We start from the raw sequence: 144,179 nt of genomic DNA, 5'->3' as shown, positions 1-144,179 counted from the left end.
TCCAGTAATGGCACCACGTCTGAAAATGTTGTCATATAAAGCCTAAATGAACAAACATAATACAAAGTAAAATAGTTTATGAGAGCAACTGCAAAACTGTTACGGTCCTTAACAAAATAGTGAAGTCACTTTCAAAAAGTGGAACTTGAACAGAAAACATTTCATCTGAAGACAGTGTGATGAGGAATTGGGGATGTGTCTGCTTAAATACTGGAACATCAGATCATCATCAGGATTCATATCCTTACAGCTGAAGATGGCAACACTTCCGACCCCAGCTAAGCCATTTACAAATAAATGACACCGGCATGGCCTGCCATGTGTTCTCAAATAATTAGTAGGGCTCTGCCTGCGTCCTGTTAGGTTTCTGATTTATTCAGACAGCCTGGCACATGGGCCACTCCTCTGGATACCAAGAAAACATTTACCTCCTTAACTGGGAAGGAGTCACAGTCAACTCAGGCTAAAGTTTCTAGACTCAATAGTATTGATGACACTTTTCAGCACATGCCACTTATCCCCCCCCTCTTGCAAATAAACAGGATAAAAGCATGCCCTCATGATGGCAAACAGCACCCTGAGCTCACCCTGAAGCTGCTGGAACATGCAGGACACACCATAAGACTGATATTTCTTAAGGAAAATATGTAAAACCTGTTGACCGACTTATAAATTCTTGCTCAACAGGGAAAAGGTATCCAGTCATTTGACCAGGTTTAGCAAAGTGTTACAAGTGTTCACAACTCTCTGTGTGTCCCCAAGGCGAGTGACATCCGTCTGCATGTTGATCTCAAATGAGTCAGAACTTTAATTATGGCCAGTTGACAGTTTGATGAGAGTACGTGGAAGGAGGAGGGGTCTTACAACATGCATGGGGAGGAGTTGCTCATGTGGACGCACTGTAGGTGCAGGGGTCTGATCACTGGCACGCACGGATCCCTGGATCCTAAGAGGTTAATCAAAATGCCAAATGTTACTGTGCACCGTGGAAGAGAGTTATACTGAGCTTGTCCTATACAAGACACCTTCTCACAAGAGAAACTGAATCATTCACGCAACCAAATAGCCACACTGTTACATATATAGGCACAGGAGAAATGAAGGCTGAGGCTCAAGCTACTTGTTGCTTCTAAATGCTAAAACGTACCCACAAAACTAAGCAAACCCTCCGTGCCTCTCCTTCTCGGTCTGCCTAAATCATTACGGCAATGCTCCAATTCTGGAAGTGAGATCTGTTTGCATGTGTGTGGGCGCACATGTTTTGCAGGCTGTGTGTGTGTGTGTGTGTGTGTGTGTGTGTGTGTGAGAGAGAGAGAGACAAATGGTGACAGATATAAAAAGAGAGCAAGAGAAAGAAAACCACAGACAGAGAGACAGACAGAAAGAGAAGACAGGGGTCCACCTGTCTGACACAGAGAGCCTGAGAAAGTGCAGAGGAATGAGCAGAATGCCAGTGTGTGCGTGGCTGTGTGTGTCTGTACATTAGGTTGACGTCCACACGGTGCAAATGTGTGTGTGTCGTCCAAGTGATGATACTATGGGAGCACTGGGGAATGGCATTCAGAGAACGGTATGTAGCAAAGCAGCTGATGGGAGAATCATACACACCAATACACACACGTGCACATATAGACACACACTCACGCAAACAAACAAACACAAACAAACAAACTATTAAAATCATTTGCCCAATAAAAGGTTCGGAGAAAGATCAGCATGCACATACATTAGAGTGGCACCTGCAGTATGCACATAGCAACACCAGCTACACACTGTGCTGTCCAAACAAACAAACAGTTTGTCCATAAGCTGCCTCGGCGTGCCAGTGTGTTTTTGTGTGTGCGTGTGGGGGTGTGAGTCTGTGAGGGGACAGCTCAGGACAAGTGGCTGCAGTGTGAAGGAAAAGTGGGAGAAACTGGAGCAAGTGTGAACCAGAGAGTGATGCAAATAAGCAAACAAAAATAAACAAATGTGTGCCATGCCAGGTTGAAGTCAAAAAAGGACAGCCTGGGTTTCAGAGTGCAGTCCAGGGACAAACACGCTGCCAGTGATATTTTCATTATCAGCTGAAATGCACAGAATGTCAAGAATGTCCTGTACCTTAGTTACAAAAATGCGTTTTCCTACTTCCTGGATAGTAACAGAACAAGCTTTTACCCACACACAAAGGGGAGGTTTAAGAACTTGAAGCAAATCGATACCGAACTAAGAAGAGTGATGATACTGACGGACTGACAGAAGAGCAACACAAGACAAAGAGAGTTTCAAGACAACTTGCAATATACACACAACTGTGCCGATGGAATTTGAAGAGTTGAAGGTACACAAACTGGTCTGCACAGACAGCATCAAAAGTTACTGTAAACCACAATTTTATGCCATATTTAACAACGCATTACTCTTGCCTGAATGTCTTGAACCAATCAAAAACATCAGGAGCGCTGTGTAACTGGGCAACAGGCTAACAATAGAGTTCGGAGGCACCACATGAGCAGCAAAAAACTCAATTCATTCATGATTAAAACAACACACAATAGAAATGAAGCGATGTTACATTCACCACTAACAAAATGAACAGAGTCAAAATGAGTTTATATATTTGTCGATGAGCACAATCCTCAGAGAAAAGTCAAAAGGTGCTATTGCTGCTTTATGCTGAAACATAAATTTAATTAAAATACAAATGAATTCAGTTAATAAGTGCTTTAATGGCTACTCAGCATGGGCCGATCCACATGATGAACTTGAAATTAGGCTTGAAAAAAATGTTTTTCTGAGCTCCAAAAATTATTGTGCAGCACGGCAGTTTGTTGATAGCATCCCATCTGTGTTTGCATGCGTCCGTACATACAGCAGCGTGTACACATCAGTGGAGAAAGTGTCGTTGAGAGCACAGCCTCGATGCAGAGCAGCACATGTGATTTATGGGTGAAATAAACGGGATCACTGTAGGCACGGTAACAGGATCCCTGAGGGAGGGGGGAGGAATCTTTTGTGGTGGTAATGGGCACCATGGTATCGGGTGGGGGGGGGGCAGCATGTGGGTAAGCTGATGTTGAGAGAGCGAAGGTGGCAGCACTGCCACTGTAAGAGAGACACTACACTACAACACACAAACAGGTCAACAATCTGACCCTGCTGTGTGTGCGTGTGTGTGTGGGAATGGAAACATCCACTTACTAACTCTGAGTATTACTCTGATAGTTAAGCTGTAGTTAGACTGAAAACAGCGCTGCATCACAACAAACATAATAGTGTGTGTTGGTGATGGTGTGTTGCTTCAGGAACCTGTGAGAGGACGAACTACATAATACAGGTCCACGTCCTGTCTGAGTGACACATCCATGAGTTTTAAGAGACATCAAACCACAGATGGGATTTTATAACTCTGCAATGCAACAATCATTTCTTCCTCCAATTTTACAGTCGCAGTGTTAACAGTTAAACAATGTCATTTCTGTTACTGAGTAATGTGGCAGCAAAGTGCACTTGAACATATTTTAATAATCAAAATCAATAGCACTACCATCATGAAGCACTTATGCAGCCGCGAGAACAAAGATGAATGTTACATTTATTTTCAAAAAGTGTCACTTAGAATAATCTCGGGGCTGCCTCCTGGTTCAACTCGGACCAAATGAACAGTATTTCCTGCAGGTGAATATGTTCTTCAAAAGGATGGATGATATTATAACTGACATTTCATTTTCACTTACAATGTTGTTTCTTATTATTCATATTACTATGATTTGAATGCTGCAAAACATCACCTCAAAGGAACATACTCTACAATGTTTCTAATTAAGAGTTTTAATTCCAATAATATGTAAAGTTTATTCCATAATTAAGTGTCTTGAAAATAGGTGAGTTCTGCCTTCAGCTGCTACCGATTTAGGAAATTGTCAGAGGCATTTTTGCTATTTTCTTTCACTGACTGAAAGATTGAGAAAGCAATCAGCAGACTAACCAATAATGACAATAATCAGGATTTACAGCTGAGTTCTAACTTATTTCAATATCAGATTTGTGTGTACGTGCCACATGAGCTCCTTAAATTCTGTTTTTCAGAATTTACAAATTCAGATGAACTCTCATGACATTAAGTTCACACCTAGAATAAGATTATGCAGAAAACGCCTGCAGTCTGCAAAGTGATGTGCAGTCCCAGGCTTAAAAAAGTCACAAGACATATTAGCAGAGCAGCGAAGACAGCTACAGAGAGGAAAAAGACTGAGCGAGACTGGATGAGAGATGGTGAGGGAGGAAAGAAACCGGAGTGAGATAGAGACCTAAAACGCTCCGGAAGCCTGTCACATGGGGCCTGAAGCCGCACGCCTCAGCACTCTTCCTCTCTGTGTTCTGTCCGTTCCTGACATTTATCTGCTTTATTAGATTATCTGGGCTGCAGGGCTGTCTGCGGGCACATGCGAGCATGCATACACATATAGATATATACATTCAACCACACACACACACACTCACACACCCCTCTATTCATTGCAGCCCTTAACTGCTTACTTAGGTTTATGCCCTCTTTAAATTAAACCACAGATAACAGAGCACCCCAGAAAACACCCGCCTTTCAAACGGAGAGGAGAGGCTACGGCCAGCCATTGAGGAGGAAATTAAGACACATTGTTTGTGGGTGTATCATCATGCATGTGTGAGTGGTCATAAGGTTGGTTTTTAACGGGCTCATCTATAGGGACTCTGCTTCCCATCATTAGTAATTCAATTTGCTCTTTATTAGCAGCTCTTATCGGAGGCACAGACGGCTACGAGCAGCTTTCCTCACTCCATCTTCCTCTACGTTCACCCCTGCTCCACCTTTCCTGCGTCTCTGATTCTGAATCCCCATCTTTAATTAGAGATGCATGCGTTCCTGCTGTAGGGCCATTCAGGTTCTTCACATGACTTGAAATACATGGAGAAATGATGGAGAGGAAAGGAAGCGGGGAAGGATGTAGGAGGTGTGATAAAGTACACATGAAGTTAAAGAGTCAGAAAAAGAGAAGCAGACTGATAGACGCAGAGCCATAGGGACGAATAAAGCCTAATGTTAATAGTGATGGCTTTTCTAATGTCTTCTGACTCCATTGAGTATGGGAGATTACACCAAGATGGGCATGAGGCGTGTAGGGTACACGTAGAATGACCGGAGGGTTGGAGGGGCAAGAGGAAGGAGGGAGGGGGTGAGAGAGGGAGGGAGGGGGCTGTAAAAACAATGATTGCTTTCCATCAGGTTAGGCCTATATTCTACAGTTCGTTAAAACAATCCAATTTGCAAAAGGATAATTATGCATTAGCTCCTTTTTATCTACTGGAGGGAGAGTGGTGCCAGGGCTTGATAGCAGTAGCGCTGCCTGCCTCCACCTCCGCAAATTACCCGCTATCGGCACTTGTTCGCCATCACGGCTGAATTGGGCAATCAATTAACCTCCCCCCTCCTCCTCTTATCGTCTGCCTGTAAGCCTCTCCAGTGACAGCCACAAACACAAAGCCTATACAAGGACTACATGGGTGTCAGATGCTGCCCTCTACTGGACATGGCGGTAACAACTGCTGTCAACTGAAGCACCGATTACTTGTAAGCTTTGTCCCAATTCCATAGGATGTAGCACTTGAAGACAGGTTTTGAGAAGTATGCGCAAATAAGTAGGTTTGAGCGTGCTGTTCATACACTGTTATCCAACAAATGGAAATGGAGTAACTAAAATAAATCGCACATAGAGGTAAAAACAGCTCCAGGAAGATCTCGGAAAACACAAAATAAGCCTTCAATCTTAAACAAAGAAAAAAGGTAGCGTTCTCTCTTTCCGTTAAATTAGTTAAATTATTTCAAAATTGCTGCTCGAACTGTCAGCACATGAACTACATCATTTCCTATGAGCACAAAATAGTTAAAATACAGTGACTTCCTGTGAACTTACTGCAAAAATAATGTACTGCAGCGAGGGCACAGGTGGTGCAGACCTGACACAAGTACTGAAGAGACACATGACACCAAAGCAGAAAGAAATTTAAGTCAACCAAATGCAATCAGCTAAGAAACAAAGAACCAAGTGAGAATCCTCAGAAACTAAAAGTATGTTTAAGTCACTGGATATAAAATCGCAATCAAGATCAAAGTATTGCCCAGAAGACTCTTTGAATGACCTCTGATGGCACATCAACCACTAACCGCATGTTTGAAATCTTCAGAGCTGACTTTGATGGATAAAAGAGGTGATATCATATGGTGTCATGTATGTGATCCTGTCATCTGGAGTCAGCCAGACTGTGGTCTCTGAGAGCAGCTTCTGTGTGTGATGATGCCCAGTGTGATCAGTGCGACTGTGTTTACTTTGGTTTTCAGAGCTAAAGACACAAAAACGTGAACAGAGCAGAGCAAAAAGCATGACCTCTTTGGCAGGAAACATACAGTAACAGAAGACAGCATCACTTGGATTAGATTTACGTCATATTTGTTGTTGCCACTCAATTCGACAAAGTGGATATGTGAATCATTAGAGGGGTATAAATAGCAGCAAATAAACATAATTCAAATCAATGTTTTTGTGTAACTGCGGAAAGTACAAAACTGCCAGGTTTGCAGGATAAAAATGATCACTGAAATTCAAAAGAATATGACTAATTGCTAACACAGGCTATTAGTGTACCAATATACTAAATGTAACCAATTTGATCCCAGTTTGGTGGAAAAGTCAGGAGATGCTACAGGATCTGTGAACTGTTTCAGGATGTAAGCTTTTAAACGCTTTGATGGACAACTGGTGAGCTATTGGCTAAAACATACTGTCATAGCGCCACCAAATGGCCATAGGGTGCAATTCTTAATAATTGAGTATTGGGCCAGAAGTCAAACCTACTACATCTGGAAAGTTTAGCTGCTGCTTACGAATGGGGGAGGACAAGCAGGAGTAAAACTAGACTAGAATTAACAGCTAGTGGCTGTATGCTTCCAATAAGCAGACAAAATGCAGTTTACATTCATGTCTGAAAACTTTGAAGGAATTAAATAAAAAGTATTCAGAACATTTTGTGGCAATATGGAAGTTCTCACTATATTGACATGTATGATTCCAGTGAATGATTTCCAGTGAGTAACGTGCAGTCTTTACTCAGAGACTATTCTTCCAGAGGAGGACAGAGGACTGACAGAGAGCTTCACCACATGGAGTTCAACAATCACCTGAAGCTCAATATCAGCAGAACCAATGAGCTTGTGGTGGCTGCAGTGCTTCAAATATGGAAGCAGCACACTGTAAAGCACGGACACATATCTTCAACAGCATAATGTTTAGGGGTGCACTGATCCGCTTTTTTCACCTTCGATACCGATACCGATACCAATATCGATATCTGAGGTTTAGTAATCGCCGATACCGATCCCATACCGATACAGAAAGACGGCGCTGAATTACCTAACAAATGGTATTTCTCATTGTGTAGAAAAGACTGTGATCATTCTTTTGTGCATCAGACTTGACTTAAACAATTCTTTACTATTTTTTAAACGGGGGCAGGGGTCTGATCTCATAAATGACACATAAATTCGTACAAATAAAAATATTTATTTAATTCAGCATTTCTTAGTGCAGGTGTGTGTGTGTGTGTGTGTGTGTGTGTGTGTGTGTGTGTGTGTGTGTGTGTGTGTGTGTGTGTGTGTGTGTCTGTGCGCGCGCAATTAGTCAAGGCAAACTCTTAACAGAAAAACTCTCCTTACTTGTCCTTGAGAAGGTGGGGGGGAGCCTCCTCAGCTTGTGTCTACCAAAAGACACAAGCTCCCTGGAGGGAGTCCTCCTAACTCCTACGGGACTCTTGGTCGAGCTGTATATGCGGCCCCGTGGGGAGATCACCTTCTCTGACCCAGCTCCACTGTGGTGACAGGACAAAGGGCAAAAGAGAGCAGTGTAATCAGTAATACACCAGAGGCTGCTTCAAAGCAACTGATACTGAGAAATGTCTATTTACTTTGTGTATACACAACAGTCTGCCATATTTTGCTGCCACCTTCTGGTAAAAGGCAGTTAAATGAAACAAATCGCAAAGAGCAGAATTACAGAAGATCTCAGGGCAGAAATAACCTTTGAACAAAGTGAATACACAGATCATGAGCAAGTTTCCATTACTTACCCACTAGCAGACTTCCGAATGATTTTCATGGTGCTGCGGAGCTTGAACCCACCAGGAGAGGAGGAAGGCGTATGTGGGGTTACAGAGGGGGAACCAACAAGCCCTCCTTTCACTCCTTTGTTGCTTTTTTCTGATGTCCAGTGGAAGGCAGATCTACGACGGGCCACTGCTGCCCCTCCTGTCACTGCTGCAGAGGTGCTCTGACCTCCAGCCTTCCAGCGGTAGCGGCTACTCAGTGAGGAGTTGGTAGAGGAACCTGCAATTCCCTTTTTTATCTTTGCAGAGGGAGCAGAGACTGCTCTGAGTTTCTTGGTGGCCTCTCCCTTCTCCAAGGATCTTTGGGAGAGAGTCAGGGCTTTGGGTGACAGTGATTTCCGAGATGTTTTAGCTTGGGCTCCAGCAGAGGAGGAGACCCATTTGTACTTGGAGGTCTTGGGGGCTACAGAGACTGGGCTTAGTTTCCGAGGTAACTTCTTGGCAGGGGTTCTCTTACTGACTGTGAATAAGGGGGAGCTTCCACTGGCAACTCCAACCCTTGAGACTGGCGTTGGGGCAATAGTGGCTTTACCTGTGAGTGAGACACTAGCTTGTTTGGGCTCCACATTCTGGCTCTTTACCCAAGTGAACTTGGATTTTTTCAAAAAAGGTGGAGTGACTTGGCCCTGGCTGGTGTGAGAGGTGCTCCCAGTTGGAACTATAGCTGCAGTTGTCGTATTAATGGTCCGTTTACTCTCAGTGCTGGTTTTGCTTGTCAGGGAAGGTTTGGTCTGTATTTGGGGGCGGCCCTGTAAACTGGTCGAGGTACTGGCTTTGACAGAAGAGGGCACTTCTGAAGAACCACTGGCTTTCTTTTCTGGCAGGTCTTCATGCCTCCTTTCAGCCCTCTGCGGAAACTCTTGAGTCTGTATACTAGTGTCCATTGAGCTTGAACCTCCTTCTCCATCTCTATGCGGAGACACAGCTGTAGCTGTTTTTCTAAGAGTGTCTGCGTTTTTTTTCTGTATTGCGACGCCCCTAACCCCTGTGATGCTGTTTATCTGTCCTTCTCTCCTCTGTTGAGAGATCCCTGGTGACAAAGTGGCAGTTTTGACTCTAACACTCTCATCTCCTCTGCTGTGGCCGGGCAGTGAGGTGCTGTAAGATAAACTGTGGGAACTAGACTGATGAAGGGAGGAGGAGGTGGAAGGTGAGGGATGTCCAGCAGAGGGCTGGGGGTTCTTGTTTCTCAGCGAGTATGTTTTCCTCCAACTTCCATGGCTGTGAGGAGCATATGGTCTCCCTCTGGAGCTGTGAGGGTGGGTGACAGATGTGCTGTGACCTCTGGCTGATGTTGGGGCTTCTGGCTGCCTCTGCTCAACTCTTGCAAACGGGGTGTCACCATGGATGCTCTTATGCTTATTGATGAGATCTGGAAATTTGGAAATAGGAGTTATTTAGTTGTACACGCACTTCCAGACTGATTGGCAATTATATGAAACCAGGCAAAAGAGTTATTTCACCCCAAAAAACATATTTCTCTCTTTTTAGTGGTATTTGGGCATGCAGATAGTTTTGTTCCATAAAAGCCTCCACAGCAACATCTTTTTAGAATCACTGTTGCTCCGGATAATCCAACCAGCATGTTGTCAACTGCTTGTACTTGGACTGAAGACACTACACAACGAGTTCCATTTGCTTACATCAGGTTGGAGGTTGTTATCTCCTCAGAGGAGGCACTAACCGATACGTTCAAGAGACATTTTATTCAGCTGTTGACATTTTTTAACACTGTGAATCCTGTGAATGGACGTTTTTGTATTCATTGGTTTGGTTCAGCTTGCACCTCTTTGTATTCATCGTTCCCTGACAGCTCTCTCGTTAGTTAAGCTTGCTCTCTCTCCAGCTGTGTTGTTACGGAAAGGGAAAGGAAAACGGGGCTGGACTATGAGCCTTTTGACAGCTTTAACAGACAACTACTTATCGACTTCCTATGAAAATTGAATATAGAGTTAGTTATACATTAACTAATGCTATCTCAACATGCGACACACGAAGGGTAAATAAAGGTAAAAGCGTCTCTTCTTCGACGTGTGGCTAGTTTGGGCTGGAGGCAAAGCTAACGGTTAACGTTTGGTTTTTTTAAATACTTCAACACGCGGTGCCCTCCACACGACATCTCCGAATTTAAAGAACGCGACGATTAAAGGCTGCTTTCTAATCCGCCTGCTGTCAAACAAACTGTTGGCGATAAACAAACGAGATTTACTTTGCAGATGTTCAATTTGCCTCTTCAGCGATTCTCTCTCCTCCATGTTTACAACTGAATGCTTTCGTCATCAAATACCGACGAGGCTCTTGAGGATGATGTATTTCAGATTGTCCAATCACAGAACGCGGTATGGGCAACAATTGTAGGCTATGGCCTCAGTGTTGTCTTACAGGCCTTAAGTTCCGAAACAATTGTTACGTGGTATACGGAGCAAAATTTTATTTCAATTTTATTTGCCAGGATCTCATGGATCTTTTTCCAGTTACCATTTTTAATCCAATAACAGAATTTAGGTTACCAAACTAAAAAAAAAAAAAGGTAAGAATAAGTGTGTCACAGAATACACCATGATGAAAAATATTGTCCATCAAAACAGTAGCTGTCTAAATTTACACAGCGAAAACACTCTGCTGTGGGTTTTTGGTATTTTCTTTAGTCATCAACTCAAGTCTTCCATTTCACATTGTTTTGCTCCTAATCAGCTGATGAATGTGAAGTGGCAGGAGTCAGTCGTCAAGTGTCTGTCTGTAAACAGCTTACATATCTTTGTTGGAATTTGGGAATTTGTAAACTGACCCCTTAAATTTCCAGGAGTTCTGAAAATGGAATTATCAGTTGACAAGACTAAAAAGTGTAAACAACAAAATACATGATGGAGCTGGTAGACAATAATATACCTAGCCACCTTAAGGCTATAGTCAGCCACAAAATGAAGCTGCAAAAGTAACGAACATGGAGATAACCACTTCAAACTAAGGGGTCTAGACAGTAAAACCAGATTTAAAGAGCGTACGTTACCACGTGACTAAATCCGCTTGTTAGTTGCCTGTGAGACTGTACTGAGGGGTCTTCGTGTCTGCAAATAGAATGACTTGCTGCTGGCTGTCAAGTAATTTGAAAACAGCGTAACAAAAACAATCCTGTTTGAGCTTCATAACATTAATGAACTTTTTGTAAAAGGTACATTATTGCCGATAGGTTGCTGACGTGTCGATGAGAGGAGAGTTAAGTGCCGATGACGCCGCTCTGAAATGAAATGAAAGGGGAAGTGAAACTTAAGGCAGCTGCTGTTGACATAAAGCGAAAGGATTTAAGATAACAACGCAAAGCAAATTTTTAAGTTGCTCAACAACTTAAGGTAACGCTAACTAGTGCTAACTCTGTCACACATGCTTGAGGAAGTAAGGAAAACAGTGTGAACTAAAGTTGTTGTGTTACATGTAACGTTTGCTGTGGTTTCAGTGTAACGACAGTTGGTGTGTTCAGTGTTGTAGCTAGTTTTAGCTTAGCTGCTAACAGGCTTATTGTTATGGTAGTAACTCATATGTGTGTGTGTGTTTTCCTGTATTTGTGTGTGTTTCTGTACAGTTTCCTGTCGCAACATGACGTCAGCAGACAACCTGTACTTCATCATCACAAGACAAGCTGACTTCCCACAGATCGCCAGTGCTGGCCGCATATGTTACATCAGTAAAAACACACACAGAAGAGAAATCAAAAGATGTCATTTGCCCACAAAGCTGCCCGTCATCTTCGTGGACTCATATTCCCCCTTAGATTATGAGATAGAGGTGAGCAGCATGGAGGAGCTGAGTGCAAAGGAAGCTGAACTGCTGCAAGCCATGCCTGACGAGGCAGAGAGGCTGAGGGTCTTCAGAGACAAAGATGCTCTACAGGCAGCTCTGGGACTCACCAAGGGCACTGCAGTGACTGTGGATGAAGGAGGACAGAAACTTGGGGGCATCATTCGCTACATTGGAAGACTGACAGAGCCACCAATTTACTGTCCTATATCAGGAACGTTCTTTGGCATTGAACTGCAGGTAGGACTTTAAAGTGTCGGTGCTATCAAATTAGAAAACAATCATTTTCTCTCCCTGCTGCTACCTGTCGCTCACATCACTGACAAATTGCAGCCACATTTCTTTCTAGAAGCTGATCCCGTTGTTCAGGGTAATGTTGCTTTACGCACGGACTGTTTCTTCAGTAGGAACTAGTTCAGTGGAACGGTGCACCAAGGAAAACTGCATTTTCAAAAAACAATTTAGGGTGCAAAACACCACATATAATCATATTTTTTCTGAGCTACGAGCACCTCACTAACATATTGACCCAGAATATCTTATCACAGATACATCTGATATATAAGTAACAATAAACCACAATACAGACATACCATGTGTGTGAGGTAATTTTGAAATGCTTAGGTCAATGCAGCTTTTCTTTCAACTTTAACACGTGTCACTCAGCACACACTATGCAGGGTGTTTATATTTGAAAAATAGATCATTGTTTTCCCTAACAGCGAAATGTACAGTTTAATTTATAGAGACATGGAATTGAGAGCGTGCATGACATTAATTCAGGGGTGCTGCTGTGTTTCTGTCCCCCAGGGAGCAGACAGGGGGAAGGGGAATACCAATGGGTCCTACCGATCTAAAGCCCTCTTCTCCTGTGCGAAAGATTGTGGCATTTTTGCCCCATTCTCCAAACTCAGGCCTGCAGTTTCCAGCCCATTGTCGCCTTCCATCCCTGAGCCGTCCCCACAGCTAGAAACAGAGGAGCTAATCCCAGGCGACAGAGTCACCTTCTTCATCAGTAACAAATGTCGCCATGGAATGGTGGTGGATGTGCAAGAAAAGGGGGGACAACATATTGTTCAGATCTCCACGGTAAGTAATATTTCATTTGTTTAGCTTAAATGGTCCAAAGAAAACAAAAAGAAAGAACAAATAATGCTACAAATGGACTCAAAAGAGTTAAATGTGATGCTTTGCTCCTTTAAATTCTGTTTTAAAATGCAGGATTTTTTATTTATTCAATAATAACAAATGGACATTTCCTGTATTTGCCGTGATTAATTGTAAAAAGGTCTTAAATGTTCAAATGTAAGATATTTAAACTTAGAACCACTCTGGTATTGTTAAACCAACCTCCTCTGTGACTCAGCAGATAACTGTTGATTCAACCTGCTACACTTACTGTTCTGGCATCCTTTATATGGACTGTGTTTAAGGCATTGCTTAAAAGTATTCTAAATCATTTTTACTCATGGCCATCAAACACCATGCTGCCATAGTTTGTATGCTACATTCATCAGTTTTATTGTTGCTGTTTTCAGGACACAGATGAGAATGGAAAGAGAGGGGGTGAAGTTGAAGTTCCAATACATATGGTTGCGAAAGGGGAGGTGCCCGCAGGTTTGAGCAGCTCTTTACATGATGATGCTTGAAGCTATGTCCCGCTTTGTATTAAATCTCATCCAAATATGTTCTTCACTGTAGAGCCAGAGAGCATGGACATTGACACACCCCCGGAGGAGCAAAACACTGACTATCTGTACATGGATCTGAGTGTGAACTCTCTGGTAGAGGTGACTTTGGGTGCAGGCAATTCATATGGAATCATCCGCTGGATCGGCAATCTGCCTGATCGACAGGAAATCATGGCTGGACTAGAGCTGGTAATGTTTCTACTGACATGTTTCTGTGCAGATGAAAGCCTTAGGGGAAATATGTAATGTACACAGTTATGGAAACACATCATCATATATGCAAAAAAATCACTTTTCACTTCCTGTTACAGGTCATTGTTCAGAGTAGTTCTAAGCCATTGTTAAGTGTTCTTCTATTCCTTTCATTACATCTTGATGTAATGATCTTATTCTTCTGTGTATATTGATCTCCAGGAGGAAGACAAAGGAGTGAGCGATGGTACCTTCAAGAGCGAGCGCTTCTTCGTTTGTCCCCCCAAGAGAGCTCTGTTTGTGAAGCTAGCCTCCTGCCGCCCCGACTCTCGATTTCAGAGCACCTCGGCCAATCACAGCGAGAGGATGCCAAAACAGGAAGACCCAGGTCAGAACAAGATTGATCAACTAATTTCTTTTTCGTCTTGAATAACTGACGTTCACAGTTTTTGTAATATTATGTGCTGAAACCCCATTTAAGGATGTTTTTAATAGAGTGGGCAGTCAGCACAGTGGTTGCTGTCGGCAGCAGAGTGATTGGTAAACTCCTGCGTTTTGCCTTTTCAGGGACATTTTTTTCTTTTTCAGTTATACAGGCCTTGTGCTGCATTGTAGGTGATTGTCTTCCAATGCATCAAATATCGCAGAATACCTGTATCATGATGCCGTTGTCGGCAACGTATCGTGGTGACATCGTGAGTTACTCTGTGATCCCCCTCCGACTGTATGGCTACAAAGGCGCTATTACCTGCACATTTGCACAGAGATAGTTGAACGTGTCGTTCCAAAACCAGTGGGGTTGAAGTCAGCTCTCTGTGCAGGTCAGTCAAGTTCCTCCTCCTTAGTGAACCACGTTTTAAAGCTGGAAACACAGAGGGGGCAAGCATGAAAAACAGCCTCAGATCAAAAATACACTTAGTGTAAGTGAGAAGACAAGAGTGTCGTATTTTTAGCAACACAGAATATACAGCACAGAATGAACATGTTGTATGTTTCATGTTTCTGTAATGATCATCACAGTCAAAGCAGCATGCTGCATTTGCCAACTGGTCTAGTTGTGTGACCAGCAGGGGGCAACCCTGCATCAGCTCTCATCACCGGCTCCACGTGCGGATTGTGTAATGTCTTCTGGTTTTATGTATACATAATGACGCATGTGTGTGTGTTTGTGTGTTACCTTAGAGAGAGAGACAGAGCACAGCACAGGGAAGCTGGAGACTGTTCCTCCTATCAGCGCAGAGCAGGTTAACCAGATTTTGATTGGACGAATGAGGGGGATCCAAGGCCACTGCAACTCCTGCTACATGGATGCTGCCCTCTTCAGGTCAGGAGGATGAATATATGAGAAGGAATGATGCATTTTCATAGACAATTGTCCAAATCACGTCAATGTTTTTTTGGAATACTGACATTCCCAACTGCTGTGTGCTGTGCAGTTCAAATTGCTGTTGTACTACAGCCAGTGGTAGTGTAGTTGTTAAGCAACTCCCATTTTCAAACTGCTCCCTGGTGTTGCATTCAAGGATTTATCAGTGTCAAAGGAGTTTTTACCACAAGAAACAAGCAAATTTGCATCTTCTATTTCACTGAATTTGTGTTTGATCTGAATTTGATTTTTTCACAACATGAAGGCTGTGGACTTCTTTTAACTGTTAACTGTGCATTTTAATGAATGCACTGAGAGCTTTGTTCACTGTACTTGATTAGCATTCTCAAGCTAGTTTCACATCTCTGTAAGTATATATTTTATAGCACACTGAAAGGACTTAAAACTGTCTCCTTGCAATGTAGGAAACCAAGTGAAATACTTGCACGTTGTCTCTGTCTGTTTTTAGCTTGTTTTCCTGCTCCTCTGTGTTGGACTCCATGCTGTTTAAAACAACAGATCCTCAAGATGCCCCAATTCAGAACACATTGCTCCATGAAATAGTTAACCCCCTCCGCAGGTGTGTGCTTTTATGTATTTTTGAAGACCCTGAATTATTTTGTGGTTATTTAATGATGTGTAAATGTTCCATGCGTGCATCCTGACCTCTGCACTGTATGTTCTTTGCAGTAAGGGCTTTGTGGAAGGGAGACACATCATGAAGCTCCGGCAGCAGCTGCAGAAACATGGCTACAGTCACTCCTTCACCACAGATGAGAAGGGTCAGTTTGATCTGGAAGCTTTGAAACAGCTGATTTAAAGCTCTGGTTTAAAGTGACTGTTGTCTTTGTCTTTCAGATCCAGAGGAGTTCCTCACTGTCATCATGCACCACATCCTTGCACTGGACCCTCTCCTCAAACTGTACATTTAGAACACTACAGCTAAATGCTATTTCTCACTCCGTCCTTACCTTGAATACAATTAACTATTGAATTAAGTCACATTCATTTCTGTCCCCCTCCCATTTAGCTCTGCAGGTGGTAAAGTGCAGGAGAGCTACTGCTATCAGATCTTCTTGGACCAGAATCACAGCCTGGTGCTGCCTACAGTCCAGCAGCTGCTGGAACATTCTTTCCACAGTGCAGGACTCAAGCTGGCAGAGGTGAAATCACACTGATTTTACGTACACTCTTCATATACTGTAATGCTAATTAATTAACCACATTTGTGCTATTTGTTCTAGTGATTAGCATTAGCACGATGTTCTACAAAAAGTTCATTTTCACAGTTTTTCTTTTGAACAGGTTATACTGAGAGTTAATTAAACTTGTAGTTGTCATTGTAACTATGTTCCAATTGATTAGTTATTGTTGTCAATAAATTAGATCATAGTCTGCTCTCAGATCACTCTTTTACCCAACAATAGTAGTAGCTCAGGTGGGTTGCCTTACTGGATGGCCTATGGAGGTGGTGATTCAGTTTCCAGCTCTCCTAAGAGCATGGCTAATCAAACTATGATTCTTGATGCTTCTTGCTATGGATCACCTAACCAATTAATCAACAATTTGTTTCAGTATCGGCATATTCCTAGATCTAATGTAAGTGTTTATTCTGCTATATCAGCTTGACATGGATCTGTGTAACCCATATAAAACTTGTTTGCTTCATCTTTTTGCCCAGTTTATTGGATGAGTTCCACCTGTTGAGGCTGATTCTCCAGTGGATGGCTCCGTTGGACAGTTTTCCCAGCAGATCTCACCTCCTGGAATGACTTCCTCTTTTGTGTATCCTCTCTGATCCTCTTATTTCATTGTCTTATCATCACAGTCGCCGTCCTGCCTCATCCTCCAGATGCCTCGTTTTGGGAAGAAATTCAAGATGTTTGACAAGATCATTCCCTCTCTGGAGCTGGACATTACTGACCTCCTCTCTGAAGGTACTGTTACACACAAACACAGGCAGCACACGTGGACTGACATGATTTAACACAAATGGACACAGTGGATACAACATGCGGTGTGTGTTTCAGGCCCCCAGCAGTGTATGCTGTGTGGAAAATTGGCTCAGGAAGAGTGCACCGACTGTTTTAAAGATCCTCTTTTCAGCCATTCGGGATTCAAAATCTTCTGCAAGACGTGTTCAACTCAGGTGCCGTTAATGTTATTGTCTGCACACCTGAGTCATTTTGTCTGCCTTTAGCATTAATGAAAGGCTGGTTGAGTACAAAGGGCATGGATTGATGTCACCTTTTCACATGAAACAGCCCACCTCATCACTGTTCTGCCAGCTGCTATGAAGGGGTAGAGCTTATATTTGAAATAGTAAAAGCTATCTGAATCAACACTCCATTGTACAAAATAAACAATCATTAGTCAAACATCTGAGGCTACGTCCTGATCAGAATTGCAGGTGTTCAAACAATAATCCTGTCCTTACAGATGTAAAGATAGTTTGATTATATTACATGTTTCACTGAAAAAATACAAGAGAGTATTCACTTCACTTAGCTTCTGTTCCTGTTAGCCCTCAGCAGTCTATAAAAAGCTGGGGCTGAATTCTTTGTTCTAAATAGAAAGAAACTCTTTTTTACATTTTTTTTTTACACACAAATCTCAAGGGTAGATGCTGACTGAGATAAATATTTGCTTATGGTGACATCACGTCCATGCCCTCTGTTGATAGATTGCTGGGTATAGTATGCAGTGCTGCCTTTCAACAGAAACTTAATGGACAACCATTTTGATAATCAATTTAATGTTTGAGTAATTTATTGATTAGAAAATGCCAAAAAACATTCTCTTAATAATGTTTTTAGTCAGTCATTAGTTGCAGCTCATACAATGTGTTTTTTCTAGGTGCACACTCATCCTCAACGCCGGTCCCATCACCGAGCTCCTCTGGAGGTCCCCAAGGGTTACATGGGCCATGGGATACCTCACACTCTGACCAGAGAAAAGCTGGAGCTGTTCGCTGTGCTCTGCATTGAGACCAGCCACTATGTGTCCTTCATCAAATATGGACCAAACAGCCAAGACTGGATCTTCTTTGACAGCATGGCAGACAGACAAGGTGGATGTTCTGTTTTCTGCATCATCTCATCACATGCACAATTTGTACACGTACTCTTGCTCAGCTGTGTGTTGTTTTCAGGAGAGAGTGACGGCTTCAACATCCCAGAGGTTCACGCTTGCCCTGAGGTCAGCATGTACCTGAAAATGTCTCCAGCGGAGCTTGCCAATCAGGTGCCTCGAGACATGGAAGGTGTGGCCAAGCGTCTCTTTTGTGACGCCTACATGTACCTGTATCAGAGCCCCAGAATGTGTCTCTATCGCTGAGGTGATCCCACAGATTGCTGACTGTACAGCTTGGTGCTTTTGCTTTTGCAGTTTTTGTTCACTTATTAAGTGAAATCTGACATCGCTTGTTTGCTAATTTTGCACTACAAAGAAAAAAACATGTTAGCATGTGTTGGCAAAAAAAAAAAACAAGTTGCACTGTAATATTAACATTGTTTTGTTTCCTCGGGGTGTAGTAATTATCTTTAAGAGGTATATTTACAGTTTTTAGGTTGAGAGTAAATGAGTTTGAGACAACATACTGTAATGATGATTTCAGAGTGGCCTGTAATTTAAATACCCCGACACAGTACTTTTGTAAATACAGTGTTAATTTGCTCAGTAAGCTCACTGCTTTCGGACTCCTGAGAGTTTAGGATTGTGGCTGGACCAATAACTTTATATATTTCTGTAAAAATTTGTTCAGATTATTTTGAATGTTGAATATTTGAGATTCTAATTTCACTTTAGGAGACACTTATGTTGCTTTTTGATATGGAATTCTGTTTGAATCAATCAGCGTCCCATCTGCTGTGATGGTTGGGATAGCAGTACAGTAAATTGCAATGTTGGGAAAACTGCATAAAGACTGTATGCTGCGTGTTTATTGCTACTGGTTCTGATATACAGAACAAAGAATATAATGAATAAAAAAGTTCAACAGAAATCACAAGTTTTTACTGAAAGAGCCACAGATACATTTCTTTATCTTGTTTTTGATGACCATTTCTTGTAGAAAAAGCACAAAAAAAGGCTAAAACAAGCTTTGTGATTCTCTCAGCATGCGACTGTGCTCACTTATAACCAGGGTCATAATTTGGACTCACATCAAGCAAACTATCTGTGCTAGATATGGCATCATGAGACAGCTTATTTATCTTTTTGACAGCAAATATCTTCCTGATGTAGCCAAAATTCTGTCACAACTCTCCAGAAGTATGACTACTCTGAAAAGATGCATGTTATCATCTTGTAGTACTACAGAAACATCTTCATGTCTATAAAGGATAATTATTTAGCTTAATAAGTTAGCTTTAACTCAGAAATTAAACAGGCACAACGGTCATTTTTCAGAGAGATTATTAATAATAGGAACAATGCTGGTTTCCACATGTTGGAAAAATGGAAGAAGTTGTCACTTGTTCTCTTCATCCATGTATTTATTTATTTTTACTAATTCTGCTTAGTAATATTTGAACTTAAGTGGGCACAGCATAGGCTTTTAACACTTTGTTCTCCCATTTACAGCAGGTATACGCACTATTTATTAAGCCATTTGAGAAAAAAATCATCCTGCAGAGCCTACATCCTATTCTGGATTTAACTGTTTCATTCTGAAGCCATTACACAACAAATGCTGAGGACAGAATATAAGTAGAGTTGGACATAAGGAGACTTAGAAGAACAAGTATTCCTGTTTTCATCTCCCGTGTCAGAAATTCATCTTTAAACTCTGATTACTACACACACATATACAGCGAAACCTATCCATACAACTGATGTGCAGAGATGTCAGAGTTCGATCACCACAGCCCAGCACCCTGAGCGGTTAGTTGCTCGGCTCATGAACTGGCACCTCTCCAGCTACCAGACATCCTCTGTATAATTACTATAATAATAATAATAATTAGTTATCATCTGCTGCTCACTCTATTCTTCTTTGCTTGTCTCACTCAGTTCCACTCTGAAGAACTGAAGATGCAAAAAAGATTAAATGCATATCTTATTCTCTTACATTTCCTGGCACCTCTGCTCTCCTCCTTTCTTTTTCACTCCTTTCTTCTCAATACATTTGCATCTCTTGTCCCTTCCTTGTCCCTCTTCACCTGCCTCCTCCACTAGTTTTCACGACTCATTTCAGATTCTCTCCTTCACTCTCTTCCTCGCTCTCTCTTTCATTGCTGTGTCACTGGCTGATGCTGCTGAACCCGAGGGCAAAGTCTTCAGTCAGACACTGGGGAGGAACCCTCCAAAAAGAAAACAAAGACAGACAGAGAGAAAACACCTCAAAGACAGGGACCCTGGCATGCTCATAACAAAGCCCTCACCTACAAAGAGTCAAGCCTCCTCAGCCAGCTGGTTCCGAAAGCCCCCAGGCAGAAACCCCATTACATGAAACCAAATTATAACAATATAAAAGAAAAGCTATTTGACACCCTGAAAAAAATCAACCAAACCCCAGAGCAAACCACTGCTATTTGCCCCTAAGAAAGAACACTCAGTGGCAGATTATCTGACCACTGTGGCCAAACCAAATAAAGAAATCCTTAACTAGGTACAGAGTCAGTGAGTACAGCTTCGCTGTGAAGAGAATAAAGACTGTGCACCCACTGCACACAGCAGGAGGTGGAAACCGAGCTGCACTTCTTAACTGCCTGCCAACTATACCAAGTCATCAGAGACAGATACTACCCACGGATTCCAACCACCCAAAAAGACTTTGAAAAAATGGTTAATAACCAAAAATTTCCATATCTGCTGGGCAAAATACGGTAACTTGCAGCAAGATTTGTGACCGGAAAAAGATGTCCAGTGGAACACAAACACCATGAAGAATGTCAACTGTGTCTTCCTGCACTGACCATTTCCACTGTGCTCATCTCTGTACAGAGACATACTTACTGTACAAATATACAGAACAAACATCTTAGATTCTTTCATAAAAAGAAATGCTGCAGTGTTTATATTGTTGTAGCTTGTATTTAACTGCAAGTGTAAATTTTTCTCGTGTGTGTGTGTGTGTGTGTGTGTGTGTGTGTGTGTGTGTGTGTGTGTGTGTGTGTGTGTGTGTGTGTGTGTGTGTGTGTGAGAGAGAGAGAGAGAGAGAGAGAGATGATATGGCAATATAAACAGCTGTTTCACATGCCAATAAAGCCCTTTTGAATTGAACTGTGTTGGATTGAATTAAAAAACAAACAAACAAAAAACAGCCATTAATGCAATAAACACTGATAAAACAATGGTCATTGTTTGCTTCACAAGAAGACAGAGACAACTCAGGACAACAGGTAGCAATATGGAGTTTAGCTGCAAGCCAAGGTCTTATCTCTGATTAACACACCTCAAACAAATTCTGAAATAATGAAGTTGAATGCTACAAGTAACATGCTTCAAACAATACTGTTGTGGAAGTGTTGTTTGAGTAATAGGCCGACATATTGTGCAATGACTCCACACTTAATTAAAGTACCTATATATCTTGCAATGACCAAAAGCTGGTATATCACCAACAAAGATCTGAATGAATGTAATGACCAAAATAAAGAGACTTCATAATGTCCTTTAGTATTGTTTAGTTGGAGGATGAGTGTGTGTAAGCTAGCAAGGATGCTCTGCTGTCTCTATGTACCTTAATTCCGGTCATATTAAAATCTAGTTCCCTTGACTTTGTCAAACATAGTCTGAACTGTACTCTGAGTGTGACAGTACTGTATCTACAGTATATGAGGCAAAGCATGCTTAATTTGGGATAGGGCCTGAAAGAGCATTGGCAGTGAACCCTGTATTTCCAACTGTAATGACAGAAATGGTTTGGGAACCTCCAGTGAGCATGACCAGTATTTCAGTGTCTAGAGAAACAGTTCAGTCGCAAAATAGCTGCTGGGGAATGATTTAGGATACCAACATACATTGTTCCTTCTGCATTAGAATTCAGATTAGATTCCATTTAATCTGCACAACATGACCACAGTATCCTTGGTGGTTATCCTTTTTGTTGCACTCAGGGGATGGTAGGACGAGACTCATTTAAAATCTTTACCATGGATGATGTTTGACATGAGACAAGCAGATTTTTTGCCCCATGAGGATGCTTGCCCACATGTGAGGGCTGAGGCAGCAGAGACCAGAGAGTGATGAGCGGCTTAGATGCGAAGTGCTGTTCAATGCAGAGGCAGCTGCACGCAAGGCCTGGCAGTGAACAACGCTGACGATGAGGCACAGGTTGAAGTATTTTCTGGGGATTGAAGGTGTGTGTGATGATGAAAAGGTAATGTGAATGTGTGACATTCATGGCGATTCACACTGAAATGACAGCGACAGAGAGGGGAACAGATATGAGCAGCAATGATATGATTGGCTGATTGAGACTGTGGCCAAATGTGGTTAGTTTAACTGAAAGAGCTAAAGGCCACAATCAGCTGATTGTAAAGAAAGTGGAGAAGAGGGGGAGAGAAATGTGGATGAATGAGTAGCATAAAGACAGTCTTCCTGATTGAACCTGCTTCCTGTGGTGTTCCCCAGGGATCAATTTTTGGTCCCCTTTCGTTCAGGTTTTGCATGCTTGCCCTAGGTCACAAAACCCACAGACACACTAAATATGCCATTAAATATGCTAATGATACACAGCTGTATACATTCCAGTTCCAAATAAGAGGTCTATTAAAGGTCCAGTGTAGGATTTAGGAGGATCTACTGGCAGAAGCTGAATATAATATTCTCAGTGTTTGTTATCATTTGTGTAAGATGACCTGAAAATAAGAACCACAGCTTTTTATGACCTAAAAATGAGCTCTCTATATCCAGAGAGGGAGCAGGTCCTCTTCCACAGAGTCCGCCATGTTGCACTGCCATGTTTCAACAGTAGCCCAGAGCCAAACACTAGAGCATCTTTGGCATTTTTGCATGTTTGATGCAGTGAGGCAAGGGGTATTCAGTCAGTTGCAGTGACAGTGCAACCTCACCACTAGATGCCACTAAATCCTACAGACTGGACCTTTCAGTTAAATGTTACATATATTGAAATGGATGTCTCAAAGTTTCCTGCAACTCAAAAATGACAAAACAGACATCTACTGGTGCCTCAGCAGCAGGATATATGTTCTCACTTACTGTAGCATCTCTGTCTCTGCAAAGTAGCACACAGTCTAAAGATGATATTTATAGGAAAGAAGGTCAAATAAATGCACAGAAAAAAATAATATCTGAACTGATGGGAAAATGAAACATCAAGACTTTTAACACAATCATTTTAAAAAGGTTGAAATAAATGGCTCTCATGAATAAAAGATCAGTGTGAGTGTAGGGTTTGCATGACAGGAAAATGTCATGTTGGTTTAATGGTGAAAGGACTCTCTGGCAGCAGGTGACATGTGTGTACATCTGTGCCTGTGTGTGTGTGTGTGTGTGTGTGTGTGTGTGTGTGTGTGTGTGTGTGTGTGTGTGTGTGTGAAGAGTAGCCTATGAGAATGAGGTGTATTCCCTTGGACAATTGACTATTGAGAACATGAAGATGTTGGCTTCAACTTGTGATGCTGCTTAAACCTTAATGAAACCATAACTGTGAATATTGTGATAAGAAGAGCCGTTGCTCTGGCTGTTACTGGAAACAAATAAATGCTTTGGAGAGGCACTTATACACTTGTTTGTTAATCCTGTACATGTGCTTTAGAGACAAACTCTGTACCTGTAACGGTTTTAGCTCTCCATGAGTTAGGTAACTACTGTACATATAGAGAGTTTGGTTGCATGGTTGAGTCAGATGTTTAGGCCAGGTTCCTGATGAATTATGTCCACTTTGGACAATTCTGCAGGACAAGATTTATATATATTGTCAATGCATAAGCCATCATAGGCCAGAGTACTATTTATTTATTTATTTATTCCAATCAATCAACATAGATTGGAAAGGAGCAGGGAGAAGAAAACTTATTATACCTGCCCCTTTCTCAAACAAATATAATCAGATGAATTGTCAGATTACAAAATACATATCCAGCCCTTTTTTCCTTTTTTCAACATCTGACCTTAACAATAAAGCAAAATAGAAAATAAATACTACACACACACACACACACACACACACACACACACACACACACACACACACACACACACACACACACATACACACACACACACACATATATAGAGAGTAAGGATTCCCTTTTCCTCCATACATTTTTTTGGGGTTTTTTGTTTTTTACAAGCTTCTTCACTATTCTACATTCCCACATAATGCACTCAGTCTCTCTTTGCACATTTTCTTAAGCTGAGAAATATTTGTACAACTTTTCTCTGTTTTTCTCAGTGAGTTCCACCTCTTAACACTAACAACAGCAGTACACATTTGCTTTAAGATGGTTCTTAAAAAAATCTATGCTTAAAATTATACCATCTTCTATTGTTTATATCCAATGAAACCAGTGAAAACATTTTTTGTAATTTTGCTGGTACGAATTTGTTCTTTGCTTTAAACATAAATAATAACGTATTTAATTCTGCTAATTCTTTGAGCTTCAATAATCCTGATATTTAAATAACCCATTGGTGTGTTCCCTGTAATCTATGTTATGAAATATTCTTATTGCTCTTTTCTGTAATAAAAACAATGGTTTTATGGTATTCTTATATGTGTTACCCCAAATTTCAATGCAATAACTAAGATATGGTAAAATAATAGAATACAAAATACTCATTGTGTTGTAAGACACCTTTTTTTGTATATAAGCAATATGTGGTTTCCATGATAACTTATTGTGCAAGACTACACCCAAAAAACACATTTCTGTCACTGTTTCTATTGAAACTCCATCAATAGACAATACGTCTTCATCCATTTTTCTATTTGTAAACACCATAAACTTAGTTTTACTCCAGTTAACTGTTAATATGTTTGTATCAAACCATTTTTTTAAGTTTTATCATTTCATTTTATATTTTTGCTACTAATGTTTTTAAATTATCATCTGAACAAAGAAAGGTTGTGTCATCCGCAAAAAGAACAATCTGCAACAATTTTGACATGTCACATACATCATTAATATACAAAATAAATAACTTTGGTCCTAACACTGAACCTTGAGGCACTCCATATTCAATGTTTAAGCATTTAGATGTTTCCCCAGCAAGTTACACATATTGTTGTTGGTTTCCTATGTAGCTTTTAACCCAATTTAAAGCTACTCCTCTTATCCCATATGAAGACAGTTTTGAAATTAAAATGTTGTGATCTAATGTATCAAATGCTTTCTTTAAGTCAACAAATACTCTATTGTGTATTTTTTTTTATTGTCTATCGCAGTTGTAATCTCTCTCTACTATATCCAATAATACTAACAATGTGGAATGTTTACTTCTAAAGCCATATTGGCACTCATTTAACAAATTATTCTTGTCAATAAAAGAATCTAATTTTTCTACAAATAATTTCTCCAGTACCTACGAGAATTGTGACAGCAGGGAAACGGTCTATAATTAGTAAGGTTATGCTTATCTCCCGCCTTAAACAATGGAATAACTTTTGCCATCTTCATTCTATCTGGGAAAGCTCCTTTTCGGAAAGATAAAGTAAAAATATAACTTAAAGGCTTTGTTATACAATCAATAGTTTTCTCTACTATGATCATATCAATTCCATCGCTGTCAATAGATTTCTTGTGTTTACGTTTTGCAACTACCAACTTAATATCCTCTTCACTCACCTCATCAAGAAACATAGATTGTAAAACCTTACTTTCACCGTTCCAACCTTTTCCTGATAGTCCATCTTGTTTTGTTTTGTTTTTTTATGTCAATTGCTAGGTTTGGCCCAATATTCACAAACAAAGAGTTAAATTCATTGGCAACTTCATTTAGTGCGCGTGCCTCACAGCAAGAAGGTCACAGGTTCGATTCCCAGGTCGGGCCTTTCTGTGTGAAGTTTGCATGTTCTTCCCGTGCATGCGTGGGTTTTCTCCGGGTACTCCAGCTTCCTCCCACAGACCAAAAACATGCTCATTAGGTTGATTGGTGACTCTAAATTGCCCCTAGGTGTGAGTGTGAGTGTGGTTGTGTGTATGTGCCCTGCGATCGGCTGGCGACCGGTCCAGGGTGTACCCCGCCTCCCGCCTGTTGACAGCCGAGATAAGCTCCGGCCCAACACGACCCCGAAAGGGATAAGCGGCATAGAAAATGGATGGATGGATGGATGGATAAAGTCCTGTCCTTTCTTCTTTTCCCGTTTCCTCTTGTGAAGGAACAAAGTTCTTGTCCATTCCTAGGGGTCAGTAATCCTGAATAATTACCTCCTAGTCACATATTTTGCAGTATATTGTTATATAGTTTGGAAGGCACTGAGGGATCACACTGCTGCATTAACATCACTGCGATGACTATATAAATCTCAGTTTGATAGTATGAACCTCCTCATACACTAATGCCCTCTTAAAATAGCTCTTTACTGGGTGGTGAGGAGCATTGCATGGACAGGCCTTTCAGATGAAGCTCAAGCTCCAGAAAGTAGTGTCTTTTGCAACCAAAAGTAAAATTCAAAGCATGTTTGTCCAACCATGAGTGTCAAGTTCTCTAATCTGAATGACAAAATGGTTTGTGAGTGCCTAAAAAATCCTGGTATCTGCTCATTAAAATACAGCCTTGGGTGCATTGTCGCCATTCAATTCGTGCTTTTTCCAGGCAAATTTACATGAAAAATCCATGCATCTTTTGCAGTCACATTGCCTCTTAAACTGTGCTGTGGCCAGCCTGAACAGTGTGTGGACTCCATCAGGTCCCAGTAATAATTTTATAATATAACAACATACTGATTTGTGTTCTCTCCTACTTGATTCCTCTCACATACTGTAATAATAAACAGTAAACTTTTCATCACTTGTCGTAATGTCCTCATAAACCATGTCCTCAAACAACACTGACGTTGGAGCAGTCTGAGGTTTTGTCTCTGTTGTTTGCGACTTTTCAGCTGCTGCAGATACACATTCCCTTGCTGACTTTAGCACTGTTAATATGAAACATAAAACAAGCTGGAAATAAACTGTTTAGCACACTTCAAAGGCATACAGTCAGATTCACAACTTTGCCGAGATCTGAAACGTCTGTTGCAATTATGGTACAACAAGGGCCGTTTTGTCAGCTTTGAAGTGTGCTTCAGTGTCACGCCAACCTCATCTTGATCAGCCCAGCATCACATGCACCACAACTTCACGTGATCTGAATTCACACAAAGGATTTTTGCATTATAGTATAAGTCTCCTCAGCTCTAACTCTTCCTGTCTCATCTTTTTTTTAAATGATGCCTTAGTGGATATTTGTCTTTGTTCCAGATGCTTTTGATCCTGCTGTCCACCGTGTTCCCCCTTCATCTCACTGTGATCAGCTCTGTGGACGACCTCTACACTAGTTAGGAGTGCTGTGCTGTGCTCTGCACTGTGATGAGTTGGGTTATTTTATATACCCGAGGGCAGAGCCGGTTACAGTGAGCAGAGCAGCCTTGTCTTAATATATGGCCCTGCAACTCAATAAAGCTGCGTCCTTTTAACCCAACATGCTCAGCATTTTCAAGCATATTCATCATTATGCAAAAAACAGCACCAATCGTAAATGTGTGTTTTCATAAAGGGGACAGTTGTGCTGTCTGAGCAGTATAGTTGAACTACTCCAGGGTTTGTTGGAAGAAGATAATGTCTGCATAATAAAATGCAGAGCCAAATTCAGCAGACCTTTTCCATATCACAAGTCAACATGACATTTCAAGCCTCGCTTCTCTGGAGGAAAAGATCATTTTCAGTGACTGTGCACAGTTTGCCGTCATGCTGTCCCTGATACAGTGATATGCTTTAACAGTAATCTGAAGTCTAAAATCTTAAAATTGCTTACTGATTTATCCTGATTAGGGGACCATCACAATAATGCATGAATGAGATGAAATCACTGGATTCGCATTTCAGCATGATGCCTTCATCAGAGGATACTGAGGATAACAGGACTACTTCTTTTAAAAGACACAATGAGCAGAAAAACCTGAACCTGTATGCCTGAGTCTGAGAGGATCCACAAAATAAAAAGCAAAAATAAAGGTACAACAATAAAAAAAACATTAAAAAAATCATTGAAAAATGAGGAATCGAAATGTAAACATTTAAAGCATAACACATTGAAATACGACACACAAATAATGCCAACACACGCTCCTCTGCTGATCCCTAGAAGTCCATAATACTGTGCTTTGTAAAACATTGTGTGTCCTTGTCATCCACTTCACATTCATCCTCATTGTTTACAGTCAGGAAATGTCCAATGGGAGGAGGAAGAGATGCCATCAGTCTTGATGAGCTGGTTGTCATAGTAATGTCTTCTTGCTGAGCTGGTCATCAGCACAGATTCTGATAAATCAGTTCAAATCTGAGTTTGATTTTGAAAAATGTTGTGTTGTTCAGTTAAACATCTGTATCTGTGAACAGGAAAACTTTTACTGATTGATCCTCTTTTTATCAAGTCAAGGCGTTTCTGTTTTTTCCACTTGTTTTATTGTGAATGTGTGATTTCTGACCTGAATTTGGACTTTGTGTGTGTGTGTGTGTGTGTGTGTGCGTGTGTGCGTGCGTGCGTGTGCATGTGCGTGCGTGTGTGCATGTGTGCATGTGTGCGTGTGTGTGTGTGTGTGTGTGTGTGTGTGTGTGTGTGTGTGTGTGTGTGTGTGTGTGTCTGTGTGTGTGTGTGTGTCTGTGTGTGTGTCTGTATCTGTAGGTGTGCCCATGTATTACTCATGCTGTGGGGACAAAAACCTGTTTACACAGTCACATTGTGGGCACTCACCTTGCTTGTGGTGACACAAATACAGGTCCCCACAATGTAAATCATTACATTTTAGGGTGAAGACTGAGGATGGCTTACAGGTTAGGTAAGGTTAGGTGAGGTATAGGGTTAGGAACAGGCAAATAGTGGATAGGGTTAGGGTAAGTCTCCAGGAACTGAATGTAAGTCTATGTAATGTCCCCACAAGTGATGAAAACCTTGCTTGTGTGTGTGTGTGTGTGTGTGTGTGTGTGTGTGTGTGTGTGTGTGTGTGTGTGTGTGTGTGTGCGTGCGCGTGCGCGCGTTGGTCAAAATGCAGACGTGAGCTTGATGAGATGCTGACTAATACTTTAAATGTGTTTTTCCCACAGAGGCACATGTGGTACCATATAGAGCACATTTGGAAAATGTGTTTCCACATGTTGTTAATATGTGGTAATGTAGCATGTGTGCATGTAGCAACCATTTTACCATGTTGCAACATATGGAGCACATGTGGAAATCATGTTACCTTACCATACCATACCATACCATACCATACCATACCATACCATACCATACCATCGCCACACCCCCAACTAGGACCGACAATTTCCTCTAAAACAACCCAAATTCAAATACAAAGTTTATGGTTTTAAGGCCCCCAATACTGTTACTTGAAACATGGAGTGGCTTCTTCATGATTTCAACAAAAAAATTAAAATCCCTAATTGTTTAAAAAAAAAAACCAAAAAAAAAACCAACCATTTTTCTTTTATATCCTGCACAGTCTGACACTTTCTCTATTTTCATTTCTGAAAGGTCACACATATTAAATCTTCTATGGACATATCCATTCTGCTCTGAGTCCATTTTTAATAAATTGAGATTCATAAAAACTTCAATTTCTCTGAGAAGAAAAGCTCAAAATTCTACATGACATTCAGTTTGTTAAAGTCCTCACACTTTCTTGCAACTGTCAAAACATTAATATTAATGACAAATAACAACAAATGCTTAGCACCACCTCCGTAAAGGTGATGTCTTCCTGCTAGGTGACCCGCCCACTGAATATCTACTATATCTACTTCAGATAGCTGAACTTCAGCCCCAGTAACAGGAACATGTTGAAGTATGAGCCAAACGCCAATTTCTCTGTTGTTGGCTGCAACAACCAGCACTAAAGTCTTCTTCTACTCCTACTATGTGAGGATGTCAAGACCCAGTAGATTAACTGTGTATGAATATCTCACTCAAGGACTGCTTTGGAAAGGAGGGCCAGTGACGGCACATAAATGTGTCATGAATGTGTTATTAAAGCATACATGCTGGCAGAATGCTGCTGTTTTTACAGGGGCTTGAGTGGCTGATGTCTCTAGAGCCTGAAACTAATTCACAGCAGTGTGGATGTGGTGATCTTTAGATATTATCTATGTCATAAGCACCTGTTGCACCCTGATGTACATCCATTATGATGAGTGTATTACTCCCTGACTGTCATGGGAAGTATTCACAAAGGGGGCAGCTGGCCAGTGTTTCACCTGCATAATTTAGCACTGGAAAGGTTAATGTAGTCTCATTTGCAACTTTAGAATCATTTCTCCCTGAGTGATTTATATTTCAATGTTTTCCTTTATGTGTCAGCCAAGACAGCTGACACATAAAGTGAAGTTAACATGGGAATGTGAATGTAGAAGTGCGTGACTGAAAATTTAAAAAGAGCTATAAGAAGTTGGCTGCAGGAAGCCTGATGTAAGAAAGAAAGGATGTCGTGCGTCTGTCTGTTCTCGCTCTCAGAGAGCTTCCTGCGGGACTGCAGCTGATTTATCCATCACAATAAAAAGAGATTGGACCATGGGATGTGGCATTTAGTGAGAAACCACTGATCGATCCCCCACAGGCTCCAGGTCCTCCATGTAAGTGGTGGCCTTCTCTTAATCTCCTATTCAATCTTTCATGTGGATGCTGCAGTCACTGATTTGCAACCTTAGTGTATACTTTACTAAAAACACTGTATAGACTCACATGAAAGTAGTCTTTTTTGATACACCACAGGTATATTTATCTGCACAGACGCTGTCCTCTGCATGTATTCATTTTTTTCTTAGTTTGCTGTATTCTGGACCTTTCTGGCCTGCAAACGTTGGGCAGTAGGTGTGCAGCCCCCAGTCTTTCACCCGCTGGTGAGCAGAAAGGAGAGGATGGGGATGACGAGTGATGCAGTTGGCCTGTAAATGTCAGCTTTTCTTTAACAACAGACGTAATGTGTTATTATCATCGCTAAAATGACAAGACAAATCCTGATGCCCTGACTTTTCACATAGTGCCATCAGCAGCTCTAAATTTCCAATTGTTCCCATACTTTGCTTTGTAACCAAATATCCTGCAGAACTGATCACATCCTCACCAGCCTCTGCTGCACTAACTGCACTGTGTTTAGTGCTAATTAGCAAATATTAGCATGAAAACAAGATAAACTAAGATGTTGAACCTGGTAAATATTACCCGCTAAACATCATCATCGTAACATTGTTACTGTGATCATGTCTGCACCTCACAGTACCTCATAGTAGAGGTTTTCATGGTAGAACTAAACCCGAGGACCTGAGACCTGATGCGGGGACAAATACAGGTTCAGAGCCATGTTTTATATGGTCACATGGTTCACCGCCTCTGGTCCCAGGTCTGTTAAACATGTGGAATGCTTTTTCACAAATTTCTTGGCAAGCAGGATGGATTATGCATCGTGCTCAGGGGCAGGGCAGAAGACAAGCGTTCAACGAAAAACAAAGTTTCATTTTGACAACTAGTAAATTAATGTTAACTTGTTAATAGCATTCAGTGGTAACATCAGTACAATAATGGGTCTGTGTCTGCCAGCCGGGTGCTGGCCTACATTTTTTGGTCCAGCATGGGTCTGAGTCCCTACTTTCAAACAATTCACGGGTCCAGTTCAGTTCCAACTAGTACATTGGGTACCTTTGAGCTTGGATTTTATTCTTCATCTTATTTTACATTAATTTTGCATCCCTGTTTATATTTTCATTCATTCATTTTTTGTGAAGTATTTGATGCATGTGATTTTTTTTATATTGTAAAGCACTTTGCAGCTCTTCTGCGAAAGGTGCTACACAACCTGTTTTCTCATTTCATGGCTTATCTTTCCACTAAATTTCCTCAAAATGTATTCAGTAGGTGAGATATCCAGATAAATATTTGCCTGGAATATCCCCTTGCGGGACTAATAGAGGAATATTGAATTGATTCCACACCAGTGATACAGTAAATGAATGAATGAAGTGAAACAAAATGGCAGCCAGAAACACAAATGGGACTAAAAAAAAAAACTGTACAAAGCTGCCTTGACTTCACTGTCTTGTCACCCTTTTTAGCCAAGGCAATAGTTTTGGGTCCTGTAGAGGTCAACTCTAAACTCTACCTCTAAAACATAACTTTTCCTGCGGCGTCGAGGTGAGAATGACACTGCCTGGAAACATGAAGCATAAGTCTGTCATCATCAGCAATGCTGTGAGCTTTTATTCACATTAACATATTATGACATGCTCTTGAGTCTGCTGCTGCACCTTAAACACAAAATCATTTTAGTAAATGGGCGCCACCCTAATAGAAAGAATGTCAACAGTGCTCAGAGATAATGTTGATTAATGCGAGGCTTCGAGTGTTCAATTACAGAACATCACCAGAAAGGGAGGAAATGCTCATGCTTCAGCTCCATCATCTGATTAAACTGAGACCATACAGAAGGCTTCATTCTTTAGAGAAACATGTAAACAGAAGAGATCAATGAGCCTCGTTAAAAGGCACAAGAGTCAAGCTTTAAATGAGGCTGTAATTAGGAGCCTGTCTCCACCCTGACATCCTCATTAAAGGCTGCTTACCAGTCAGAACAAAGAGAAGCTGCAGACCTACCGTGCTGTAACACAGCAGTGACAAAGATACAGGATTCACAGAATCTTGTTTTAAAATTTTTTTTTTATTGAGTGGTAGAGAGCCATTTAGTTTTCACACTTATTTTGCTCACATATAGTAGAGCCATATGGGCTGTATTATATATTTACTTTAAGAACAATTTATTTGGAATATGAAAGAAATGTGTTGAAATTGAACATTTTAAAAACGTAATTGAAAATTAAAAAGTTAAGAAAAGCTACTGAATGATCTTAAATATTTTGTACTTTCATAAAATATTATTTCAAGACTTCCACACTGGAAATATGATATTTTATGAAGAAAGCTCACTGTGATTGGAGCACCATCATCTGTTCGGAAATAAATAATAAATCATTTTAAAATAGCTCAGTGTAGGTGGGCAACTATGTAAGTGAGCTAAATACACTTTCAATAAAGGTTGAATAGAGCAGTTGGCATTGGATTTTTTTACTGGAAACAATTGTGAAGCTGACTACACTCGCATGATTACATGAACGAGCAGGATTAACAAAAAACATCCCTCTAACGCTCACCTGCCGAACTCACTGACAGGCTTCACATCCTCTGTGCTTACGACATGTTGACTGACACCCTGGAAATCTCAGTGACTACAATAAATAGTGCATTTTATCTTGGCTGAGGTGCTGGCTTTGAACACATGACACTGTGATGTCTCGAGTCCACAATAGTAAAAGTACAATAAGTAAATACGCAGCAGTTAGCCCAACACTTACCAACAGGCTGGATGTTGGATTAATGATATATTAACCTCAAACAGGTAGTTTTAGGTGGCACGGTGGAACAGTGCTAACACTGTCGCCTTACAGCTAGAAGGTCCCGGCCTTTCTGTGTGGAGCTTGCATGTTCTCCCCGTGTTCACCTGGGGTATCCTTCATTAAAAACCCCCACTAAAAACACACAAGAAGATCACCACCTGACCAATGGTGACAAGAAGAAACTGGGTCCTCAGGCGCCGCTGTCGGCTGGCAGCCCACCGCTCCTTGTCTGCTGCGGAGGAAGGACTTACCAGGATGGGTTAAACGTGGACGAAACAATTTCACGGAAGCATGGCATGTGCATGTTGTGTCATTGTGATCAATAAAGTTTGTCTTTGACTTTTTGTCTCTTGTCTTTTAATGGTTAGCTTGGTTGGTGGAAATTCACTGTTTAAAATGGAGAGATTTTCTGGGCTCATCATAGAGGACCTTATTTACTGTGAACTACTGTGATATACATTTACTATGAACTGTGTCTGTATAGATTAATGTAAAATAAATCTTCACTACCAGGCATGGTGGTCAACAAAATCTGTAATAATTTTTAGTTTCTTTTTTTTCTTTTTGTTGAGAAAAATGGTAAAAACCTGAAGTCTTATGCATGGGTTAATGGGGACAGCAAACATCTTGTATTTGACTGTGGATACCTGCTTGTCGGGTTTCTGTGTTCATCCTGAATCCTGACCTTGGTCAAGACTAAAGAGAGAGGAGAAAACAGAATTTTCATTCTGAAGGGTTGCTCTCAGTCAGCGGGGACAGGCCTGCTGTTGGTCCTTGTAAAGATAATGCTGATCGTGTTTCTTTTTTAATGATGCTGTTGTTGTGAAAACAGCTCTGCAGTGGTTAGGGTTAGCACTTTGAGGACAAATATGGGTGATACTGTAATGTGCTGAGGTTGGACTCAATAATACACAAAATAAAAGTACAAAACTTTTCACTGTAGTTGATCAAAGTGATTCTGATAGTATTCAAGCTGTGTATTCCTTCTAAAACAGGAGGGATTTAGTTTGACCTTTACTTTTAAAGATAGACTTCTGCTCTTCAATACAAAGGCAGGAAATGTGACATCCATTCAAAGCACGTTAATTTCTTTTGAGGCAGGGAATCTGTAGTGCCTTGGAAAGTTTTCCAATTAATTTAATATTTTTTTTTCATCAAAAAGTGCTGCGATGTTTCTTGCTACAGTCCTGCACCAACCTTTGGACTATTCTATTTCTCCGATGATGGTATGAAAGTATATTAAACCTAATGCATTTCATTTCCCATTGCATCTAACTGACAGAGACAATCATCAATGCCGAGATAACATCTGGTTTCCAGATGTAGTGGTAAAATACATGTACTGCCTGTGAATCAATCTTGTGACCTTATCATCAATGCTGTACTAAACCTTTGATTACCTGAAAGTGGGACCGAAGAACTGGGAATCTCAGGCTCTGCACTCCCGTCAGTCACATCCTACCTGACCATATTCTCAGGGTAAGTTGGGGAGGATCTGTGTCTGAACCTTGTAGCTTCACTGCTAGGATCCCTCAGGGTTCTGTTCTAGGTCCCATCATCTTTTATCAGTACACCAAGTCACTGGGCTCACTCACATGGCTTTTACTTCCTCAGCAATATAGAAGACACACACAACTAATTCTGTCTTTTCCTGGCCTGAAACCCAGGTGCAGAACCTCTTTGTCTGGCCGACATGCCTCCTTTCGATGACCTCTCCATCAACAATGAGAACTCTGTGGTGCCTGTGACTTGGACCACAGGGAACCTGGGTATGTCACTGGGTAATCAGCTGTCCTTCACTGCCAACACTGCTACTGCAGAGGCATTGTCCACATCAGGAGGATACATCTTTCCTCACCCACAAGGCGGCAAACATCAGGGCTCTTGTCACCTCATGTCTAGACTGCTGCAAATGGCTCCTGGCTTGTGTACTTGCATGTGCCATTCAACCTCTGCAGCTCATCTAGACTGCAGAAGACCAGCTGTTCTTCTACCTACCCATGTTCTCCCACTCTACACTGCTTGTCTGCACACTGGACTGGCTGCCGCTGACTCCTCAATCCAGCTTCCAACTGGCATCAGGACAGCAGAAACCCTGCACATCTTCCATTGCAAACTGAAAACTCACTAGTTCATAATGCTTAGAAAAAAATAAATAAATATTAAAAAAAACCCTTCCCCTTCAATTTTATGTACTTGAATGATGTGGGATTATGTGAAAATACAAAAGCTCTTACCAGCTTCACACTTCTCACTGCAATACAAATAAATCTGACCTTCAAATGGCTCTGTGGGATCATTTGTAAAATGATCCTCACATATCAACAAACATCAAAAGGCCACAGCAGAATAATACAAATACATATTCAAACTAGATTATGCCTTCCCTGAGGAAAACGCTTTGTGATTGCTGAAAGCTCTTGTGGCATTCTTGAAGCTGTGGAGCATTTCACCACGGGCCAACTTTTGGCCAAGTTTCTCATCTGTATCCTTTACAGTTTGTTAAATATTACTGATTTCATGTTGTCTTTATTCAAACATTCAATTCAATTCAATTCAATTCAATTCAATTCAATTCAATTCAATTCAATTCAATTCAATTCAATTCAATTCAATTCAATATTCCTTTATTCGTCCCTCGAGGGGAAATTCCAAATTTCACAGCTGCATCAATATGAATTTTATGAAGCATAAAAGGGTGAATCATGTAATTTTGTCCAAATCTGTAATTCAGTATTGACTCTCCACGAGCTCATCGTCCGGCCACAGCTGGTTACACACTGACATTAGTGACCTGTTGTCTCTGCTGAGCAACCATCTACCATACCATAAGTCCCTTGGCTATAAGGCTCCCTCCACCTTACTTGTAAGCTACTGTAGTGTGTACTACCTTACTTTGATGTTGCATTCGTTGATAAAATGTCGGGGCACCACCTTCCTCAGCTAAGAAGGACTGCAGAAATTAACTGCTATAACGCTGATAAATACTAACGAATGAACTAACGGTAAACCAGTCTGATAACCTGAAGTGTAAATTCTGGATACAGGGATCGTAAATATTCAGTTCAAAAGGACACCGTCTAACCAGGACTTAAATCAAAATATCATTTATTAAGCAGAATTGTGGATAATGGGTAATGTACCATGAACAATAAGACAGAAGATGGGAGGTGATATGACAGAACACACAAGAGACTTATGGCAACACAAGGGTAAATAAATTGGCGATAGTGAGAGGCAGTCTAAAAGGAGTAATGGGGACGCGAACGCAGAGTTAAGGGAAAGAACGATTAATGGAGAGAATTTGGACGAATTGACCTAATCTTGACCTCACGGACCAACTCTTATTCAAACCCACTTAGCGTGCCTACTTGGTTGCTGGCGTCCCGTTGTGCTCTGCTCCGAACTGGCTCGAAGACGTTCCAGATGTTCGTCCGCGGCTCGATCTACTTGGTGGTCTAGTGGAAGGCCCAGACCTCCAAGATGACAAACTGGTGCGGAACGGGGCGTCTCTGGAACTGGTTCGGCGGTCGGTTACAGATGATGGACTGCTCCGGATGGTTGTGAACCGGACCAAGGATCAACAGCTGGCCGCAGGGTTTGGTTCAGTTGAGTCCGTGACGGATTATTTTAGACTGATAGTACAAATTAAGAGTCTCTTCGATGGCCGGTCGAAGAAGGCTACAAAATTAGTATTACTTGCCTAATTTCACTAATGAAAACAAAACAAAACGTTTGGCTAAAGAGGAAGTTAACTTTGAAGTTTACGGCAAATTATAAGAATACGTCTTCTGAAGATTATTTACGCTACTCGGAATGGCTTGGAGTAGCTCGAAGACGAAAAACTTAAAGAGCAAAACGACTGTGCAAAACTTAAGACAAAAGCAAAGAAAATAACTCAGCTGAGAGTAACTAGACGTGAAAGAAAACAAAGGAACAGAACAAAAGAACAAAACAAAACTAAAAATCTACTACAAATCTACTCTACTATAAAATCTACTAAATCTACTACTGAAACGCGCACTACACGCAGTTTTTAAAGGTCGCTCCGGGGCGTGTCGAAAGGCAGGCCATCGAATCACGGGAGACTCTTTGTGACGCGCGGTGTAATCTCGCCTCATGGAGCTGAACTAATCAAAGAATCATACGAGGGCTCATCTGCTTCTCACTATGGTCAATCACATATAATTTCAATGACCAATTTTCAATGGCATTTCAACATTGCTCACAGCATGCATTAGACACTTTCTATGGTTGGGTGAAAACATTAAATGATAATCATGGTACAGTTTTATCCTACCAGGTATAATAACTCAATGAATAACTAATACAAAAATAAAGGTAGGAATAAAGAGAGGCAGATTATATTTGTCAAAAATGATTATCACGATTATGGTTACTTATCGATAAATGTGCCAGGTCAAGCATATTCAATCTGACGGTTAGGAAACTCTGGATGGCAGTATGGTTTTGTGGTGACAATTCATACAAACTTTTATAAAACCGTTAAAATCAAAACTTGGTCATACTTCAGGTCAGAGATACGGGAAAAACATCAATATTATGCGTACCCCAAGTCCTGCAAGTTGAAAACATGAAAAGTTAAGTTTAACATAAAAGTCTGGTTATCTTGGAGTGTTGAGGAAAATCACACAAGCATACACAAGTTGCCTCAATGGATGTCCGGTTTACGACCCATCAGCATTTGCTGATGTTTGTGGATGTTCCTCTGGAGCCTGGCGTTTGTCTCTCCAGACGGTTTTATTGTCTTGATCACTCTTGGGGCTATCAGGAGAGAATTAGCATTGCCATGAGAAACATAGTGAGGAGAAGGTGAGGAGAAGGCCACCTTTGATGTTGAGGTGTCTGTGTCCCTGGCTTACCTGAAAAGAAAACATGGAGGAGATGTCTCTTGTCCAGACATCTTTTCTCTCTTCGAAATCAGTTTGCATTATAGGTAAACCAGATGGTCTACAATTCAATCAGTTGGCGGGTTTACACCTCCATTTCCCTTGAGTATCACCAGAAAAGGAGGGAAAGAAGGGGTCAGTTAAAGGCCGGTTCTGCTACACTACTATGTGCAGAATCGTTTGAATTACTCTGATGGCATAAGTTTTCGTGAGACCATCCTAAGGGCCAGAAGTCCAGGAACACAACAGACAATCTGGACAAGCATTCCTGAGTCCATGTATTAGTATCCACACAATCGTGTGTTCACAAAGAGGTGAACCTCTCTCCATCCTCGCTTGTGAACAACTGAGTCTTTCCAGGATGCCCCTTTCATACCCAATCATGATACTCTCACCTGTTACCAATGAACCTGTTTACCTGTGGAATGTTCCACATCTTTCCCAGTCTTTAGCTGCTCCTGTCCCAACTTGTTTGAAACATGTTGCTGAATGAAACTTAGAATAGTAAGAAAAACAAAGCAAAGTTTAAAGCACCTTTCACAGTCACAACGTGCTTCACAGTCAAAGAAATAAAATTGAGCAACATCAAATACAAACAAACTCAAAGAAAGACAAAAACACCTGATAAAATTTACAAGGGGGGCAGACATAAGACACTAATGAAAACATACCATATGCCACCTGAATATGTCTGAAGAGATGAGTTTTTAGCTGGTTTTATGTGTCCACAAAGACCAGAGGCCTCAAACTTAGACTATTCCAAAGGAAGGCAGGAAAAGACAAATGTTGTCAGATCAGAAAACACTTCTTCCATGTATTGTTTTAAAGAGCAGTGAAAGCTGACATATTTGGTGCTTGATTTGGAGGACTTGTTGGTTTCTGTTTATGGAAAACAATCGAAACAGCTGTGAAGCGGATGACGTTGATACTTTGAGCACATTCATGTCACTGGCCTCATGCTGCATCTGCAGCAGCTCTGTGCACCGCTGCCTGTCACAGCATCATTTTGATATCATTATTAAATTGGAAATTTTCAAACCTTTGGTAACTTAAGTACTGAGATGAATCAGCTCAAAAATGTTCCATGTTAGCTATATGCACTGAAAAAAGGGAAATTCAGGAAAGTCATAAAATCTTATGGATGATTCAATATTATTTTTCTTATCACAGATAAATAGTCTTAATAACTTGTTTCAAGGAAAACTGTTCTTGATTTGTCTTAGAGATTTTCTTATTTTTCAGCTACAGCTGACAAAACAAGTCTGAACAGTGACATGCACAGCTGTCACACATTAGATTAGGACTGCAAATCTCGCTCTTTTTTTTTTCAATCTAATGAACAATAAGGCTGTCACATATCTTTCCACTTCACCTCCCTGATGCTAAAAAAAAGTCAAAAGAAGAAGCCAAAAGGAGATTAGGCTTTTGTTTCTTTTACTATCAGCTGATAAAAGTCTGACCAACAGCATTTAAAAAACAGACAAAACATCCAAATCCTCAGTGATCTGCCCTCTCATTTTAACAAAGCCACCTCTTATCCATCCATCCATTGTCTATACCTGACTATTCCTTTTCGTGGTTGCGGGGGGGCTGGAGCCTATCCCAGCTGTCAATGAGCGAGAGGCGGGGTACACCCTGAACCGGTCGCCAGTCGATTGCAGGGCAACATATCCAGACAAACAAACATTCATGCTCACACTCACACCTAAGGGCAATCTTAGAGTAATCAGTTAACCTAATGAGCATGTTTTTGGTCTGTGGGAGGAAGCCGGAGTGTCCGGACAGAACCCACGCATGCACGGGAAGAACATGCAAACTTCACGCAGAAGGGCCCCACCCGACCCAGTGATCGAACCGGTGACCTTATTGCTGTGAGGCACGCGCACTACCTGCTGCGCCACCGTGCCGCCCGCCACCTCATATAAGAAGTGTAAATGTCACAAATGAACTGGCTTTTACTGAAATAATCTGTTTGGACACTTTTCTTTTACACTAAAAGCTTTTTGGAATCACACTGTTTTGTGATACGATAGATAAAGAGCAGGAACTTGTAATTTGGTCCTGTAAAGAAATTGCTGCGGAGGTATTTTTTTGGTTTCACTGAGGGACAGTGCTGAAGTGAAAGACATGCCTGAGAGCTGCGACTAGACTAAATTATACCTAATGGTTGAAAGTAACACACAACCAATCTGGGCATCCTCTTCACTGTTCCTCATCAGATAAGAGCAGTGATGAAGTCCTGAGGTGAGGAGTTGATACGTGACACATCTGGACAAGTCGAGTTTCCGTTCAGGGTTCACAGTGTCTCTGTGGACTGTCTGAGGACATGCAGCTGCAAACAGCAGGTGTCCAGCAATGACAACACACACACACACACACACACACACACACACACACACACACACACACACACACACACACACACACACAAAATACAGAGGAATGCTGCTGAAAGCAAGCACCAATCCACCAAGGAACAGATCTGGACAAACGGGGAAGAGGTCGGCTGTAGCTGTAATACAGCAGTAGGGTTCCAAGTCAAAGGTCAAAGTTCAAAGAAGTTCAATTTTACTCTACAACTTTATTCTTAATTGTCAGATTTACACTTTTGCTTTATTCCATTTAATCCTGTTTGACCTGACACGCTGCTGCTTGAGTCTTTAACCTCTCACAGTCTTATTTCCATGTTAAAGCTGCAATATGGAATTTTTTCATTTGTCACTTTTGACTTCCATTGTGTACAAAACTGCAGCCTGGTCCCTCAGCTTTTAGCCAGGACTATCGACCCTTTCTTACTGAAATCCTCTGTACTGCCCGATCCAGGGTGAAAATAGATGTCCTGCTGCCCCACTGTCCGTAAAGAAGTGTTTGCCAAACAGCCAACTCTATGCAAGGACAGCTCAGTGCTCGCTGGGCAGATGGCTGCTCTAATCAGAGCTGGACACACTTAAAAAGCTGCTTTCCAGTGAAGATGTGGCTGCCTGTGATTTTATCGTCCACCACTGCAGTGAGGCTATACGGGGGAAGGCTGTTGTATATTTATGACTGATAATCAATGACATACACAGGCTGCAAAATCTGTCTATACAAATGGAATTTAGTGGAAATCAGGACTCATTTCCACTAGAGCTGTTGGCCTGAAATTTAATGCAACCCTCCACATTGCTTGAGCATCATAGTCGAGTACTTTCCTTAGTGAACTGCACTAATGTTACCTCATCAAGAAACATGAACAGTATTTATTAAGGGATTATTCCCCTCAACTGAAGGAACATTTTTGTCTTTATTGTAATTTTTTTTTTTCAGCTTGTGATTATTCAGTGTCCCGCAGTTAAACTGAGGTTGTTGGTGCAGCTCAGGATTTGTGCAGAGCTTTGATTTCTTCTACCTACTGATCTGGATGCCTTCTACTGTCCTGGTGGTATGCACCCAAGTGGATTATGGGCCAAAATGCTCTCTACACACATTAGCAAATGTCAGAAATTGTAGTCATCCAGTATGACCTGTTAAAGCCATTCCCATTGCTACCAGTAACAGAGTCCCCTGCCACAGACACAGCCTGACACTTAATGCTAATAATCTGCTCTCTATCAGCCTTGCTGCCTTACCTCATGCCTACCCTCCCAGTCCTGTTCCACATCCTGCATCTCACTCAGTTGTGTTTGAGGTGTTAAATGTTAGGTCACTGTCAAATAAGTCATTTTTCTGCCATGATGCAACTTTGCCAAAGCTTCACTGTATTCACTGCATGAATGTTAATAATGGCGGAAAATAATGACAAGTGTTCAAAAAGTTGACTTAAGCTCAATATGATCGATAGACAGTGAACCATTAAGAGTTTATTATGAAGGAAATGATGAATGTATGGATGAGGGAGTGACCTAGGAGTATGTGTCTTTAGCTTTGTTGAACTATGGAGCTGATCTTAGTCAAACCTCAAACAAGTAGTTCTATTTGCCTAAACTGAGACAATCCTTAACCATCAAGGTGGTAATCAGAAAACACCCATATCAATCATCATATAGGCTGTTTCCAAGTCAATGACAAACCTGTTTGTCAATAGGTATGAAGAATTGGTGTCCCAAGAGCAAATCCAAATCCCAAAAGAAATGGTTTATCTTCTGTGCACTGCAGCTTTGTTGCCAGATAAGAGTCACACAGCACGACTAGTTGGTGGTCTGGTGGAAAAGCCACAGGCACTGTCTGTCACCCATCGTCCTCTGCAAGGTGCAGGTGCCTCCAACACACCCGCTACAACCCCCAATGCCCCACCTCCACAACACACACACACACACACACACACACACACACACACACACACACACACACACACACACACACACACACACACGCGCGTTCTGTTGCTCTGTTGGCTGCTGTCAACCTGCAAAAAATTATGTTTATTCTAACTGTTTATAAGAAGTGTCCTGAGTAGGCTAATGAAACATGACTGCAAGGGCATGCATTCTGTACCACAACACATATACAGACACACACAAACTCAAACACACTGCAGGCAACCATGATTTAATCTTGCAGTTATACAACATACAGTAAATATCATCTTCTTTGTGTAATGTGCAGCCTGTGACAGGACTGAATGAACTCATTTACACTACACAAAAGAGCCACCATAAACTACTCTGTCACATCAGTCCAACGCTAAAAACCCTTGATTGAACAAGATAGTGTTTCATTGCTTCTGAATTCAACTTTTCATTTGTAAAAATAACAATCATGTTATTTTTCTGGACGTTTCATCTGATAACAGTAGTTGTGGTGTCTATTCAAGCCTCTGATAGTTTGATGAATAAACATTTAGCAAAGACGTCGGAAACCGTACAGCTGGATACATATCATCCAGAGACATATGTCTGTCAACTGCAGTGAGTAGGCGTAGTTCTGAGGTTAGTTTAGGTCACCCAGCCAAACCTGCCGGTGTGACAGTGATTCCAGCAGGCTGTGCGCAAGCAGACGCTTCCTCTGGATCCTCTCATGTGTCAGCGCAGCTCCGCGCCGCCGCTGCGTCTGTGCGCTCCTCTTCGTCTCTGCCTCTTCAGGGAGGAGCGCACCTTGTTTGGCTCAGTCGAGTCCCTGCTCTCCTGCGCGCTTCATGCGGACCACGTCCTGCACCGGACACCGGAGAGACAGCCGACTGATCGTCAAACGGCCAGCGAGCGGTCCAGTTCATGGAGTGTTTCCAAGTCTCCAAAGTCATTTCATATTCTAGAAGACTGATAATATCCTTGGACATAGTTTGACTTTTCGGTTCGTAGTTTTCAAAGTGCACAGCTTTAAAAATGTTGTTGCACAGTATGTTCATCTGTGGAGGATCGTGTCTGACGTGGATGGCCACATTACTTCTCCTGGGTCTGCTTCTGCAGCTGGCGGTGTGGGAAACGGTGAGTCCACTGACAACGCTCAAGTTAACCTTGTGGAGCTGCAGGACAAACAGTGTGTGTGTGTGTGTGTGTGTGTGTGTGTGTGTGTGTGTGTGTGTGTGTGTGTGTGTGTGTGTGTGTGTGTGTGCAGGTGTAGGTTGTTTAAGGCTGTTTTTCTTTTTGCAAAATAGCTTCTTTCGCTCAGCCCTGCATGTGTAAATAACTCAGTTATTGTGGGAGCCATAGTCTGCCAATTAAAAAACTGAGAGGAGACCCAGGTGACGAGTATCATCACATTGTACTTATCCTTGCTTTGACAGCCATAAACAGATTAGTTAAAATATCCTAAATGATCCATTCATGCGCTGGTGAATTTTAAAAATGATTTACAACTGAAAATATCACAGCCAACCAGTCTTGCCTAATTTAATATTGGGTTTTTAAAGGGGCTTTTTTTGCTCCTTTGTACAGTGTATGTGTTTATTTACATTTTCTTTGTGTTGTTTTTGGCCATTACTGCACAAGTATGACTGTCTACTAAGGTGTATAATTTTGACATGTTTAATTCTGTCCACATTCCTCCCATGAGGGGTCATGGTGGAACAAAAGGGGCAAAAGATTCAGTTAGATTTTATGACTGCAAGCAGTTTTTAAACATTTCTATACCATTTTTTGTTATTTAGATTGCTATATTTTATTGTGTCATCAGTTGCTGATGCATTCCACATAAATATGGGTGGAAAAATAAAGTCATCTGAATGAATCTGAATGTTGCATGACTCATTGCACATTCATGCAGTTTACATATATGATTGAAATGCTCTCACATACAAAAAACAAGATTTGAAGCTGTATTCTGCAGGTATCTGCTTGTTGCTCTCGTGCTGTCTGACATGTCTGAGTTGAGTTGTGATCATAATTACCTGATGGACTCATGACTAATTTCTCATGAGCGGTGTGATCATATAATTTAACTCTGTTATTGGCGATTCTGTGTGGTGGTTTAATATTCCAGACTTCTGCAGTATTGACTTGACTTTTGGTGTCCTGATGAGAAAATTCCTAACCATTGATGACTGAAGCATAAATATCAGAGAAACTTTCAGCTATCAACATGAGCAACCCATGATGAAAACACACATATACCTCAAATAAATATTCAATCAATAAAAAAGAAAAGATCCACTGGTGCCTTGTGTGGCTCCACAAACACTGGACACTCATTGGACTCTGCTGCCTTTGGCTCCAGACAGACAGCAGCAAAGAGAAAGCATTAATATTTTCTCTTTTTTTCAGAATATTCACATATGCCTGCTTGAAATTCAAATAATGCAGATGATTCAGAGAAGAGAATATTCCTGTTTTATTCCATTTTATCAGTATTTGGGCTTGTATTTAATGCCATCTTGAAGGCAGTTTTGCCTCAGCTGTGTGCTCACCTGAGGCTTCATCAGGGTCTAAATCATGATGGACTTGCTTTTATGTCACAAGGGCAGTTAATGATCCTGTGTTGTCCTCTCCTTTATTAGCTGCTTCCTCCAGAGACTCTGCTGCACTTCTGATTGGTATCCAGACTGAAGGTCCTCATTTTATGTGTTTTCAGTGTAAATCACTAATATTGATACCTGTAGGATGGACTTACTGTCACTTACTGGCCCACAGTATGGCTGTAATTGCATTTATTCTGATCATAGCAGGAGTGATTTAATGTGTGCACATCCACATTTACACTCTTATTTTCAGTCTTTCTTTTGAGCATGTTGGGTTTTTTTGTTTGTTTGTTTTGACAATTATTTTCAAAAACAGGTTTACTAATTCCCTGACAAAGTCCTTAATTTACATTAACCAAGGCAGTACCCATATGTGAATGTTTGTTGGAAGAAAAATACTAAATATGAAATAATCCAATTGATTGTATTAAAGAATCATCGAGTAAAAGCAGCAATACCACACTGTAAAATTACTCTATTGCAAGTTCTGCATTTGAGACCTCACTCAAAACTGCATTCATAGATTTTCAGGGCCACTTGTGGGCAGCAGTGCAAGCTTTTGAACACTACACTGACACAATATCGCCTCACAAAGTTGTTGCAGCAAACATGTATTAGCAAACAGGTGCCAATTTATACATCTAGCAGACATAGATAACATTAGGACGTTCAGTTAAAGCCGTGTGTCCACCAGATGAAAGTTCAATATTCACTCTGTTTTTAGCTCTGGTTTGGTCTCGAGCAACAATATGCCACTGTGTTCAGCAGCTATAGCTTAGTTTGTATGTCTGTTGTTTGGTGCTTTGGCTGGTAGTGCACAGTGGGATTTATGAAATCAGTTGCCCACTGCGGCTGGTTAATTAGAGTGGTGAGATGAACCAAAACAGCAATGATGTGGGCTGTAAAACAAAATAATTAACTTAAAGACACTAAAATGCTTATATAAAAATATTGACTAGTGCAGCTTTAAAGGTTCCCTGTGAAAGTTTTGATGTCTAGTGGTGCTATGGAGCTTATTTCTCAAGTGCACTGGATGAGTGATGCATGAATGATGGTATACATATTCCTATTCCACTGATCTACAGGTGGTGGTAAGGCACCAAGAAACACAGCAATGCAGCAGAAAAGGCAGGGAAAGCGCTTGATAGTAAACATGGATGTAAACAATGAAGGTCTCAAACTTCTTGGAAAAATCTGCTTAGCAAGGAAGGAAATGCATTTGAGACATTTGTTAGAGCTCAAGGATACACGTAGTGCATTTTGGTGAGTAATGCTGAATGTAAACACTGTTTGTTTGTGTGTTTGTTTGTTTGTTTGTTTGTTTGTTTGTTTGTTTGTTTTACACTCAACTGACTAACATTGAGTAAGAATACATAAATGGCATAAGAAAAATTTACTCAAAGTATCTAAAGTAAAAGTACTCCTTATGCTCCTGTGAGGCTTAACCCTTTATATTAATGTATTAAAATTACTTCTGCATTGGTAAGCAGCATTTTCCTGTTGTAGCTGGTTCACTGTTACTCAGTATGTTAAATCGGAATTTGCAAAGTAACTTGTAATTATAGCTAAATGTAATGATCATGTAATAAAAAAAACAATGCTAATATTGTCCTATGTATGTGGAGAACAAGTTCCAAAGTAGCATAGATTAAAAAGAGAAAAAAAAAAGTAAAGCACAAGTACCTCAAATATGCACTAAGATACAGTAATTTCATTCTATTGCTTGTAGAGTTGAAAAGGACGCTGATTTTAAACAGAAGGCATTTCCAGAGTTTTTGAGCCCTGACGTCAAACGACAAACTACCCTCTGTCTCCAGCCAGAGGCAAGTCATGCCTCTGCCTTAAAAACAAGCTGCAAAACCTTAAAACCAATTTGAAAGGCCACAGGTGACCAGTGCAAAGAGGTCAGTGTGGAAGAAATGCCCTCTGTTTTTTCTAGATTCTGTGAGTTACCTTTTGTAGTGGGTGATTTTTTTCTAAAACAGAAAGCAGTTAGTTGTGTATTATGTCATAAATCAAAGTGTCAGACAAACTGTGAATTGCTTGACCTGGACATTGGAACCATTGCTGCTTTCTAAATACATCAGAGACCTGGCAAATACCTGTCCTTTGTATCACTGTGAAATTTTGAATGTAAATGATGGCAGCGAGGTAAAGGTTGACTGGAGGCGACTGGCGCCCTCTGATAATGACCCTGTTAAGACAGTGATTGAATTTAAATGACATTACAGCCACGCAAACTGTTTCATTTGGATAGAGGGTTATAATAATTAAAGTACATGCAGAAATGTCACTCCAGGTCTGAACTCAGACACACACACAGATCTAATTTTACTATTCTGTGCCTAGGAAGCTGAGAAAACTGAACCTCATTATATGAATTGCACTAGATTCTCTGCACATCGCTAAACTGTAAAACTCCACGTATTCCGCCATAAGACATCATGTTGTGCCGCTATCTTGCTTGCATAAAGTAGGTTTGTTCCATAAACCTGCAGGGCAGATATGACTGTGATGTTTTGTGTCAGAGTGAGGCTACGCTGCCAGATCAAGCTGCCAGATCGAGTTTTCCAGCTACACAGACTCACTTGTTGCTGCTGCAGGTATAAACTATCCATGATGTAGGAGTTGATGGGCCACCCAGTTAAAATGAATAGTGTAAATATTTAGCCTTATTATGGCAAATTCTCCTCATGTCATAGGCTTAGGGGGCTCTGTGGATTTATGAAATAATCCTTTAAATAGAAAATGAGAGGATTTAATTTTGAACAGTTGGAATATGAAGAGGATATCTGACAAGAGGAGCCTTTGTCATCATTCATGTCACTCTTATGGTATCACCCAAGCATATTAGAATGCAAGGAACTGGTGGGTTTATTTATCACGATGCCTGGATTTACTGTATAAGGCAGCAGATCCCAACCTGAGAGTTGTAACGCCCAGAAGGGGTTGCACACTAATTTTTGGGAACAAGATAAAACAAAATTCTGCTACACAAAATGAACTTCACCTTATGTGCCTTTTGGTAATACTGTTCAGTTCAACCATGGATCATTTTACCTCTTCAGGCCTTTTCTAGTTATTGAATGAAACACAATAAAAAGGGAAAGCCACTGCACTGCTGTCTCTCATATACCCCACATACTGTACACCTGCTATTAGCTTTCAGTCAGTACATGAGGACAGTTTCACGAAAGGGATTTGCAAGCACTGCTTACACACAGATTACAAATGATAGCAGCGTCTCACTTGACAAATAACTGTCGCTTGCAAATTGCAGATACATTTGTTTGTTCTTCTGGGCATTTGTATGCTCATGCATGGGTTGCAAGAATAGCACTTGTTTAGTTAGTGAAACAGGCTGCTGGATATCTCATCTGGATGAGGAAAATGGCATTTAAGTGCAGAGTGTTAATGCTTTCAGAATGCATTACTTTCAAGACGCTGTCGGGCATCTCATGGTGGCCTGATTTGATTTGTGTTGTGATTAGATCTCTCTGTACAGCCATCAGTTGTTGAGGCATTTCACTCAAAACCATGGTGATGAGGAAAAGTGAGGGCATCATCAAAGTGATTAGGATTCACTGTCTGAGAAACATTAATTTACAAAAGTTTTTGCCAATCCGTCCTGTAGATCTTGAGATATTTCACTGGATAAGTGAAAACTTCCATCTGCTCGTGCCACAAGAGGAAAGGGGATCATCAAAGCCAGCAGGATTCATCCACTGGGGATCATGAATGTCGATTCATTTAATAGTTGATGAGATATTTCAGTCTGGACTAAAGTGGTGGACCAACTGACAGTTATGCTGCTAGCATAGCTAAAACTCCACCTGTCCAACAAGTTGGCAGGTCATTTACCTCAACCTCATCCTGCTAGCTCAAGAGATCTACAAACAAACTCTGCTTTCAAACACATACAGGAGAGACCATGAAGCAAGGATGTGACAAGTGTTGACGTGTGAATAGATTTTAAAAGAAACTTAATGCTGTTCAGATTATGTTAATGAACAGAACTGAATGATGTTAGCGAATATATGTGCAAAGCATTCACTGTCACTTGGTTAAGTTTAGAGAAAAAGTCCACAGTGACATCATATGTTTACTTTTCCAATATTTATCCCAAACCAAAATGTAAAAATATCTAAACAATTCCATAAAAACTAAATAATCCAGACGACAATAACCTTTCCTCCAGAACAAATAAAACCCATTCAGTAATATATAAATGTCCCTTTTAGGGACACTTCTAGCTGGGGTTTCATTTGATCGCTTCACACACACACACACACACACACAAACACACACACACACACACGCACACACACACACACACACACACACACACACACACACACACACACACACACACACACACACACACACACACACACACACACTGACCTATGGATAACAACCTCACAGCTGTAGGGTAACATATCCTGCAACAGGCCAGGAGGTCTTTCTGTCCAATAGCAGTGAATGCCTCCTCTCGTGTTAATCCTGGACACTGCAGCGCTGTGACAGGATGAGGTCAAATGTCACGTTCACCTGCAGTGTCTCCATCTGTCCAACAGGCAGGTGTTCTACCTGCGATGGTTCACACATTTCCAACCCAACACACAGACTGAAATCAATTACACACTCTCAAATCCATTATAGGGATTATTTCTCACTTCTCTCCCAGCAGAATAGATCAATTTTGCTGCATGATTGAACACAATTAATTGAACTGCAGGGTGGAGATGCCACTGGAATATATATCTTTTGTGAAATATATTGCATTGTATATTTGAATTAATGCATCTTCTTAGACTGATATAGGCCTATCTGGGCTGGAAGGTTCCTGTCCCCCTCTTCCCGTTGACAGGATGTGACAGGAAGTGCAGGCAGAGGAGCCTTGACAGCAGGTGTCAGGATTTTAAGAAGAAGTTACTGAACTCCCACGTCTCAGCTGTCGGGTGGTGATTACCCTGCAGAGGTTCATCAATGGAGGAGAACCACCAACATCCTCAATGATAATATCATTGTATTAAACATGGATTAGATTAAACTCACATGAACGTCGGGGCTACAGAGCAACATTCAAGCATAAAGATGGAGAGATGAATGTGTCAGTTCTCCACCCTCAAACACTGCTTACTTGGTATCAATAGCAATTAAATAAAGTTTTATAAAGTTTCAGTTTGCCTGTTCTTCCTTTGGTTGTTCCCACAGTGTGAAGGCGTATATAAGCCAATGTTTACTTTTGTCCTTCTGGCTTCTTTGCTGAATCACATAGATGCTTTTAGAGTAGCTGAATATATGAATCAGCCACATGTACAAAGGCTGAATTCTAAGCCAGCTACCGAAGTCTATAAGATTATATTTAGCATTGATGTTTTGATTTCAATGTGCAAACCTACAAAGATGCTATGGAATGGCTGTGTTTTGAAGAAACATTATTGGCGTGGTAATGTGATGAATAGTAGCACATAGTTCAAACACCCAAATATGTTAACCATTAAAATGACAAAAAAAAAAAAAAAAATCTAATATTTTAACTGATCAAATTTAAGAATTTCAGCTCTAAGTAGCTCTGTATTACGCATCAAAAATTCTTCATGGAAGTTTAGATGTTTATATTGCTGTTATTTTGATGGTGTTTTTGTATAATTGTATTTACGATGGCCACCGGGTGCCACTGCATTTTTGTTGTGCCTTGTACCACCAATTATATTTGAAAAGAATCATGTCCTGTTGGTAATGTTGTATAAAATATCTGCATCAATGTTAAATTGACAATATAATTGTTACGGCCACCGACATTCCTCCCCCTTTTTTTGTGCTTAACATGCCGTGCTTCGGAGGAGTGTGTGTGTGCGGATCAGGCATAGCGGATCTCCGCGCAGGATTGGCTCGTCCTGGAGGTGTGATCTCCCTCCGCCTCCCACCTCCCACCGTTGGCTGTCAGCTCCCTGGATTGGTGCAGTAACGAAGCTGTTCACCAATCACCAGGCGCCAATCTAGGATGGGACATTGAAAGGCTCGAGCGGACCGGCACTCCAGGCGGCTGAAGAGCAGCGCGCCAGTCGAGTGAATTTGTGCAGACTGAGAGGCGTTACCGAAATTTGTAAAGGAATGGGCCAGGGCCAACTTTAAAAACTGATGATTAATAGCGCCACTGGTAGTGGAGATTTTTGTTTAGAACACATTAGGAGGAAGGGGTGCTGATCTGCTGTTTTTGTTAAACTTTAGTTAAGTAGAGAGGGTTTTGTTTCTGGGTTGTTGTTTTTTTTTTTTTTTTGGTTGTTGTTTGTTTGGTAGATTAGTGTAGTTCCAGAGAGTCCTCTTTTGGTTTTTATTGTTTTTTGATTTATCAGCACTCGTAGGCCCATTTCCTTTAGAGTTGCCTCTGGTTTTTGTTTGTACTTATTATTTTCCTTATCTTTAAAATAAATAACTTTACTTTAACCAATAACATCTGGTTTATGTTGCTTCCCGCTTTCCATCATGAACTAGGGGTCGTAACAGTAATGTCATCCTTTCCATATTTGGCTCAGACATTATTGATTGATTATCCAGTGATTCCTGCCCACTTCTGGTATCATTGTCAGTATAAACATTTGCTAATATGGCTGCCCCATAAAACCTTGTATCGCCACGCTGAGTCTTTTCATGTGTAACTACTCTGCTATTCTCTCTGTTCTTAGACAGAGGCCATGCACCCAGACTGTGCCCTGGTGGTTCAGCACATGAAGGCTCAAGAGGAATGCAACCAGATCCTCAAACAGGAGGAGAAAAACCACTCCACCAGGACAGGTCTGTGTGTTTTAATATTCATTTTAATGTTAGTGTCGTAACCCCACTGATATGGTGGGGACTCTCAGGTGTACTTGAAGAAAGCATGTCAGTGTCACTTCATACAGAAGTACACTCGTGTATGAAGATGCAGTACCAGCAGGGAGTGCAAAGAGTGACCATCCATGTAGCAAGGAGGCCGGGCAGACAATCATGTCCACTCAACCAGATTCTGATATCTTGATTTTTTTCATATTTCTATTTATTTTATGTATTATTTTTAGTGCTGTCAATTGATTAAAATATTTAATCGCGATTAATCTCATGAATGTCATAGTTAACTCGCGATTAATTGCAAATTAATCGCACATTTTTATCTATTCTAAATGTCCCATCAATTATCATTTTAATACTCTTATCAACATGGAAAAGTTGACAGGCTTGCTTTGTGCAAATGTTTTTTTAATTGAAAACAATAAAGTGTTGTGTTATTTCACACTAACACTCTCACTTTGAATGAATCAAATCTCACACAATTTAACACTGTCAATAAACAGATGACAAAAAAATAAATGCTTGGTTACAAAAAAGCCCCTTCAACAACCCTTTCTAAGGGATCAAAACAAGGTGATCCAAAATAAAGTTACAAAGTACACATCATTGTAAACTAGGACTCAGGCTATAGTGCAGTTAAACCATGGCTTAAACTTTGCTTTCTTAAGTTTCCTTTGAACATACAAGCAGTCAGACTATAAAATGCTTTTCTATGCTTTTTCTTTGGTGAATAATCACCAGAGGCTTATCAACCCAGCCTCTTATTTCTCTCCAGAAAGAACAAACATTACTTGGCTATGGCTGCAGTAAGCTTGTTCTTATTTGCGGTATCCATATGCCTCCGTTGAAAGCCATCCACTGTCGCCTGGTTTTGACAAGGAGCTGGTGGACAATTCGCATTCGTCATGTGTTTGGCCATCAAGTGGTATTTCAGACTGGATGTGCTGCGGTGATAACTCAGTTCACACCAACAATACACTCAGATAACTTTGGTCTTGTCAGTCGATCCATCTGGCAACTTTTTGAAACTAAACTTTCCATTCAGAATCTTTTTCGCATCCATTTCGGTGTTTTGCGCTTGACATCCACACAAACCTGTAGCCTTCTTTTTCACAGCTAGCGAGCAGGCAAAACCAAACACGTGCGTGGGGCGTGCCTATTGTTTTGTTTCCGGTTTATAACTGGATCCTGTAGTTTTTCTTACATTACTAGCAGTGGCCAGAGATTATAAAAAACCTACAAGTTCAGTAGGTTGCAAAGAGCGTTAATCTTGCGATAAAAAAAATGACAGCGTTAAATTGATTTTCGTTAACGCGTTAATAACGCAATATTTTTGACAGCACTAATCATTTTATTACAATTATTTTTTGCATGATCATTCTTTAATTATTAGAACATAACCTTCTAATTATCGTAGATTATACCTCAAAAAGTCACACACCCCCTTTCCCTATTGGTTTCCTCCAAAAGTTGCAGGATGAAATCAGGGTGCCTCTGCACCAGCATGCACACAGCACTCACTCTGCTGTGCATCAGTGCTGGAGGAGATGTTGACTACAGCTTAACAGTGTGGTGCTGAAGTGGTTAATAGAGCATCAGTCCCTTTTTAAAAGGTGTTTAATAATGATAATAGTAAGCTCATGGAGTAGACACTGCTTTGTTTGTCAGCACAGCCTCATCTCATTCTGTTTCTTCTGCATTGTGAAAATACAGCTGTTACCATGTTGGCAGGTTCCTTTCATTTGTGGCTTCATAAAGTATACTCCATAAATTAATTTGCATGTGAATCTAGTCTTCCTCCTTACAATTACCAGGTGAAGCAACAAGAACTACTATGCTGCTGTGTAGAAGCTAGTGTAGAAGTCAGTGAATAAGTGTCATTTTAAATAACTATAACAGCACAAATAATTGACATGAGAATCTCTATATGAACTTATAATATTTATCCTAATATAAAGTGTTTTTTTTGCAGAGTAAGTCATTTTGCAAGTTATTTTTGTTTTTTTTGGTGGATTATGTATTGTGTCAATCAAGTGTACCGTAAGTACATATTTTACGACAAGAGAATATTGTGTCAGACATCCATATCTATCAGAATGCTCTCAATTCTTTGTCAGTTGTCAGTCTCAATTGTTGCCCACAAACCATTAAAAACACATCAGTGAGCCACACAGTTGCACTTAGCGACATGATTGTTCATTATTTCATCCAGTTTGTCTAACATTTGCTAAAAACTGAAGTGGTCTGCTGTTAAATTATTGAGCCTTTAAAAAAAAAGACAAATTAATTGCAATAATTAAAAATATAGAAATATAATATAAAAAAAATAATTAAAATATAGGGGCTGCACGGTGGCGCAGCAGGTATGCCGCTTATCCCTTTCGGGGTCGCGGGGGGGGGGGGGGGGGGGGGGGCCTATCTCGGCTGTCAACGGGCGAGAGGCGGGGTACACCCTGGACCGGTCGCCAGCTGATCGCAGGGCACATACACACACCATTCACACTCACACTCACACTCACCAATTTAGAGTCACCAATCAACCTAATGAGCATGTTTTTGGTCTGTGGGAGGAAGCCGGAGTGCCCGGAGAGAACCCACGCATGCACGGGAAGAACATGCAAACTTCACACAGAAAGGCCCGACCTGGGAATCGAACCTGCGACCTTCTTGCTGTGAGGCACGTGCACGACCTGCTGCGCCACCGTGCAGCCCTAATTGATAACATAAATGGCTTAAATACTTTAAATCAGAGGGTTCACTCTGCAGGCTCTACCTTTCCCTCCTCTCTTCATTCCGTCTCCTCTCTGCTCTCCTCCTCTTTCTCCATTTCACCAAACCAAGCCAAAGCCATGTCCACAGATGTTTGAAGTCTCACCTGCTCTGTTGTTCTGGCTGAGACCTGACTGTCTCTTCACCCCAGAAAAAACACACAGTATATTAGAATTAGAAACCCGTCTCTCTCTGGAGGCGTTTTCATTGCAGGAGCACTCCTGAGTGGGCTTGAGTCGTGACATATTGTAAAATTACAGACATTCAGGACTGACTGACGTGCTGTAAAGTTTAACTTTGTGGAGTTTACAGCACATAATGTTAGTCAGGAGATGCTGCTGAAGTTTGTTTTTTATATGAATGTTCCTCCTACTGACTATGTACATTCATATATTTCACTTAAAATCATTATAGGCTGAAGGGCCACTTTTCCACCCTCCTCCTCTTCAACTACTTCAGAGGATGTTAAAGGGAGTGAAAGGCGTTGCAGCTTTGACAGAAAATGTCAGGAGTTGAAGACAAAGCCAGTGAGCTCCCACGCTTCTGTCCAGAGAACTGAATTCTGTATGGAGGTTCCTCATTAAAGGATAACCACTGGGTTACAGCCACTGGCAGTCAAACTTCTCAGAGAATCTTACCATTTTGATCTCATCCAACACAAGTGAAACAACTCTCAAAATCCTGTTTATTGGTAGATACAGAATATTTACAAATTCCATAAAAAGATTATTTAATGAAAGAGGACACCCCTAGTTTTTGGTTCTGTGCTAAACTACAAAGCTTTAAACTACATCAGTACCTCGGTACTACATATTATGTAACATCAGTACTGACATACAAAGGGTGGTCTGTAATGCAGTGCTGGGTTAACTCTTGTGCCCATCTATTTAAAGGGGTTTATTATCTCTGCCTTCCTTTGATAGGTGTTAGTATTCCTGATCAATTTTACACTGAACCTGAGTGAAAAGTAAGCTAGTTTCCTATTTTAACCCACAATACATAGCTTTAGCTCTTAGCAAACCTGGTGCAAAAGTGTGTGTGTGTGTGTGTGTGTGTGTGTGTGTTGGGGGCCAGCTTTCTCTGAGTCCAAACTAGTAGTCCTTAATTATTATGCCCGCTAGATGATCTCACACTAAACAATGTTCCCCCTCATAATCCTATGGGATCTGACGAAGTTCGAGAGAGGAGAGAAGATGAGAGGAATTATAAGAAGTTAAGAGAACCAACAAATAGGCTCCTGTTTATAACCAAAGACTGATGAGAGCAGATGATGTCTATTATTGTCTGTAATGAAACAGGCCAACAGATGCTGAGTCTATGGGACTGGATTAAAAACTAGAGCAGTGTGCTGCTCAGTGTGTGGCAGTATGTAGATTAATATATTTATTCAGCTTTATCAACAAAAGAGACTTGAAGCAAGTATATATGCTTCATGCCACGGTTTTATGCCTGTGAGACGCACAGGCGTCTTACATTTTGTATTACTCTGAAAAACTCTGATGCATAATCAGAAGCGCATTTCTCTCCATTGATTTCTTCAACATGTACTGATCAAACATTTAGGTGGAATTAAGTTACGGTCAGAACAAGAGACTATGTACTTGTAATCTCACTTTCTATCACCAGGGACATTTGCTGGGTTGTTGCTGTAACATAGCGCAGTGCATCACCACACCAAATGCATCCATTTGGTGTTGATTTATATGAATCTTTTTTTTATTCAATTGGACCTAATTATTATTAAACAACACTGACATGTCAAGTACAGTTTTAAAGAGCTCCATTGGTGTTAGCATGGGTAATGTTCACGTTACACGAGTATTTTCTCCTTTCTGCCAAGAAGCAACACTTCTGAGAGATCACCATCAACACCATCGCAGACTCTACTATATGGTTAAACTACATGCCTTCAAATCACACCTGCGTGTAAAGCTCACTACATCGCACAGAGCGGGGTGCTGGATGCCATCCTGTAGCTGATGATTGCGACTGTTTAATCAAGAGCGTAGCAAGCACATTTGCTTCCTGTTATCAAATTACTGTCCTTCACTTGGCAGGGCTGCCAAAACAATCAAGGGAACTAATCAGGTGAGGAGATGTCTGAATTAAAGGAACCGATTGGCCAACCTGGCTTGGCCCTGTTTCATCTCCACAGCTCAGGTAGAAGGTGAGCCAACTGAATCAGAGGAGATTCATCCATTATTCTCCCTTCACTGCCTCAGAAGAAAAAAGTCAGCCACTGGAACAGCTTGTCCTTCAGGAGGACCGCGCTTCGTTTTCCATCTGCGATGCTGTCTGGAAGCATGCCGATTTCACTCGAAATATGCATTCTCTTTGTTTTGAAGTGCTTTGAGTTATGGACAGGATCATTCCAGACAGGTAAGCTCCACTCCTTCCTCGCTCCATCTCTCCACTATGAAACTATTGATAAAAGCTACACAGTCAGAGAGAAACAGTCATCTGCTCGCCTGAGGGACTGCCTGTGCACGACACTGCTGGTGTCGCTCAGAATTAATTGCATCATTTGTCACCCTTTCCTGTGATCATCCAAAGCAAAGATGTGACAGTTAGCATTTGAAGTGGCAGGTATGAGGTGCTTCAAGCTCGGACTGAGCACTAACTGGAGTTGAGGCACCACTTCATTTCTCCAGTCAGCTGTTACAAAACTGGATGGTCAAGAGGGAGATGCAGTTCCAACTGATCCAGTATGGTCTTGCCAGTGGCTTAACCAGCCCACCAACCACACACCCACTAACACTGAATCAGTCAGTCAAGCTTTATTTGTATAGATTTTGCTAGAATAGACTCTACAAAAGGATTCTGCTGGAACCCCATTCATAAACACATGGATGAACAGTAAATCTTTGTTAAATAAGCAATGCTATTTACTTTGCTCAGAAGGAGGGCATTGGGCCGGTGGAGGGAACCCAATAGTGTTGGCCTGAGGGTATAAACAGAGTGATAACGAGGAGTGTCAGGTTAAAATGCCCGTGCTGTACACCTGCAAGAACAGGATTGGACACTGATTATCAACTAGTAGCTAAACAGCTGAAGAATGAGCCACTGATAATGAATCAGCCAGTGCAAGTGTGACCTCAGTGCTCTCCCTGAACTAATGGGTTAGTGATATACAAGGTGCTCTACAGTAGAGGTCATCACAGGTTGACCCGAATTTGAAGAAGCAAGACCTGAGGAACTGAGACTTGACCTGGGACCCATAGGGGTTCAGGTCCACATTTTATATGGTCAACTGGGCCTGGGTCAGGTCCTGGGCTGGGAATTAAGGTGGAGAGCACAGATGATAGTACATTAGCAATGCTAAGGTTAGCCGCCGTGGCAACACACAAGCAGTTGTTATTAAGATTAAGATTTCACTTTATTAATCACTGCACACACATGATACAGGGAGGAGACTGCACACACGCCATGCTTCGTGAAATTATTTTCTCCGCATTTAACCCATCCTGGTAAGCCTTCCTCCGCGGCAGACCAGGAGCGATGGGCTGCCAGCCGACAGCGGGTCCGGTTTGGTTCTGAATAGTACATTTCCAGGTTGTGGGTGTAACTACATGGGAGTAATTTTAATGACACTTTTGCTTTAAGAAGAAAGTTAACACGTCTGTTTCAAAGTCTCTTGGCAGGAAGCTAGACTGACAACCTAGTTTGTTTGGACTGTAACGATTTGGAAGTTGTTCACGTCGGGTCCTTAGTTACCCACCCAAGAGTTCTAGAGTTAACACCCCTCTAACCATCATTCATGCTCCTGACTAAAACACTAGATAGATAAACAATAAAACACTAATGCACACCAAAAAGGCCCTATTTTAGATTAAAGCATGAATTAAATTTAATAGAAATAAAGTGGATAAAATCAAAAAACAATAAACCAAAGAGAAGGAAGCAGGAACTGCCAGGTAAACAGTGACTGGAGGGATGAAGAGGACAAAGGAAATGATGGCACGCACATTCACTGATTGTGAAGCCACCTTTAATGAGCTAAAACTCATGAATATTCAAGCAGTTTTACCACAGCTGTCCTGAGGAGAAGTGTTAGGGTCATGTGGGTCAGATCCTCAGTGTTGTGGGCAGCACAGGTGATCAACTAGAAGTGGCAAGAAAGTGCATATTAAACTATTGTAACTGGTCATTTTATACTGTAGGCCTTCCTCCATTTTTGGGAGATTTAATGTTTGCTCAATTACATTTCACTGCACTGTTTATCTGTGCATGTAGTTACTTTGATTTGGGTTTATCAGAGCTTAGCTTTAACATCACTTTTTTTGGATAAAAACAGGTCTATGTTTTGACTTGTCCCAGCACGAAAAGCACAGGTGTAGCTACACCACTGTCTATGGCTCTGTTCTATTAAGACATGCCTATAGGGCTGCCATGCACAGTACCATGCCTCTGCAGTCACACACCTGAATGGAATGAAGCCATGATTACTGTTACTGTTTCTACCTGATTTTTGCAGTCAACAGGACCACTGTGAGAGGCCTGAACGCTCCAAAATGGGAATAAGACCTAATGCATTTCAGATCTTATCTAGTGGTTTAAGAGAATTCTCTGAACTTGTAGCAGAGTATGCAGCACTTCACCTCCAGCAGAGTCTGACTGAACTGATCACCATGTGACTGACATATCTCATACCTCTGACATCATTTTCAGGCAGCACTGAGTTTGCTAGTTTGTTCAGCTGGCTTATCTTATCAAATTCACAGGGAACAGCGGTTGATATTGAGATATTTTTATGCAAGGACAAACTGGCATTTAAACAAGCAAAACCACAGAAGGAAATGCAGTTATTTGAGAGTAAAGATTGTCATGGCTCCTTGAGTACTTATTGTTGTTGGAACAGAGTTGCAATGGTGGCTAGCATTGTGGCTAATGGTGCTAGCTAGCCAGCACAGTCAGGCCATCTTCACTAGTCTGCTTAAAACTGCTAAAACTGCACGATAAACTCATCTCTCTTAGCAAACAGAGTCCAGAGGCTAGCAAGTGTCATGGAAAAACAAACAAGCAAAAAACTTAAGCTGTGCATGTTAAGGCTTTGCAGCCGCCAAGTATTAGGACCCAGAGATGCAGAACCAGGAGACAGGAATTGTGTAAAACCAAGGAGTAATTTATTAAAACGAAGAACAGAAAACACGCTCAACGAGTGGAATGATAAATAAACAAAAGGCGCACTCAAAAGGAGTGGATGAACTAAGGGAGCACCGACGAAGCGGGTATGGATCGAGGCACGCGTGGAAGCGGCAGACAGGCACTGAAACAAAGAAAAACACAGCACAATAAATGGCTTGAGAAAAGGGACAACAAAAAAAACAAATTTTCTCTGAAGAAGTGAACAGACAACAAGACTTGTACTTACAAACCAACTGATCAAACTCAACATGGAGAAGAGGAATAATCCGGCGACGAGGAGCAGGAAGTCCATGTCTTAAATACTCTCCCATATCAGGGAGAGTGGCAACAGGTGAGTTGCAGTAGGAGGAGCTAGCAGCAGGTGAGGGGCTGCCCAGCCATCGATCCAGGGGTAGACAGACAGACAGACACAAACACAGGGAAAAAGGAGAGGAGACACACAGGGAGAGACAGGATCCTAACAGTGCATTGATTACTACAGCTGTATTTTACTATTGAGGTAACCTAATATTAAATTAATTCCTTCATATTATATATTAAGATTACACATTAAACACATTACTTTGTGTTCCCTCTTGTCTCATTTGTACACACTTATGATGCTCTGTGTTTCAGCCAATCAGGCCAACTTGGGCTGTCAGTTACTGCATGCACACAAAGCTGTGTAACTTAATGTAGTGCACAAAGAAACACAAGGAGCTTAGTACAGTTTAGTTTTGATTTTGGACAGATATACAATATATTTCTGATTTTTTGGCCAAGACTAGGGAACAGCATTAAGTAAAACTATTGCTGTTGGTTGAAAAGCTGAAACTGACATGAGGGGCACATGCCACACCTCTGGCCCTGCTACTGTCAGTACATAAAAATGATCAAGAGCATGAATAAGTAAGAAGCAAGAATGAAATTATAGACATGCTGAATTTTATTTGTCTGAAACACTCAGTTGTTTCTCCGACTTGGAAGAGAGGTATCACAAAATTACAATTCCCACAACATCATTTGAGAAATGGGTGGTGATTCAGTGGTCAAATTCATTTAATCTGTTCTGTAAGCACGAAAATACCAATCAAATTGTTCTTTTAGCCATAAGGATAACAGGGACATGCACCTGCAGACGAATTCATCCTGATTCATCAAGGCAGAGGAACCCATCAGATGTGACTAAATGATTGACAAACAGAGGGATGGGATGAAGAGCGGAATCTGCGATACACTTCATGAAAGAGTGATTGGGAAATGATGAGGCTTCATTATGGCAATTTTACAAAGAGGTAGAGGCTACTGATGGATAAAAACTGAATTTACAGTTGTTAGTGTGGTTGTATTTGGCTATGACGGGTAAAAAGAAACACAGAATACAACTTCAAACCAGATATACACACTCTTACGCACTTTGTGCCCTTTTGTCTTTCTTGATTTATCAACAACTGTCCACTGGAGGGGGAGAGGGCAGATGTCTTGGTCTACGTCGGGTTAATAACCTTCACACCTCCAGTTCCACAGGAAACACCAGCAGAGGATTAACAGGGGCAATCAGTGACAGAGAGGAAATGAGGAAGCAGTGCAAAAGTGAACAGAGATGGGGGGTTTAACAGTCGTGTCCATTTTCAAAAGATTCTTGTCATTAGGGTCATAGTGTGCTACAGCCAGCCTGATGAATGTGTGAGCATGTGTGTGTGTGTGTGTGTGTGTGTGTGTGTGTGTGTGTGTGTGTGTGTGTGTGTGTGTGTGTGTGTGTGTGTGTCTGTCTGTCTGTCTGTTTCCATATGGCTTTCACGCTCCACTGTTGGCATTTCCACAGATCATTAAACACCATGACTGGGCTGCTCTCTCCGTCTCTCTGTGGTCACTTGCAGTTGTCATTTTCAGAACTAATTACACAGACCAAATACCAGAGTGGAAAGTAACAAAATTATGTTATTGCAGAAATGATTGGTCTATGAGCATATCACCATTAAATTAACCAACAATCACTTTAATAACGGAGGAATAATTAGTCATTTAAGCAGTTTATCAAGCAAAAATCTAACATTTTTGAGGGTTCCAGCTTCTGTAATGTGCAGGATTACTGCTTTAATCTATTTTAAATAATTGTAAATTTCACATCTTTTGGTTTTGTACGATTGGTTGGACCTAAGAGATCACCTAGGACTCTGGAAATGTAATTTTTAACATTATTTCTTTCTTTCTTATGTTGCAGTTTTAAGGTGTGTATCTTTGTCTCCAGGATGCCTGTGTTTCACTGTTTTTGAGGTTATAAACAAAACATCTAATCACAAAAAAAAGACTAATTGCTGATGAAAGTAATCATTCACAGCCATAGTGAATGGACTCAAAGTCCAACACTGTACTTCAAATAAGTTTGAGGTGCTTTATTTTATCATTTGTGAGTGGTGATACATTAGGGGTGTGAAAGTCAATCTGACCAACCATCCAATTTCTTAAACCCTCCCCCCATTTTTGGAATTTATTGTTTTGTCTGGCCTGCAGGTTTTTATTTCCCCCATTTTCATTTTTCTTTTGTCTTAATCTTAGAAAAATCACCACTATGGAGTCTGCAAAATTGGAGCATAAAGATCAGCTGTTTATATCACTTGATTTCAAATTTAAAGAATCACTCACACACTCACACACACACACACACACACACACACACACACACACACACACACACACACACACACACACACACGCAAATGCTTTCTGCTCAATACTAGCCTCTAAGTGCTTGCTTGGTTTTTAAAGTTTGTCTCAGCTGAATTCTCTCACCCCTTCCTAAATATGGAAGACTCTGATGTCTATTACCCCCACTTTTGATTGACAGGGACCTGATAACATAAATAAACAACCCAACAACTCTCATCAGATTCTGATTAAAATGTTGCCAAGCTGTGATTGGTGCACTGATGCATGAGTCATCACAAAAAAAGTTGATGTGTTGATGGGGGACCACAAACAATGTTTTCATGGCTTCTAACATTTCAGAAGTTTTGCCCAACTTCACAACATATTGAATACAGACTGATTCTTCTGTCAAGGAGTTAAAAGTGACCATCACACTACTTCATTTGGTAGGAAAAGTTTTTATTTCTGCAGTTCTCTGGACAGGCCTGTCTGATTTACTCATACATGATCTCAGCTACTTTCACAGTCTCTGAAAGTTTGCACCAAATGGACGTGGTCAAGGTGACCCCCTAAGACAGAGCAGCCAGTGGTCCCCATGTTATTTGACACTGAGACCGCTGGTGTGCATGCTACCTCATGTTTCAGAAGTAAACAGTGTGATCTTATCCACTCCACTCAGTCTCCCGGCTGTGTCAAACCAGTTGCAGACAATTTGCTCAATAAATATTCACCAAAATGTGAACATTGTCTTTAGCTGTTTGACTTTATTGGATCAAGATCTCACATCCCGTTTTGCTTGGGTTATCAGCATTAGGTGGCAGTGGGAGATGTACAGTTTGGGTTCGCAGAGCAGGAGGGAGATTAGATGAGAGACCCAGGGAGTAGAGACGTCAAAACAGATCATAAAATGAACTTTATGTTTTCATAATCTGTCAGTTAAACTACACAAAGACCTGAATTTCTGGACAAGCTCTTCCTCCCCGTCTTCTCCGTTTCTCTGTCCACCACTGCTTCTCCCTTATCACATAACATTGTTTATTAAAGGGTGGATATTGTAGCATAGATCTCAGTGGAGCCTTTTCTCCTCTAATATCTCTAACAATATTACAGCAACACCAATGTACAAACATAAGACAAAGGTTTTATTGAACCATGAAAGCACTAGAAAGTAAATGAGTTGTAGCCAGAGGAGGAATGAAATACTGAGATATGGCCACACAGGTGAAGAGGAAATGCAGGGTGTGTGTTTAGTTTGACGTTTGGTGAATCTAATTCTCGTTCCCACGTCACGTGTGCCCCTCGGAAATGACAAAGCTTGCCTGGTGACTTCTTCCTGATGTTTATTGTAGATGACATAAATGTCAGAGGGGTAAATCCTTGTATAACTCCATGCTGCCACGACGCACACAGGACAGTCTGAAGACATAGTACTCAGGTTTGAGCTGGTTTACCTGCCTGATAATCATAATGCAATAATCCAAATTTGATGGTAGCTGTGTTGCATTAAACAGACTAACGCTGTCTCATATACCCATCACAGCCATGAGTTAAATCATCGGTTTGGGGCCTAAGCAAAATTTGCAATCCTGTCACCTAGAAATTTGATCTTTTTTTTTTCCAATCTTTTAGACGGAAAACTTCATTGCTACTTGGATTATGTTCTCTGGCACCATTTTTTTTTTGTAGTGTAGGGGGCCCTCTGTACTGCACCAGGTGGTGGAGTGGTGGTGGAGCTGGATGGTGGGACTTTGATAACAGAGACAAAGGCTCTCAAACCTAGTCTCTCTTGTGGTTAGGCAACATAAGGCAAGTACAAGATTGTGGTTTCAACTATTTTAGTATTAACCCCAGGCCACAATCTTTCTTTGTCAGTTACCAAATGATTAGGAAAGAAACATTGTTGGAAAACAAATTGTCACTGAATAATCTGTTATTCAGATATGTTAATTAACAACATTTCCTCATTGTGTTGATACAAAATTTAATGTGGATGTGATTACACTCCTTACAAAACATATGTGCTGATGGATGAGATTCGATGGCCCCCATGAAATCAGCCTCAACCCCCTCCAAAATATTGAAATCTGCACAGCAGCAGCTAGACTTTGTGACAAAATTACTCAACTAGAAATACATTCATAAGCTTGTCACAGTCCTGTTTGCAGTTTCCCTCCTGTGCTCCTCCCCAGTCTTTTATTCCCTCCACACCTTCGCACCACACCTGCCCTGCACCAGCTTGCTTTCATGTCTCAGTTGATGTTCATGAGCTCATCTCTGGTGAAAGAGCTCCGGGTACCGTCACAAAAAACAGATTTAACACACAAAACAAAACAACGCGCACCAACACACCGAGGCAGCCGTCCACAGCGCCATCTTGAGTCACAAATTAGTATATGGTGTGACAGGCTAGCAGTGTCGGTAGCCTTCTTGGAATAATGTGTGAGCGCCTTCCTGTTCTTCCCATTCTGCCGGTGTTATACTGCAGCGGAATCACAATGTCTACCTTTAAATGGATAAATTATGACATAAGAGGAACCTGCAGTTCATTTTTTTCAGTTTCATTTGAGGATGCGGTTTCTTTTGCTTCCACATGGGCCAATTCTGTTATGATGTGTGAAGGTGTACAGTAAGATGTTCATGCTTGTTTGACCATTATGATGGTGTTGACGGACATTACTTAATGTAAATGAAATCAGTTATTGTTGTCACATACAGCCATACACACAGCACGGTTTAGTGAAATTTGGTCTCTGCATTTAATCCATTCCTGAGGAGCAGTGGGCAGCCACTGTGTGGCGCCCGGAGACCCAGAATCTCCAGCTCTACTGTAAATCAGTGCTTTGGTCAAGGGCACTGACTGCGGAATTAACCTAATATACATATTTTTGATGTTGGAGGAAATGCCCCAGCAGCCCCAGGATCTTCAACAGGACTGATCCACTAAGCTGCCTGTCACACAGACCACTGATCCAAACAGGACAACTGAGAACCTGGAGAGGAGATTTACTGAAAACAAAAAAAGAGGAAAGTAAAAAAAAATAAGGCTTTGTGCTCAGGATGCTTATTGGTGACAGGACAAAAAGATCCAGCCATTAACGCCGAATGAAAAGCAGCAGTCCATTCATCCACTGTTTCATCCTGTCAGGGTGTCACGAGCTATGCTTTACTGTTGACACCAGACAGCCTCTCAAAGAAAAGCACAGTGTCCTTTTATGCTGCTACAGTCTGTATACACATACAGTACATTACCTGGAGAGCCATTAGGGCATTTACAAAAGGGCCTAATAATGTTCCATTTTCAAGTGATGCAGCAGATGGAGATGTCATCAGCAGCTCTGTGTTAGTGTACAACCAATAACCAAGATGCGGGGTGAAAATGTTCTGAAAAGGAGAGTTCAAAGTCACATTTATCCAGCGAGATGTTTGCCTCATCACAGCTTTGGCAGGAGAACCTTCAGCAGTAGCCAAAAGCTGTGTTTTATTATGAATGAGTGGTGGTGTGTCTCATGCACTGCTGTTTTAATTGACACTGGGCCGAGCAGCTTTGATGTATGAGGCGTTGTGGTGGCAAAGAGAGACGGGCTCCTCATTAACGCTCTCTCTTCCCCCTCTCCACACCTCCCTCGCTCGCAGCAATGGAGGCTGCAGGGAGAGCTTGTCAGCCATGTGAGGGGAGCAGCAGAGACAAAGTGTGGGTGGAGAGGAGGACTGAAGATGTCACCAAATCAAATGCCCTTCATTTTCCCAGACTGGGGGAACCCCCCCCCCCAAAAATGACAGCAGATGATTGAATTCCTATACAGATGAAATGATTCTTAATTAAATTTGTGATTCAGTGGTTAACATTAGCAAGTTCTGCAGCATTCAGAAGTGTTCAAAGCTAAACAAGTCACTTGTTTAGAATATTAAGTGCAAGGATAGAGGAAAGACACTCCATCTATCAGGATTAGATCAGAGGCAAGAAATTATTCTGCAAAAATCTACCTATAATAAAGTCATTTTTCATTGATGTCATTGTTATTTTCTTAAAACAAAGTAAAAATATAGCCAGTGTGAGCAGATAATTTCAACACAATTCCTGATGCAAAACAACATGTTTTAAGGAGTTTCGAGTTTATTTGGGACTTTTCAGCCTCCCGCCAGTACTGATGCTCATATCTAGAAAATTTGAAACAAATTAGTTTCCACAAAAATTTGAAATTGCCTTCCTGCAACAGGGTTTATTTTTCACTCAGAAAATAAGATTTTGGAACTCAATAATCAATAGAAATGGCTTGAAATGATGCAGATTTGTTGTGGTTCCAACACAAAAATTCCCTCAGTTCTGTAAGTTATACCTCTGGCTGAATAGAATTACATTACCTTCCTTCTTGTCTAAACAAATTGATGGTGAATTGTTGTGTAATGACTCATAATGAAGACTTACAGCGTATTACTTTACATATTTTATACTGTATTCTGAGCCTGTATACCTGCACTATGAGCTCATCAGTCAAACTCATAAATTACTGGTGAAGTGATGAATGTGTGTTAAATGCAGCCTTTTTGCCTCAGGTTGCCCGACAGCGTGGGATGAGATTCGTTGCTGGTATCGTGCTGAGGTGGGACAGGTGGTCAGCGTCTCATGTGCCAATGTCTCCCAGCTGTTTGGTAACATCCAAGGTAAATCACTTTAACTCACCTCTGACAAGTTGCTTCTTCATAAATATGACACATGTTTAGTTTAAGGTTGGTTGGTAGGTAAATAGTGCTAAATTAGTGGGTGTATGTTATGTACTTTTTTTTATACCCTTTATTCTTTATATTTTGCTTGGTTATTTTTTGCTTTGAGGAATTCTGACTGTTAAACATTGAAATTTGATTTTTTTTTGTCCACATCTGGTGTTTTGATTTTATTTGTCAGACAGCAGAAATGCCTACATTAGCCCTGTTAGAGGCAGTGGAGAGACATGATTAATGATCCTGTCTACAGCCAAAGTGATCCTCTTTTTATCCTCCTGCCTGTGCCACTGCTGGACTTCCAGCATTGATGTCGTCAGTAAATACTCTATTTTATGTTGACTTTTTCTTGTGGAGCAGGCTTCGTGAGGAGAAAACTGTATGATTTTTCAGTACATACATTAGTAAATACATAAATAAAATGCATTAAAAAGATTTACATTCAAGCATAATTAACTTTGCTCACTTCATCCATCTTTCACTTTACTGCTGGCCAGGTTATATTTAGATCCTAGGACCAGTGTTATGCTTTCGCTAAGTAGTTTATGGAGACTGGATGTTTTTCTACATGGATCACCTGGACTCGTTGCCTGTATGAACTTGGCTGCAGAGAGCTCTGTTCTCCTGACTTACATGACCCCACCTTCTCCAGAGCCTTATCTCATCCAGCTGTTTTGTCTAAAGAAAACAAAACATGCTTAGAGTCTCCCATGTATCATCAAATGGGTGGCAGACAGACAGAAATGCAGCTGAGATGCTACAAAAATGTGTCTGGAGTATTGGGAGGCAAAGGATGAGAGAAAAATCTATGTGTTGTCATAAACAGACCCAGTGGAAATATAGAGGAGTGGAAGGAGGCAGTAAAAACTTAATTCATCTAGTCAATTGTAAAAATTCTAATAGTCTGATCAGCTGTAGAACAAAAAAACTAAAAAACTAAAAAACTTTGTGTTGATTATACACACAAAAACACATAAAAGGGGGGCAGGTAGCACACCTGGTGGACCCTGTGGACCATACACTAAGACACAGCACACAGCCATGTCTCAAAGTTCTCCATCCATTGCTCTGACTCTTACATAATACCTCTTATGCAGTCAGACTAACCAGTCTAGTTTACCTCCATGTCCACATCTTTTGACTAGATTCATTCCTAAGTCCTAAGTCAAGCAGCACGTGCTTTCACTAGCATTTCCCACAAAATCTTATCCAAACCCAGAAGACACTCTGGACATCCATTCTGTTTTGGAGCTGCCTCTACCCCTTACAGGCAGGGAATCCCTGATCATGCCATTAAATTCTTGGTCACTGGGCTCACTCTCCATACCTCACATACAACTGCAATGATCTGACAGACATCAGAAACACCCATGAGCAGCTTTTCTCTTGAATTTCCTTTGAGGCTTTAACTGAAACTCTGAACATCTGAAGAGGTGGTTCCCCCACCCAAAGTCTCAACTCCCCCGCTTGCATCCTGTGTCCACCTGGGCAGCTCACAGCGGTTCATCGTAGAACTCCATCCATCCATTCATGACCTGGATCTCTCCCTTCATCCTCTCATCTCATCCCTCACCTTTTTTCCCCTACTGCCTCATCCCTCTACCTTCATCTCTCCGTCCCTCACTCCTTTATTCCTTGCTCTTCGCCCCCTCATCTCTTCATCCCTCCTTCCATTCAGACCTTGACCCTCATCCCTTCATTGCTTGCTCCTCATCCCCTCATCCCTTCATCCCTTGATCCTTATCCTGCCTTCTCTTCACCCATTGACCCTCATCCCTCTGTTACACCCCACAGCCCTTATCCTAATATATTACCCTTCACTGTCCATGCTGTGCTCCATCCATAATACCCATTAAGCTATTATAATCCATATCTTATTGGCATGGTCTTTATTATTGAAAGCTATTTTAAGAGAATGTTCCTACACACAAATTAGATTAATAAAACAAATGGACTGGGAGGAGGAAAGAGACATCCTGAGGGATTACAAAGATATGTGCCGGTGTTTATAGATTTCTAAACATGTGTATTAGTCGATTATTAGATTTGTTGCGATGCAGACTCAATTATGAATGAAAACAATGAGATATTTTAGAGAAACTTTTTGAAGTATTCCTGTTACTCCATGTAACAAACATCAGGGTCAGACAGACCCCTGATGAGAATTCATAGGTAACTGCTATTACTGTTGTGTACAGTGACACTTTGTACAACAGGATGTCTGATTTGGTCAAAGCTCTTAATTAAAATACAACACTGATTCTAAAAATGCTGGGACGTTGTAAAAGGTAAATAAAAACAGAATGCAATCATCTGTGTGATGGCTGACTCATGGAACAGGTCCAGCATGGACTGAATTGCATTGACCCCGAGACCTCAAGAAAGCCATAAAGAGGGAACACTATCCCCTGTAGACAACAGAGGAGGCTGTGGCAGAGATGCCAAATATAAATTTCTTTCTGGTATTGGACCCAAACTATGGGTTCTGGCAAATGCAACTCGGTGAGTTCTCAGTTATGTACCTTTTACAGACCATTCGGTATCTACTAATTCAAATACCTTCCCTCTGGAGTCTCATTAACTTATTTTTTCTGGAGAAGCATTGCGAGACTGGAGGACAGCATTCCTGTGTGGGTTGCAGACAAGGAACAACACAACAAAAACCTGCTAAAACAGCTTCTTGACAAAATAAAGAGCATCAGTTTCAAACTGAACTGAACAAAGCCCAATGCAGTGTTGATATGACAGCTATCCAATATGGGGTGAGTTGCACATTGCACCTGGTACAAAAACAGCGCACTACCTGCTGCGCCACCGTGCAGCCCTTGTTTCAGGACAATCAGAGCAATTCAGCTCACCTTATCATCCCTGACTGATCCTGTCTTTGGATACTGAGTAAATGAGGTCTACAAATTTTTATTACACTACCTACGATGACGACTGCCTCCTAAATGATCTTATTGAACTTGTTGGAATCTCAATAAACTCATTCAGTAAAAAGTCAAGATACACAGTGCTCTCAATCTGAGTTCATTTACACTCATTATGGTTCCATGACAATATATGACACAGAGCTCCATTTAAAGGGGAGATACAAAGTTTTGTATTTGTCACAGCTGGACTAGAGTTCTAGGTGGGTCAGTTCGCCCACTACACTTTGGTCCAACCAGAAATATCTCAACAACTATTGGATGGATTGCAATGAAATTTGTTGTGGACATTTAGGGTCCCCAAGGAATTAATCCTTAAGGCCATCCCCTGAGTTATCCTGAACATTTCTATTTGTTCAATACTTTGTATCCATATACCTGCAAAACTAATGTTCCCATCATCCACATCTGTCCTTTTTATTTACTACAGGTGAAAAAAATCTTTGATCTCAAAGAAACATTATGCAACTACATTTACTGTAAAGTAACAGCTTCAAAATCATTTTGTTGCTTCACTGACTTCATCTCACACCCAAACAATACCAATTCTTACATAATAGGGCTTAAATGCTCAACCTATTGTTCGTGACTGTGTGTGATTTGCAACATCCCATTCTAATAAGATAGCAAACACATTTGGTGGCGTTAATGTTAATGTTGTAAAAATTGGTAAATAATAAAACACTACGGTTCATAGAGTGTAAATGAGGTTATTTAAAAACAGCATTGCAATTGCATAGCCTGTCCACTAGACTGCACTGACAAGTTTATTTTTTTTCTTTCAAAAGTTCTTTTTCAAAGCTCGGAATACAACTCAGAGCTAAAGATGTTGCCAACTGTAACATAGAAATGGATTCAGAAAAAATAAAATGCAAGTGTCAGCGGCAGCAGGGAGGATGTCCAGTATGTGGGATGCTTGGTGAAGAAAAGATGCACTTGACTGATTTCCAACAGCAGTGAAAATAAAAGCACAAAGTAGAGAAGAAAAAAAACACGCAGTAGCTCCTGAGTGAAAGTTAAGCGTATACTTTGTGTCAAGGGATCAGGAGGCAGAGGTTGCTGTTGATGACCTCATAACTTCATGTTAGTGGGTTCCTGGACCCCACTGGATTTCCTCCCCCACAGACACCCAGTTAAGTCAAATGCTGTAGCTGTGTAGATAGATCCAGCCTATCCAAATGGGAGGCTGCATGGAGAGAAAATAATGAATTGGAAAATCAAAGAGTTCACTGTACAAGCCAAGAGCATGAGGAAGGAATTGGTGGTGCTTGTTAAGCATGGCGGTGTGAACACTAGTGCCCTCCCCAGAGCCTCGGTCTTCAACCTCTATTCACATCCAACCATTCACCCACCGACGCTGCAGGCCTGCAGGCTCTACATAGCATGTTACACTGAGGCTAATGCAGCTGGATAATCGGTAAAACCACCCACGACTCAAACCCCCACACTCTCCTCAGCTGTGCTGAGGATCTGGTCAGGCATATTCACACCATGGAATGTGTTGTTTCACTGTAAACTTCTCCTCCTCCCTCTTATAAACACAGACTCACACAGAAAAGCTGATGACCTTGTATGTGTCATGACCATCGTAGAGCTTGAAGAGTGAGCTCCGTCATTCTAACTTCAGGCCATGGTGGGAGAACACGGCTGCAAATTTGCTTCATTTAAATTCATCATTTACAGCCTTCACCTGACAGGACTGGCAGTGTTACCTTTTAAGAAAGCAAACAAAGTGAAAATCTCGCAATTAAAATGTCATATTTTTGTCATGCTTTTGGATATATGTACAGGCAGATGTATTCATTTGTATTTATTTATTGTTTACATAAGAAATAGACGTTGTGTGGGTGGGTCACGCAAACATCACAATGCTGACTTGCAGCTGAATGACAACAGAGAGAGAGCGTTTTAAAAATTTGATTAGCTAAAGGTCAGCATGTCAGGTTGTGAGTGGATGAAGACAAGAATGAGCTTGTGGAGCTTAGAGGTAGCAGGAAACTGTGCAAGGAGAGAGTCTTCCTGATGGAACTAAGCTTCATTTCATTGTATTTTTCATGCAGTAACCTTCTATTACACGGAGCTTATTGTAACCATTGCTTAGCACAAAAGGACCTCATTTAATTGACAGTGGTCAGTGGCTTGTTGCAGCAGAAAGAACAACTCACCTCAGTCTGTTAAATGGCAATACTGTAGTAGTAGTAGTAATCCATTTGTTGTATAGTGTGCATGTGAGTATACAGTAAGCTTTAGTGAAGTGTCTTCTTCAGAGGAGGTGCGTCTCCAGCCACTCATGTCATTAACCGGCAGATGGAGTTTTTTTGGTCCGGCCCATTGAATCCTAATGAAGAGCAGTGGCCTTATTTCACTTCTGAGAAAGTCTGTGCTCATGTGTATACATGTGTTTATAGCTGCGTCTGCAGGGAGAGACGTTGTGGTGTAGAGTGTGTTTTTATTCTAATTATTCATCATCGCCTCAGTGAAACAAGTAAGCTTCATCAGGAAAGCTGCATATACATGCTTTAGCCTGATGAGTCAATGGCAACAATTTGAACATTAATCAGCCATCACACTGTGGGCTATTTGCATACTTTATATGTGATTCTGTAGAATAAATAGTGTGTCTGTATGGCTGGTTGATTAGACATTAACTGTGTCTCAGCAGCATGTAAGTTTGAGTTAGTGGTTTGATCTTAAGTTTAGTTCACCCAAATTTCATTGATGTATGAATAATGTACTGTTTCGTTTACCCGCATAGTTTCTGGCCACACACACAGTTTTGAGGGTTTGAGGTTTGCTACAAAGCCAAAGGTATGTGGACACCTAAACATTACACCATTATATACGTTATATAAACACTCAGCATGCGTATGGGTAACTGACATAGTGACCTGCACTGGTTTTTAGATCAGTAACCAGGAAAGAGAGGAACCATTAAGTGTTGCCATTCTCTGTATATTCCCACAAATGCAAATAATTGTTTTTGTCCTGCATGTCAGCTGTTAATTTACTCTTCCACTGCTTCTCTTGGGTGACTGATAAATGGCACATCTCTCACTGGTCACAGTTTGGGGTTCAGATTTGATCTCTGCAAATTCCTTCTGGTTGTGTTTCCATGCACACATCCCTTCACAGATTTCTCAGCTTCCCCTGGTTCCTTGTTGTTGGCATGTCTTATGCCATTGCCACTGAGCGGCTTATGTGTTTTTCAGGTTATATCTACAGGAACTGCACTGAGGATGGATGGTCCGAGCTCTACCCCTCATATGAGGAGGCCTGCAAGTTCGCAGAGTATGAAGAGACAGAACCAGAGGTAAATGTTTTACACGATTACTTTTTTGTCATTTTCTTGTATGGCCTGAGTTGTTCTGCAAGGAAACAAACTATTCCACTGACGGTGATTCTGGGAGTAATTTTCTGCTCTCTCGCTCTATTTTCATTTGGATTTTTTTCGGTCTGGTTACCCTTATAACTGTGATTGTGATCATTGTGGTCATGGATCATTTGATTATTTGGTCATTTATTAAAATGCTGAAAATGTCATGAATCCATGAACAGTGACGGCTTGCTGTTGAACGCATGTTGACTCTGGACTCTAAGTAGCAAAAGAGGAACAAGTGTGTTGCTGTCCTGGTGCACAAAGTCTGTTGGAAGATGATGAGATGGATGACTTAATTGCCTGTTTGCACAAATATGCTTTGCTCAAAAGGACTTTCCAGCCACGTCTTCGCCCCAAAGTTCAGTAAAAGGTCCACCACATCAGTCAGAGTCAGCTGATACTCAGTGCTTGTTCTGCTGACTCTCCACAGAACAACTTTCAGGATGTGATCAGCCTTTTCAGATCACGTCAGCCACACTAATCCTGCAGTATTGATCATAGAAAACACATACCAGTCACTTGAGACATGTCACATGCACCTTGTCTCCAATGTGTTGAACCACTTTACAGAAGTTTAAGACATTTTCATGCAAATACAAATTTATTGCCATGTTTTCTAAGTACATTGTCTTCCACCAATCAGAAGCAGCGGCTCCCGACTACCACTGGATGAGTGTGACGGGTGTGGTTGAGCAGTTAACCATTCATTTGTAAATGCTAACATTGGGTTATGTCTTTCATTCTATTCTCTAATTTCTTACATTTCAGACAACGTACTTCTCCAACTTCAAACAGGTGTACACCGCTGGATATGCTACCTCCCTCATATCTCTTATATCTGCGATTTTTGTCTTCACTGTGTTCAGGTAACATTGTTTCTGAGACTGATGCTGTGGTCTTTCTTGGGAGGACAGTCACTTCAGCAAGTGCCCTGAAACAATACTTTTTTTTATGTTCAAATAACAGCGCCCTCTAGCTGCTGTAGTTATCATCAGGTGATGTTATTATGGGGCCATAAAGTTGAAGTGGAAGTTTAGTGGATATATGTGGCAACAAAACTTTGGCCTTTACATTTGTTACGTAAAAACATACGTTTGCCTCCAGTTTCCAAACAAAAGTCAAATTTGATTTCTTTTCTTGCTCTAAATAACATATGTTGTAGCTTAATTTGGAGGACTTCTTACCCCCCCCCCCCCCCCCAAAAAAAAAAAAGGTAAACTAAACTAAGCTAAACTCGGCACAGTCTCACAACCTGCCAGGTGTTGATGCTTGAAAAAGAACTTTTACACACTCCCTAAATATGTTTCACAAAGAGATGCCTCCTCTTAAGAGATGAAATGAAAGCATTTCTCTGCACTACAGGAAGTTTCACTGCACCAGGAACTACATCCACATGAACCTGTTCTTCTCCTTCATCCTGAGAGCGAGTGCTGTCTTCATCAAAGATGGCGTTCTTTTCTCTGATGAAAATCTGGACCACTGCTTCATGTCCACTGTGAGTACGCTTTGAAAACCCACTACAGCTCCATTAGTAGGTCCTTATTTATCCTTCACTGAAGTAAAACCAGCGGTGCCACTTCTAATGGAAAGACACTTAACCACAGTGCAAGTAGTCTAGTCCTGTTTTCAAAAATCCATCTTCGAAACACTAAACATGTCACTGGAATGTATAAAATACACTCAAGTGTCAAAAGTAAAAATACTGAGAGTTGGACAAGTGGAGTTTTGTTGTTGATGGACTGTCATGCTTTTAGATCAGTTTAAAAAGGAAAGGAGGAAGAAATAACAGGTAAGGATGAAAAAAGTAAAGAGAAAATGAAGTATAAGATGACAGCAATATTTTATGATCTTAACTTAAATAGGATGCAAAAGATTGACAGAAGAAAGAACAAAAGGTAGGAAATAAGAAGCAAGAAGGAGAAAGAAACAACATGTCATAAAGGAAATCTAGCTACAAATATTTCCTTTTGAGTCTTTCAACCAGGAGATAACCACTCCATCGAACGTGTCCCTCTCCCCAGGTCTTGGGGGGAGCTATACATATGTGGAAAAAAAACCCTCAAGAGGGAGCTGCACAAGGTCACTAGATTCAGTTGTGGCTGGAGGCGAAATGGCTTTCAAGTTTGAAAATGCTCCTCGTCCTCGTCTCTTCTTGAGGCTAGCTGCCCTTTACATTACTGCCACTAGTATAACACACCTGAATTGTGGGTAATGTAATGTATTGTAATTTTTTTTTTTTCTCAAACTGTCCATCTGAAGTTCTGCAATGTTGTAGGAGTGCAACGTAAAGTGAATGTCCTTATTTACTTTCCACCTTTCTAGAAACTTTGAAACCAACTCCTAAATTACTGGTAAGTGAATTCAGCTGGTTATTTGGAGTGGGAGGGAGGATAACCTACATTTCGTTTTCTAGTCATAAAGCTCAGAGGAGAGGAGCTCATTATCATAGAGAGCAGGAAGGAGTGGGACTGAAATGCTGAGAGTGACTGAGCGGAGCCTGTATGAGCATTAATGACGAGCGTTTGTCTTCCTATTTTTCTGCTGATGAGGCTGCCTGGAGTGAAGGTAAGTGTCCCTCTTGTGTGGCTACGAGGCTACAAGGGACCATCATCATCACATCACCGTGACTCATTTGGGTGAAAGAGCCATGAGAGAGGGAAGATGATGATGATGAGAGAGAGCTCCTGTGCTCTATTACAACCAAATGTGAACAGATGAAACATAAAATCTGTGACAGGAAAAATGACATGTGAGACTGGAAGTACAGTACCAATCAAATTACTTGGGAAATCATTAATTAGTCATCAATTACTCATTAGCCTAATTATTACCCACTGTCCACCACCTGCCCATCACAGAATGGCAGACACTCAAAATGACTTGGTGGAGAACATTTAGCAGCAAAAAAGCCAGATAATTTTCTAATGAGTCTGTGGAGAACAAACCAGGAAAAAAGAGGGAATCTTAAGGACAGAAACAACTTCAAGTGAAAAAACATTGGTTAGTTCAAATCCTCAAGTCTCTCATAGAAGTGAAACACCGGCATATTGTTTGACAGCATGAACCAAGAACAAATCTGACCCTTGTGCGGCTTGTCCAAGTATCTTTTTTCTATAGTAAACATCTAAACAGGGTCGTGTTAGTGCAAATCACATCATTTTAAATCCAGTTTTACCAACCAGTACTATAAACCTTGCACTAACTAGCTGTACCACATGTACAGCCACTCCTTTATAGCCATCTATATGGAACTTCAGCTTGTGAGGATGCTGTGTTTTACATGTAGGGATATGTAGCTTTAGCCTCCTTTAGCATCATACCACGCATAGTAATCTTGCATAAAAGACCTAGTTACAGGGTTCTCCACACGCCCTCCCAACTTTGAATGTAGCAGCTGGCTGTAGTGAACTAGCTCAGACACAACATGTAAATAAGTAGTGGAAAGTAGGCAAACTAAGAACACTTACTCAAGTACTCAAGTTCAATTTTGAGGTATATGTACTTCACTTGAGAATTTCCACATTACTTACTTCTACTCCACTACAATCCAGAGGCAAAACTGGTAGCTATCAGTACATTTATTTGATAACTTTTCTCCTACCTTGCAGATTCAGATTGATTTCTGAGACTACTGCCTTAGATTCCTGAAAGAGGTAATTCTGCGGTAACATGTCAGGCTGCTTAGTAGCCTTGCTGGCTACTGGCCGACCAATGACAGTCTCTTTCTGGTAGTAATCTAACAACCTACAGTGACAACCATAATTAGAGTGTAATTATAACACACAGCCACAGCTGCTGTTGCTGTATGACCAAGCAGAGAATTTCTGCTTCGATATGTTTGACCTGCAATGACCTTCTTTGTCCTCAAACATATTATCATTACAGACCTCTCTGTGACCCATAAATTGATGGAAGAGCCAGTTATCATGACGACCACTCTAGATAAATAGACCACAGACTAATCTGATGCTTGTGGCTTTTGTTGTGTTTGTCCCACAGACATCCTGTAAATCAGCAGTGGCCTTCTTCCAGTTCAGTATCCTGGCCAACTACTTCTGGCTGCTGGTTGAGGGAATGTACCTGCAGACGCTGCTTGCTCTCACCTTCGTCTTCCAGAAGAAATACTTCTGGTGGTACATCCTCATCGGCTGGGGTCAGTGCCCTGCAAATAATGATCCTTCTCTTTCGCCTGTCTTTGTTTTTCTTCCTTTTCTTTCTTCCATTGTCTGTCTTTTGTTAGAACTCTGCTTTGACTCTTTCCTAATGATCATGTCACTGTGTTTGTGCCTCCCAGGTCTCCCAGCAACAATCATAACGGCATGGATCCTCACTCGCAACTTCTATGATAACAGAGGGTGAGCTGCTGCAGTAGAATCAGAGGAAATGTCACCTTAGAATGAGAAAATTTCACACACAAATTTGCACAACATGGGTTAAAAATGTAAAAATCAATGACACAAATTTTTGTGCCCCTGATGGTAACATTCTTACTACTTGTCTCCCTTCATGGAACTGAAGGAAATCATTTGGGAAATACACTTATCATGACTCATGGTAAAAAATGAAGCTACAGTGTGCCACCATTTGTTTTAGCCAAGCAAAAAGACTTAACTCAAAGTGAACAAAATCCACCTACCAGCACCTACCTCTCTTAGGGCTGTCAATGGATATTCTAAATGCAAATTTAAAGATGAATTTGAAAAAAATTCATACATTCAATTAATATTGAAATTTGGAGGCAGGAAAGCACTGCATACACTGACAGCAGGGGTCCTAAAACCAATTTCCATTGTCTAGTAATCTCTGTAGTTATTCCATAATGTTGTTAGACACTTAGCATAACAATCTGAGCCTGTCAGTGGAAAAAAGACTTTTGATGGATGCACGTTGATGGGATTATATTGCAGCCCATTTCGTCTCTGACAGTTTCTCTGACAATGCTCTCTTTAAATCCTGAAAAAAAACTTCAAATATTGTTGTCTCCATTATTCACTTGGACACCACTTTGACCAAAATTGCCCTGATTTATCCGGGACACTGAAGTCTTTCAGGACATGTGGACCTGCTCAACTGCACACTTTCACTGATTGAAAATGAAATGTAGATCAAGCTGAAAGGAGCATTTAATTCAACACCATGATATAGGACATAATTTTATTTGTTTATTTTGTAATGTGTAGGTCCTTTGAAAAGACGTTGAAATAATGTACAAGTAGTATGTTTCTTGGATTGGTATTTCCTCTTATGGACAAAATACGCAAAAATAGATCTTTTTATAAAGAGTTTAGAAACAATTTTTGACCAGTTTTGACAGCCCTAACCTCTGTAACTCAATGCTTAACACCTTGTATCTTGTTTGTTTAATCCTCAGGAAAAAGTGCTAAAACATTTCATATTTTCATGTGGAGTTGTGTGCAAGACTACTTCCAATTGCCAGAGGAAGTTCAATCATCACGGATCAAACAAATAATATGTCTGTGTTAATTAATGAGCTTTAGAGGAGGTGGTAGGCAGATTATGGCACTGTTGGAAAGCCCTAGGCTAGCTGCTAAACCCCATTTTGAGTCTTTAGGTGAAGCTAAACTATCTGGATGCAGGCTGTAGCCTTAAATTTAAAGGATCGACATGAGAGTGGTGTCAATCTTCTTGTCTAATGCTCTGCAAGAAAGAAAATATATAGATTTCCCAAAATGAAATTGAAACATCATGCCTGAAAACATAGAAATCTCTTTTCACATAATAAGAAAATAATATAAAACATGTATTTACTGAATTACTGTAATTAGGTATACTTAGATGAAGATATGCTAATATCCATGTGTTACATGATGAAGTACTCACTAATTTATATGAGTAAGTGAGGTTAATTAATTAGCTCACAACCACAGCTTTTTATGTTTGATAGGTCATGGTGATTAAATGATGAGCGGATGACTCGAAAGTGGATGACGCACAGTTGTTTTACAGAATACTCAGAAGGGATGAAAGACGAATAAAAGTTGATCTTGGATATCGATTTAGACTTTCCCATAAGGATTTGCTTCCACTGTTTCTAACACAGCGTTCCGTCTGAACGATATGAGTTGTTCGTGATGAAATGTGCAATATTGTTCCTCTGTGACTGGTTTGTTTATCTCATTACTGTCTGCTGTGTCTCAGGTGCTGGGATGACACAGATGTGGCCTTCATCTGGTGGATCATAAAAGCTCCAATAACTGCATCACTACTGGTGAGTACAGAGCAGTTACAATGGGAGCTACTGAGGAATTACAGTCCTCTATCTCTGATCAGGTTTGTATTTTGACTCTGCACCAGCTACTGCAGACACTTACCTGGTGTTTACATGAGATGCAACAATAATAAGTCAAGCAAAGTTGATTCATTTCCTGCTTGGAGGCTGGGAGGCTTATTGTCTTTGGCAGTTAACACCAACAGCCAATCAGTGCACTTCCTGGTTTCCTGCTGGCGTGATTTTGATTTATTTGAGTGACAAGCTTTAGGTTTCATTCTTTTTTCATTCTTTCTTTTTTTAAGCTTATATCTTATTTTTGTTTATTTCTTCTCCACAATTTGGGAAGGCTAATTCTCTTGGAACATAAAAATAATCAGTGCAATGTATAATAGTACAGTATGACTTACTGAGCTTCAATCTGGCATTTTAGAGGAATTTAAAGAAAACTTATACTATGTAAGTATCAAGTGTTCCAATATGCCTGGGTACACTGTGACCTATTGACCTAATGTGAAAACCACAAGCTATATAAAAAAGTGCCTCACCAAAGGCTCCACAGATAACAGACTTAGTGGATTTAATGTCCTCCCAATTGCCAGATTGTTGGTCAGTAGGTCATACTATTTAGCAATATGCCATAATAATTGAACAGGTAACCATCAAAAAATACCTATATTTTCTGTTTACATTTGTCACCTAAGTTTATTCTTTAATTTAACATCCTATTCCCTTGTACGAACATGTATGTATTGGCATGGATACTGTGCTGGTAAACAAGTCTTCGATATTTTTTCAGAGATTTGTTGTTGTTTTTTTCCCCACACATATACACAAATATCATTATTGATATTATCAATATGATTATTGTTGATTTGTGATGATAGCTTTGCTAACCAGCAAAGAGCTTTATCTTGTTTTGTAATTGATGTGAAGCATTAAGGTGAAAGCAGCTGGACTGGTTGTGTTAGTGCTGCAGACATTGTCCATTCATCAAAGTGGCTCCATTAGTTCCACTGGTTGGAAGAGGGACCAGGCATTGATCAGTAGAACTAATGATGCCTCCTGAGTGCATGTTACATATGATAAATGATTTTAAGGTGTAAGTGAAATGTGAGGTATCTCAAAACCCAGGAAACTGTATCGAGTGAGAGGGTTAACTTAAGCTTTCCGCTTTCGTAAAACTTGTTATTTTACTTTTTTTTTTTTCATTGCCCCTCTTTACTCTCCAGTTTGGAATGACAGATATCCTGGTATTACAGTCCTCGTCACTGCAGGGTTGATGTGATAATACAGCAGCAGGCCAGCAAATAAAAATGGCTGCAGCTGTAGCATGAATATTGCGGCGGTTATTTCACATTTTTCTTGACAGCTTTTCATTTGTTTTTGTATAGGTGAACTTCATCATCTTCATCAATGTGATTCGTATCCTGGTCCAGAAGCTGAGATCTCCCGGTGTCGGTGGCAATGACACCAGTCACTTCAAGTTAGAAGATAATAAATATCCCCCAGCATGATGACATGAACAACACACAGAAACACACAGTTGACCTGCACACACATGCAGTCCTCATGGGTCTGTTTTTACAATGTGTGCAGGAGGCTGGCCAAATCCACTCTGCTGCTCATCCCTCTGTTTGGGATGCACTACATGGTGTTTGCCTTCCTGCCAGAAAACACCGGAGCAGAAGCCCGAATCTTCATTGAGCTCGGTCTGGGATCCTTTCAGGTAAAATAAACCACAGTAAAAGTAAAGAAAGAAGATTAAACAGCAATGGGCATGTTAAATATGTAAAATTGAGATTTTTTGTGGAAACACAGTGACAGTTATATACAGACAGGTTTGCTCAGGATGTACACCACCCTTTTAAAATGTAATAATTGACAGTTTTGGTTGATATCTTTCTTCTCTGAAGGGATTCGTTGTGGCCCTGCTCTACTGTTTCTTGAATGGTGAGGTAAGTAAATGCTATTCAACATTTGGCTCGTTATCACGCTTCCGTGCCAGTAACAGCTGTGGCTGGAGGCATTGTGTTTCTGAGTTGTCAGTCCGTCAGTCTGTACAGACTTCTGTCACTTTCTCTTGAATGCGATATCTCAGGAACACCTGGAGGGAAGTTCTTCAATGTGACACAAATGTCCACTTTGACTCAAGGATGAACTGAACAGATTTTGGTGATCAAAGGTGACTGTGACAACACAAAACACTTTTTTGGCCAGAACTCAAGAATTCATACATTAATTATGACAAAACTTCATTCAAATGTCTCATAGGATGAAGTGATGACATTTTATATCCAAAAGGTCAAAGGTCATCCTCACTGTGATGTCACAATATTCTTGAAAAAGCTGTCCATTACTCAACACCATAACTCAGGAACAGAAGGGCAGATTGTGACCATATTTCACATTTGCTCAGATACTGAATTGGTGGCACTAATCTTGGGTGTCCTTTAAACTGTGTTGATTGTGAAGATCTTGTTGTGAGAAAGGCGAGGACCCAGAATGCAGAGAGAGTTTAAACACAGTTGATTGATCGAAATTAATAACAACCAAAAATCACCGCTGGGGGAAAAATGCAGCTCAGGCAGACAAAAAAACAAATATCACAGCTGGGGGGAAAAAATATAAAAGAGAACAACAATTCACCATGGTGAGGGCTAGCACAACTCACGTGAACAAACCAAAAGCACGGGAGAAGACTGCCGCATCAGCTGGGGAAGTGTGGCAGGGACCAGGAGATAACTCTGTGGCGACACACGGACAAAGGGCAAGAGTGTGAATCATCTGGCACAGGAATCACTACATTTACATGCAGTCAATATTCGGGTTTCTGAAATAAACAAACAGGGGTAATCAATTGGGATATCCCGATCAAAACAGCAGCACAGCAGATAATAAACAGCACGGGGCTGGTAGCAGTCGCCTTCGTTTGCGCTTTGGTGCTGGTGCTGACCCACCACCAGTACTTGACACTATTCTGTCTCACTTTCTTCATTAATGGAAAGCGAGAATGTGAAGAAGTAGGAAATGGAGCCGGAGCTGAGCCATCCATATCCATGCTACCTGCACTCAAAAGACCAAGATTCCTTGTGAATAGAACATTCGCAGAACACAAATTAATGTTCCGATTGGATGGGGATATTCCGATAGGAGTATACATGACCAAATATTCGGGTTAGAAAAGGAGTAACCCAGGGGTCATATTCCGGTTTTTCAAAAGGGTTAGCATCAGGTGTGTCTAGAAGCCACTTGCTTCAGAGGAGAATGGCCCCACCCCTGCCACGCTCCAGCCCTGCAGAGATACAGACACAGAACCAGAGCAGACAAAAAACACAGCCGTAACAGATCTTCTGTGCTGCCGGGTTGAAGATGTGTGTGAAGTGTCCACGTTTTACACATTTTGGCTTCTTTGAGGGAACATCCATACTTTAAGTATTGTAGTCCATCACAAGCTGATTGGTTCTGCTGATGTTGAGCTTCACTCCTCTGTAGAAACAGTCCCTAAGTGAACACAGCATATTTCTTCACTGGAATAACACATGTCAATATAGTGGGAACTTCCCCTTTATATCTCCACGGCATATATTATATGACTACAGGCACACATGAATGTAAACTGCAACTTGATTGGTTGATGGCAGCATACAACCATGTGGTGGTAATTCTAGTTGTATGACTAATATGACATAATTGTAGTTAGTCATGGAAGGCAACATTCATCCTGAATCATTATTACTGTGCAGTATACTTGAATTCTACTTCATATTTGTTGACAGTTAAAGGACTATAGAAGTGGTTAAGCATTTTGTAATCAAATCAACCACAAATGGTATCTATTTTCTATTTCACGAGTAGGAAATCAGCCTAAAAATCTGTGGTATGTTTTGGAAAATTGTCAGAAATTGTTTGTATTTAGTTGGCTGAAATGTGCAGATCTAGCAGTATGGTTCCTTTGTAGACATGGAGGGGAAAAGCCCAGCACAGACCAAGAGGATACCTTTCAGACAGGAACCTCGTTTGTTCTGGACTCTGGAGTGTTTGTTTTCCATTTTGCAGTGTTTGCTTTTGTTTCTGTGTTTCTTCACATACGGATGTTAATGTGTGTGTTCAGGTGCAGGCAGAACTGAAGAAGAGGTTTTGGAAGTGGCAGACTCAGAGTTACCTGAGCTACAGCAAGCGACGGCGTACGTTGTTCACTGAAAGCAGCACAGTCACTCAGATATCTGTCCTGGACAAATCCAGCCCCAAAGATCAGCCGGCCTCAGAAACACACGCCCTCACACCCAGCAATGTCTCCACTGTCTGAGGAACATTCCACAGTGCTGCTCCTCATGTTCTGTGTCTCAACACCTGCTTGGTATTTGGATGTCATCCTGAGCAAGTGACTAAACCACAGAGCCTGGTTGTTGAATGTTTATACGGTACCCATTATCTGCAGAATCCCACATGGGCTGCCAAATTTACGTATTAACTTAAGTGTTAACTTAAGTCTAACTTGTTTTATTTGCAATATCCCACAGGTCTTTCACATTAAACTTTCCCCATGACATTCATTATTTTTTAACTTACAGGCTTTAGCATTGGCAGGCAGAAAGGTCACATCTTGTTTTGTCTTTGAGTTTTTCATAGGCATTTTTGCTTTGGGGCCCTCCTCCACATCTTACTCACCACCAAATATTTTCTCCGCTTTTACAAAAGCACTCGTATCAGAACAAGCACACAATGAATGTGAATTCAAAACATTTTCCTTTCATTTCTATAGAGATATCTAATTTAGATCTAATAAGAATTCAGAGTTATTATTAGCTCCCCTGAGTGCTTCTAATTCATGGGCTGTGTTTTGTGGTAACATGTTGTGTTTGTGTTGTTTTTGCTCATATTTTCACATGCTAAGCCATTCATGAGGGAAAACAGATTTTCCTTTGTTGTGGTCTCATGTGGTAAGAGGATGGACAGCAATCTGGAGGAGTAGGAGCAGGAATTCAGGAAGTCAGTCAGGAATTCCTGGCAGCCATGAGGTTCAGTAGTCGAGAGTCTCCACCATTTTCAGCCTTGAAAAGGATCAGAAAAAAAATAAATAAATTTTTTGTCCCGCATTGTCTCCCGGATTGGAATGACCATTTCTCTCCACATTGCAGTCCTTGTCTCAGCCAACACATTATCATGGGAGTTTCAGTTTCCACCACTTCTCCATCTCAGTGTAAGCACCTTGACCAGCCAGTAGGAGCCGCTAATGCAGCAAGAACAGCTTCATCCCTCACTGGCTTCCTACCCACAAATTAAACACAGGTGATTATATTTGCTGGAACATGTGACCAAGCCGAGTCCCGTCAGCAGGAGTCTCGGATTTCTTTGAGTATCGCTGCGATCTAACAGTCAGACTTCGGACAGACATTTAAAACCATTGGTTGCTCAAAGCTTTCTAGTTCCTGACTATTTTAGGTCAGATTAATTTGCCATCAATTCTGGGTAAATTGTCCAAATAACAGAGTGATCACTGTCACTGCTGCATGTTTTCTACAGGTTACTCTCTGAAAACACTTTCACCTCTTATGGCTCACTCCACAACATCATCAACAAACCACAAATTATGAGGCATGTTTTCCTTGTGTTTTGTCATTTGCTGCCACTGTGTGTCTTCATGGGTCTTCGCCCTGAGTTACCCCAGTGGTGGCTAACACTTTTGGCTTAAAATAAGCAATTCTCTGTTGTTGTTCTTTTAAGACTGTTTAACTTGCAGACTGATCATCCTCCACTCCAGCAGACCACCTGCTGTGCTTGTTATCCAAGCATTGGTCTTCACCAGTAGTCAGTACAAAGTCACTCTAGTGAGTCTACAGCTGATTGCATTTATCTTCCATGTTGCATAAACCACATATCCTGCTATTCACATGACTTCCTCACAATACTCAGATGAATTATGCACTTGATTTTGCAGATCTTTATTTATTTATTTTTTATTCCTTACCTTGTGGATTGATGCTACTCATTAGAATCTGGATATCCATGTTATTCTTGGTGTCACTGATTCAGTGCTACTAGTTTCTTGAATGGTACAAATGAATCATGTGACAGAATTCTTATAAGATTAAACTTTTTTGTTTAATGGAACGTGCCCATGTTACCATCAGTGGCTCTGCATGCAACATGTTGCACAGTGCACTAGCGCACATCTGGAGCACTAGACTGTAAAAGTTATTTATTTGTCAGATTATTGTTTTAATGTCTTTGTGTGAATGTTAATAGACCTGAACTAGAGTTTACATGTATTTTATGACAACAGTACAGTTTCTCCAACAGATTTATAAACCTTATTAAATGACCTTGTTACTGTAAAAAAAAAAGAAAAAAAAAAATCACCATAAATAACATATGAAGGAGGTTTAGCTTTGCTTTGAAACAGCTATGTTGGTATTTATACTTGACATGTTTTTTGTATCATACATGTAAGTTTTATTCTTCTATGGTGTTATGTCGCAAAATGTGGAAAAATGATACTGTTCGTTTCCCTATTTGTTAGCATAGTTACCGATGCTGATTGCTGTGCTCACGCTAATGCTAATCAGAACCTGTTTCTTTTGAGAAATAATTCTGGCAGACTAGATGAGCTGTTTTTAAGTTAATGGCTCACAGTGTTTTTGACTTGGTAGGCAGTTGGCAGGTTCAGTACACTGTATGTACATGTGTACATTAGACATATGTACAGTATTATTCATAGAAGGATCTACTGACCACTACAGTGCCTTTATCTTAAATTACTGTATGACTCACTCTTTCTCTGCAGTTCAGGTGGATTGAACCTACAGTAGGTTTGTACTCAAAATCTGTGTTACAGGATCATATATTTAAGATTGTGAACCGACACCGTGTACTTGAGTTGTTACTGTGCAGCATAACAGATGTGCTTCTGTGTTGTGTCAGATTCACATAAGAATTGTGCTTAAATGACAAAAACAAGGCTTTTATCCAATTTAACATTATGCAGCTTTGATGTGGTGTTTTTGAAGGATTTTTTTCAAGTAGTGTGTGAGCTTAGCTTTTTAAATGACATGCATTTAGAGTGTTATTTCTCTTGTATTACTTTTAAAAGTGATGTGGATGTTTCTTTTACAGGTTCCAGTTTACTACATGACTTTCTCCTTTGGTGTTTTCTTATTTGGGATGGAGGCAAACATTATAGGATAAGGCTGGCAGTCCATATTTGTCTTATTGTCAACATCCCAGGAAAAATCCAAAAACGTGTTAATCCATTTGACAAAATCCTCTGACCCTCCTACCCTATCTATGACACTCAGCTCTTAGCCACTGAAGACAAATGGAGGAATGAATAATACATTTGTAGGGGATTAATCGTACCACAGTGTTATCCTGGGTGACATGCCTATTTGTTACCATGAACACACACACACGGTGTAGATTATTTTCACTAAATCTCACATGCACCGTCCTGCGTCCAAATCCAAATGCAATCCCCGACACATGCACTGCTTCCATCTGCAGAGGACTAGTAACAAGGGCCACAGACAGTTTCGGTAAATTGGAGAGTAGAAAGAGACACATGTAATTTGTTGACAATAATATATATATATATATATATATCACCAGCCTTATCCTTTAAGCCAGAAGATGTCTGAATATTTACAACGCACAAAAACATTGAGGCAACAAGTTAAAAACATTTATTGTTGATACTTCCATAATGTACAAAAAACCCTTCTAATGTGCACACCGAAACAAGAGGAAATGGTGCACTGTGCAGTGCAATAGATCAAATGAAAAAAGAGGAGCTCATGAGGGGACAGAAGCGGGCTTGAGTGCTTAAAGTTACTTTTACATTCAGCCATCAGTACACAAACTGCTGAGCCCCATTTTTTTTTTTTTTTTTTGTTACCTCTCACTGATTCAAACAGGTAGCAATTCAATAATCACCATTAAAAAGCTAAAAAAGAAAAACATTTGAAACCAATGTTCTCATCATGCTTTGTAGTAAAAATGCAGGAAAAGAACAAAAAGAATACAGCAGTTTTATGGCACTTTACTTTTCCTCATGTCTACGAAGATTAACATTCAAAGGAAAAGTATTTGATGGGTCCTGATGGGACAAAAGAGCTACAATTTGATAAATCGTTCACAGTTGAAACCCATTATCCCTGTTCTAGCTTAATAATTGCCTCATCCACTCAGTATGTCGAAAACGAGGACAAAGCTCAGATTCCCTTAATGACCTGAAAGCTCGACCCTCCCTTTTGATTACATCTGCTGGTCAAATGAGATCAAAACGATTTAACACGCATGCATCAGCCTATTAGAGAGTACAGAGGCATTACAGGAGGCTTTATACTTTTAGCAAACACGATCACCATTAAAAATAAAATGAGAACAATCACAGCGCAAGGTTTTAAATGACAGCTATTCACTTTGAACCACAGAAAACTCCATTTACAAAGTACAATGTTGGCAACTTATGTCCATCTCGCACATTTAAACTGCAGTTTATTTAGTCACAAATGTTGGCTACAGACCTTCAACACCTCAACTAACTACTTCATAGCTCAAAACAACATGTTCAAATGAATATTTATTCTTATAATAATAGCAACATCTTTGTCTGACATCAACATAGTACTGGCAATATAAGGCTCCAACTCCCATATTAACACTGAAGGAAATCATTTATAAGTACATCAGCAAAACGAGGCTCATGACCTGGTGAGATTGTCGTAATGTCTGTCATGAACTCAACTGAACATTCAACTGAACCAGAGCAGAGGTGGTGATTGTCCAGCCCTTTCCCTAAACATCACAAGATGAAACAGGGCCCCCTTATGGCTGCTGTTGGACCTGCACTGTCATTATTTCAGGTTGCACTGAGCAGAGACAACAACAGGACAGGACAGTTTCCGGTCAGCCCTTCTTTTTTCTCTTTGCCTTTGCATGGCCTGGACTCCCAGAAATAATGACTTTGATCATTTGCAGGTCAAAAAAATGACTTTTTTTAAAACAAATTTAGTTGTTTTAACCAAGATTTAGGAGCATAGCTTGCATTGAGGACACTGTGATGATGCCATCTTGTCTCGATTTGTGAATTTGGATCACTGAATTTAAAATTGGACTGTTAAAATAAATAAAATTATATTCAGTTACTATATTTCGGTGTCTGATATCCACCTACATACAATCACTAAATTAGTGAAAAGACAAGAAGTTTTTAACATTTTCAGAAAAAAAGGAAATTTGGCTACTAAAGACATAATGTAAAAATACAAATGTCAATTTATTTTTTTAATTAAAAAAAATCTTATTATTTTTCTTTAGACCGTTGGGTTATGCCGAAGTAATTTTGACTCATGATCACACAAGGCGAAATATAACTGAATACACCAATAAATAATACTGTTTAAAAAATTTAAAATAAGGGTAAAAAGAAATGTGAATTTTTAGGTTTTTACTCAAAAATAGCAAAAAAGTGATTTATTCCTTTATTAATACCTAATATTGATTTTGTTCTTTTTATCTTTAAAAAAAATAATTATTCAGCAACATTTTGTCAGGTTCAGGACTCCATAATTACCTATTTACCTGCAAATCACCAAAATCATGTTTATTGTGTAACTTGAGGAGAAAATTTTAGGAGAATCAGAATACTTTTCCATGATTATCAGTCATAGAAAGTGTGCGCTCAGAAAAGAATCAGCAAATATCTGATTATCAGTGAGGAGTTTTTCAGTCGAAGCTTGTCTTTAAAGACTTCAAGACATTTGCAGTTAGTCCAAATTCTGTCCTTCCAGAAAAGGGGAAATTCGGCCATATTGAATTTAGAATACAGCCCCTCTGACAGTTTTAGTTGAAAATGGTGTCATATTTTAAAGAACACGATAAAGAAAAGTCTTTTGTGGTTCAGATGCATGAGGGTCATGTATTTTTCCATTTTTCTGCTGTAGAGAAAAATAAAGGATGTATTGGTAAAGTAAAAAAACATATTTATTCTTGTGTGCATGCTTCATTCAAGACACAAAACACTAATCTGTCGTATGTTCTGCTCATCTTTAGCGAAGACGAGTTAAAGTTGTTTGAAGGCCTCCAGGTTTAAAATACTGATTTAGTCTTAAGCATCATAAAAGCACTTTGTTCAACCTTTACTTTGCAGTTTTGTTTTGAAATTAAAAGACAAATCTCATTTCCTTTTAAATCATCAACAGAAGTCAAAATACTTGTTTGTGCGTAAAGGCACTTTTGGAGACACAAAGTAGAGTCGAACGTTGGGATTCAGAGGATAGTTGAGTCAGACCAAAGGAAAAATCTGCAGTGACATCAGTTGCAAAGCTAATTCAGCCTTTGCAAACAGATACGGCCGTGCAAAACTCAGTCAGTCTATTAATTCGTCTTTGGAATGAGAGAATTACCCCGAGTTAAAAGTCTCTCTCCTTAAGTAACATCCATCTCAATGTGCTTGTTCTCATGCATATAGAGATCAAATGCCACCAGAGACAGTAACTGCAGAAAGACAGACATACTGCGAGGTGGTACAAAGGATTCGTCTGAAAAAAACAAACTCATTGATCAACACTAAAACAGATTTTTCAAATGGTCATTTTTCAGACACAAATTAGGAAATTTTATCCAAAAACAGTGAAGTGCTGTGATGTTTCAGACAGCCCGCATCTTCACTTGGACCAGCACAATGCTGAAACTTTCTGCAGGAGGCTGCTGGAGAGGCTCAGCTTCAAAAAGTGCATCACTGTTACAGAGCATCGCCTCCACAGCAGCTGGATAGATACTGAAAGTTCATGAAGAAAAAGAAACTGTTAGGAGATTCAACATCCAATCAAAGACCAAATTCTCTCTAAAAAAAAACAAAACACAGACGGTAAATGCAAATTCATGCAAGCAGTTGAACTCACGATGCTTTAGCCAGGAGTTCATTTTCATTGACATTTTCTGTACTAACGGCTGTTTAAAACTACAGACGCACTGATCTCCAAAAGTGTCTCCTCTCATACCTCGAGCTTCCAGTGCTGAGGTTTGAAAGAGAGGTTTGTGTTTGTGGTCGTCGTCAGTCAACCTCAGCGTGGTGCACAGGAGACCGTCTGAGCCATCATCTTGCTCTGGTGTGGATTTTTCTCTGTTTTTTGGCATTTCACGCTACCGTAGAAAACACGTCCTTCTCATAAAGACTGGCTTTTCACCTGTTACATCCAGATGGAATTTCTCTCTTCTCGACATGCTTCAGTCTTCACATCATATTGTTTTACATCAGTCACAGTTTACACAAATAAAGGATTGTGCCAGTGGGAAATAATATTGAGCTTTCATTCACAGTCACATAAAGAGCGCTGCAGTACTGGATGGGTTCACTAAATCCAGGTATGACTGAAATTAGCCCCCGAGGTCCATAATGTTTCAGCTGACCTTTAGCTCAAACAATAACACTGATCTAATGGTGAAAATTTGAGATATTTAACCTTTTGAAATTCAATATGGTGAACAAAAGAACACTTGTAAGGTATTTAGTGTACATCAGAGTCAGTCAGAATCAAAGCAGCAGAGGCCGAGATATCATGAATTTTAGTCCAGAGTTTGGGGCTCCAAAAACAAAGGCTGATAAGTACTCAACATGACACTTAAACTGATTGTTATTGTATGTGTAAAATCAGTGGACTGTCCCTTTAAGTATTTACATTGCCCAGTTTGTCTGTATGAAATTAAACCATTTCAAATGGCACGGCAGCTGTGACGTCTGAATTTAAAGAGGACTACAGTGTGTAGATATACATATATATATATATATATATATGTATATCTACACACTATATATATATATATATATATATATATATATATATATATATATATATATATATATATATATATATATATATATATATATATATATATATATATATATATATATATGTATATCTAAACTATGTTCTGAGGGTGAAAGTTGAGGACAAAATGTCAAAACCTCCTCGGACAGACTGGAATGATCACTGTGAGAGGGCACATGCTGTCTGTCATGCTCTCTGGTCCCCCTGCACTATACAGCGGCAAATACTGCAGCACCAGACAACTTGTAACACTAACACGATATGTACAGAGAGACTACCATGCTTCTTCTGCATTTTACAGCCCAACAAGACGCAATAGAGACTAGAATCCTAATCCTGCCCTTCGAAGATGACAGGCTGTTCAGGAACAGCGGGACTAAGTTTGACTTCCGCTCCAGCTGCACCTGAACCATGTCAGAGGTTGGGACATGAGGAGATTGATTAATTGGCACCTGACATTCAGTTTCGCTCATGTTTTGGGGTGAGGCAGGTCAGACTAGAGGCTGTTCTGGGTCGCTGGAGTTGAGTTGGGTTTCCATCATGGTTTCGTTTGGGTATGGGTTGGGGTACGGGTTTAGGAACGGGTTGGTGAGGCTAGTCATCGGGACAAGGGTGGGTGCGGTGGGTTTGGCGGTGTCCAGTCCGGAGCCGTCGTCGTCGCCGGACGTGGCTTCTCCACCGGTGCAGCTCAGGTGGCCGGGGTCTCGGCCTGCAGGCTGGACATGCGGATCTGCGAGCTGCTCTTGCTGAGGATGGACAGCTGCGTGCCCCCGTTCACCCCACTGCTCGCCAGCGAAGGATGCCGGTGCTTCAGGTCCACAGCAAAGTACCTGTTCACCGTCCAGCTGCGCCATTTCCTCTTGATCTCCGATTGCACCTTGAGGGATATACTTCACAAGGTCATTATTAATGGACCTCGCTGGAAAGAGACAAACTCACTGTCCCTCAGTCTCACTCTAGCGCTGTCTCTAATGTGTTTAAGGCTCATTGTTTTTAACATTGTTACTGATTTTCACTGAAAAATGCCAATTTCTTAGAAGGAATGAGCTGGTTTAACCCAGTTTCCATGTGGAATTTATGATCAGTTTTTACGGAAAGTATGTCATTTTATTTCAAACTTTTCAAGAGCTATTTTTTAAAGAATCCCCAAAAGATTCCTGATGTTTTTTGGTTGAAAATATGAACCTAAACTATTCCACACCTCAAGTTATTAGCATTTCAAACCTCATCTTTTCCTGAAGGATATGCTGTTGATCAGTAATGTTGTTGTGTATGTTTAATAAAATGAAACATCCAGAAAACTGGTGCAATGGTGTGAGTTGTTTTAAAGGTTTACCTCTCCATTCAGGAAGCAGTAGAGGACCGCCACCACAAAGCCCTGCAGAGACACGGAGGATCAAAAACACTGACATATCTACAGTAAAAACAGCTGTTTGTCACATGAAAAACAGCTGGAAAGAAAATCAGCATGCTGAAAAAAATGCTCATACCTGCACTGTTGAAATGACATTAGCACATTTTCCTTTTAAGCCTGTAGAGAGTTTAATTTGGCTAAAATTGTTTTGCTCACAACTCCCAAGTCTAATTTCCGAACAGTCAGGTCTAAAGTACAGTACGTCCAACTTGAGTCTCAGGTTTACAGTTCAGCTAAAATCCTCATCGTTCCTTCACTGACTGTTACTGTAAGTTCATTTTCCACAGCATGAACAGATCTTGTCCCTCTCTAAATCCAAGCCTTGATGGAGGACCAGTCACCTGGAAGGATCCGAGGCCGAGCTCAAACACCAGACGCTCTCGCTTGCTGACATTCTCAGGGGAGAAGGCAAACACAGTGTAGTGGATCCCAAACAGAGGGATCAGTAGTAGAGTGGAGCGGGCCAACCTCCTGCAAAACAACACACACACACACACACACACACACACACACGCGCACACGCACGCACACACACACACACACACACACACACACACACACACACACACACACACACACACACACACTATGGTGAGAGGACTGAACTACAGTAAGTGTCCTCATTATAGTTAGTGGACACAGCTATGACAATAAAATCATCACTTTTTGGCTCAGCCGTTCAGTCATGGAGGTCTAGGTTATGGTTGAATAGCCTTTCTTACTTATGAAGCTTCCTAACTGAGTGAAATGATCCAAAAGTGGCAACATGGATAAGAGCTGTTCAAATTCTCTAAATGCTAAGGAAAAGTGCCTCAATGACACCTTTCTTACGTTCTATAGTTTAGGACGCACTGGACCATCCTTTACAAGAGGAAAGGAGATAAGGCTGTCCCACAATTCCCTGTGGCAGCAACATTTAAAACAACATACCATTCTACATTATGTAGCCAAGTGTAAGTGCAGTCAGATTCACATCTTTCCTTGATCTTATTATTATTTTTTTTACTTTGAGGTCAAACAAAAGTGTTTAGGAAAAGACACAACTGGACCCCTATGCTCCTATCTGTGGTGCAGTTTACACATTTGGATGTATTATTTTATATACTTCCTCAGGGTATAAAGAGTGTTCATGGTTCTCACTGGTTAAAGAATTTCTACATTGTGACATGACCCTGGTCTTTCTGCCCGCAGTCACTGTAATCTACTTACTGTTTTTATTTGTAATTACATTACAGTTACAGGCCTGATGAAACGTGTATTACTGCATTACAATTCTCACATTTCAAACTCAGTGGCCTTCAAGCAACAACATTGTTGTGTTCTCCTCCTGAACCTCTTAGTTTTTCCTGTGAGGACTGCATGTAAGAGTGATCCAAGCAGGGTTCACAAAACTCTCTTTACTGGACAAACTTGTTGTAAATCAGTACTTTCCACCTGATGAATCTCACCTGTTCTTGAGGTTCATGAGATTTCATTGTCAGCATAATCTACGCTGAAATTGCCATATGCTAAATGTTACCCCACCACTGATTCTCAAGTCCTGCTGCTGGAAATCAGCCAACAAATTCAGCAGTGTCAACAGAGCTATTAGAGGACCTGAAAACATCACCAGAGCAGTGCTGCGCTGTGACAGAAATACAGAGGCAGTGATTTTGGTTGAGAAGAGGTCATGATGATACTACAGCCTGCAGAAGGTGATGTGCAGTACTGAATGTAACAGGACGATACTGGATAGGGACCTGCATGAACAGCATGTAGCAGCTGACTGCAGTGACAGCATTTCCTAAACAAATACTATAAGTTTCTGTGCTAAAATATGCCGCTAAAACAATACAATGCAAAGAGAGACTGAGTAAACTGGCAGCCATGATGATGATGATGATGATGATGATGATGATGATGGTGAATAGAATATACATTTGTTCATCTTAGTTAAATATTTCATTTTAGATTATTCTGCTATCATGATTAAATCCCAGATGAATTTAGATGAAGGCAATGAGACTTCAAGTCAAGTTAATGTTAATGATTATCTTGTATTTCACTAGTACGAAAAGTTTGGACTGCTCAGACATTTACTTCATACCTGACAGGCAATGGGATTACTTTCCTCACTACTAATCATTAAGTACTTTCGGAGAGTAATCGTTAACTAGTGACGGATTACTTTGTCAGGGTGACTACTCACAATTGAATATATCAATCCAAACATGTTTGATGTCTTACGTAGTTTAAATGCAGACCTTTTAAAGAGAGCATACAAGCAGCAGAGAACTAAAAGTATCTCAAAGCACAGATTTGATTAATACTGGTATGTTGTATGTGTGGTCTCATGATATTTGATATTTAGAACAAAAGAGTCATCTTGAAATAATCAGCATAATTTCAGTTCATGAAACATTTTAACATCAGGCAGAAATACAAAATGAAAAGTACGTGTAAAATTACTCACAGGTAAATACTGGATTCATTTCCTCCGATGTCTGGGGACTGTAACTTTTGGACAAGGATGATGATGATTCCAATGAAGAGCACAAAGTTGACCTGCAGAAAAATTGTAATGCAGAAAATCTATATTGGGCAACGGAAAGATTGTTTTCATTATGTCGTCATTACTCAAACAGGGCGATAATGTACCATAATTGAAGCCAGCACAGGTCCCTTGATCACCCACCAGATGGCAGCATTGTCATTCACATCCCAACACCTGAGAGAGCAGGACGATAAAACAACATATTCAGTGCTGATCAGACAAGCTTCAACATGATACTGAGCTCCGTTGTCCATAACCTACCCTATATCATTGAAGTGTAGCCTCAGCACCGCCCAGATGGTCACACACACTGTGGGGGTTCCTGTTGTGAATGACACAGACATGAATAAATTATAAATGCATCCACAGCTGGAATTAAGCACTGATCAGAAATCTGGTGTGTGTTAGAGATGTGGTTGATGTCTCACCCCAACCAATGATGATGTACCAGTAGAAATATCTCTTTTCAGGGAAGAAGGTCTCAACCAGTAAAGTGAAGAGGTACAGGCCCTCAATGAAGAGCCAGAAGTAGTTAGAGAGGACACAGTAATGGAAGAATATCATCACTGCTCGACACTCCAGCTTTAAGGAAAAGACAACAAGGGTTAATGTGAGAGGAGACACAGCACAAGGAAACCTAAATGAACATTGTACAGTTTGTGCAGTTCATCTGCTGCCTGTTAACATGAGCAGGGAGAGCAAAGTGGGCATGTGTGCAGGCGTGTTTGTGTTACTCACAGTGTGTATGAAGCAGTGCTCACTGTCCTCTTTGGCGTACAGAACGCCGTCTTTAATGAACACCGAAATAGCTCTTAAGATGAACGACACAAATAGGTTCATGTGGATGAAGTTCCTGGTACAGTGCAGCTTCCTGTGTAGAAAAACACACATAAACATACCGAGCATCATTTTAAAAAAGCATTGCATGCAGAGGAACAACACTGTGACATGTGTGTACTGCTACTGATAAACACCTCTACTGCTTTTTATTGCTGTTCATGTTCTTTACAGTATTAGTTAACACAATGCAGGAGAAGGTACACAACAGCAGCAGCTGTGGTAGATGTAGTAGCAGTAGAAACCATTACAGCAGGGGCTGAAGTGATTATTGTAATTGTACTAATAGCCACAGTGATATTAGTACTGTAGTAGTAGTTGTAGTCTTGACTGCAGCTGTAATAGCATTAGCAGCAGCAGCAGCACTGGTAGTAATAGTAGTAGCTCTTCAGCAGCTGAAGAGTAGCAGCATGATAAGCATGATCAGCACTGCTGTAGAAGTGGTTGCAGCAACACCAGAAACAGCAGTAGTAGTAGTAGTAGTGGTAACAATGTGGTAGTATTAATAATACAATTGAAAAAAAAACAAGCATCAATGAAGAGTCTTAAAACCTTGATATCTATGAGCAAGAAAAACACATCCACCACTTCTTATCCCTTAAGTTTTCTTGTCTGTCTGTAAACCTCAGTTAAACGCCACCCCTCCCAGCTGCAGTATCATCCACCATGACCACCAAATGTCTCACCTGAACCTGCACAGGATGACCATGGCCATGGTGAGGGAGACCAAAGAGGTGCTGTAACCCACAGTGTACAGAGCCTTCACTGACACATAATACATGTTCTGAAACGGAAACACAAGCTGAACAAAAACTGAGCAAACAGCAAAGTAATTTTCATATAAAATCTCACTGAAAGCTTGAATCGGCACACCTGCAGACGCTGTAATGTACTTACCGAATGGCTGCTGTTTCCTTCCTCATACAGGCAGGCGTCGACATAATGAGGGAAGGTCTCTGACCAGCCAAACTCAGTGCAGTTACGACTGACCGTCCCCACCTCTATAGACACAGGACACTTTATCTGATTATGGCAAACAGCCTTATTTATAGAATGAATTTAGGAAGACAAGCAGTCCCTCCAACATGAAGTATTTCAGTGAGAGCTGGAGTTAAGGTACACAAGATAACCACCTCCAGTATATGCATGTCTTTACACTGAAATGTTTACATGATGACATAATGAATTTATTACATGCAAACTCACACTCACACATCCTGTAATTGCGAGGACACTCACTGATATAATACATTCCGTTGCTTTTAATTCAAACACCCTATAATCAAATTCAGAACATGCCCTTGCTTTCAAAAAACATCCTTATTTCTGTAAAAAGTCAGGACTTGCATGGGTCTCAACTCTAATTGTGCACAAGAACACACAGAAACACCCACACCCATTCATAAATTTGAATGAGTGATTCTTTAATTTAAGCACAGTGAATCTCCAGCTCACTGAAATGGCATTACACACTCCAATCCCCACGCTGCAACAAGACCAAAAATCAGGGAGCCTCAAAACATCCGACAAAATCACAGAATTGTAACTATGTGTGAGAAGTCCTTTGTAACTGACCGTAGTCTTCTTCACTCATGAACTGATAGAAGAGTTCAGGACAGTTGACTTCGACCACCTCACCAATCCTGGCAGGATGCCAACATGTCAGGTTGTCCCACATCCACGGACAGCCTGAGGACACAGCAGGTAGACAAACACCTGTCTAAAAATCCATATGTTCATTTAAGGAAAAAAGGCCCACCTGCAATTCATTTAACATTGATTTAAATCGCAGATCCTTGACACTGTCAGGTGGTAGCTGAAATGTCAGCTCCTATGCCAGCAGGCATTATGAAGAAATGTCTTTTCAATTAATCAGTTATGTTTAGCATGTCCTGCTAGTGTGGCTTGTGTATCGATGTTCTGTTGCTGCATCTTTTTATTTCAGATAAAAAAATTTGATAGAAGCATTGGTTTTTGAAAGAGACAGAGAAAGACTAAAGGCAACACAGAAAGAGGATATTAGAGAAATGCGAACAGAGACTTTATGCACTTTTTAGCTGAATGCTAAGTTTAGAAATCAGTCTCGATGGGACACAATCATGGAAGCTGCAAACAATGGCTGCATATAGACAAACTATGGTAAAGATACTGTGAACAATCATTTGGGTTTGTATTAGTGGTGCATACTGCAATGCAGAAGCTAAAAGAGGATGGTCTCATTTCCAAATTTAATTTGTGACTTAGTTAAGCCGCTCAGCTTTGTATCCAGTACTCCACCACGGCTTCCAAACTAGTATGTGTCACTACAAAACCAATAACATGTTTAAAAAGACAGTGCTAGTCTGTTGTGCATATATACTAGCTTTCACGCTACTGCACTTTACAACAAGCTGATATTAATATAACAGTTCCCAGTTAAACACATTAACAATGTCTGTTACTTTTCAGACAGCTGATATCGTTTCACAGAGTAATTAGCCATCCTTCAATGCTTGAAATGCCACGCAAAAATGTTATCTAAAGTTCTAATGTTATGATGTGCTATGATGTGTATACCATCATAGCAAACAAGGATACTGAGTTTTCCTTACCAGCATCCTTTTACTGAGACATTGTGTTACCCGTTGCCAGCTCCAACTGACTTGCAGTGCATCCAGTGACTGCTTAAATGTGTTTGATCCATTTTGTGACTGACCTAAAACAGTCAACTTTAGATTAAACCTTATCCTAAAAACCATCCCTGTTTTTCCTTAAATGTAACAGAATAACTGACCTGAATTGAAGGAATCTGGAGCCAGTGGTCTAATGTGAAAATCTGTCTGGACAAGCTGTCCCTCTCTCCATCCAATTGAAGATTCAGCACCATGAAGGGCTATTCATACAGTAATAGTTTGCAGTGCTGGAGGAGTATTCAGATCCTTCACTCAGATGAAAGTACTAACACCACATTCTAAAAATACTCTGCTGCAAGTAAAAAGTATGTGGAAAGATTGTGGGGTAGCTCAGCTAATTTGACAAGTAATAAATGTAATGCACCAGATGGTGCAACTAAGAGTGTGTGAAAACCAGTTAGCAAGTGAGCAGAGAAGTGGATGGCAATGGATGAAAGAATAAAATAGATATAATAGAAGCAGTGGATACCCCGTTTAAATAGATATCTAAAAATTATGTATAAATGATTGAAATAGCCAATAACAGTGAAAAAACAGCTGAAACAGTTATTTCAAAGTAATGGATAGATGGTTGAAGGAGCGAAGGGGGAATCATTGCTGTTGACTTCAAGCTGCCAGTAAGTAGGCAGGCAGGCGAGCCGACTTGCGTCACATAGTCACCCCTGGGTAATGTCAGCCTGTCCTCATCAGATAAACAACTGTATAGGTTGTCTGTGGCATCTGGGTGGAAGTCAGGTGGTAGAGTATAAAGAGCAATAAAGTCTGCATACAAACACATGACTTTCATCCAGGAGACTGCTGTTTATGTCCCATGTAAAAATGAAAGTCACATTTTTAAATTACAACACATACGTAACAGTCATGTGCTTTTTACGGCCAAGCTATGATCTTTTCCTAAACCAAACCAAGAAGTTTTAGTGCCTCAGTTTAAGCAGGGTTTACACATGATTTCTGTTTCACTGTCATATTCTGATGATGTGCACAAGTTGGAAGTGGCATCCTACATAGTAGAGGAGTTATTTCCCTCCTTGTAGCTCTGTTTTTGGAGGGCCACACCAAACCTAAAGAGACTGCTGAACAAAGCTAAGAAGTGGCACAAATTGGCCTCTCTCAGTCTGATCTTCCCCTCATCCATCATATAATCAGCAAAGAGAGGCGCCTGTCACTGGCTGTCTCACTGATCAACTTTAATTTTAAGCATCACCATCATGAAATGCTGCAAATTAAAATCTCTGCCTCTCCCTCTCTGAAGAAAGAGGCACAGAGTGAAAGACAAAAAGTTCATGTGGTTCGCTGAATTTCTGTGCTGGCCATGCTTTTGTTTTTCCTGCTACATATCACAGACACACACAAGCAAACTGTGAAGTCTTTCTAATGATCTCTCTTTGCAGACAAGCAGGTCAGAGTCAACTACAATTTGCTGAATTATCTCCCACTCATTAGTATGGAAGCCCTGAAGATGTTCTTGTTTTTTATCTGTGTATTTATTCTTCTTTTCATTTTAATTAGCCTGTGTTGACAACTGTTACAACATCACTAAACAGTGGTTAACATGAGGGGAAGGGATTAAAAACTATATAAACACACACTTAGAAAAACCTACCAAATTCTGGATCGTTCCCAGGATCATCCAAGGCTATCATTTCCATGCACTTCTCCTGCTCCCTCTTGATCACACAGTTTGCGGGGACCTGTTGGCCAGAAACCTGGAAAACAATATGAACACACACAGAGACATACACACACCACAGAGAGAGAAAGAGACAGTCAAGTGGCTGAAGATTAGATCAGAGCATAGAGGAAAGACCCAAAAGTGAAATGGAAGAGGCTGCTTCATTAGTTTCACCATGCGGTTCACACCACAGTTTGCAAAAGGTCTTAGCTCTGGGATTTGTTTAAACATTCAGCCAATTAAACAAACCATTTCAGAGCTGCTGGCGGTCACTGCACGCTAACTGACCCAGAGGAAGGGCATTACTCTAATGAAAACAAGGCAGGAATGGCTATCAGATGTGCACTTTTCACCAACGCCGTGCCAGACACTGAATTGGTTAAGAACCGATATACACAGAAGACAGTTTAAGCTTGTACACACAACCTCAGCCAGAAATCACAGCAACAGCCAGAGTCCCAAAGCTACGGGGTCACGTCCAGAGACGCCTCATTCGTATCCTCTTTGACAGCTGCACAATGCTGGGCTGTCATTGGGACTAAGGAAGTTGTGGAGGTGCTGTCTGGTAAGAAGACCTGTGTCTCTGTGTTGGCGTCAGTCCTGGAGACACCACGTCACAGCTTTACGAGTTGGAGCAGAGGGGCACTTATATAGCATTTATTCGCTGACGTCAGCAGCACTCGCCTGGGATTCATGCACTGAAGATTTACCACAGTAATAGAGACACAGTGGTTTTGGGGCATTGTGTGAAACGAGTGTCACGGAACACAAATCTGCTGGATGATTTATGTACAGTACCGTTCCTGCAGAGGTACACTTGAACTGAATACACTGGCAGTAAAAGCACAGATGGCTGAGTTGATGACATTCTCTGGACCACTGTTACATGGCTGTGGACATTTTTGCATCATAAACCATTTGTTAGACACTGTAGACAGTAGTCACATGATTGGATTTGACAGAAAAAAAATAATGCTGTCGCTTTTTACCTGCATAATGGATTAGATTAACCACCACCATCAGCCTTCATCTTCAAAGCTGCACTCATCAGTATTTTTATATCAGCAAATTAAATGACTACTGCTTATGCAATATAAAAAGAGTGTTTTTGCTCAGCTTAATCGCTTTCATCAATCTTGTTTCCAACAGCAGCAGACAGCTGTTTTCAGAATGCCTCTGATAAAGCCCACAACACACAACTCATCCAGCACCAACAGGCAAAGTTAACTGCATCTTCCAGCAGAACAGTCAAATATTTTTCTCTGCAGTTGGTGGAAACCCAAATGGAGCTAAAAGGAGAGAGAATCTTGGACTTCACAACATGAATGATAATGTTGTCTAATAACTGCTTCATGTGTAATTGAACGCCAAATTGAAAGCCATTGATGACATGATTTGTCCATCCATCCATTTTCTATGCCGCTTATCCTTTTCGGGGTCGCGGGGGGGCCGGAGCCTATCTCGGCTGTCAACGGGCGAGAGGCGGGTACACCCTGGACCGGTCGCCAGCACATACCATTCACGCTCACACTCATGCCTAGGGGCAATTTAGAGTCACCAATCAACCTAATGAGCATGTTTTTGGTCTGTGGGAGGCAGCCGGAGTGCCCGGAGAGAACCCACGCATGCACGGGAAGAACATGCAAACTTCACACAGAAAGGCCCGACCCGGGAAATCGAACCTGCGACCTTCTTGCTGTGAGGCACACTACCTGCTGTGCCACCGTGCAGCCCGACATGATTTGTGCAGATGCAAATTACACTTACAACATTTACCAACAGCAACTAAAGACGATTGAGGTAAATTGAAAGTTAGGAAAGTAAAAGCACTCAGTTAAAAGGTCTTGCACACTCACACAGGTGTTTTCCCTGAGCCCACCTGATTAGACCTCTGCACAGGTTAAACTTGTGTGGAGACATCCCTTCAGTACTTGGTGAGCTGACATATTGTAATTTTAGCCATATAGAGTTTTTCTTGAGGAAAATGCTGATATTCCCAACAGCCTCAGCTTTTTCCTCTGTCATTATGCTTTAGCATTTCCTGCATTATCTTGCCCCCTCGCTAGCTTGCAAAAATGTTAGCCTCTGTGGCTTCTAGATGCCAATAGTGCATCCATGTTGCCACTGTCTCGCTACAGTGTTCTCACAACTTAACCACCTGAACACCAAACATATAACGTACATGATTACCCATGTTGTAACCAAAAGCTCTCGAGTTCCATTTGAAAGCAGCATCACATCAGGTCACCAAGCTACTGTCTTGCCTCCCCAGTTGCAGCAAATCTAACAGAGATGTCAATCAATCACACAGTTAGTACACACCCACACAGAACAGAGAAAATAAATAAATAAATGGAGGCATGTGGAAGTGTTGAGGCTGGTTAACTGTTAAAAAAACTACATCATATAACTGAAGTTTTATCCTGCTGATCAGTTCTGAGCTTCTACATTCTGAGATATAACATCTAACCAAACAAAGTTAAGCGTGCTGACTACAATTTAGTTATTAAAAATATCAACACTAACAGTGTGAAATGCGATTCCAACCTCAACCGCCAGTGTCCACATTAACCCCTCAGACCCCACTTCCTCGATTATCACTGCTTCATATTAGAGCCTCTACTTCGTTCTTTGGCATTGAATGCTGCTGCTGAACATGGATTGTTAACACAGATTAAGTGCATATGAACTTAATTCTTGGCCACAGGGTTGCTAACGTGATTAGTGTTCAGAGGCCAAAGACACTGTGTGAGTCTTGGAAAGTTTAAAGAATGGTTTCTGTGCTTCTGTGTTTATTTCTCCTCTGTATAATCTCCTGTGACTAATTATATCATATCTGTCTGCCCTAAATCACTTCACTATATCTAATTAGGTCACACTGTGTTCACCCAGCATGATCAGCTTCACAGTACATGTACAGGACTGACTGTGAGCATCTGTCATACAATATTTAAAGCTAATCCAGTAACATTATATCATGCTTACTGTCCACTGATATTTCAATATATTACAATTTTCAATGCGATGCTCTATATTGACTGTGTGTTCATATTTCCTCATCTAATCTTTTTGTTTTTTCCTGCAACTTTTCTTTTACGAGATTCTCAAGATCTTTGAGCAGCTGAGAGCCTTTTTCCATTTCACTGGGTTCTCCTGCATGGTCTGCTGCTTCCTGCAAGGGGAACTTCCCACTCAGCTGATCACTGTCAAGCTGATCCCTTGCCTTTTGCAGAGCAGGTGTGATCTGGTTTTCATACTGAGCCGTTTGCAAAGACTGCGTTGTCTTCAGGACATTTTCAGGCTCCTCCTGCTGTTTCAGGAGTGCTTCTTCCAGCATGCCAACTTGATTCTGGACCTTCTGGTTCTCACCTCTCAAAGATAAAAACTTTTTCCAGAGGATCTGCTTTAGAGCAAGCTCTAGAGCTTTTCCTTCATTTTATCCAACTTCTTGTGAAGGCTCTTTTTGTCTTCTTCACTCCTTCTCAGCCTGAAACACCTCAAGCATCAGATTCAGTTCTTTAGTGTTAGCCTTCAGTGGATGGGTGCAGTCAGAGCCTCCTCCATGCCTTTCAGGGCTCCTCTCTCTCCTCTCTCACAGCTCCACTTTGCGGCAGCTCCTCCATCCTGATCTCCAGCTGGGATCTGTCTGCTGTTTTACAGTGAGCCAGCTGTCCCTTGATGTCAGCAAGGTCATGCTTGACCTTGCGCTCCAAAAACCTTAAATAGCCTTTTTCAATTGCATCAAAGTCAAAGGTGACATGAGACAGGATGTGTTTATGTGTCATATTCAACCAGACCACAATCTTTCACTGACTTCAACTAATGTATTTCATTAGCCTAAACCTGTCATCCACAACCACCACATCCCTACAACCTTTGTGTGGTATAAGAACGTGACATTTCCTGACCTACAAAAAATGCAATCTTGTTAAGCTGTTATGTTTCCTCCAAAATGTATTTAGCAAAACAATGTAATATTGTATGATTATGATCATTCGGAAACATAGTTGGGTTTTGTAGGTAAATTTAAGCTTTTCAGGTGTCCATAAAAGAGGAATGGAACAAAAATAGAGTCACAACAAAACACACTTCAGAACACATCAATACATATTTCTATTTTTAACTTAAGGTTACACATATTCTCTGGGCTGTGCTGTTATCACTTGCTCCAACATCAAACTTCAACTCCGGGAGAAACAAATGCACAAGGTTTTAATCAGTGTTGGCAAGTGCAGTGAAATTTGTCTCCATTTCCTGATGGTCTGTCTAAAACTTTGGCATTATGAGCATTAGGTATACGGACAAAGCACTGTCCAGGTACCACTAAGTACTGATGTCTTCAGGAAGCATAATGTTGATAATGTTTTTCACCCTCAAAATCTTTGTAATAACCGTTTTCAATTGGTGTTTTAAGACTTCCACATTTACACACAGACTGTTGGTGATGATAAACCAAAACATCTGAAAATACATCCATTTGGACTCTGCAGTGTCATGCAATGTCAGCATCACTAGAGCGATCAACACATAACTCAGCTGGTGGATCAGTGTCATTTTCATTCTCACACTTTGTCCATCTGTTCAGCTCTGTTTCTGTCTCTGTCACTCTTAACATACCTACAATAACAAAAGTAGTCTAATATATTGTATATTGTGCACAAACACTAACATTTTTTTTTTCAATCTTCCTTCTCAAGCCTCTTTTATACCCCTTGCCGTTGTCCACCATCTTCTCTGAACCTTATCTCACAGTTTCTCAGACAACACTTAAGCTCAAGAGTGATGATTGCCTTCCTGACAGCTTTTCTTGGAGGAGGGGGGAGGAGTCTGCAAGGACCTCCATGTTCCTCATAGATTTAACGGACAGGAATAATGCTGAATGAACAATGAATAAATGATGAGAATGCATCTTTGTCCATCTTTCCTGCCACACACGGATCAATAAATTATTGATGCAGACACTTCATATGGTTACTTTAACGATGTGAATGACTGTACAAGTGCATAAAAATCAGGACTCAACCCTTGTTTGCTGAATTTATTCATGCTCAGCTCCACCTGTTGCTGAGCCTGTTTGCATGTGGATCATTTTAGCTGCTCGTAGACAGGACTGCTTAGTCATACACACAGAAACTGAAGGTAGATTAGACACCTTATCCTTGAAATTACAAAAATCAAAAGAAATCAGCTTACCGAGGGTAAGAGGAGGAGGAGGGCGAGGATCAGCGGGCTGGTGTTAGCAGCAGACATTTTGTGTTTCTCAGTCAGGAGTTCCCTCTGAACACTGAGCTCTTCTAGTTGGACAGACAGACACAACAAGACATCAGCTCACCTTGGGATCTGAAACACACAAGAGTGTGGGACATTAAGACAGAATGTCTACATTATATCTCAGCAGGACACATGCTTATATTATAGCATATCTTTTACAAAATCTCTCTGCATTTATCTGTGTGGAGCAGATTCTAACTGGAAAACACTGGGGCAAATTTTAACAATAGGAAATGTTTTGAAGGTCTCTATTAAACATTTGGCTCTGGGTCTGCCTCAAAGTAAATATATGATACATGTAACTTTTGTTCTTTATTTAATTACGTGTAATCGTTCATGGTAAGGTAGTGAAAATGTTCAGACATTACAGTCATATCATAAGATATCGTCTCAACATTGCTGGATCACATTGTTTAGATGTGTCTCCATGAGCTGCTCCAAAGCCATGAACACATGCATTTCTACTGTGTCCTCAAAGCAGGGGACAACAGCATGGAGCCACAATGTTGTGTACTCCCTCAAACTCTGGTCTTGTGCTAAACTGATGGCCAGATGGATGGGCTGGTGATGGGAGAGGAATCTCTTTCTCTAAAAGTTTGTGTGTGTTCAGCTTTTAAATTCTGATGAATATCTTTATTTTAGAGTTAAGTTTCACTCAAACACTTCTATTCAGAGACATCAGCCTATTTTACTGTTATCTGATGACTTTCAGACATAACTGAGCTGTGATAAGTTGTTTCTAATACAAACTGAACATCTCCTGCTGTTTTTTCCCAATAGAAGGCTTTGTGAACAACTCATAGAAAATGCAAAGTGTGTGTCTCACTGAGTAACTAGAACACAGTGTTCTTAAAAAAATATTGCAGGGAGGAATAGTACGAGCAGAAACAGGCACAGTGAACAGATGGATGACGAGCTGCAGGCGACAGGCTTTTTACAGTGGTTTTTGTGAACCAGCACAACTCCAATACACCATCAAGGTAAACAGCTCCTTTTACAGTGGCACGCTTTGCTGTGGAAGAACACTCACATGCTACCAGCATAGCTTTAATGGTCTTGCTTGTGCATGGCTCAGCTCGCTGCAAGTATAAGTGACAACATTACTCCGGACAACCCTCAGCGTGTCTTATTTCAATTACAGAAAATATTTGAAATGTTTTATCTGCCTCTGTGTCCAGATCTGCACCAAATCAAACACAGTGATAGATAGTCTTCAAACAGTTTTTTCCGTAAGCAATGTCCACTAGTTCATGAGAAACAATAATGAAAATGTTTACAAAACATGCTCTCTTCTCACAGTATTTGGAAAGTCTCTCAAAATTCCTGGATCCACACCAAAAACTAACCACTTATTGTCTGACTCTCAGCTTACATTTTCCACTAAATTCAACAGAAATATAATGATATCACTTAGTTTCACAAACTTAAAGAAATAAAGTTTTTAGCTTTTCTCTGTATCTGAAATAATTAATTGATTAATCATTTACTTGATAGACAAAAAATTATTACAAATCCGATAATCAAATTAATCATTCTCCCGTGCCAGCTTGTCAAATGTGAGGATTCGCTGCTCTTCTGTATCTCATGTGATAGTAAACTGAATATCTTTGTATTTTGGACTATTTTCCTATATTTCATAGATCACATAATTACCCAAATAATTGGCAGATTAATCAAGATAAGATAAGACTTTATTGATCCCACCCTGGGGAAATTAAGTCTTTACAGCCAGCAAGTATTACAGAAAGCAAAAACAGTGGCACAAAAGAGTCAAGACAAAAAGTATACATGATATGGAATAAAAAATCAACGATATATGAACATTATATGCAGATTATAAAACTAATAAATGCTATAAAAATATTATTGCCAATATTACCAATGTCATATGTTGTATTGCTCTTGAGAAATACTGTTTCATAGAAAGGACACTGAATTTCACAAGTCTATTATTATTCACAACATGTACAGTTTATTAAAAAAAATGCTGTTTCCAATGTGGATAATAAATAGTGTTATTGCACAGTTGAGAAAAAAACACAACAAATTAAAAATTGCAAAAGATATATGAGATAATTTGACATATATTAGCATAAATGACAGTAGTGCAAAAGCAAAACAAAACAAAACAAAACAGCAGGTTTATGATGTAGAATCGGGACAGCAACAACACAGTGCTACATTACATGGTGCTGGAGTTAAATAGTCTGACAGATGTAGGAATAAAGGATCTGCGGTAGCGTTCTTTCTTAAACGCTCTTTCTGCAGCATTCTCTGCAGACAGGCAGAGCACAGGTGGCGAAAACCAAACTCCAGGTTCACTATGAAATTTACAAAAACAGTCTCCACACCTATAACCATGAACTAAAGAAGGCAAGGCAAGCATTCTTCTCAGAGATTATCAACAGAAACTGTAATAATGCCCGCACTTTGTTTTCTGTTGTGGATAGACTGACAAACCCCACAGCATCAGTCCCTCCTGAGCTGCTATCCAACAAGTCATGCAATGATTTTGCAGCCTTTTTTACAGATAAAATTTCAAGGATAAGACAAACAGTGTGCAGCTCCAACTCAGGCAAAATGATAAGTCCATCTGTTAATTCTTGTTCTCCAGTTAATCTAGCACATTTTAACCTTCTAGATCATACAAGGCTGAAAACTGTATCACAGTTAAAATCCACAACATGCTGCCTTGATACTCTGCCAACAAAGTTTTTTAAAAATGTTTTTAATTGCATAGCTCCAGATGTGTTGCAGATAATAAATAATTCTCTTCAGTCCGGTCAGTTTCCCCAGGCCTTGAAAACTGCTGTAATAAAACCTCTCCTGAAAAAGACTAATCTGGATGCTTCAGTAATAAGTAACGACAGGCCAATATCAAATCTTCCCTTTCTAGGAAAAATTATTGAAAGGGTTGTTTTTCAACAAACGCATGCTTTCATGATGCAGGACAATCTTTTTAATGCATTTCAGTCTGGATTTCGTCCACACCACAGCACTGAGACTGTACTTATCAAAGTTTTAAATGACATACATCTGAATAATGATGCTTCCAAAACCTCAGTCTTAGTATTATTAGATCTCAGTGCTGCCTTTGATACGGTTGATCATGACATACTTCTTGACAGACTGGAAAAGTGGGTGGGACTTACTGGCACTGTACTACACTGGTTCAAATCCTACTTACAAGATAGAGACTACTTTGTGTCAATTGGTGAGCATGTGTCTGAACAAAAAAAGATGATGTGTGGGGTGCCACAAGGGTCCATTCTCGGACCACTTCTTTTCAATATCTACATGTTGCCCCTAGCTCAGATCATGGAGCATCATAATATTTCTTATCATACTTATGCAGATGATACACAACTTTATATTTCTGTCATCACATGACTACAGTCCCTTACTTTCACTGAGTGAGTAGATTCATCAAATCAATGAGTGGGTGTGCCAGAATTTTCTTCAGCTTAATGCAGATGAAACAGAAATGATTATTTTTGGCCCCAAAAATGAAAGGTCAAAGATCAGTGCTCAACTTAACTCCATGTCACTGACAACAACAGATAAAGCCAGAAATCTTGTTGTAATTATTGATTCTGACCTGAATTTTAACAACCATTTAAGGCTGATTACCAAATCAGCCTACTACCACCTGAAAAATATAACCAGAATCAAGGGATGTCTGTCCAAAGAAGACATGGAAAAACTTGTTCATGCATTCATTTTCAGTAGGTTGGACTATTGCAATGGAGTCTTTACTGGCCTAAACAAAAAATCAATTAGGCAACTACAGCTGATCCAAAATGCGGCTGCACGAGTCCTTACAAACACCAGAAAAATGGACCATATCACACCAGTCCTCAGATCACTACATTGGCTTCCTGTGAGTCAAATAATAGACTTTAAAATCTTACTGTTGGTCTACAAAGCATTAAATGGTCTAGGACCAAAATATATTCTAGATTTATTAACTCCAGGCTGCACGGTGGCACAGCAGGTAGTGCGCGTGCCTCACAGCAAGAAAGTCACAGGTTTGATTCCCGGGTCGGGCCTTTCTGTATGAAGTTTGCATGTTCTTCCTGTGCATGCGTGGGTTCTCTCCGGGCACTCCGGCTTCCTCCCACAGACCAAAAACATGCTCATTAGGTTGATTGGTGACTTTAAATTGCCCCTAGGTGTGAGTGTGAGTGCGAATGGTGTGTGTATGTGCCCTGCGATCGGCTGGCGACCTGTCCAGGGAGTACCCCGCCTCTCGCCCGTTGACAGCCGAGATAGGCTCCGGCCCCCCATGACCCTGAAAGGGATAAGCGGCATAGAAAGGGGATGGATGGATTTATTAACTCCATATGAGCTATCCAGACCTCTCAGGTCATCAGAGACAGGTCTATTGTGTGTTCCCAGAATGAAGTGTCAGCTCATTTAAATCAGGGTTGAAAACATTATTATTTGCTACAGCTTTTACTTAAAGTAAATGTATTTGCTCAATGGTTTTAATCATTCTAAATGCTAAATTATTGTCTTTTACTGGCTTCTGTTTTCTTTCTTTCTTTCTTTCTTTCTTTCTTTCTTTCTTTCTTTCTTTCTTTCTTTGAAATGTATCATTTTAATGTATTTTTATGCTTCTGTAAAGCACTTTGAATTGCCTAGTGTATGAATTGTGCTATGCAAATAAATTTGCCTTGCCTTGCCTTGCCTTACACACTGGATTCAGCAGTCTGCTACTGAAGGAGCTGCTTAAGCCCCCCACTGTCTCATGCAGGGGGTGGGATGGGTTGTCAATGATCAATGCCAGCCTGGCTAATATCCTCCTCTCACCCACCTCTTGGATGGTGTCCAGAGGGCAGTCCAGGACAGAGCCAGCTCTCTCTAACCAATTCGTTTAATCTTTTCCTGTCCCTCTCAGAGCTTCCACAGCCTCAGCAGACCACTGCATAGAAAACTGCAGATGACACCACAGAGTCATAAAGTGGCCTATGTACTCCAAAGGACCTCAGTCTTCTTAGCAGGTGTAGACAACTCTGCCCCCTCCTGTACAGGACATCTGTGTTGTTTGTCCAGTCCAGTTTGTAGTTGAGGTGAACGCCAAGATATTTGTACACATCCAAAATCTCAGTGACCAAACCCTGGATGCTGACTGTTGTAATCCATGGCACATTCCTTTGTCTTGCTGTTGTTTATGTGCAGGTAGTTCAGTTCACGCACGTCGATAAAGTTGGTTATGACCTCCGTGTATTCCAGTTTGTTCCCCTGTGATACATGTCCAGTGATGGCTATATCATCTGAGAACTTCTGGATGTGACAGCTGTCAGTGTTGGGTCTGATGTCTGATGTGTAAAGTGTAAAGAGTGAAGGAGAGAGCACTGCCCCCTGCAGAGCCCCCGTGCTACAAAGTACCACATCGGACATGCAGTTGCGAGGCCTCACATAATGTGGTCTGTTGGTGAGGTAGTTGATGGTCCACACAGCCAGGTGGCGGTCTACTCCAGCTTCTTCTAGCTCCCCCCTGAGCAGGAATGGTTGGATTGGGTTGAAAGCACTGGGGAAGTCATAAATTGTGACCCTCACCATGCTTTCAATATGCTCCCGATGAGAAAGGGAGCATGATGTACATAATTGTTAGTTGCAGTCATACGTTTGTCACTGTGACTTTCTACCCTTTAACCAGCATGCTGAAGACTTCCAGGAGAACATGTGCTGCTTTGAGTTTAAACTCCTTACACAAATGTCTTTATATCAGGGCCTTTTACTTCATTTTCACTTGCACCAACAGTAGGCAGCTATTACAAAGAGGCTGTTAGCCAATCTAATGTCTTTTCAACTGTATGTGAACACAAATATGGCAAGTTGTGAGTCTGTAATGAGCCCATGTTCATGTATCTGTGTGTGCTCATGGATGCAGCCTGACTCTGCAGGCCTGGAGGGTTCGCACAAGTAAAGCCAAGTAGCAGGGCTGAGCACTCGGGCCTCGTCCCACAGGGAGAGTTTGGCAGCTTGGCATTCCTACTCCACCAAAACCCTGCCAGCAGCAAGCCCCTCATCCTCCTGTTGTCAGGAGCAACAGCTGAGAGAGCTGCTGAGTTTGGATCTGAACTGAACCACGTGGACCTGGAACCTCCTTCTGCTCCTTCTTCTGCTCTACTGTAAATAGAATGCTTGAGATTTCATGATGGACTTCAGTTTTTAAAAGGCAGTAAACAAAGTAACTTTGAATATTTCAGTAGAAAAAGTGGAAACATTTCCTGATGCAAACCGAGCTCATTTAATGTGAGCCCTGTATCCTGCATATTAATCCATTGCAGCCCAACACAAAGCTTGAGCTTCATTCATTTGCTAGAATAAGTCAAAGAAGACACAGAAAACAGAAAAATAACAAAACAAGACACAACATGAATGGGAGACCGCAGCTTTGCCAAGGCCACCATAATGGCTGCTGATGCTCTCAGAAAAACTTTCATGGTGAGTGCTTGAGCACAAACTGCCTTTAATTAATGTCTGAGGAAAACACTCACATGTTACAAACCACCAAAACACTGATGGTATCTCACTCTGCCAAAGTGGGAGTCATCTCACTATGAGAGTGTTTAGAGAAAGAAAGGAGACAAGAGGACGCTAAACTATACAGTACAGTGCTGTGAAAAGAGCGTTTCCTCTTCCTGATTTCTTCTATTTTTGCATTTTTGTTATCCTTTATTGTCTCAGATCTTTCAACAAAATTGAATATAAGACAAAGACAGCCTGAGAAAAGCTAAAATACAATTTGTAAATGATTATCTTCATCATTTATTGAAGGAAAAAGTTATCCAACACCAAGTGGGCCAGTATGAAAAATGAATTGCTCTCTTAGCTACTTTTCACCTGATGAACCACAGTGAATTGCAATTGGATTCAATTAGACTAAACACAAACTAAACTTAATTTCTGCCACTGTAGAATCAAAGTAGAAGTAGAGTAATAGAACCTAGTAGAACCTTTCAAAAAACCTATGTGGCAAAATAAAACAATTCTGCAAAGAAGAGGAGCCAGAACTCCTCGACAGCAATGTGAAAGACTGATCTGTGGTTGGTGGAAGCATTTTATTAAGAGTTTAACCCTAGAAGTCTTCTCACATTCATCTTCTGGAAAGGCCTAGGAGCATGATTTGTGACATCACAAATAGCTTGGAAGCCAATCCTGATCCAGTATTCCCAACTTACACACCTGTGATGTGGAAACTTGATGGCTCCAGTAAAACACTGTCCAGCAGCTAAACACTGGAAATGATATTACATATTCATAGATTCTTGGATTGTAAATAAGGGAGAAGGAGCAGATGTCAGTCAAACTTGCAGATCTGAAGATCAAAGTTTTATAAAGATGAATTCTGACTTTAGTCAGGAGGTCACACCAAACCAAGAAACCCAGTCCGATGGAGTATAACAAAATCTTTTCTACAAGAACCATTTCTTTGAAGAAGAGTAGTCATGCTGGTTTCAGTCTCAGTGGATGGGAGATAGAGAGTCTATTTGCAGAGATAGTGTGACAACACTCCAATAAGACAGCCTGGAAGTGCCGACACCTCCCACAACCACCTGTAGGCGACTCCATCAAATGCAGTTTACTGCTGTCTCCACTCCTGTTGATTTATAGGCCCACAATGATAAAGATTAATGCAGGGGATGCACCTGATCGGTGTGTTATTTAAGGAATAATCTATAAATTCAGTTCTGTATTTATATCAAATACACTACTTGATGGATGCCAGGTGTGACTGGTTAAATTGTAAATGGACTACATTTATAGAGACTTTTCTAGTCTACCAATCTATCATTGTGCTTTAAAACTAATGCCACATTCACACACACTGATGACACAGCATCAGGAGCTATTTGGCGTTCACTACCTTTCCCATTTTAACATGTCTGCCTGAGTTCCAAGATATTATTTCCAACAAACCTGAAGCTTGGTTACCAACTGGGTAAGTGCCCATGGGCTCAAAAGTCTCAGGAGGCCTACAGTAGCAACAAAGGTCTGGCTTTACGAGCAAACATCGCAGCCCTGTCTTGTAGAGGAGCCCTGTGTTGAAAACTAGTTTTATTTATGTTTTGCTGATTATGTGGCATCAAATTTACAAGAAGAGCTCAGAAAATCTTGTTGTAACATAAAGTGAAAATCACAACAATGAGAAAATGTAAAACAATATTTGTTTTTGCAAGACTGAAAAAAAAACAGATGTACAATATCCATTACACACCACGAAATTGTCACTATAGATCAACTTATTGTTGAGGTGCTGCAAAAATCTGTAACAGTGTAAGTGATCTCCAAAAGGATCCACAACACTATGATCTGCTAAACTTCTTGAAAAGTCCAACATTTTGAGATTACAAAGGCAATCAGACACAGCTATTACTGAGGCTACACACTCAGTCCCACCCACAGTGGTAGTGATTACAATCCACTAGATAAGGTCCTACAGTACCTCCAAGACTCGAAACAAGATCAACAGTACAGGTTTAAACCAGAAGTGATCAATGACAATACACATGAGGCTATTGAAAAACTTCAGAAAGTGTGTGTGTGTGTGTGTGTGTGTGTGTGTGTGTGTGTGTGTGTGTGTGTGTGTGTGTGTGTGTGTGTGTGTGTGTGTGTGTTTGTGCGTGTCAGCCCAGCAGCTGCTCAGGATTCTCCTCCCTGAGCTGTAATCAGTGGATTAATGAGTCTCAGTGGCTTTCATGTTCAACACTGTCAGCCCGAGTGTGTGTAATGTTTGATGCACCATCTAAAGAGCACACACACACAATAATTAAAGAAACACACATGCACACACAACCATGCTTGAATGCTCACTTTCCAAACTAAACATATACACATTTAGACACTGGTCTTTAGTTTAGGTTTATTACAGCACTCATAAATACTACATTTGCATGAGAAGGGGAAGATAAACAAAGCAGAAAATGGAAAAAGTCAAGAAGCAGAGGCTGAAAGAATCTGAATCAGCAGCTTCCTTAAGAAAGTGCGTGTGTGTTTGTAGAAAGAGAAGCAATTCCTCTTGGGAGAAGAGGAATTTTTCCTCTCAGGGATAAGCAGGACAAGAGGAGAAAGCCTCTTTTAACGATCACTCACCTAAAATGCTGCTGCTCTGACCAGAGCAAATCTTTGAAACCTCTGGATGAGTCTCATCATTAGGGAGATGAAAACAGAAAAATATGGAGGGAGAAAGTAGAGAAAGAGGTAGAAAGAAAGAAAGAATGAGCCACCTTGATGTGTGTCTTCATGTTTGCGTTTGGTGGGAAAACTGGGAGCAGTTTTGTCCCTCAGGATAGGTTCTGGTGAGGCTTTGACAGCTGTTGTGGCCTGGAGAGTAAAGGCATGCACCAGCTTATCCCCTTCCACTCACAAACAGACCCTCAATCCCAAACTCTTCTTCTCTTTCAAGCTCTCACCCGTTGAACACTGACTGCTTCTTTCTTCAGAAAATAGAAGAAATTCTTTTCTTCAAGATTCATCATCTAATGTGTTAATCCAACGCTTGACTGTCTAAATCCCAGTGAATATCACAGTAAGTCACTCAAGTCTCAGGCTCTATATTTAGCCCAAGGAATTATGGGAGGAATTAATATACACAGACATGACTTAGTCTTCATTATTTTGGGGAGGGAGAGGGAGGTGCACTTATTACAGTGAGAGAGAGAGTTGGAGAGAGCTGGAGAAGGAAAGAGATGAAAACTGTCCTGGTTTCTCGCTCCCATTATGTCCTGTTTTTCCCACAATTCACAAAGGAGGGGTTGCATAGTCACGAGACTGAGACAAAGACACTTTGGAATGAAAAAAAAGGAATAGTTCCAAAAAAAAATCACACAGCATCGCCAGAGACACACATTCCAGGAGGAACAAAACAGTCAGATCTGGCCTGAATGCCTCTGCAACAAGCCAGGAATTAAGTAAGCACATACATTTACTCAACTACTGGAAGGAACCACCTCATTTAATGGTACTTACCTACACTGTCAGCTGGCTGCTGCCTAATCACCTGTGTCTAACCCAGGTTATCAGAAGTGGCAGTATTGTAAGTGGCATATGAAGAGTTAAAACTGTTCCCATGAGTGACGCTAAAGTGAGCCAATTACTTGGCCTAATCTCGTGCAGAGTCACCAATCAGTGGAGACTCCCAGCAGCCGTTACTAGTCTGTCGAGAGCCTGGCGCACGGGAGATAACCATCATCTCATTGTTGCTGTGCTAATATTGGTAGCTCTGCTCCAAACTTTTTGTTGGTTTAAACTGACGCTGAAATTAACTGTGCTGCTCCGTTGGAAGGTGCAGTGATTCTATGGTGTAAGATCGCTGTTAGATTGCAGCTGCCCTGCATGTTTGCGTCTGGGGCATGCGCATGCGCAGCTAGAGGAATCGCGGATCGATCACTTTTCGAGTCATACCCCTAAACTCGAATTTGTGTTCACAGTGAAGACTTTGTAGTTGTAAAAAAAATGAGTTGTATTCTCAAGACTTTGCACTCACAGCTTTTAGACTCATACTCATATAAAAACAATCGTAACCCGAACCCAATTTCACAGACTCACGTATGTGACAGCAGAATTTTGTGTAAAACAACTTTTATGACACACAAATTGTTAACTTCACAAATACGAAACTTTAATTATGGACATGTCTTTGACAGCTATCTTACACCATATGATTCAAAACACTCAGCGGTCAGGTTTTAGTAGCCAGCAAAAGTGTTGACAAATCTGAAGCCAAAGGCAGCACCCACTGAAAATGAGAGATTCCAGTTAACTGGATGGGGAGCCAACCTACAAGAATTGAAAGAAGAACTGAACAGGCTGTTGTTTCTGAAGATGGATTCCTTTCCTCATTTCCTGGTGTGGTAGGACAGACTATACAAACACAGTTTTGGGCCCAATGATCGATCTACTGACTGAAACAAAAACTGAACTCAGGGTTGAAAAAGGTTTTATTTTTTTATGTGCACACATTATAGTTTATTATTTTGAGTTAACTGTGATCAACCTGAATTGCTGTTACAGTTAACACACGTGTTAATGCAAACTCATTTTTTGGTCTAATTCTCTTTACTGCTATTGAAAATCGTGGGCTCCTGCCGTTCTAGTTCTTCTGATATTGGTCCATCTTTAGCTACCTTATTGACAATTTCTATAGTGTCAACAGGGTTACATATGCATCAGGCTCATCAGGCCAACAGTATTTAAGGTTGGGTCTCTACACTGCTGGTGGCCAGTTCGTCCTGATCTCTCCCATGTCAAACGTGTTTTCCTTGTTGCCTTCCAGCTCTGCCTCAACCCGTCCTGTTGTGTCTTCCTTTTTGCCTCTTATTGCGAATGCACTTTTTGTTTAGAGAGTTTGTTTAATAAATTTACTTTTGTATGTTAATTCCGCCTAGCGGTCTGCATCCTTTGAGTCCAGTAAAATATTAAGTCCTCCAGTACTGCCTTCCACCTGGGATAGGGAGGATGAGCCCTTGCAGTTTGGGAGAGCTCAACTGACTCCTACAAAGCGCCTCTGCGGGAAGGTGAGCACGTGTACTGTGGTCAAGTGGGTCACTTCATTTCTTCCTGTCCTGTCCAACCTAAAAGAGCAGACTCGTCAGTAGGGGTGGGGGTACTGACGAGACCAAACTTGCTTGTTCCTAATTCCCCGAAGTCCAAGCCTCTTTGTGTGTGGAGGGGGAGGTTCTGTCTCTTCTTGCCCTCGTAGATTCTGGAACTGAGGACAACCTTTTGGACGAGCAGTTCACTGAAAAAGCTGGGTGCCAACTACAGGCACTAGAAAGACCCATTAAACTGTATGCCTTAAATGGCAAGTTCCTGGCGGAGGTAACACACCACACCACTCCTGTCTGATAACTACCATGCGGAGATCTCCTTTCACATCATTCCAGCCCCACATTCACCTCTGATTTTTGGACTTCCCTGGTTGAAGCTCCATTACCCTGACATTGATTAGTTTCTTGGCAAAATTGTGGGGTGGAGCTTCCACTATCACTCTCTCTGCCTTTGTCCTGCTCTCCCACCAGCAGGTGGATTCTCCAACTCACTCACCTCCTCACCTGACCCCCCAGACCTCTCCAGAGTTCCCCCTGTGTATCATGACCTTTGGGAAGTGTTCAACAAGGATCGCGCACTCTCCCGTCAGTTCTCCCCATCTGAGCCTGATGCCACTCCCAGTACCATTCTGCCTGCTGGTCTGGTTGTCGCAGTACTCCCCTGGGACATTGAAAGAGTGGTCTGGGAAGCTTTAAAGTTCCCATACTCCATAAGGGTTCGTCCACATTCCACGTCTCCCGGTTAATGCCCATCTCTGTCTCTTTCCTTGTTGCCCTCCAGCCATTTCCAGTACTTGCTCTGCCTCAACCCATCCTGTTGTGTGTTCCTTTTTTCCGCTCATTGCAATTGCGCTTTTTGTTAAGAGAGTTTGTTTAATAACTTTACTTTTGTTTATTAATTCCACCTATCGGTCTGCATCTTTTGAGTCCAGTAGATTATTTAAGGCAAAGCCTAACACTGCCTTGCTCACATAATGACATCATACTATTACACACAGTAACAAGAAGCATGGCTGGCAGTGAAAGTAACATTGCTACTGAATCCAAGAGGGGCAGTTGGTTCCAAAGAGAGGGATGATTTCAGTAATGTGGAAGAGGCTTGCTTATAAAAGATGAGACGTACAATAAACCACAGTAATATGTAACAAGTGCAAGAAGACAGTGACAACAAACTTTACTACATCAAGCAGAAGCACCCTGTTAAGTACAAGGGGAGCCAAAAATCCAGCAAGGAGAGCTCTGAGTTCTGAACCAAGCAGACAAGCTACATGGATTCATGCAGAGCATCACCAAATCTTTGGCAAGTTGAACTATATTTTATCACAACGTCAAGAATATTATTATCGCAAGAATACCCTGAAATATTGTGATATTATTTTAGTGCCAAATTGCCCATCCCTTGAGAGCATAATCCAGGCAACCAGTTCATGTTGCATCAAAATGTAACTGACATAACAAATTAAGGAAAGAGGGTTTTAAAAGTAATAATATGGGGTTTATTATTAATAAGTTTAGAACAAAACCATTTTACCATGTTCAACCCTGATTAAAAAAAGTTGGAGTGCTGTGTAAACCATACGTTTATTTCTATGTTCATTCTGAATTTGATTCAGCAACACATTTCAAACATGTTGGGACAGGCACAACTTAAGATTGGGAAAGTTGTGGAATGCTCCAAAAACACCTGTTTGGAACATTCCACAGGTAAACAGGTTCATTGGTAACAGGTGAGAGTATCATGATGGGTATGAGGTATGGAGTGAGGTTCACCACTTATTACTATATAGGCTCAGGAACACTTCGTCAAACATTTGTTGGTAAACACACAACTACGCCTTGACCCATCATCACCGCAATGTTAGTTAATAAATAATTATATTTGATGTACCCAAGTTTCTTCACTTTCTATTAAAAGAATTACAATAATTATGTTGAAAAGAATGGTGGGCGATGTCTTGATAGTTGTAAGTGCCAGTTATATCCAATTAATGAGACTGAGACAGCTCTATAGTGCTGGCCGCCATTTATTTTCCAGCCGTAACAAGTAAACCAGCCAAACCACAACAGGGCACTCGAGGATAGCACTGGGACTAAACCACTGCCATAACAGGCGAGTCACAGTTAGGCATGTAACGATTTACTAAATCTCAGGATATTGAGATAGAAATATGGCTCAATGTCACTTTAGTACTGTATTGCTATCTACCCTGACGTTACATAGATATTTTCTACCTCTCTTTGTTGAAAATTTTATTGTTTTTGTTTGAACAGCAGAGGGCGCACTAATAGAAGTCAAGAAGATCCTGTTATCCTTTGTGTGCAAGCCAAGCACTGGTAAAAATAATTACAGATGAATGTGTACCAATAACGAAAATGAGATTGAAGATGCTCCACCAAATTTTCAATTTTCATTGCCGGACGACGTGAACTACGGTACTAGAAATGCCTCAAACATGAGAAGCCATTTGTCACATTACCACACAGAAAAGCTCAAACAACAAAGCTCAGCCAGAGCAAAGAAGCCTGAAAGAAGCATTTGGAGCCCTGCTTCCATATAACAGTCCAGAGCTGAAGAAATAACAAGATGCATCTGTGAATATATAACTAAAGACTTGACGCTGTTTTCTGTGGTTGACATCGTTGGATTTTAGAGGTTAGTAAACAGGCTGAAGTTAAAGTATACAGTTCCATCAAGGCCACACTTCAGTCACACAGTGATAGCAGCTCTGCACCAAGAGACAAAAGCTAAAGTAACGCAGAGCCTCAAAGAAGCCGAGAGCATCTCAATAACCACAGATGGGTGAACTTACCGAGCTGCTCAGAGCTTTATTACAGTCACAGCTCATGTTATGAGCAGCAAATGGGAGATGAAAAGTTTTGTCATACAGACGTGAACTCTTTTCCAATCACACACTGACTCAACATCGCTGAGGTTTTGAAATCTGCTGTTTTGGAGTGGGAGCTCGACATGAAGAATAACAACAGTCATGATGGTATTGCCGTCGTTATAAACAATGCAGGAAATATGGATGGAGTGGTGAGAGAGGCTGGACTGTCCCCACACAAAAAGTGTTTTGCACACACTTTAAACCTCGCGTCACCAGCGGGTTTGAACGAAGGCCGCTCCAGTCGTCTGCTTGATCGAATGAAGTGAGGCAGCATTTTTTCACCACAGTTCAACTGTAACAGCTGAGCTGACCACCAAACAGAGACTGTTAAACCTGCCAGGACATAAACTGATCATGGATGTTGTCACCTGATGGGACAGCTCTTTGAATTATTTTATAAAGGGGCTGCTACTGACTGCTGCACTGTTTTTATTTTGAAATTGTACATAGTTTAATGGTATATATAATGGTTTCGTAGTTGTTACGTACATTCAGTTAAGACATGCTTTAAAATAACCCCACTGGACTATACCATACACACAAAAACAGCTGCCTCTCAGGAGACAGCACTTGAGTTAAAAACAAAAGACTCAAAACAGTAAAACTAACTGTCCTTGAAAATGAAAACAAATGTTCAAAATGAGGACAACAGAGATGCTATGAGGGTGCATTATTGCCACCAATGTTGCTCTCGGGTCACATGTGCGCAGTCCTGCTGCCCAAGTCACATGACCATACGAGGCAGCAAGTGTCACCCACCGACACGAAAGCTGCTTTCTCATATGAACTCCAGGCAATGTCCACAGAATCAGGTCCAGATATTGTTGAGAGCTGCCTTTCACACATGTAGCACATTTGTTTGTGTTCTTACTTTTTGGAAAATACTCCGTTTGGTTTAGGTGGGGGCTGGTGCCTGGGTAGAAATGCAGCTTTAATCTTGATATCAATGCTGCATGTATGTGGACATATACAACAACAAAAGAGTGGAGAACAACATACAGATAAGCAGAAAAGAGTACTAATCCTTTACACTCAGAGTTAGCGGCACAGTTACGTGCAATGCCATCAACATGCCCACTCGCTCACTGTGTAGCAGTTCATACACTGTGAATGTAAATCCAGCTTCAGCGATAGCTCTGCAGTGGAAACAGTAATGCCAAATCTCTACTGCTGAACACATTTCTTCCATTGCAGGTTAAATATCCTCATAAAGAGTAGTGAGCCCAATTAAAGTTCAGTAATTGCAACTGCATTACTTAATATGAAATTGTAATTTGATACTTTGATACTTCTTCAGTTACCAGCAAAAGCAGTGGAATTGCAGTAATGGCGACTTTGTAATGTGTTACTCAGAGCAAGTTACACACAGCATGCATAGAGCCCTGTATTGTTAAAATTGGTGCAAACAAAACTCACAAATGCACATGGTGACGATTGGCAGTAGAGCAGTCCTGACATAGTGAGGTGCAAAGTGAGAGAGGATGAATGTGTTATCAGTGGGAGGAATACTGAATCTGAGTGCTTTAATAACGACCTTTTTCTTTGCATACATTTTTGCCTATGATAGCAGGCAAACCACAGGTGTACTTATTAACATTGAGTGTTGCTCTGTTCCATTTAAGTATAGCAGTAATATACTTAATTACCAAATAGAAATACATAATACCAGTGCCCTGGAGCTGGTAAACCTAAATGTTATAGAATTACACCTGGTCTTTTCCTGTTATGACAGAAGCGAACACAGAGATTGAATGAACCACAGGAGGACTCTGTTGATACTTTGATGGAAAAAAAAAAAAAAAAAAAAAAAAAAAATCCTTTTATAAGCTAAATTTATGTTTAAAGCAGCACTGAATGTTCCATGCATAACAATAGTTGTAGCTTTGCAATGAGAAAATAACTAGTGTGTTGTTTTTTAAGCAAAAAAAGGAGAGGGTGCTCAGTAGATTCATATGTCTCCCTGCATACTGTAATGCCTCTACTGCAAGAGAAAAATCTAAAATAGTTTGAACCAGATTTGGATTTTTTGGATCATCTGAATGTTCGTGTTTCATGTTGGACTTCTTTGTAGCGATGTCGCCATATTTTAACATTTTTAATTTAAGGTGTTTTTTGTTAGCATGACACTCTGAGGAAACAACAGGGGTGAATTAACCTCTTAAAGTCTGCTGGTGGGTCCATCTTTGCAAAATTTGTGGATAAACACTTTTTAAACAGACATTAATTTTAATTTCTAGAGATGCACAACACATCTTACATGGTTCACCCATGAAAGCATGGTGTCCTGAGTTTTCCACTCGGTCTAAGCATCATGTATGCAGAAACAGAATATGCAGACAGTGAAGTGTTTCATATAAATTGAAAACAATACATTTAAAGACCCATAAAGTTAACATGAGGGGTGAAATCTCATATAATGTGCAGCCTTCTGCATCAGTATCCATAAAAGGTCTCCTTGATGTGACTAAATGACACTCGGGTCATGCATGACACTGGGTGTGTTACAAGGTTGCCGTGCTGAGACTGGGCCTGTTGCCTCATGTCCTCTCCTCCCTCACTTTCTCCTTCCTCTGCTGCTCAGGCCAGCCAACACAACAAGGCTAATTGGGCCATTTAAATGTCAGCATCACAGAGATCTGAGAGACAGAAATGCTCTTCCCTGATACTTGTGCACTTATGCTGCAAATGTTTCGCCCATTGTTTGAGCAGCAAGATCTTCATGACGAACTGTGGGTATCTTTATTTCCAATAAGTCAAGCAAATCTAAACAGGATTCTGCGGTCTGTGTGATTGTGTTGAACCAGATGTGAACTGTAAATTTCCCTGCATAAACATGCTCTGATGTTTAAACAGCTCACACAGATGTTTAGCAGGGGTATTTATCCTTCCACAAAAAGTCAACGCAAGCACTGATCTCGCTGCTGTTGTTTTTGCAAAACCAGACTTGTCGCAGCTGTTTGGCCTCAAATTAGGATTCAGGGCGGATGTGCCACTCATTCATCACTCTTTCTGAATGAGGCAGCAGCTGAGCATTCAGAAATGTAAACAAATAGCTCAACACCAGCCTTGCTTTTATCAATCAATCTGCAACAATCAAACCAGAGGGACATGCAGGAATACACACGCACACCTCCACACACACACACACCTTTTCTGGCCAGACATGAACATTTATAAACATGAAGCAGAGAGCAGTGCTAAGAGGAAGCTCACCTCTATCAAACACACAGAACAGGGGACTGAAAGGCTTTTCACTGCTGTTTTAACCCTCCTATACCGCCCAAACACACACTGAAAGAAGAAAAGGCAGCAATTGTGATTCAGTGACAGCAGATTCATTACAAGGTCACAGCTCTTATGCAAAGGGCTGGATTTCACAGCTCTTCAGGAATACCAGAGGCTAAATACTGTATCTTTAATGTAAAAGCGAGGAGTAATATTAATGTTATTGTTGGGTGTCTGGATTCCTGCAAACAATATGTTACAGGCCCGATATATGTGGATCCACTGCATAAACATAGAAGGAAACTAGAATTTCCATCACAGCAATGTAACATTGACTCCAGCATAATTTTTAAGCATCAAATATCATGTCCACTTCATGCCTATGGCCAACTATGAACTACCAATTTGTCAGTATGTATGTTATGGGTATCAGTGCGCTATTTTTCCTCTAATAATCTCATGCAGTGCTTTTCTGTCATTTCATTTTCGTGCTTAATGTTGTCCTTTTGCAGTAATTGTGCAACCTGCAGGCTGTGAGGAGGAGCTGAAAGGAATGAGCCTCCATACTGAGCTCAGCCGGCTCATGCCGCATGATCCCGGCGTGTTCATTCCCACTCTCCTCCCGAACATCCTTCAACGTCAACGTTCGTGCAAAAACGTGACGATTAAATTGAGTTAACACCATTCTAATTCATCTGTTTCTGTATAATCTTACCATTGTATTTCTATTCTCCAAATGCACCTCCAGCGCTGTGGATCCTCCGGGCGGATGAAAGGCTGCGCACTCCGCAGGGGACAAATCAACCCTCACGGGACTGTGAGGGGACAAGACTCCCTGGTGGCTCCAACACAACTTCACTTTGTCCAAAATGTTGCGGATTTTGTCTTCCCGGAAAAATAGTGTGGCAAGTTTGCTTTTGACAAATTAATTCCGATTTCGTCACCGTGCGCACGATAAAGGCTGAATTATCACTGAGATGATTTCGAGCAATTCTGCTGCCCTGCAGATGGCTGCTCGCTTCGTCCTCCACAGAAGAATGCACCGCGCATTTCAACTAAGCGTCTCCCTCTGTCTCTCTCTCCATCCCTCCCTCTCTCTCTCTCGTACTCTTAACACACAAACACACACATGCGTGCGTGCGAAGAAGCACAAATCCAATTTAGCATGATAGATGTGAGACATGAACGGGTTATGTTGAATAAATAATCCACACCAGATTCAGCAGCAGCTGTGTGTGTGTGTGTGTGTGTGTGTGTGTGTGTGTGTGTGTGTGTGTGTGTGTATGTGTGTGTGGCCCTGAGATCACTGTAATGGGTCACTGGATTGAAACAGAGATCAGGACCACGGACAGCAACAATCATCATTTTATTCTACCAGAGAGAAAATATGAAAGCGTGATGATCACGTGACCTCCTGCACTTGTGAAAAACATTTCCATTCATTTCTGTCACTAAATGAGGGAATGCTGGAAGAATGGAGTTCGTCCCTTCATTAAAGTTCTGTGGAGAATCTATTGACAAGTAACTGCTGCATTGCTGCAATGAAACTCCTCTGAAGAACATTATACTCCAACACTTAATGTTGATTTGCCGCATGTTTGTACATCACAATCCAGTCTTCACAGTTTGGCTGTGAATGCTGTTGGGAATCTAAATCTCTTATTTAAAAAAAAAAAGTCATTATGGTGCATTAACAGAGGAGGAGGAGGAGGAGGGAGAGGCCTTTAGAGGAGTGACTCTAAAAATATATTCTCTATCTTACTCATTTGCTGTCTGTGATTGACGTAAAACTCTGCTTATCTGCAGGAGAATGAAAAACAAGTGGGAATGTCAATCCTTTGGGAAGAGCAGGCAACTGGAGGGGTGCAACTGATCGGAAAGTTGGTGGTTGGAACCTCAGCTCCTCCAGACTGCATTTTGAAGATTCTGAACCCCGAATTCTCCTCCTGATCGGTGTGTGTGTGAATGGCTGAATGTGTCATGTGTTGTATATCGCTTCAAATGTTCAGTAGACTAGAAATGTGTTAAATGCAGTCCATTTAAACACACATCTACCACATCCCACTAGAAATAAAAATTACAGTTTATCAACTCAAAGTAGAGTCAAGCCGTGGTCAACAAATGGTACAAATGGTCTCCGGTAAAGATGACTTTCACTGTAAACCTGCTTATTTTCGCAGCTCTTTGTCCTTCTCTTAGAAGATGGAAGGAAAGAGGTGATGGAGTCAAGGTAGGGTTGTACGAGTAGGAGGTGTGTTATTATATCCATTTGCACTGCCAGAGAAATGGCAAAGTGAGGTCAGTGTTTGATGAGCAGCACATTTTTCTGCTACTTTGGCTTTTGGAGAAATGTCAGTTTTCATATGATGATCCTCTCCAGCACCAAAAATCTAAAATCTGAATCTGATTTCTCTTTTTTTTTCATCTAACCCTTCATGCCGAAAGTCAGTATGTTTCACTCTACTTGTATTCCCCATCCTGCTATCATCCAGCCCTCCCACACAGTGTGTAGTGGTGACTCAGGCACCTCAAGTCTGCCTTCATCTTCCTCCCCGAGCTGCAGAGAGAGGAACGAATCCACACTTCTTCTTCTTCTTTTTTTTTTTTACTTTCCTTCTTTCTCAGATCACAGTATGTCTTAGAAGTGGCACATACATGTATGTACATAATAACACATGCAGGCCCTGGCTGGCCGCTCAGCAGGATTTGAGTGGTTCTCTTGATGCAGTGACATCATCACTAATTGATCCTCTTTTGAATTCTGACAGAGGAATAATATGCTGCTGTATGGGGTTGCCATAGCAACTGGCCCATTTCAATGCAACTGAATGTGGAGTGTTGCTGGAAGCTGGGGAATAATTGGGGATGTTGGGGTCGGAATGGGGGGTTGGTGGGTGAGGATGTGTGTGAAGAAGGGGGGTTGTGAGCTGCCTGAAAGGGAAGGAAGAGTTAAGGGAACAAAGATTGACACAAACACCTGTGAAGCACATAGAACTGACAACAACAAAAACAACTCATGCACAATCCATCAACACATAAAGAGCTGACAAGCAGAGCTCTGATTTGCATAGGAAACAAATGTATTCACAATTCATAATCATGCTGAAGATTAGCAGGACTGAGCTATTGAGATTTCAATCAATCACAAGTCTCAATTGCAAGTTATTGACCTGGCACCGCTGCACAGATCCATATATCACAGGTATTTGTACAGCACAGCTCAAAGGAGAAGAAACACTTTGCATGTCTAATTGATTGACGTTCAGTGCTTGTGAGCTGCAGACTGAACCCTCTAAATCAACAGTCACTGTTATATTAACAGAGAAACCTAAATCAACACTGTCTCTGTGTCTTGAAGCCTTGCCATAAGACAAACTGGCAGATGCAGACACTATGTATCATTAGGGAGGTACTTAGTAGCTTATCATTTTATGACATGGCTACCCAAGGGCTGAAAAATGCAGTCAATTTGCACACAAGTGCTTTTCACAGATCTAATCTCCACTTCACTATTTCTCTTTTCAGCCCAGTTTCGTTATTTCCTTTTAGCTGGGAAGACACACTATGTTTTTATTAATCTTGTACATTCTGTTAACTCACACATACACATTTTAATGTCCCCCTACCTTCATTGCCAGAAAGTCTGTCCAGCTCTGTGAGGATGCATTTAGGCACAGTGGTGTTTTAAACTAAATACTAATTTCAGCATGTTAACATGCTCAAAACGACACTGCTACCATGCTGATGTTTAGTATCATGTTTACCATGTTTATCATCTTAGTTTGGCAAGTTAGCATGCTAACACTTGTGAGTAAGGGACCACCAGAGTCAATAGGATTCATCCTCTATCTATCATGGCATTCATTCAGTAGTTTTCAAACATTTCACTAAAACCCCAAAATGTCAATCTCACGGTGGCGCTGCAGGAAAAGTTGGTGGATCACCAAAGTAACTGGGACTCATCGTCAGGGGACCATGAATGAATGTCATTCATACAAAATGTCATGGAAATCCATGTAATACTTCAAATTGTCCAACAGCCAGATTGTTGATGATTCAGGGAATTAATTCGATTTTGTGTCACCCCTCAAACATCAAATGACATCTGATCTTATTGTAACATTAGTTGGGGGCAACTATTCTGTTGTTAATGCCATGCAGCATCTTACCATCTTTGTCCATTTCATTCTTTTTCATTCTTTACAGGGTCGCAGGAGGCTGGAGGCTGTCCCAGAATGCACTGGGCAGAAGGTGAAGACACCCTGCATGGGTCACCACAGTCCATTGCAGGGTCAGTGCAGTCAATATGCTTTGTTGGCATAAAGGGGACTGAAAATGATTAGAAGAAAACCTACACAAAACAAAATAATGATAAAATAAATAGTAGGAACAAGTAGCTTAATTGTATTGTATTGTATCTATTGTCATTTCTACATCATACACATTTGATCTGTAATGTACTGTACATACCAGTGAATTGGCAGAGGGAGGGGTAGCCGTGCTGTCAGGAGATAAATGCTGGCAGAAACGGCCACTGTGAATGTTCAGGAATGTAAATATAACGCATCTCCCTCCCTCTCTGCCAGCAGGTCCTCCTCGTCATGCTGTAGCAATAACAGCGATTGAAATCACCATGGCAACAGAATTTCTACCTGAAAGCGAGGCTGTGGAGGAGCTGGAGGAGGAGGGATGGAGAGGCAGAGGGATGGAGAATGAAAAAGAGGTTGTGGGGCCTCTCATAACACAGCATGATTTATGAAGGTCTGGGAAGGAACATTTACAACACGTTCACTTCACACACTGAAAGAAAAGGATGCGAGGCTTTAAAGGCCAGGCAGACACTCAGCAAGAAGATTCATTCTCTTTCTTCACCCGTCTGTGTGTCTCTGTCTTCCTCTTTCGCCCAGTTTCTCTTTTTTCCCTCATCGTCAAAATGTATAAAGTCTTTCTTCTTCTCTGTTGTCCTGCTGTTGATGTCAGTCGTACGTACACTGCAGGTATGTCCCAGTGACAAGACATATCAGACACTGGCCTTATTCATTGTGAATTTAATCCCTCTTTATCTCGTCCGGTCAATGATAATGTGAATATTACCTTTTTAACTGAGTATCTCTGGGGAGCATCATTACAGAGCAGTGGTTCCCAGACATTTTTCTGTCATGCCCGTTCTTTGGAAACCATCCAGAGCATTCTTGTTTGTTCATTGTTCCCAAATGACTGTCACGGCTTGACAAGTGTGCGAGTTGAGGGGTCGCGGTTAATCATGTCTGTAATAACAGTGGGACAGAGAGGAGCAAATGCTGCGACAGCTTTCAGCCAAGAGAGATTAGAGCTTCAGTGAATATTACTGATATGGATAAAACTAAGTTACAGGGATGTAGGCTGAGTACCCATGTGCTTGGAAATTTTCATAGAAGATACATGATTAAAACACAAGCTAGGTCAAGCATAATAATAATACTAATAATTCATACCTCTTCCTGACTGCTTCAACTATAAATAAACAGCCTATGTTAAAGTTTCGCATTTGATCTGATCAAAGATATTTTTCACTTCACTACTTTAAACTGTGCAAGAGACATATGAGAAAATTGGAAGGAGCTAAACAAGTTAAACATGATGCACTCTGTGACATTTCTCCAAGAGCCAAAGGAGCAGAAAAATGTGCTGCACATCAAATACAGAGTTCACTTTGCCATTTCTCTGGCAGCACAAATGGTTATAATAACACACCTCCTACTTGTGCAACCCTGCTTCAACTCTCTCCTTCCACCTTCCATCTTCTAGCATAAGTGTAGAGACATAGATGTGTAAGACATAGATTTACCTCACACATCCCTCAAGTGATGCCATGTTAAACTGTGTGTGTGTCTGTCTGTGTGTTTGTTCTTTTCCACAGAACTATGCTATGAAGGCTACAGTTGGACGTAATGTTTGAGGACAGCTCCGCATCTGCTTATTAAAGTTTATGATTTAGCTTAAAGGGACAGTTCACCCCCAGATCAAAAAGGGTTTTTTTTCCTGTCACCTGCAGTGCTGTTTATCCCTTTTAATTATTTTGGTGTGAGTTGCTGATTTCTGGAGGTGCAGAGATGTCTGTTCTCTCTTGAACATAATGGAAGTAGATGGCACTAAGTGTTGCTCAAATTCATTTGAGCTGGGGTCTAATGTGCATACTATTCATAGGCATTTAAATGCCACAGCACAGGCAATTAAGCATCACATATATGTATTCAGTTTACCAGACATGTGTGAGACGAAAGAGGAAGAAAGATAAAGTAACATATTGAATAACTGACTCTTTGATTATCAGACACAGGCTTATGAAGACATGCAGCCTGACTCGCTGACAAGCTAACATTTTCTAGTCGGTGACATTAGCTAACATGTTAGCTGCATTTACAACCTGTTCCTGTCCATCAAGCCTATGTTTATCTAAGCCTGGAGGGGGTCATGCGTTTGGTCATGTGTATGTGTGTGTCTGCGTGCATGCTTCCATGTGTTTGTGTGTGTAACTGACCACAGTTAGTCTCACATAGTTATAGACCTTTCAGCCTAATATTCTGTGTGCATATTTATGACTACGTATATGCTCAAGGAGCTCTCGTGATTACGGTGAAGCACATTTGTTTAACAACCTATTTGTCTGACTGCTGTGTTTTATACTGCCATTGACCGCTCACTCCTCACTGCTCTTTACTGGCCAGTAGGGTCTGAAGTGATCAACAACTGCTTCAGTTGAGAATCTTGTTTCCACCAGAGACAACATTCATAGCGGTCATGTCAGTGCTGCTGGACTCTTTTGTAAGCATGTTCACTTTGACATTGAAAAATTTCTATTGCCGATGTTTTGGAATTGTTCCTACATAACATGCACGTGCCTCCCCTTTATTCCTCTGCTCTTAAGCATACACATTGGATCATACCAGTCAACACTGGGATTTGAAAAAGGGTTGTCCCACCACCCTTACCACTGTGTACACAGTGAATCCTAAAATAACCACTAGACAACCATTTGCTTTAAAATATGAGAGCAGCAAGGATTGAGTTAAAAAGTTCCTTTGTTAAGTGACTACAGTCAGGTAATCAGAATCAGATACCTGGTTGAAAGTGAAATGCTGTGAACATCCCTGCATGATATCAATGAAAACACAAAAGACCATTTAATTCAGCACTTTATTATGTATTTATGTATGTATTATTGGAAGGACATGTACACATCACTTACACATACACTTCAGCTGTGACTGTGAGAGAGGCTACTGGCAAATGGGACAATTGAGAGGTTGATGGCAGATTTGTCTCTGTATAAAGTCCATGTGGCATATTTTCGAAAAAGCATGACTTTGACCAACGTTGCTCTTCATTAAGCTCGAGGGAGCCTTCTTCCATTTGGTGATATACTTGCATAAACTTTTAGCCTTTTGGGCAGGTACTCCATTCATCTAATGTTCATCCATCTTCTTCTTCTTCTTCTTCTTCTTCTTTTTTTGGTGGGTGCCATCTGGATGAATGACTTCTCATCACTACCAGTTAATGTTCTACATAATGCCACCCGTATTACCAGAGGGGAATGTGGCAAACACATTAAATATGAACAGTGGTTATGCTTCCTGTCGATGTTACCAGCCTTGTTTGGTGTTTTTTTTTTTTTTTTTTTTTTTTGTTTTGTTTTGTTTTGTTTAGAAAGTTTCAAAATAAAGGAGTTTGAAATGAAATATTTAATGGTTGGTCGGCGGCAGACAAGTGTAAAATATGGGAGAATTCTGGGAAAACAGGCCTGGTGGACATCTGCACTCTACTGAGTGCACTCTTCTAGTTCCTCATTATAAATATGAAAAGAGAAATCCTATCTTAAGTAATGCAAATCTTTGTCAACTGTTTTCCTATGATTTAAAATACCGCAGTGAGATACTTTGTATTGCTTGGCCAACAAAGCCCCTGAGTTAACAATATGTCAGAGGACTTGAAATCCACACTGTACAAAAAATGGGTGACAAGAGATCAATGTCAGAGTGATTAACAGCATTAATGAAATGGCCCTTCACTCTGACTATAAGGCTGCATCTTAGTCAGGCCATCACTGACAAATGTGTGATTTAAAGGGTGAACTCAACAAGTCATGGCTGTCCTTTAAAAGCTCTGTGCTCTGAACTGTCTTTATGTTCTCTCACCCCTCTGTGTGCTTGTTTTCTTTGTTGAGTGAGTGAATCATCCTCTCCAGCTACAGTCTCGTCCACATCAATGGAGATCTCCACATGGGTCCTCACAGACCTCCCCGCTCTTCCCCCTCGCTCTGCCATTGCCATGGAGACTCTAGCGAGTGGCCTCGCTACATGGCTGGACTTGTCAGAGACACGCAATGCTTCATAGTGGTCCCGCAGGCACACAGGGATACAGACACTGACAGTTCTTCAATTGAGGAGATGAAATAAATAGATTCCTCTTTTCCCTGACTGTCACCCAGTGTCTCATCCATATCTTTACAGTTCAACATTTATGTTCTTGACTTTCTGAGGGCTCCCATGTTACACAGCCTTATTTCCCCGGAGTCTGGCGGGTAAAAGGTTTTAGACAAGTTCTCACAGTGACAGTGAAGTCCAGAGGGAAACGGAGGACCAGGGAGACTGCACACATACAGCTGACTGAGAAGTATGATCTTGAAATTTAGTTGAAACTAATATAAATATCTTAAAATCTTAATTTTATTTCTCACCTAAAATTTAACTTATTTGTCTGCACAGAGCACTGACCTCAACCCCACCTAACACCTTTGAGATGCCAGCTTTGAGCCAGACCTTATCACCCAACACAAATGTTGGACTTCGCAAATGCACTTGTGTCTGAATGGGAACAAATCTCAGCAGCCGGGTTCCAAAATCTGATGGAAAGCCTAAAAATTGAAGAGTGGAGGCTGTTATAGCAGCAGATGAATTGATTGATATCAAAAGCAAAATAAAGCAATGACAAAAATGTTCACTCACAACTTACGAAATTTGTCTGTTGTTACTTAAAGGGAGAAAATCAGCAAAAAAATTCTTCTCACAGTGATCTTCATCCTCTATCTGGTAAATGAAAGAATGTAAACATTTTATGATTACTTTGGGTAAACGATCACACAATGATGGTCTCCCTTTTTCCACAAGGCAACACAAGTTTGTTTATATTACACTTGTCATACACAAAGACAATCCAAAGTGATTTACATAGTGCATTAAAATCATTTAACAGGAAATACAGCATAAACCACTGAAACAGAAATGACAGAAACCATGTGAAGTGTCTTCTCAAGGTTTAGTCAAAGACAGAGCAGAGGACAGAACTAGGGCACTCTTTATCCTTTAGATATCTTTGTTACTGCTCTATGTTGCATAGCTATTAAATGTTCCTTCTTCATGTTAAGAATAAATTCTGGAAACAATTAATAGATCTTATCAGATAATGCAAGAGACGGACAAAGTTCATATGATAAAGCTACACAGATTTGTATTCATGGTCAACAAGCAATTTCCAGTGCTTAACTTGCCATTGTTGCTCTCTATCACTGTACAACTGTACAAAATGAATGCATGTCTTGGCTTGCAATTTGTGACGTGTGGTTTGCGTCTCAGATGTAACTATCAAATGACAATCCCACACTGCCATTGTCACAAAATTTGGCACAGACATTCACCTCACAATGAATCAGTGGAATTTTGATGAGTTCTGAATTTTTCCTATAGCATTTTCAAATGATCTATTTATTATTTCCATCAGCCTAATCTGCACTACTTTGTGCTCATTAGCAATGTTAGCATGCCAACAAACTAAAGTATGTTGATGAACACGGCAAACATGATACCCTTTAAACATTAGCACTGTCTCTGTGAGCATGTTAGCATGTTGACATTAGCATTTAGCTCAAAGTACATCATCACAGAGCTAACGGCATGGCTGTAAATTCTCCTTCTTTATTCTGTGCCCACATGGAAAACTACTTTCCCTTTTCACAATAATAACAAAATTAATCAGTCATCTGGTGCTGCTGTGCTGAAGCTTCTTGCTAGCAACACCTCTCATTAGCAGTCACATGGTAACACTTTACTATGTCACTTCATTATCAGCATGCTGCAGTTTGTGCCTCTTTTGACTTTGCCTTTGTGAGCAATTCTATGTCTTGTAAGATTGCCTCATTGGGCTACTGAGCAGGAGACAAACCAAGCCCATACATAACAGCGTAGTGTGTGATGGCACACAAATTTGTTGTGACAGCTAGTTACTCAGTTGTGTGACCCAGGCATCCAGCAGACAGAAGAGACCATCTACCCAGAGCTGACTGGTGCATCCACGGCAGGAACATTCCCCCAACATGCTGCTGCACCATGATCTGACCTCAGAGAGAAAGCTGCTGCTTTGATGGGGAAAGAGAGCAATAAATGGAGAGGAAAAAGGACGAGAACAGCTTTGACAGACATCTTCAGAGACAAGCAGAGTGCAGACTTAAGAATTAGCAGTCCAAACAATGTGAGGAATGACTCTCTCTTGATAAATAAAACATTCAGCATTTCCCTTAATGCCGATCTCCAGAAGGCTCGATGGGCCAGGCTTAGAAATGGCAAGTGCAGTGCAGCAGAGTCTGATTGCACTGTGTGTGTGTGTGTGTGTGTGTGTGTGTGTGTGTGTGTGTTTGCTCTTTCTTCCCACGACACAGTCATTTTCTGATTCTCAGAGGATGGTGGTAATAAACATATTTTATGTCACAAACCCCAACTGATTTTTTTTTACCTTGCAGTTGCCTTGTATTGCATGAAAACTGTGTCAGCTGTCAGTCAATCAGGATATATGGCAGCTAAATGTCCAGACCTCTGTAGAAATAGACCCACAGAAATAACCAAAGCAAATGAGAAGCTACAGAGATTATTCCAGCCCATCGAGTTGTGGTGGTAAATAAACCTCAGAGGAAACTTAAAGCTGAGACCACTCTTCAAGACCAATTACTTTTAGTGATGTGGAATGTATTCACGCTCAACTTCTAAGAAATTACAGTATATTAATATCAAAAAACATTCCAGTGAACGGTGAATACATAAGATGTCCCCTACTGTTTCCATCCATTGAAGGTATTTCTGAACTGAAGGTATTTCATCAGTTTTGGCATCCATCCATCCATCCATTATCTATACCGCCTATCCCTTTCGGGGTTGCGGGGGGCTGGAGCCTATCCCAGCTACAATGGGCGAGAGGCAGGGTACACCCTGAACCGGTTGCCAGCCGATTGCAGGGCCACATGTAATGACAAACAAACATTCACACTCACACTCACACCTATGGACAATTTAGAGTCATCAATTAACCTAATGAGCATGTTTTTTTTGGTCTGTGGGAGGAAGCCGGAGTACCCGGAGAGAACCCACGCATGCACGGGAAGAACATGCAAACTTCACACAGAAAGGCCCCGCCTGACCCGGGGATCGAACCGGCAACCTTCTTGCTGTGAGGCACGCGCACTACCTGCTGCGCCACCGTGCAGCCTCATCAGTTTTCCACTTTTTGTTATTTTATCCTTTATTTACCTAATCATTCTTTGAGTTTATTTGGCCACCCTAGCAGTATGGCCCTAGGGATGGCAATTGCAATTCAGTGGTCCATCTCAACAACTATTGGATGTGCAGAAATTCATGGTCCTGGGAGGATGAAGCTTACTGACTTTGTTGATCCCGATTTTCTTATGCCACCACCATGCCATGAGATGTGCTACAGACATTGATGATCCCCTCAGGATGAATTGTAATAACTTTTCACCTAGTGTCATTACCAGGTCAAAATTTGAATTTGATACTTTGTGCTGAGCGCTCATTAATAAAGATTAGCATCAGGCTAAACTAGAACGTTCAACATTGTAAACTCTATACCTGTGGAACATTAGCACGCCAGCACTGTTGTTGTGTCTCTTCTTATGTGTCTCTGCTTATTTAGTTTTGTTAAGTGAGATATTTCTATAAGCCTTCAGCTTCCAACCTCTCCTACACAGATTGTTGTGTATGTATGATAGTATTCTTAGGACAAATGATGTCCATAAAGCTTATCTCTCATTTTTAACTCTCTTTAATTCGGCCGTAGAATCATCTTTTTCTTTGACAGGTAAGAACTCCCGAAAAAAAAAAAAAAAAAAAAAAAAAAAACTCTATAGAAAATCTATCATGAAACCCTCTCCTACAAATATTGAAACCTACAAGAAATACAGAGAAATCAATTTACAGCTCTGGTAAGAAAAACAAAGAAAATATATTATGCTGACAAATTCAATATGGCTTCTAATTACACCAAGACAACGTGGAACCTAATAAACCATTTATTAAACCACAAAAAAATATCTGGAGCTGCACCTATGGAGATGAAGGGGAAGGAGAGGACTCTCTCCAACCCAAATGAAGTAGTCGATGGGTTCAATGATTTTCTTTGTCAATGTTGGTTCTGATCTAGCATCTTCTATAAAGAGCTCAGATGGGAACCCCTGCAGTATTATTAAAGGGCAGTTTTCCCCACTCCTAAATCTGGAGCCTCCCAGTCCACAAGAAGTACATAGTATCATCATGGCACTAAAGAACTCAGCCTATGGCCATGATGGCATTAAAAGGACCCTGATCAAAGAGACTATTGATTTCATCCTATTACCTCTTACCCATATACTCTCACTCTCTCTCCTATCTGGAATCATTCCTCAGGACTTAAAAATTGATTGATTGAAGTTGTCCCGATCTATAAATCAGGTGCTGTCAATGAATTCGGAAATTATCGACCTATATCTGTTCTTCCCTGCATTTCTAAGATCTTGGAAAAGCTGGTCTATTGCAGAATAACCAAACACCTTGAGTGCAACAATATATTATATAAACACCAATACGGTTTTCATAAAAAACACTCTACGGAACATGCACTTGATGAGAGGAAATTTGCCTTAGGAATCTTTTTAGACTTAAGTAAAGCCTTTGATACGGTCAATCATGATATACTTATTTCCAAGCTCAACAGATATGGTGTGGTGGGACCTGCCCTGAACTGGTTCAGAAATTATTTGACTAATAGAGAACAATATGTTCTTAATGGTCTTTCTTCCAAGAAATCAAAAATATTGTTTGGTGTTCCCCAGGGCTAAATTCTGGGTCCCTTGTTATTCTTAATTTACATCAATGAGATGCCCGTGACATGTAAACATTTTCTTCCTATTCTGTTCGCTGACAATACTAACCTCTTAGCCACTCATGAGGATTTCACTACCCTAATTAATTGTGCTAATGAAGAACTACTTAAAATTGCCCATTGTTTTCAACTTAACAAATTGACCCTCAATGTAAAAAAATGCAATTTAATGATTTTTTGCAACATCAATAAATGCTCTTCGAAGGACCATGCTAAAATTCTTATCAATATGTATGAAATTTCTCAGGTACAATCAACCAAATTTCTGGGTGTCATTTTAGATACACGCTTAAACTGGTCTAATCATATTAATCATGTTTGTAAAAGGTCTATGAAGATGCTAGGCATACTGAGAAAAGTTCTTCCCTTAATTCACTTCTCAGCACACTTAACACTATATTATAGCTTTCTGTTCCCCGATATTAACTACTGCAACATTGTTTGGGCAGCTACTTTCCCCACTCATCTAAAAAGTTTACATCTAATTCAGAAGAGGTTTTTAAGACTGATTTCCCATTCCAGTAGATATACAGCATCTCTGCCTCTGTTCAGTAAATACCAACTCTGACCTATTGACAAACTGAATGTCTATCATACTTGCCTCTTCATACATAAATTTGTTAACAGGTTATAAGATCTTCCTGTTGCTTTCCAAAATGTGTTTATTCCTACTACTTCCTCCGTCCTCCTGCACATCAAGCCACCAGTTTAATATCACCTTTAGAGGCCTTAAGCTCTGGAGTGAATAAAACTTATCATTAAGGTCCATCTCTTCCTATCCCAACTTCATAAAGAAACTGATGGAATTTTTACTGTCATCAGGAACCTAGCATCTATCCCAATTGCCTCTCTCAGCCACTCTCATTGGTTCCATTCTCGTCTCCTATTTGTTTTGCTTCTTGTTGTATTAAGATTCTGATTTCTCATTGCCATTAATTTTTTGTATTTTCCTTCCTCTAGATCTCCTGTGTTTTGCCAGCTTGTCTTCTGTTTGGTTTCATTGATAGGGGTGGAACTTTGTACAAGGACTTCGTTCCCTCCTTGCACAGCTTTCTTAATTCTTGTGCAGAAATAATAAACCTAAACCTAAACCTAAATGTATGCAGTACATGTGTATATAGATGGTAGTTTTTGTGTTTTAAGTGACTATATTTTTCTTCCAATATCATTTGGTTAGATTTAATGACCAAATAAACAGAAATTAAAACAAAAATGAATGTGATCAAAATTGATATATAAAGAAATACCATTCTCCTCTTTCAGTACAGCCACAAACAAACAGTATTAATGGGAAATGTGGGTCATTGCTAAAACTCCAACTTTCAGCAAACTTGGTGCAAAAGAGGTGTGTGTGTGTGTGTGTGTGTGTGTGTGTGTGTGTGTGTGTGTGTGTGTGTGTGTGTGTGTGTGTCCAGAGAGCTGAGTTTGCTGAGTTGCAAAACGTGTAGATAAGAATATTTATTCAATCTCTTTATATTGCCCATCAACCTCGAAAAAAATAGACTAGAAGCATAAATAAAGGCTTCAGGTCACAGTTACAGCTCCAGACACAGCTGAAACTCAAGCCTGCACAGGGCCAATGCAGGCAGCTGCAGAGGATAACATGAGAGGGAAAAAAGAGGAGGAAAAATTCATCTGATAAAGCTTGTCAGTACAGTCTCTGTCAGAACCAGTCACAAGGTAAGCTAACACTGCTGGACTGAGGCAGCAGTACATAGCTTTAATACTACAAACCCTAATATAACCGTAATATAAAATCCGTACTTAGCCGTACTTATGTGTTTATTTTGGCGAAAGTAACACAAAAATAGTGTAATCAGTAAGACATTAATGCACACAGACAGTAATATTGTGAAGAAACCAATTTCATTTCAAAGACAGCATCTAGTAATATTTAATCTATTACATTTTGAAAGTAACTTACTGAGCACTGCTAGCTAGTGGTTCGCTGTTGAAAGTTCCTAGCTGGTGTCTGCAGACTGCACTGAATTGTGAGTTGTGTTTGTTTGGTTGCCGATGGTCATGGGGACTGACTCACTTTTGGAGCCAGTCTCAGAGGTTCCAGAGGAGATCACTTTGTCCTCACACTCTGCCATCGCTCCATCAAGGAAACTGAAACCCGTGGGCTCTATTTTCGACTCCGCCGCCGGCGCGGCGCAGGCTGCGCTGGTATTTTCGAGCGGCGCAGGCAGGCGCACGGCGCATTTGGTATTTTGGTAGACCGAGGCGTACAGAGGTGAGCCAGGATGGGCGTTGCGGCGCAGTAGGGGGGAGGTGTCGGCATAATGAGCCAGCGCATTGGAATTTTCGGTCTGCGCCGGCGGCGTAAAAGTGCGCTGAAAGCTCGCCACCTCAGACCTGGTCAACTCTGTGCGCCGGCGGAGCAAGTGGATTTTTGTAAACCGGCGGAGTTGTGCGCTCACGTCACCAATACCTCACAGTCAGGTTTCCACAGTGTCTGGCATTTCACTGCGATCAATTATTAGCAACAGCCGCAATTCAATGCAACTCTCTGAGTCAGCACATACAGTCAGACCTAAATTTATATATTTTGATCAGTATCTCATCTGACCACATCGAAAGCGCGTTCGGCACGCGTAATGGTCACTCAACCTGACCGAATGTACACAGGTGAAACAGGGATGTCTGGTGATCTGTGACTCAAACTGCCTGGTGACAAACGTGTATGCCACTTTCCCCGGGTCACATGACTCGTTCATCCGGCGAATTCTAGCATCCCTACAGTCTTTCAGGGGGACACCCCCCTGGATGTGTGGCTGCTAGGTGATAACGGCTATCCTATGAAAACGTGATGACGCCATATATCACACCGTCAACAAGACTGCAGCGTGGTTTTAATGGTGTTTTCAGCAGTGCTCGGTCAGTCATCGAACGCACACTGCGATCAATAATTAGCAACAGCGACGATTTAATGCAGCTGTCTGACTCAGCACATACAGTCAGACCTATATTTATATATTTTGATCAGTATCTCATCTGACGACATCGCAAGCGCGTTCGGCACGCGTAATGGTCACTCACCCTGACCAAATGTACACAGGTGAAACAGGGATGCGAACTAATCGGTTAACGTCGCTGTGCCAACCAGAAACAGCCGTGGCATCCTACAGAGCATATATACTGCATCTATCTCAGAGCACTCAAGAGACAGAGAGAGACAGACACATGAAAAAAACGTAAGTGATGATCATTGTCCTATTACCCACGTCATTTCATTCCAAATACAAATGTTATCATTGTAATGCTTAACGTTATCTACAAAGATGGAGTACGTCATTGCTTTGAGGAGGATGAGTAGGAGGAGGATGATTTACCATCTAAGGACCTCATATTTAGACAGAATCAGAATCAGAAATCCTTTATTTATCCCCGTGGGGAAATTGTTTTTGTTGTTCCTTACAAGAATAGAATTAGAATAAAATTGGAAAAGAAAGAAAATAGAGAGAACTATATGCATCAAAAGCAAATATAAAACAAAATATTTATATTGAGTATATATATATATATATATGTCAGGAGACATGAGTGACGTCAGTCTCCTGGAAACTTGCCATGCGCCTCGCCAGCGGTGTTCTTAAAGGTGAGGCGAGGAGCTGCTGTGATTGGTGAAGATTTGACTCGGCTGTGCCAGACCCACCCCACGCCTTCTCCCCTCCCTCTTTCCGAGTTGCGCCGCTGGGTGTGACTGAAATGAGAAGGAGGTGGAGATGCGCGCGGCGCAGCTCACGAAAATACCAAAGTCTGCGCCGCTACGCCCCATCGGCGCAGCGGACCTGACTTTGCGCCGTGCCTGCGCCGCGCTGGTGGCGGAGTCGAAAATAGAGCCCCTTGTGTCTGCATTTACCTGCAGTAGAGAGGTGGAAGGCCCACAGCCCACGGATTGGTTTGTGATGTCACTGTTAAACAGAAGTGCTTCTGTGGGCTACACATACACGTCTGTGCGGTGTTGTCACTCACTGATTCTAGGCAGCTTTATTTCAGACCACACAAAGCTCTGATGCATTTGAGCTTCAGATATATATATATATGTGTGTGTGTGTGTGTGTGTGTGTGTGTGTGTGTGTGTGTGTGTGTGTGTGTGTGTGTATATACATATATATATATACACACACATATATATGTATATATGTGTGTGTGTGTGTGTGTGTGTGTGTGTGTGTGTGTGTGTGTGTGTATATATATATATATATATATATATATATATATATATATATATATATATATATATATATATATATATATATATATATATACATTTTTTGCTTGATTGAATGATTGATTGATTGATGATTGATGATTGTTGTCTCCCAGAGGCAAAGGCTTTCAACGTGCCTTTACATCATGACATCTGCATGGTGAAAGGCAGTGTTCCACACACACACACACACACACACACACACACACACACACACACACACACACACACACACACACACACACAGGCTCCTGCCTACCACAATGAAATTACTGTCCTTATCAGAATGTAATCACTGTTATTGTGCTGTCTCCCTTTGCAGAACCAGAGAAAACGCTGCAAGTCTATTTTTGGGCGGCCTGCAGATGGCAAATCTTGAGACTCCTGTGTTTGAACAATGAAAAAAATACAAATATCCTGCTGATACATTTCTGATACTTCACACTTATACACTACATTTATTTGATAGCTTTAGTTATTTTGTAGATTGAGATTAATAACATGTAATAAATGGATAAATTATAATGTATTATTACAGATTAAGTTAATAATATAAAGTAATTAAAATGAGGCCCACCTTTCCCAGCTGCAACATTAAAGTAATGAACACATTAATACAGCAATAATTTTTCAGTAACATACATTATTCTGAAATGGGCCACAATGATGCATAATGAGTACTTTTACTTGTGACACTTTCAATAAATTTTGATTTTAATGCTTTTCCACTCATATTTTTGAATGCAGGATTTTTACTTGTAACAGAGTATTTCTTCACTGTTGTACTGCTACTTTTACTTAAATAAAAGATCTGAGTACTTTTTATTTTATTTTTTAAAGTTGAAAAGTTAAACTTGGGTATCTTCTCTGAGGATCAAGAGTCTTATTTCCCAGTTCGTACATGTTAAACACTGAAACTATTAAGATCCTTCCCATCAGTGTGGTGTGAATAAAGCTACAGCTATGCATTTCTTCTGTCTGTTTTCCAAATCAAGCAATTTTAGAAGCCAGACCTGTAAAATTAAGATCTCCATTTGGGTTTCTTCACACTGTTTCTTTTATCATTTGTCCTGCCATTGGTAAAGGTTACTGTATTCATGTTAGACGTAGAACACTGAGGGATGAGTTCTTTTACCAAGGCAAAGGTTCTTTTGGGAGGGACGTGGGCTGCAGTTTATTTGAAATGTAGATTCTGCACCGTGTCTGTAGCGCTTTCATCCTGTCCATGAAAAATGCATGCTGTGATCTCATTATCCTGCTCTCCTCTTGGAACGCCACATAAAATCAATCTGGGGCAGAGGGGGGGTGAGAACACTACAGATTTTTCTTCTCCTTTCACAATGGGTGAGAAGAGGCCCTACAAGTGGGAGGAAAAGTGTAGAGGAGTGTGTGTGTGTGTGTGTGTGTGTGTGTGTGTGTGTGTGTGTGTGTGTGTGTGTTTGCCCTGTGTTTGTGTGTGCGTAGCATTAACTAGTGGTTTAGCTGCATGATTTCCATTTATGTCAATGCTTCAGATAGAAAATACTTAATAGTGAGTGGTGGAAGAAGTACTCAGAGTACTTACTTTAGTCCAAGTAGCAATACCACAGTGTAGAAATACTGTTACCAGCAAAAGTCTTGCATTCAAATTAAGTTAAGGTACAAAAATATTAGCATCAAACTATACTTAAAGTACCAAAAGTAAAGGTACTTATTATGCAGAATGGCTCATTTCGGAACAATACATACAGTGTTGGGGTAGTTTCTCAGAAAAAGTAACTGGTTACAAATTACTAGTTACTTCTAAAAATTGTAACTACTTTACTAGTTACTGCATTTGAAAAGTAACTTCACTATGAGTTACTTTATTTTCCTCTTTTTTTTAAGCAAATTTCAAAATTTACTGCAAAGATACATGGACAAACATCATAGCCCTTTCATCATTTTATTTTCAATTTTCAATAAAGGGCATCTCTCCGTCTTTCCACAGGCTAGTGAATGCATGTAAAACAAAATGAAAGAACAATAAATAAAGGGTATCTCTTAGTCTTTCCACACAGGCCAGTGTATTGTACACATGTAAAACTTGACAGTTTTACACTGTCTGACCAGAGAAATGCCTTACTTTAAAATCCTCAAACAATACAAGAGGCACACATTCAGGTAGGTCAATTACCAGTAGCCTAACACATTAAGTTTCAAAAACAGGATTTTAGAAACATGAGACCCCACTAAACCAAATGTGGGCCTACTCCTGAGAACAAAACCAGCTTATTATAGGAATCATTGTAGTGATTTAAGAAAAATAGTAAAATAAATGGCACTTTTCCCCATAAATAGAAACAGAAATGTACTTAAACCCAACAAATAGAAACAGAAAAAGGCAATTAAATAAACAGAAAATGCACTTCATCCCATTGTCTAAATAAACAGAAAGTGCACTTTGTCCCATGAAATTTAGCATTTTTTCTCTATTCTTCAAAATAGCGATTGTATCGCATGAGTAAAAGTCTCTCAAATCTTTTGTCTGACAGCCTGTTCCTCCTTGGGGTCAGAACAATACTGCCCAGGCTGAAAAGCCTTTTGACAGGCGGACTTGATGGTATTGGAGTGTTGTATTGCTGTGCAATATTCTTAATCCTAAGGAACCTGGAGAGAACCTCCCACTTGGATCCGGGCAATTTTAAGTACTCCATGATTTCTGCTTCTGTCCTGTCAGAAAACTC

General features: G+C 40.8%; 4 protein-coding genes across 5 annotated transcripts in view; 2 read left to right on the top strand and 2 right to left on the bottom strand.

The window, feature by feature from the left end:
- zc3h3 (zinc finger CCCH-type containing 3) overlaps positions 1 to 10,460 on the bottom strand; it is a 60,433-nt gene extending 49,973 nt beyond the window's left edge. The window contains exons 1-3 of the mRNA XM_070960818.1: positions 10,382 to 10,460; positions 8,137 to 9,544; positions 7,727 to 7,878 (exon numbers count right to left, since the gene is read on the bottom strand). Coding sequence (XP_070816919.1) covers positions 7,727 to 7,878; positions 8,137 to 9,544; positions 10,382 to 10,427 — 1,606 coding nt within the window. The 5' untranslated portion in view covers positions 10,428 to 10,460. The remainder of the gene's footprint in view (positions 1 to 7,726; positions 7,879 to 8,136; positions 9,545 to 10,381) is intronic.
- A 778-nt stretch (positions 10,461 to 11,238) lies between these two features.
- cyldl (cylindromatosis (turban tumor syndrome), like) lies at positions 11,239 to 19,235 on the top strand. Its single transcript, XM_070960817.1, has 15 exons — positions 11,239 to 11,522; positions 11,753 to 12,207; positions 12,778 to 13,056; positions 13,506 to 13,584; positions 13,669 to 13,847; positions 14,073 to 14,238; positions 15,033 to 15,174; positions 15,686 to 15,796; positions 15,907 to 15,998; positions 16,075 to 16,138; positions 16,247 to 16,379; positions 17,045 to 17,153; positions 17,247 to 17,365; positions 18,073 to 18,286; positions 18,368 to 19,235. The coding sequence occupies exons 2-15, from the start codon at positions 11,767 to 11,769 to the stop codon at positions 18,550 to 18,552; spliced, it is 2,313 nt and encodes a 770-aa protein (XP_070816918.1). The 5' UTR covers positions 11,239 to 11,522; positions 11,753 to 11,766; the 3' UTR covers positions 18,553 to 19,235.
- Positions 19,236 to 43,709: 24,474 nt separating this feature from the next.
- Positions 43,710 to 86,515, top strand: ghrhrb (growth hormone releasing hormone receptor b). Its single transcript, XM_070961396.1, has 13 exons — positions 43,710 to 44,079; positions 52,241 to 52,349; positions 67,479 to 67,586; positions 73,783 to 73,883; positions 74,718 to 74,815; positions 75,312 to 75,444; positions 77,949 to 78,102; positions 78,244 to 78,304; positions 80,109 to 80,178; positions 81,573 to 81,664; positions 81,778 to 81,907; positions 82,095 to 82,136; positions 84,293 to 86,515. The coding sequence occupies exons 1-13, from the start codon at positions 43,978 to 43,980 to the stop codon at positions 84,485 to 84,487; spliced, it is 1,395 nt and encodes a 464-aa protein (XP_070817497.1). The 5' UTR covers positions 43,710 to 43,977; the 3' UTR covers positions 84,488 to 86,515.
- Positions 86,516 to 92,089: 5,574 nt separating this feature from the next.
- adcyap1r1b (adenylate cyclase activating polypeptide 1b (pituitary) receptor type I) lies at positions 92,090 to 125,155 on the bottom strand. Of its 2 annotated transcripts, none has more exons than XM_070961499.1 (14): positions 124,795 to 125,155; positions 106,331 to 106,477; positions 101,069 to 101,171; positions 98,369 to 98,482; positions 97,691 to 97,794; positions 97,480 to 97,577; positions 96,695 to 96,827; positions 96,385 to 96,538; positions 96,218 to 96,278; positions 96,061 to 96,130; positions 95,876 to 95,967; positions 93,765 to 93,894; positions 93,346 to 93,387; positions 92,090 to 92,899 (listed from the first exon to the last, which is right to left on the bottom strand). In XM_070961499.1, the coding sequence occupies exons 2-14, from the start codon at positions 106,385 to 106,387 to the stop codon at positions 92,501 to 92,503; spliced, it is 1,557 nt and encodes a 518-aa protein (XP_070817600.1). In that variant the 5' UTR covers positions 106,388 to 106,477; positions 124,795 to 125,155; the 3' UTR covers positions 92,090 to 92,500. The 2 variants fall into 2 exon arrangements, with proteins under 2 accessions (XP_070817600.1, XP_070817601.1); XM_070961500.1 differs by having other exon boundaries at positions 92,548 to 92,886.
- Positions 125,156 to 144,179: the final 19,024 nt, after the last annotated feature.

This window comes from Chaetodon trifascialis, chromosome 4 (genome assembly GCF_039877785.1).
Source record: "Chaetodon trifascialis isolate fChaTrf1 chromosome 4, fChaTrf1.hap1, whole genome shotgun sequence".
In the NCBI taxonomy this organism is placed as follows: Eukaryota; Metazoa; Chordata; class Actinopteri; order Chaetodontiformes; family Chaetodontidae; genus Chaetodon; species Chaetodon trifascialis.
The sequence above is the reverse complement of the archived record's forward strand: the minus strand, read 5'-3'. Positions and strand labels throughout refer to the sequence as shown.

Excerpts from the sequence above, each read along its gene's own strand:
- adcyap1r1b (XM_070961499.1), bottom strand. The coding sequence starts at position 106,387 with ATGTCTGCTGCTAACACCAGCCCGCTGATCCTCGCCCTCCTCCTCCTC. Across the intron at positions 101,172-106,330 it reads TCCTCCTCCTCTTACCCTCG|GTTTCTGGCCAACAGGTCCC; the intron begins GTAAGCTGATTT and ends ATTGTTTTCCAG. Across the intron at positions 97,578-97,690 it reads AAGGAAACAGCAGCCATTCG|AACATGTATTATGTGTCAGT; the intron begins GTAAGTACATTA and ends TTTCCGTTTCAG.
- ghrhrb (XM_070961396.1), top strand. The coding sequence starts at position 43,978 with ATGTTGTTGCACAGTATGTTCATCTGTGGAGGATCGTGTCTGACGTGG. Across the intron at positions 67,587-73,782 it reads GCTGTTTGGTAACATCCAAG|GTTATATCTACAGGAACTGC; the intron begins GTAAATCACTTT and ends TGTGTTTTTCAG. Across the intron at positions 75,445-77,948 it reads ACCACTGCTTCATGTCCACT|ACATCCTGTAAATCAGCAGT; the intron begins GTGAGTACGCTT and ends TTTGTCCCACAG.
- cyldl (XM_070960817.1), top strand. The coding sequence starts at position 11,767 with ATGACGTCAGCAGACAACCTGTACTTCATCATCACAAGACAAGCTGAC. Across the intron at positions 12,208-12,777 it reads TCTTTGGCATTGAACTGCAG|GGAGCAGACAGGGGGAAGGG; the intron begins GTAGGACTTTAA and ends TCTGTCCCCCAG. Across the intron at positions 17,366-18,072 it reads GCAAGACGTGTTCAACTCAG|GTGCACACTCATCCTCAACG; the intron begins GTGCCGTTAATG and ends TGTTTTTTCTAG.